The sequence below is a fragment of the Phyllopteryx taeniolatus genome, chromosome 20 (assembly GCF_024500385.1).
Source record: "Phyllopteryx taeniolatus isolate TA_2022b chromosome 20, UOR_Ptae_1.2, whole genome shotgun sequence".
Taxonomy (NCBI): domain Eukaryota; kingdom Metazoa; phylum Chordata; class Actinopteri; order Syngnathiformes; family Syngnathidae; genus Phyllopteryx; species Phyllopteryx taeniolatus.
The window spans coordinates 4659414-4802548 of NC_084521.1; the positions used below are offsets into that span (position 1 = coordinate 4659414).

The 143135-nt window shown below is 43.1% G+C and overlaps 6 protein-coding genes and 1 long non-coding RNA gene across 35 annotated transcripts in view; 4 read left to right on the forward strand and 3 right to left on the reverse strand.

The window, feature by feature from the left end:
- Nucleotides 1–11698: 11698 nt before the first annotated feature.
- Nucleotides 11699–14807, reverse strand: xkr9 (XK, Kell blood group complex subunit-related family, member 9). The gene is made up of 3 exons (XM_061758499.1): nt 13960–14807; nt 13186–13400; nt 11699–12516 (listed from the first exon to the last, which is right to left on the reverse strand). Exons 1-3 carry the CDS (start codon nt 14328–14330, stop codon nt 11885–11887), a joined length of 1218 nt encoding a protein of 405 aa, XP_061614483.1. The 5' UTR covers nt 14331–14807; the 3' UTR covers nt 11699–11884.
- Nucleotides 14808–16031: 1224 nt separating this feature from the next.
- Nucleotides 16032–23559, forward strand: tram1 (translocation associated membrane protein 1). The gene is made up of 11 exons (XM_061758500.1): nt 16032–16333; nt 17401–17464; nt 18838–18956; nt 19041–19157; nt 19655–19713; nt 19788–19872; nt 20950–21020; nt 21382–21486; nt 21904–22047; nt 22133–22284; nt 22853–23559. The coding sequence occupies exons 1-11, from the start codon at nt 16211–16213 to the stop codon at nt 22921–22923; spliced, it is 1110 nt and encodes a 369-aa protein (XP_061614484.1). The 5' UTR covers nt 16032–16210; the 3' UTR covers nt 22924–23559.
- Nucleotides 23560–24964: 1405 nt separating this feature from the next.
- On the forward strand, nt 24965–78093 carry ncoa2 (nuclear receptor coactivator 2). 20 transcript variants are annotated; one of them, XR_009785871.1, is made up of 24 exons: nt 24965–25155; nt 40960–41045; nt 45185–45293; nt 45848–46020; nt 48152–48258; nt 51668–51845; nt 55172–55363; nt 56544–56645; nt 58815–58955; nt 59035–59182; nt 59464–60691; nt 66763–66964; nt 67631–67831; nt 67917–68093; nt 68589–68718; nt 69033–69219; nt 69945–70277; nt 70526–70603; nt 70680–71145; nt 72139–72322; nt 72407–72554; nt 73241–73316; nt 74332–74405; nt 74577–77186. XR_009785871.1 is itself a non-coding variant. In XM_061758084.1 (23 exons), the coding sequence occupies exons 4-23, from the start codon at nt 45205–45207 to the stop codon at nt 73250–73252; spliced, it is 4476 nt and encodes a 1491-aa protein (XP_061614068.1). In that variant the 5' UTR covers nt 24965–25155; nt 40960–41045; nt 41839–41865; nt 45185–45204; the 3' UTR covers nt 73253–77186. The 20 variants fall into 20 exon arrangements, 15 of the variants coding, with proteins under 15 accessions (XP_061614068.1, XP_061614067.1, XP_061614070.1 ...); XR_009785872.1 differs by lacking the exons at nt 74332–74405; nt 74577–77186 and adding an exon at nt 77962–78093; XR_009785869.1 differs by having other exon boundaries at nt 73241–74405.
- prdm14 (PR domain containing 14) lies at nt 78058–85238 on the forward strand. Of its 3 annotated transcripts, none has more exons than XM_061758099.1 (9): nt 78058–78197; nt 79141–79753; nt 80566–80613; nt 80679–80878; nt 81186–81453; nt 81528–81730; nt 82645–82746; nt 84250–84469; nt 84742–85238. In XM_061758099.1, exons 2-9 carry the CDS (start codon nt 79159–79161, stop codon nt 84900–84902), a joined length of 1797 nt encoding a protein of 598 aa, XP_061614083.1. In that variant the 5' UTR covers nt 78058–78197; nt 79141–79158; the 3' UTR covers nt 84903–85238. The 3 variants fall into 3 exon arrangements, with proteins under 3 accessions (XP_061614083.1, XP_061614087.1, XP_061614086.1); XM_061758103.1 differs by having other exon boundaries at nt 84746–85238; XM_061758102.1 differs by having other exon boundaries at nt 80679–80842.
- A 17431-nt stretch (nt 85239–102669) lies between these two features.
- On the forward strand, nt 102670–126097 carry LOC133469870 (solute carrier organic anion transporter family member 5A1). 3 transcript variants are annotated; one of them, XM_061757420.1, is made up of 10 exons: nt 102670–102778; nt 103685–104932; nt 116914–117046; nt 117118–117335; nt 119747–119911; nt 121009–121207; nt 122490–122649; nt 122940–123184; nt 123550–123614; nt 124469–126097. In XM_061757420.1, the coding sequence occupies exons 2-10, from the start codon at nt 104035–104037 to the stop codon at nt 124903–124905; spliced, it is 2520 nt and encodes an 839-aa protein (XP_061613404.1). In that variant the 5' UTR covers nt 102670–102778; nt 103685–104034; the 3' UTR covers nt 124906–126097. The 3 variants fall into 3 exon arrangements, with proteins under 3 accessions (XP_061613404.1, XP_061613405.1, XP_061613406.1); XM_061757421.1 differs by having other exon boundaries at nt 102674–102778; nt 103852–104932; XM_061757422.1 differs by lacking the exons at nt 102670–102778; nt 103685–104932 and adding an exon at nt 113040–113218.
- LOC133469874 (uncharacterized) lies at nt 121443–123225 on the reverse strand. Its single transcript, XR_009785806.1, has 2 exons — nt 123048–123225; nt 121443–121980 (listed from the first exon to the last, which is right to left on the reverse strand). It is a non-coding gene; the product is annotated as an uncharacterized LOC133469874 (long non-coding RNA).
- Nucleotides 126098–130333: 4236 nt separating the features above from the next.
- The window catches only part of sulf1 (sulfatase 1), a 68586-nt gene continuing 55784 nt past the window's right edge, over nt 130334–143135 (reverse strand). For 4 of the 6 annotated variants that reach the window (XM_061757414.1, XM_061757416.1, XM_061757415.1 and 1 more), the window contains 9 exons: nt 141717–141843; nt 140519–140726; nt 139372–139718; nt 139188–139282; nt 139044–139115; nt 137516–137688; nt 136305–136447; nt 135780–135903; nt 130334–132430 (listed from right to left, as the gene is read on the reverse strand). In XM_061757414.1, the coding sequence (XP_061613398.1) occupies nt 131118–132430; nt 135780–135903; nt 136305–136447; nt 137516–137688; nt 139044–139115; nt 139188–139282; nt 139372–139718; nt 140519–140726; nt 141717–141843 (2602 nt within the window). In that variant the 3' untranslated portion in view covers nt 130334–131117. Of the gene's footprint in view, nt 132431–132815; nt 132867–134224; nt 134259–135779; nt 135904–136304; nt 136448–137515; nt 137689–139043; nt 139116–139187; nt 139283–139371; nt 139719–140518; nt 140727–141716; nt 141844–143135 lie in introns of all 6 variants that reach the window. The other 2 variants (XM_061757418.1, XM_061757419.1) reach the window with 2 other exon arrangements.

Here is a 143135-nt window from a genome sequence, read left to right on the forward strand (position 1 = left end):
ATTCAGATATACAGTTGGGACGTAATAAAATGAAAATTTAAAAATGTGATACATTAAAAAAAAAAAAAAAGGGTGTCCAAGGGGTTTATGACTATCTGAACAACTTCATAAATAAACATTGAATTAATGACAGATTAAAAGAAAATCAGGAAAATTCAGAAAATAAATAGAAATATGAAATCCCCCCCAAAATCTAAAAAAAAGTTAATAATGAGAAATTCTGAACATTTGTAAAAAATGTGATGTGCGGCGACAGCAGCAAACGAGCGAGTTGAAAGTGCTTTTTAAACTGACCAACTGGAAGACAAGATGCCAAAATCACGTGATTAGCCATTAGTCAACTTCAAGCATTAAACATCAACGCAGAGTCGTCAAGTCGACCCGTCGACTAGTCAACTAATTAGTTTAACCACTAGCCTGTCCGTATCTTTTGCTGCAATGTTTGTGTTCAAATATCCATCGACACTGCCACATTGATGCTAGTTTCCTTAGCCTGTCTATGACGATCCTTATTATGTGTTAGCATTTAGCTAGCGGGGGCATTCCCAAGGCAAAGATATGAAGAGATAACGCGTTGACGGCTCTGACCGATCGGCCGCCACGAGGCGACTCCCGCCTCACGATTCTGCGCCCCGACTCCTCGACCCCTCGCGGTGATTTATGTGGCCCCAGGAAGCCGGGGGTCTATTTGAGGGCCCTGCGAGGAATGAAAGTGTTACCAGTGGGTGTCGGAGGCGAGGGGAGACGCTCCGGGGAAAGTTATGAGTTTTTTCAGCTGAGTGCCCAGCTTTGGTGCGGAGGGGAGGTGGAGGCAGACTGCTGTGTGTGTTGGCGGGGGGGGAATATAACGGCGGGGGTACGGGGGGGAGTGGGTCCTTGGAGCCCGCAGGCTTGAACTCCACAGCTGAACTAGTGACCCCGACCATCCATCAGTGCTGGGGTGTGACAAGGCAGCGGGTATGTGACAGAAGGGGGCAGACGTGGAGAAGCTAAGCGACGGGTACAAGGGACCGTGCGGCTAAAACGGGCAGAGAGGCACAAGGGGGCGGGCGGCGGTCATAGGGATTTCTGCTCGGTGTTTGTTGCGTCGCCTTCTGCTAAATCTGACTTACGAAGCTCGGATTTAATAGATTTTTCTTTCACAAAAAGTGCTTGACACTACTGTAATCCAGTCATTCCAAACCAGGCTTAGATCAACAGGGGTCCCGGGGTAAATTCATCAATTCAAATCAAATCATCCAATGTTATTTATTGGAAAATTATCTGAGATATTCAAGAAAATTCCCCCGAATTCCTGTAATTAAGTAGTGTTTTCTTCTATTGCTGGATCCAAATCATTGGCACGAAATTTGCATTCATTGATGTAGAACCATTAGGGTATCACAAATGGGGAAAATAAACGTTTACTCTGAGTAATAATTTCTGGGATGCAATTTTTTATTTTCCTCAGACAGATGGACGAAAATGAGACTCTTTCTACTGGACAAGTCCAACATTTTTTGCTTCTAGTGTTTCCACTCATGCGCGATTTTAAGCGCGAGTCCGAGCCAGATTGAAATCCCCCACCCACGCAGCCCCCAAACCCAAACCCACTCCCACTTCCACTGCCCGCGTCTTTCAGCTGTTGCCCAAGACTCACTGTCACTTGGCTCGGCATGGCCAATGGGTAGACTTGATCCCAGCGTCAGTCCTCAAAGCGGCATTGGCTCCCAGCCAATGATCGGTTCAAGTGTGTGTGTGCGTGTGTGTGTGTTTGGCTGGGAGGAGGGGGGGGGGGGGGGGGGGGGCAGACCCGAGAAACACTAATGGTTAACTGTGATAGTGGAACTCCAAGATGCCGGCGGTATTATGAGTTAGGAGGTTGTGAGACTTGGTCTGTAAATGAGCGTTTGATTTGTTTGTTGTTGTTTTGCACTAGTGTTACTTGTACCATGCTTTGAGAATCACTGAGATAGAGGAAACGTCACAACTCCTCAGGAGCAATATCAGTCGTTCTTTGCAGATGATAAAGAATTTATGCATGTGACAATTGTGATATCATGCCTTTGCTCAATGTGTTGTGAGTTGAGTCACTACCGCCATATGTTTTTTTACTTTTTTTTTTTTTTTATTGAAAGCCCTTTCCCCTTTTCGATGCCTGGTGCCCTCTCGTAAGCTGCTACACGACGAAATTGTCCTGTCTATATCTTTGTGTCACTGTAGGCTATTAAATATTACGACCATTAATCATCGCTATCATCAACGCTGTGTTTGTCAGTCCGCTATGTCCTGACTGGCGCCTTGCACGCTCTAAATTTAATTCCTCGTCCTCCTTTTCCACCATCTTTAATCACCTCTTCCAAATGTGTGCGCGCGTGTATCTGTGTGTGTGTGTGTGTGTGTGTGTGTGTGTGTCTGTGATTTTAATACCTGCTTGTGATATGCTGATATGTAAGACGCAGCCTACTCGTGCTGATGACTTTCCAGTTGTGAAAATCTAGCTTATCCAAACACATGCGAGGCCGAGACTTTCTGGACTAGCTGCAGTGTGTGTGCGTGTGTGTCTGTGTGCGTGTGTGTGTGTGTGTGTGTGCGTGTTATGCATTGCCTGTTCTGTGGAAATGATTAAATAAAAAATAGGCTGTCACTTCCTGTGGGGAAAGCAGTCAGTCTGTCAAGTAGTCAGTCGGTATGTTAGTTATTAACTCAGTCAGTCAGTCGGTCGGTTGATTGGTAGGTTTATGGATGGGTCAGTCGGTGAGTTAGTCAGTGAGTTAGTTGGTTCATTAGTTACTCTGTTAGTCAGCCGGTCACTCAGTAAGTCTATAGTTCAGTCACTCAGTAAATTGGTTAGTTGGTAATTCAGATAGCGTGTCGGTCAGTCTGTTATTCTGCCTGTCTATTAGTTGGTTAGTCAGTGGTTCATTGGTCAATGAGTGAGTGTGTGAGGTGGGCCAGTCAATCAGTTTGTTCCTTAGTTAGTTAGTTAGTAAATTAATGAGTCATACATTTGGGTAGTCAGTTGACTAGTTAACTTAGTTCTTTGTTTAGTCAGTCGGTCAGTTGGTTAGCCTGATAGTCAGATGGTCCACAAATTGCTACAAAAATAATTTAAAAAATGGAACATTTCAAAAAACAATATAAAAAAAAAAAAAAGATTATTATTTTGAAATCATGAATCTCGTGTCACACTCGGCCTGTTGTGATGTTGAAAAGAAACACGAGGGAAGAAGAAGCACTTCATCACTTCATTGGCAGACAGGTGGAAACTTGTTGGACTGAAAGTGCGTTATCATAACATGTCTTTTTATGCATCCCATCATTTTTATCATCATTTCCTCGTCTTCGTTTACATTCAGACATGCATTTTCCACTTTTTATCAATAGCGAGCACTTCATTGTAGCTATGAAACCGGACCTCTCGGCCGTGTTGAAACCCAATCGTCCTTTTAGTGTCAAGAAATGGCCGCCTGCCTGCGCTCTCACGAAATCCTCTGTCATGTGACCCCGCCGACTGACTGACCGTCCCAAAACCAAAGTCTGACCTCATCGATCACTCGCTGTCCCGGGCGACACGTTTACTGTACTGCTGTGCTGTTTAAAATAATCCATTGTTAATGAATTATTCATGAAGCTCCTCATAATCTCTTTAATGTCAGAAGTAAAAGATAGGATCATAACACGCATACGTGAATAGTTTTCCAGATCAGTTTAAGAATGATTTTTTTTTTTTTACTTGACAAATAACCATCATGTTAAAGGACAATTATGGGATTTCAATTTGTCACATTTATTGTTGTTTTTTTGTTATGTATGTATGTGTGTATGTATGTATGTATTATTATTATTATTATTATTATTATTAGATTATGTATATTTTATTTTATCGTTTCTATTTATGTATTATAATTTTATGTTATTTTATTTGATCACACTAAAAGAGAAATAGTAATTTATAAAAAAAAAGTTTGAAGGATTTTTTGTAATCATGTAATTTCTAGCTTATAATATTTATTTGTAATAATTTATAAATGTATAATATTTATAATATTTTTGTATCTTTAATATATTTTCCAATTTATTCTACAATGGACAGGCCTTGCTACCTTTTTCACATTGATTATTTATCATGCTAAAGAAAAGATATATTCTAATTGTGTCACTGCACAAAATAAATAATACATAAAATAAAATGGTTTTAATAACATTACAAATAAGACTACAGTAATTAAATTGAGTAATTTAATTAAGATTGAATACATACAAATATGTTCTGCAACATTATCTTATACTTGAAGACTTATTTTTTTCTTAACATCACTCTGGTGAAAAAAAATAAAGACCAAATAAAACAAAAAACAAAAAACGGAACAGTGGCTGCTTTTTAGAGCAACAAAAGCTTTGGGGGCCTCTTGTCTAATGAGTGCAGAGTGCTGATGGGTAATGAGGTGCTATCAGGTGTCTCTGTGGCCTGTGTGGCCTCTGCTCACATTGCTGCGTCAACTCATGTGTGCTTTTACACTGCCATCTACTGACCCATACGAACACCGCATGTGCCAATTGCAGAGTAAAACAAATATCAATCATGCTGAGAATGTTTCGCGCAGATGGATATGTTGATAAATATCTTTAAAAATAAAAGCCACACAATAAGTGTTAAAGACATTTGAAAAAATAATAATAAACATTTTAAAAGCTGAACAATTTTTAAAAAGTTTCGACAAAAAATTCTGGAATCAAAAAAAAATATCTGAAAATTTCACACAAAATCTCACAAATTACCCCCCAAAAAAGTCGGAAAAGTTACCCTCCTAAAATCTGAAAAAAAACTGAAAAGAATCTGAGAAAAGGACCTCTGAAAAATGAAATACTATCTTCTTCTTTTCCTTTTGAGTTGTCCCGTTCAGGGTCACCACAACGTGTTGTAAGCCTATCTCCTGCATCCTCCTCTCCAACTCCAACCGCCCTCATCTCATGTCTTCCCTCACTCCAGCCATCGTCAACCTTCTCTTTGGTCTTCCTCAAGCTCTCTTGCCTGGCAGCTCCATCCTCATCATCCTTCTACCAATATACTCACAATCTCTCCTCTGGACGTGTCCAAACCATCCAAGTCTGCTCTCTCTAATTTTGCCTCCAAAAAAACTAACCTCTGATGAGCTCCTTTCTAATCCATCCAACCTGCTCACTCCTAGAGAGAACCTCAACATCTTCATTTGTTCTGCTTCCTGTTGTCTCTTCAGTGCCCCTGTCTCTAATCCGTACATCATGGCTGGCCTCACCACTGTCTTATAAATTTTGCCCTTCATCCTAGCAGAGACTCTTCTGTCACATAACACACCTGACACCTTCCTCCACCCGTTCCAACCTGCCTGGACCCGTTTCTTCACTTCTTTACCACAATCACTATTGCTCTGGACTGTTGACCCCAAGTATTTCAAGTCCTCCACCCTCGCTATCTCTCCTCCCTGTAGCCTCACTCGCCCCCCTCCACCTCTCTCATTCATCCACATACAGAATATTCTGTCATACTTCAGTTAATCTTCATTCCTCTCCTTTCCAGTGCATGCCTCCACCTTTCTAACTGTTCTTCCACCTGCTCCCTGCTCTCACTGCAGATCACAATGTCATCTGCGAACATCATGGTCCACGGGGATTCCAGTCTAGCCTCATCTGTCAGCCTGTCCATCACCACTGCAAACAGGAAGGGGCTCAAGGCTGATCCCTGATGCACTCCCACCTCCTCCTTAAATTCCTCTATCACACCTCCTATCACACATCTGCTGCACATATTACAAAAATGGCAAAATAAATACCATTTAAAAAAAATCAAAATTACATGTTTTTAAAAAACATTTTAAATACAAAACATCTGAAAAAATACAAAAACAAACCTTACAAATTCCACAAAGATTCTGTTGGCCAGACCCCCATATGTGCATTAAGAGCGCCATCAAATGGCCAGGTCCCTAAATTAAATTTGGGTTAAACTCCAAATTGTACCACTTTCGGGGCATACATAAACAGTATTTATACATCCCACCAAAACATCCAAAAGCCGCAAATGGCCCTACAATCAGCTTATTATATACATGGCATATACCTCATGGTTGTTTGTTGCTGGCAAAGTCCCACGGGTAGCGAAATGACCTCGGAGTAGCCCTCATAGGGTATGCGGGGACCATAAACTATATGTTGACATCATAAAATGATCAATAATTGTCATAAGTCAAACAGAGTGTTAATACAGGGCAGCGATCCGCGCTGACATCATCTGAACAAGGAAGCTCATTCATGTTTTTTCCACGCCAGTCTGTTAGTTGTCACGCATAAAACAACATGTCCGCTCTCCCCTCTGCCTCACCTCCCACACGGCGAACCCTTCATCAACTTCCCACAGCATTTGTCCTCCAGCGGCGGACGTCTTTGTCCAAATTACAGTCCGCTCTGTCCGTCTCCCGTAACAAAATAAACCACGTCTGATTTTGATGCGTTTGACCGTCTTGGCCTTGTTTGGCTTGGCCGCCATCTCCGCCGCTGCGGTTTCATTGTGAAGGCTTGAGGCCTGCAGCGCCACTGGGAGATAACGTGATTATTCACCAAAATGGCTTCCATAGCGCACATGCTAATAAGTGCTAAACAGCCGTATGGTGTTTTCTTGAAATGGGGGAGACGACGGATGATGTCATCGGCGTGCTTTAGCCGGAGAGAGCGGGTGTCGTTTCGCCTGCTGAACGACCGAGGGGCCCGCGTCTGAGTCCCGCCGTCCTTTTGCCAGGGGAGCCTTTTTAAGGAGATTACTCAGTCACACACCTTTGTTGCGTTACGTGCTGAGCGCAAGACACACAGACGGCGCAGACGTCAGGTGACGGCGGCCTTTCGCGTTGACTTTGCAACCCTTCGGTAAACGTTTCATCACTTCTAATGTGGCATTGCGGGAACGCTTGACACTCAAATAACACTGCATGCATTTTGTACATCTACTGGGTACTAATTATATGTACCAAGGGAGGACGTACACTCACAAAGTCATTTTAAGGGAGCCAGGGGGAGGTTTAAATTTAAGGCAAATATTAAAGTGTGGGTGGATTGTTAATGCTATACGCAAAAGTGATGTTTTTCTATACCGTCTTGAAGGTCTCATATTGATTCTACATATAAATCCGACAGGCTGACATTTAAAGGCCGTCATATACAGATCGTCAACATCTGCTGGACTGTTCTCTATGAAACGAGACTGGCCACTTTGATACTTGGAACTAGAGCTGTCACTATCGCTTCTTTTTCAAATCGATTGTCCTATTGATTATTGATCGAATAATTGAATAATAATCAGCCCCTGCCCACAATTTTTTTTTTTTTTTTTTTTTTTTTTTACTACTAACATGCATTTTATTCTCATTTATGAGGCATGGACTAAAATCCTTAAACTCGATATGTTGTTACTGAATCTGTGGTATAAATTTCGTGTACAGAATTTGGGACGGCAAAATTCTAAACAGTTAGCAATCGCGATTAGCATTAACACGCTAGCCATTTTTGGTTAAAAAAAACAAACTAACTACCATTCAGCTCGCTCATACTTATCATGTTATATGTACATTACACATCTACCGGTGTTTTAAAAATAACTTACAGATGCTCCTTTCTCATTTCTGGCAAAGTTTATCATTGGCCCAATCCTGCATCTGTCTACAATAAATGTCCGTGTGAAACACAGCCCAAACATTGTTCCGGGCGGAACTTTTATTTTTTTGTCCCGGAGAAGCTTCGAGACAAAAAATGTTGTGTCGACCACTTTTTGAAGTCAACTTAGCTGATTTATTCGATTTTTTTTCAACTGACTGACTGACCTACTGAACTACCGATGCGACTAACTGTATACCAATCAGCTGAATTACTTATTGGCGAAATGACCAACCAACAAAATCCCTAACGAAACAACTGACTGGCTGACTGACCAATTGATTAACTCCCCAAATGGATGACTCACAACCAACTGACAGCCAAACTAACCAACCGACTGACGAACTGACTGACCAACCAACTGGGCAACTGACTGACCATCTGGCCAACTAACTGACTGACCGGCCCGGCCAACTTGCTGACTAACAGACTACCTGTATGACCAGCCATCCAAACTAGCACAAAAACAGTGATCAACCCAAGAGGTGATAAAAACCTAACCCTGTGTCTTTTGCTTTGGAATAAAAGCTTTGTTGGTACATGCATGTAAGCAACATGTGGCCTGTAGCCAAAGTGACACGGGGTGAACGTCTGGGTCACTTTATTGCCCCGATAAAACGTCCTGAGGGGCTAAACGCGGCTGGCCCCTTACACCCGCTCAATACACCCTCCCAAAAAAAACTCATTCCTCACACTGGGGTTTGCCACTCTTCCTCAAAAATGCGTTTTATGGCCATTTCGCCCCCTTTTCTGTGCAGATGGGTTAAATATGACATCAAAGCTTCTTTTAAATCCCTCACAGTACCTCTCATGTTTCTCCGCCAGTATCGAGTTCAAACCCTGCATTTTTACAGTAGATTTAATGGATCAATGTCTGTAATCACATTAGCACCGGCTTAATGTAGAACAAATTTCAGCGTGGCGACCTTCAAAGACGGCGGGCCCGAGCTTTAATCGGCCGTGGCATCTCGGGCTGCACTCGGGCCCGCTGTGATAAGCTGCAAGAGGAGGCCGCCCCCAAATCCCCCACCCCGCCCCACGCACACCCCTTTTATAACATTTTCATTTCTGAGATTGCTAATCCAGGAGCTCTGATTGGAAAAAATGCCACCTGGGAATTTAGTGAAAAAAAGTACATTTGGGGAAAAAAAATACAGTACTGTGCAAAGGTATTGGGACACTATACAAAACTAGACAGAAAACAGAAGCCATGTTTATGTTGCGCACACTCCGGCACCACACAGGATGATGGATGATATCCACTGTAGCTGTTTGTTTGCGCTGCGGCTGAATATGCATCGACCTCCCTGTCGACTGGATGTAACTTAAAAAAAAAGATTGCGTATGACCGATGGCTTCACACATCCGAAAAAAGTAGTGGTGGGCCACAATCAAACACACACATGGGGTGGCGACTGGGAAAGCTTGTCTTGATTAACCGGGCCGGGAGAACCCTGGCGTGTTTTGGCTGTGGCGTCATGTCCCGCTTGCCCGAGCAGCTTGGTGGTGGAAGCCATCCATTCTGCTTTGTCTGCAGTTTGTCTCCTTGCATTTTCCCGCTCATTCGTATGGCTCGCCCGACGGCCTCACAGGAAGTTGCGAGTGACAACGAAACGGTGCTTTTTCTTCAGATGTGTGTCCGACTCTTGAGTTATATATATATATATATATATATATATATATATATATATATATATATATATATATATATATATATACTCGGGCTGTCAATCGATTATATTATTATTAATATTAATTCTTATATATTTTGACTTACATCATAGATTTGATTTATTGCAATAGTTTAAATTGTTCTTGTATTTTTAAATAGACTTGCCAAAATAAGTTTTACCGGTATTTGCTCATTTATTTTATTACTTCATCATTTGTGTCTTTATCGAACAGCAGGAGAGCAGTTGTCCTGCTTCCACTCATATGAGCTCATCATATAGTCCAATGCATGGAACTGTTTTTGTGTTTTCTGTTTTGTGTAGTTGTTTGCCCACATTATTCCCCTGCATGATGGATCCTGGAGCAGAATTCCGACATTGTTACAATGCTCTTGGAATAATTTATTTTATTTACAGAACCCTGTGAACCGTATACCAGGCTCTGATCACACACACACACACACACGCACACACACACACACACACACCGGCCCACTGCTTGTAATTACCCTCAGCCCACGCTCCAATCTGTCACTGCCCCGACTCATTTGTCAGTGCGCAATGCAGCGTGATTAAAGAAACCTTAACGGTGCCGTTGCAAAGAAACAAAACAGGAAAAAAAGAAAAATCCTGGGAACTCTCGGAGCTGAGTGCAGGTCGCTAATGCATCTAAGATGCCGGTGCAGCGTTAGTGCATTATGGTAATTAAAGACATGCAACATTACAGGGCTTCATTAATCATGCCTTCAATGGACTTTGAAACCTTAATGAAAAACGGCCCGCCACGCCGCGTTTATTGTGCCTTTTACAAATTGCGGGGGGGCACCGCACACGCCGGCAGACCCCCTGAAATTGGGATGTAAAAAATAAGATGCTGCGGCCTCATAAAAACAAAGAGAGAGAAAACGTTGTCTGGTGTTGGGGTTGAAGATGCAGCAGCTTGAGAAAAAGACTTAATAAATATGTTCATGGAGCTTTTGCATGCAACGAAACAAGAGGCGCTAGCCGCCGGCTACCTTGCGAGGTAACCGTTAACCGAGCTAAACTGTTGAGTGTAGTCTCCCTCATTTCCTCCACCGCGAAGTTCAGCTCCTTCTGGGCGTGCATTAGGGCGAGATGAGAACGGGAGATAAGCGGCTATTACCGTGCCAGAAATGACGCATTCCCACTTTTCCTGACTCGCCTTTTCAGGGGTCATGCTTCACTCCACTGGTTCGATGTCACTGGCGCTAACTATTCAGGTGAGTCACTCAGGCAAATTTGTTCCAAAAAAGACTCCCCACGCCCCCCGATAAAAGCAATTTTGGCAGGTTTACGTGGACACATTTATTCTCGACAAAAGGAGTAAGAGGGAGAAGGGGAGGATCTGTCATTTGAAAGGTTGATGTCATCTTTTTTCTCCCTATATGGGAGGGATGTCTCTTTCCAGTTATCACTATCTTGGAATGGCTCACACCAGTTTCACCCAAAAACACAAAATTAGGTGGACATGTCTATCATGTGAGAACACACAAAAATGTCTCTCGGACCAATGGCCGAAATTGAGCACCAAGTTGGCCATTTTGGTTTAAAGCAGCCTATTTTGGACAAATTGCATGAGAAATGGCCCTCCGAAAATCAGCCTTCACGTCAACACTTTCACCAATCATCACGAAATTGGGTGAACATATTTATCATGACAAGACTCACGAAAAACTAAAGAAGCATGCCTCAAATTGAACAGAAAGTCGGCTAATTTGTTTGGAGTATCCTATTTTAGGCGAAAGAGCCCCAGTTGGATGCAGTATTGCTCACTCTGAAAAGGTCATTTACGTATACGTTTATATGAATTGCAGAGAATCACAATAATAAACATTTTGTAGAATGAATACCTCTGAAAAGTCCAACTATTGACGATACAGTATAGCCTGGAAATTGTTAGTTCGTTTGCAGTCAAAAAGCCTCGAAGAAAATAACAATGACAATACCGCCCCCTGGTGTTCAATAGTTGCATTACAGCTCTTCCTGCTCCAGCAGTAGTATGCAAAAACTCATATTATAATACTTGGAAACCGTATGTGCATGACATCAAAGCATGAGGTAACCCTTATCATTCATGATCATGTCATATTTTATTGCACTTGACTCCATTTTATAATCATTAGCTTTGCTATCAGTCTCGGTGTAGTAACAGCTTTCAGCGAGCTCAGGAGATAAAAAAATAATAATAATTGCCTTGCAGATAAATTACATGTATAAAGCTACGCTGCAATAAATACGGTATTTACATATATTATTGAAATGTATGTATATATATATATATATATATATATATATATATATATATATGCTTCATTTTCATCTTGCATGTCCCATTGTCTGCCATATTTGTGGAGTGTCATCTTTATTAAAAGATACTTGTATGTCACTTTTTCTTAAATGACAACAAGCTGATGATTTTCCTGAAAGCATGTCTGCCATTTTGATGGAGTGTTGTGTTCCTCAGAGTCTCATCCATGTTTCGGGACTGCCGTCCTCGTCGTAGCATGTCCGCCATCTTGACTAAATGTCCGTCAAGGCCGCAGAAAGTTGCTCATCCTCCCTTTTAGCTCCGTGCGGTTAACAGTCCCGTCCACCTCGTCGGCTTGGCGCCTTTTCTCCCTCGGGTGCAGGTGGAGGTAGTACAACACGAGGCAGACCAGCCCCAACACAGTACCGCAGAAAATGAACCCGCTGATCACGAGGAAGAACGTTGCCTTCTGCACGTCCGGCTTAAACAAAGCCAAAAGTAATGGCGACGTCATGTTAATGAGCGAGTAGAGGATATAATACACAACCATGGCTATTCTGGTGTCCTGTCCTTTGACATTAAAAAAGGTGAACGTGAGGATGAACCCAACCACAGCGCGGTAGACCATCTCATGGCTTCTGGTGGAGCAGAAGTTGGTGCAAAGTAGGTGTGACCACATGGTACCCAGGAGCCACAAAATAGCCACCAAGGGTATCACGCAGTAAGGGGTGAGTACCAGAAGGAGGCTGTAGCTGAGGATGTGGCTGCTAATGGTGCAGAGTTTGTAGAGGAAGTAAATGACGGTGGGTATGCCGGACGGCATCTCCTGGATGCGGGGCAGCGACCGGCGGAGACAGCGGCGGTAGTCCACCAAGGCCCAGGCGATGTTAAAAGAGGAGAAGACCATAGACAAATCTGGAAGACAGCAGACAGGACAGACACAGTTTGTTGATGATTGCATTGAGATTTAGGGTTGTAAATTGGAGATTCGATTAGAATGGCGCTCGTAATATTCTCGTCAAGACTACAGTACATAAAGAGAGACCAAGATTTTGAGGACAACACCAAGTCAGGGGGAATGTGAAACAAAGAAAAGAATGAAAGGTTGAGGATCTGAGACCAAGTCAATCGCAAGGCCAAGACAATGTGAGACCAAATTGAGAACAAATATTTGATAAATTGCAAACAAATTGAGCCCAAAACTTGGAAGAGTGGAGACCAAGTCAAGTCCAAGACATTTGAGCTCAGAACAAGTTGAGACCAAGCCTTTGAGTTGAGAACAAGTCAAGACCAAGACGCAGGCAATACTCTGAAGAGTTGAGACCAAGACAAGACAGACTCTGATGAGCTAAGACTTAGACGAGACCAAGTCAAGACTAAGACTATCTTTCTGTCTTGATTAGTCTTGATCATAAATCCAGAGCCCCCTAAGGAGGAATCAGAGACAGGATAAAGATAAAACGCAAAAACAAATGAACTCTCAATCTTCAGACTGTTTTTTACTACTACAACATTAGGCACTCCTCCAGTCATGTCAAGCTTTGGGCTCAACCCAGAAAACATGTGAGCATCTCCGAAACCTACACTGCACGACCGAGGCCCCGCCCTTGTCCAGGACTATGTAGATCTGCAGGAGGAGTTGGGGGGCGCTCTCCAAAAACGCCTCGAAGAGTTTGAGCATGCTCAGGTCGGTGGCTTGGCAAAAGAGGCCGTGGTGCACTTCCTTCCTCGCATCCTCGTCAAGGGAGCCAGCTGAGATCCAGACCACTCTGAAGCCACTTTTCAATAAGTGGTAGTACCTAAAAAACAGGATACATACAATAGGAGAGATACGAGGTAAAAGACAGCCAATACACGATTAAAAGTACAATTATCTTTCAGTATAGCCGGCCTGTTGTTGCACAGCTTTTGACTTAAGAAAAGACAAAGTACATATTTTGCACTGTTTTGATGAACATCTGCATACTTTTGAGAGTACCCTTGATTAATTTTACATATTTTTGCTACGACAACAGAATGCTATCTTTGTTAAAAACAACAGCAAACCTTTGAGACAGAATATCTGAACTGGTAGAACCCTGGAAAAAAAGATAAACCCCAATAAAGTCTAGTCTGAAAAGTCTTCGCTTTGGGTCCGGAAAGTTGTTATTGCTGCGGTGGTGCTGATGTTCAACAACAGGTTTACTTTATGAATAGAACTGTAAGTATGTAATCATTCTGAGGGACTGAACAAAATACAACCTCAAAGTGGTTCTACCAGTTCACATAATATGCAGGACACCGGACAACATACCGACGATACATGTGAACTGCTGCGCTTCCTGTTACTGGGAATGTCATCACTGGTGTCACCCTTACCTGGTAAAAATACCCGCGCCGCACAGGTGGATGATCACGAGTCTGCACTTGGACATTCCCGATACAGGGTTCATCAAAGTATCATCCAGGTCGTCCTCGTACCAGGCGTGACTGAAAATCTGAGTCACCAGCAGCCCGGCCAGGACGAAGGAGAAAGTCATTGCCGAGCGTATGTAATGTTCGTCCAGGAGGTACTTCAGGGACAGTCCCACGTCTGTCCAGATGTCCACGACGTACAGGAGAAGCCCGACGGCTGTCAGAAACCATCGGAGTTTGGTGTACCGAATGTCTGTTTGGAGCATGCCGGAGTCAGTCCGCGAAAGGCTTTGGATCTGACAATTTTGCGCATAGCAGTTGAGATGTGTTGCCATCCATTCCTCGTCAGTAGAGGAAATCCCAGACAGAAAGTCTCTCTTTCACTTCCTTGGAACTCGTGAAAAGCTCCACCTTACGCTGAAGCCGAGCAATGTTGTTATATAACAGCGTCCTGTGTACATGCACCCCTGTGACTGATTGACTCAATGTCATCATCAGCGGTGGGAAGAAACAAAGTTCAAATACTTGTGTACATAAGTAGGATTTTTCAGGTATCTTTACTTGAGTATGTATTTTCCTGACGACCTTTTACTTTTAAACCCTACATTTGAAAACCGATATCTTTACTTTCTATTCTGTACTACTTTGTCAAGAGAGACTCGATTTTTTTTTCTTTTCAAACTCTACGGATGATGACAAGACATAAAAAAACATAAGTAAATAGAGAGACAACCGTGGTTGGTACCTTGATTTCTTGATCGAGATCTTGAGAGCTTATAAGGCGGGGGCTGGGGGGGGGGACAGGAGCAGGAATGTGAAGCCCAGGAGACATGTTTGATGTGTCAGATAAAGAGAATTAAATGAGTTGAGAGTCGTGGGTTTTTGATTGGCAGGTACCAAAAGGGCGGGTCAGGGTTTACCTGTTTCCAAGGTGCTGACTACATTGTTTATGGGAGTGGCTTTAGCTGAAATCACCTGATTATTGACAAAGGAAAACCCCTTTTAACAATAATAAATCAATAAATAAAATATTATTATTATTGATTTATTGTTTACTGTATGTATTTTGTTTAAAGCTCTGCACCTAAAATACATGCATACATTCATACTTATGCGATGACTAATCTGAAACTGAGCACAATAACAGCGTTTACTCAGAGTTTATGAATATTACTGGACTTCTTTCTCAAAAGAGGATTCGGATTGTTTGAGTCTTGAGTCTTCTGTTTGATGGCCAGATCTTCATCTTCCGTTCCGCTTATCCTCACTCGGGTCACGGGCATGCTGGAGCTTATCCCAGCTATTAGACAAAATGGTGTAATGAAAGGCGAGTGGAGCATAAAATATCTCTAATTGACGATGACTTAGTAAGACTCATGATTGATCACTCTCTAATCAATACTGTTGGGTGGGTCATGGACAGATCAGCATCAGGATCAGCATCAGGATGAACTTTGTCCCAGAGAGAAATTTGCTTTGAACACTACAACTTTTGCTGCATTTGTATACAATTGTTCATATAATAGATCATGATAATAATTTCCTCAAAAGACAAATTGATGCTTCACTTTCCTAATAAGAAAATACATTTTTTGTACATGCAGTTTCTTAAAAGTTGCTCTGAAAGGCACTTTAACCATGTAAGCGGGAGTAGTTCTGTTCAACACTATTTAACTCTGGCAGATATCAAAGGCTATTTTTGATAATACATGTGCATTATTCCTAATTTAGACTAATTCAAACATGTCAGTAAAATTGATTTTCAATAGGAAATTCACTGGGCCATATTTTTACCGTTACTGATCAAAATACCGTGTATGAAAAGGACGCCTCTAATTAAAAAGTACCACAAACGTATTTTGGGTTAACGGATTGATTCCATTTCCATACATTTCATTGGAGGACGTTGATTTGAGATCCGAGTGCTTTGAGTTAAAGATGACGAACTCGCAGTTCCTCTCCAATGCTGCAGGTGGCGACCGAGCAAAGCAGCAGTTTCCTGTTTAAGAAGCTCCACTCAGGAGCGGCGCCCTAAACTCTGCGCGGCGTGGACCCTCCCACTCCAGGACAAGAGTGACACGCCATTTAATCGCCGTCTGGCCCGACGCTGCTCGGAAACAGGAGGGGAACCGCCTAGCGCCTCCACGTCGAAAGCAGCTCACATTTGATATTGAGAGTAGCCGCCGTCGAAGAAGCAACGCCGAATCGCGTAGATATGGGTATCCGAAAAAAGAGCACCAAGAGCCCGCCGGTGATGAGCCACGAGTTCGTTATCCAGAACCATGCCGATATTGTGTCCTGCGTTGCTATGGTGTTCCTCCTCGGGCTCATGTTTGAGGTAAAAGGCGATACGCATGTTTGATAGACCGTGCTAATAAGTGGACGGAGGCTCCCGGTGGAGCTGCGGGAGCCAGCCGGGGCAGGCTCGACTCTCTCCTGCCCGCCAGCTAGCTTCCCTGGCACGGCTCTCTTGCTCGCCTTTCTTCGCCGCGTTACTTCCTCTTGTGAGGCAAACTTTGCCCATTTAAAAACTGGCCTCCCCCTTTTTAGCCATTTAAAAATCACAAAAAGTACACATTTAGTTTAGTTTATCAATATTTAACTTTTTTTTTTTTTTTTTTTTTTTTTTTAAATTATGTTTTTAAATCGTCACTTTTCGTCTGTGTGAACATTTCGAGTCAATAGGCGCACTTTCGCCACGAATCATATAAGTTCCCTGAACGCAACATTTTAATTTAAGAATACGTACGTTACAGTTTATTGGTAGCTATCGATCCCCTGTGATTAGCGATTTGGTAAAGCACGGATTGTGGTTAGTTTGCACGTATCGTTGGATGTGTTACGTGGCATTCTGAGGGAGAGCTGCCGTAATTCAGTCTAAAGACGAACCCCAACTTTTTGCCTCCTCTTTTTAGACTATTGCTAACTACAATCGTGAAGTAGATCAAAAGCTTGACTTGGCCTCCTATACGTTTCGCTCAGAAATCTATTAATACGTGTCTTTAAAAAAAAAAAAAAAAAAAAAAAAGTTTTGAATTGGCCGACGGGGGTTTATGCCCATGAATGCAGCGCTGTCGTTAAAAAAAAAAACAGCAATGAATGCACTAAAACGAAACTTTATTGCTTTTAAATTCACTTTAATGACTACATAACCCTTAATAATATAAAATAACTATAATTCATAGTTAATTAAAATGTTTCGGATACACCTATTCTCGTTTCTTTGTAATTGATGCTGCAGAATCCCATAGGACCTGAACGCAACACATTCGATTAACATCAGGGTTCCCTCAAATGGCATAGTAAACAAAACAAAAAAAATGAAGAGAATGCGAAACGGATGTTTATTGATCTTATATATAAGCATTTTTATTTTCAATTATTCTGTTATATCCAAATTCACAGGTCACGTCCAAGTTTGCAGTGTTGTTCATCACTGTGCAGTACAACGTCACCATCTCAACAAACGGTAATTAATTAAAAGTGAATGAAATTAACAATCCTTCCAATTTTAATCTGCCCATATTTATCAAGGTCGCTTGTAGTGAGTCCAGTTTGTTTCAAGGCTAACAAATGTCTTTGCCAACTTTTCTTTTTTAAGATAACATCCAGGCAGTGTCAGGGTTCCATTCGCTGCTTATCTGGCAGGACTGTAACTTATTTACAGATGCCACTTAAATGAGACTCATTTAAATACACAGGAAGAGAGTGGGATTGTTCTCCAAAGGATTTACAAATTTATGCAGGCTTGTGAGTGTAAGATTACAATGTTATTCTAGTCAAATAACAACTGTATTTTTGTAAGTGTTTTTTTTTTTGGGGGGGGGGGGGTATTGACTTTTTTAGTTGAATTACTTCACTTTTTTAATTATTTTTTTCTTAGATTATAACTTTTTTGCTTGACCTGTTTCTTGTAACATGTTTTTTTGTGGTTAAGTTTACTTTTTTTAGGATCACACGGTTTCCCCCTAATGTTTTTTTTCTGTAACATTAGGATGTCTATGACTTTTTCTCTGTGACATTTTGACTTTCCATAGAATATTACGACTTCGTTCTAATAATTTTATGACTTTATCCTTGTAAAATTGCCCATTTTTTTCTCAAAAGATTACCATTTTTTCCCCTCAAAATATTACAAGTTTCCTTGTAAATTGACTTTTATTATAGAAACATTTCAACTATTTGTTCTCATGTTTTTTTTTTTTTTCTTTAAATGGAATATTACAACTTTGTTCTCATCACATGGCAACTTTATTTGTAAGATAATGCTGGTTTCCTTAAAGCGACGGTGACGGCGTTTTCCATCACCATATGACGTTTAAATGATTTTTTCTCAAAATATCTTTTACTTTTTAAATAATAAAAAAAAATACGACTGTTCTTTTAACATTAGGGCTATTCTCACAAGATTACAATTTTTTTCCTTTCATAAATAAATTCCCACAAGATTACAGTTTTAAAGGCATTTTCCTAAATACTATTACTGTTTTATTAGGACTCTTCTAAGAATTTTTAAAATATTTTCCCCCCCTCCTTCCCCCTACCAAAATTACAACTTTTCTTATTGCAAACTATCCTGAAAGTATTAAGATTCATCACATTACTTTTTTTTTTTGTTTAAACTTGATTTGCTGATAGCGTGCAGATGAGGATGATGAGGAGGAGGATGATTATGAGGATAGAATGTATCTGAGGTGCGTGCAGTCAGTGACGACAGGATCTTCTCAGGCAAACAGTTTGTGATGCATCACTGTAGGCACATTTTCCTCACGGCCAGTGTCGCTTCCTGCGACGATTTGATGAGTAATCGACGTGTGTGTGTGTGTGGTCGGGGAAAAAAAGGCCCAGAGGAGACGGCCGTCAACCACTTCCACAACGGCATCAAAGACCTGGCCACCATCTTTTTCTACATGCTGGTGGCCATCATCATGCACGCCATCATCCAGGAGTACGTTCTGGACGTAAGTGCGACTCTTTGCATAAAAGAGGCCCGAACGCATACCGCCGAGCCGCATTGTTGTCTAATTGCTCTCCTTGGTGCACAGAAAATCAATCGGAAGAAGCACTTCTCCAAAACCAAACACAGCAAGTTCAACGAGTCGGGCCAGCTCAGCGCTTTCTACCTGTTCTCCTTCGGTTGGGGCGCAAGCATGCTCTTCTCTGTGAGTACTCGTTTTCAGTCAATCCCTGAGTATTCAGAGAATTCGTTTTTAACTTTATTCGCTGTTTTCGTGCTCAGACCAAAGCAAAAAAAGTACTGCTTAGTTTTCGTCATACTGCTATTGAGATGCCCTGATTTGTTGGCGGTCTTGAATGCACCTGGTGCACATTCTAAAGTGAAATTAAAAGTAAGTATGCTGTATTCTCATAATTGAGTTGATTTTTTTTTCTCATATTGTGACTTTATTCTTGTAACATGACTTTTATTGTGACACTACACATTTTTTTTCTTTTTCCCTCGTAGCATTGGCATTTTTGTCATAGACTTTTTACGGTAATTTTCTCATATTGTGACTAGTATATTACAACTTTGTAACATATGTTTTTGTCATATTTCAACTTTATATCCAAGAAAATCAAACATAAGTATTGTTGTTACACTATTGTGTTTTTGGGACCACTATCTTATATTTGACTCCCCCACTCTGCTGTGTCACAGGAGAACTTCCTCTCCAATCCTGCTTCGCTTTGGGAAGGTTACCCCCACATGCTGATGCCGTAAGTAGCTTGCTTGCTAAAAACAAATTGGGGGGTGACCATGCTATTGAAATTATTATTTATTGTCCCGCCAGACTGCAGATGAAGTTCTATTACATCTGCCAGATTGGCTACTGGCTTCATACGCTCCCTGAACTCTACTTCCAGAAGACAAAAAAGGTAATGGCAAACGGTAATAAATAACAATAAGGTAAGCAAACTCTTAGGATTGTTATGATCCTCCATAATAAACTTAGGGTACTGTTGAGTGAGTACCTTTCTGACAGTGTCAATCAAAAGTCAGGGTAGACTCTAATATTGGATCTCATTTTTTGGCAAGTGTACCTAATAAAGTGTCTAGCCAGTATCTTATTCAATGACTGTCGAATGTCTCCAAACGTCTTGCTTCTTATTTGGATTTTTGTCAAAATTGTACAACTTCATCATAAAACTTGTTTCTCGTAATGTCATTCTGGTAAAATGACTTTTTTCTTGGACCATAGACTTTTTTTAAATCCTATCGTTCCAAGTTTGTTCACATAATCTTACGACTTTATTCTTGTAGCATTGACTTTTTTTGACGGCATGATTTTTATTGTATCATCATGGCTTTTTATCCCAAAAATGTTTGCTTTGCATGAATTTTTCATTGTAACATGATTTTTTTTTTCCATTTGTATTGTTACCTTTTTGGGGATTTTTTTTAGAGAGGATTTTTTTGCATATGATTTTTCACATAGGACATTTTTTATCCTAACTTTTTTTTATCATAGCATAACATTTGTATCGAAAAAGTCTGAACTTTTTGTCACATTCTGACTTTATTCTCATAAAATGATGACCTTTTTTTATCCTATTATTGTGGCTTTTTATCATAGCATTACAACTTAATACTCATAACTGACTTTTTATTGAAACCATAGGACGTTTTTGCCAAAATATCACAACTATTTTAAAAAAATAATAATTTCCCCTTGTAATATTGTCACTCTTTTCGTAACATGACTTGTTTTATCGTGTAACTAAAAATGTAATTGAACTACTTTTGAGTTTTACGCATACATTGAAACGTCGTACAAGGTTAGCTCCTAAGTTTATGATGTCATTGTGGTCCCGCGTTTGGATCCCCCGATGTTACTTCCCGTCGCGCTTCCTGTTTAGGCCGCATTGTTTCCACAGCATCGCAGCTTTTGTGAATTGTGCCGCCCCGTCGTAAATATTTTCCCGTTCCTTTTGTTGCGTGTTTACCGCTTCCAGGAGGACATTCCGCGCCAGCTGGTGTACATCTTCCTGTACCTGGTCCACATCGCCGGTGCCTATGTCCTCAAGTAAGACAACTAGAGAGACTGATTATTTTTTTTTTTTTTTTTGCATCTACAGTGGACATTAAGTCTCCTGTTCAAATGCCATGGCTTTGTGGTATTAAAAAAAAAAAGTGAGACAAAGAAATAATTTCTAAACTTTTTCCCTCCATTAATGTGACCTATAACCATTTAAACTCAATTGGGAAAAAAATTATTTTCGAGAAAGGAGTTAAAAATGACTAACATAATCTGTTCACACCTCTGGGAATGTGGCTGTGTTCAGAATTAATCACACTCAAACTCATTAACCCCAAATAAAGTTCATATGTTCTAGTAGGCTTTTCGTCATCCTAATTCCACATTTCTTTTTTTCTTCGTTTTCCAGTCTGAACCGTCTGGGTCTGGTCCTGATGGTGCTGCACTATTTTGTGGAGCTTCTCTTCCACGTTTCCCGCCTCATCTATTTCAGCAACGAGAACAGACAATTGGGGTAAGAGGAGAAACTTTTACTTTTTTGTTTTGTTTACAGAAAATGCTTAACATTGCTCAGTGTCACCAAAATGCCACCAATAGTCACCAAAATCTATAAATACATCTAATTATGCTCCCTTCCCCATTTGGAAAATATCACAACAAGATCCCCAAAATTTGGGATTTTATGGATTTCATATCAATATGGGCCCGTGAGGACGTAATGATTTTCGGGTGAGCGGTGAAAATGTAAAAAATATTACGACGCTCTTCAGATTAGGAATTTTTTTATTTTTTATTATTATTATTTTTTTCTCTCTCTCTCTCTCTCTCTCCCCCCTCCCCTTCCCCCTTAAAATATATATATTTTTGAATTCACTATGGGAGTTCCCTACCCGTGTGTGAAATTGCAAATGTCCTCCTGTGTGCCTTTCAGCTTCAGAGTGTGGGCCGTCCTGTTCGTCCTCGGGCGTCTCCTCACGCTGTCCCTCTCCGTCCTCACGCTGGGCTTCGGCCTGGCCAACGCAGACAACCAAGGCTTCGATTTGGCCACGGGAAACTTTAACATTCTTTTCGTGAGGTGAGCGTAATGTCGACCAGCATCAAGCAGCCTTTTTGCGTGTGCATGTGTGTTAATCATCTTTTTTTCGCCTCTACCTCACCAGGATCAGCATGCTGGCTGGCGTGTGTCTGACACAGGCCTTCATGATGTGGAAATTTATCAATTTCCAGCTGCGCCGCTGGAGAGAGCACACCTCAGTGCAGACCCTCAAGAAGAAACAAGGCCCCTCCAAGAGCAAAGCAAAGAAAGATAAAGGTGAAGTAAATTTCTGCCCCTCCACCCCCCCCCCCCAAAAAAATATTATTATAAAATCACGTATTATGGCCTAAAAATTCTTTACTGTCCATATTGTGAATTGTAAAAAGTTTCTGTTATTATTGTGAGTACTATAAATCCATATACAGTGGTGCCTTGATATGAGTTTACAAAAATTGTGGTGAGGTGTATTTTAATGAAGGGGGGGGGGAAACAGCACTCCATTATATTGTACTTTACAAAAAAATAATCAGTAATTACATAATTAAACAAGAATTAAAAATGATTAAACCGTTTTTGTCACTATCAATTGAATGGCTACTGTGTTGCTCATTCTGGTGTGCACGCCTTGACCACCTGGGGGCAGTATAAGCCAGACAGATATATATTCTGTTCAGACCTCCCGTCTCCTCCCAGCTCATCAGTGTTTCGCTGGCTGGTTTTTGTTTTTTGGGTGGGGGGGTGACATTATCTTATGTTGGAATTTGTACAAAATTGATTTGAAAAGGTGGTACAAATATATTTAAGTAGTAATAATCTAATGAAGCCTCTTTTTGTGTGTGTTTAGCCAACGGCATCAACGGAGTCAACTCTCACGCCGCAGACTCGCCGAGATCCCGGAAGGAGAAGTCCTCTTAAGAGACGCTCCCTCCAACCCCTTCCCGCTCGCCTGGGCCCCTTCCCTTGCTCTTCGAGACGTCTACGAAGTGGAAGTCTGATGGATTTATGCGTCGTCGGAAAGGCCGCTCCGCTGTGCCATTTTTCTGGGGGGGCGGGGAAGAACCAACTAATTATGGAATAAACTATTACAAAAAAAATATTTAAAAAGTGCCTATCGATACAGATCGTTTTGTACAGGGTGTGTCATTTTTAAAATTGTGTCTTTTGATGCCCCCAAGTCTCTCATTTCATCACTGCCCACCAAAAAAACAAAAAAAAAATGTATTTTTATGAATTGTGTCTTTCCATTCAGTGTCTTATTCTAACCACTCTATAGCTTTGGATCTCCTTTTTGTAGCAAAGCAAATGACGTCACAGGCTGACGAAGGTGAAACATGCAAGTAGATGTTTTTTTGTTTTGTTTTTATAACCAGAACACCCAATGGGTGCTCGATGAGGACTCCCAATTAAGTAAGGAAGGCATTAATAATAATGCTGGCGGAGAGAGGAAGCTGTGTTTTACTGCATTTCTATTATTGCTTATAAGAAAAAGAGGGCTTTGTTGTAAAAGTGTAGACTGTTTTTGATTGTGACAAATAAACCAGATTGACTGTTGATGTGATTACTTTTTTCTTTTTTTTAATGCCATTTAAAGATTAAATAACTAGCTTCATCAGCAGATTGGTCACTTTGGCAACAGGCAATTTGTTTTATTTTAGAAAATATGTTTTTTACTCAGATGACTAAATGTTATGTTTTTTAAAGTATTTTAAAATAACAAATTTAGTAATTCATTAAATTTATATACACAGCAGTGCCTTGAGGTGTGAATTTAATTTTTTCTGTGGCCATGCGCAGACCTCAAAACACTTATCTCAAATTATCTTTTCCCATTGAAACAAATGGAAATGCCGTGCCGGCATGAAATTGAACAAGTCAGCTACATCAGTGATTGCAATTGCTGTTGTATCAGTAAAAAAAAAAAAATTACATTCAAAACATTTTCAATGTATTGTTTTTAGAAAAGTAAAAGTAAAATCGAACCTTTTGTTTTACCACTTACAATAAGTAGATTAGTAAATGATAAAAGGTTATTTCTAGTCATGTTCCTATTGTGGTCACTTCGTGGCGGTGTTAGACAATTTTACCCAAAATGTACATTTGTTTTTGTTCTTAATTTTTGACGAATGATAGACAGTAAATGAATTTAATAAGTAGGCTCCTACTCCAGTCATTAATATGGCTCTTATTTTGTAGTAAAAAGCTTTAGAACATAATTTAATCAATTAAATTCGGCAAAAATATATTTTCTTTTTTAGTTTTAATGGGAAAGTCCAACATGATTTTCACTACTAAAGAAGTCACGATAAAAGGTCAATTTAAAGCATGTTCCTGATGTGGTCACTTGGGGGCGGTGTTGCTGCATTTGACCAAAAATGTATCTTTTCTTTTTGTTTTCTTCTATGAATGATTGACAGCAAACTAAGCAAATAAGTAGGTTTATTACTTCAACCAGTAAAACTTTTTTATTATTATTATTATAAAGAAAACCTAAAATTAATTAAATTCAGATATTAAATATGTTTGGCTGCAATATGACAATATTACTTTATCGAGTGCTTACGAATATTATTCACTAGTGTGACATAATGTAATTACGTACGTGTCCAATGTGTTGTTATGTGTGCTCGTTTTAGTTTTAAAACGCACTTTCGACACACATTTTTAACTACGCTAACAGATGGACGACTCCCAAAGTAGCCATTATGGCTCAAAAACAACAAGCACCAAAAAGACAAAATGCTAATAAAATGAAGTACGTTTGAAGGGAAGCGGGGGTCGTAGCTTGCCGGAGGAGCCCCGTGATGCGCTTTGGTGTGGGGGAGGATGAGGAGAGAGAGGGAGGGAGAGGGAGAGAGAGAGAGAGAGAGAGAGAGAGAGAGAGAGAGAGAGAGAGAGAGAGAGAGAGAGAGAGAGAGAGAGAGAGAGAGAGAGAGAGAGAGAGGGAGAGAGGGAGAGAGGGAGAGAGGGGGGAAGCTAGCCTAGCTGCCAGCCAGATAAACACTGAGCGGTGGCTTGCGGACTAACAGCAGGAACATGGCGGCACAGTTAGCCAGCGCTAATGTAGTTCCACCGCCGCCTTCGCGAAGGTCAGCTCAGCCCGTGACGTGTGGACTCTAACTCCGAGGAGGACAACTTGAGTATTAACACGTAAGCGGGCATTTTTGTGTTTTTCCGTCGACGAGTCCCGGTACCAGAGCCCCCCACCCACAACCACCACCTCCTCCTCCTTCTCCACTACCGCCACTCGCTCGTCAATCTCGGTCGTCGGTGCACTACCCACTCGGGCTCCTTTTTAGCTTAGCTCGTTAGCTTCTCGGTCAGCCGTGGTGTCAGTGGTGGGTTTCTGTTCTGCCCCGCGAACTCAATTAAAACGCATTCAAGAGAGAGCTTGCAGGCGTTTTATGGCCATGTACGTCAACGGCGTGTGTATAACAGCAACTGGTCGCTAATACACTCTGTTATACAAGCGATACATGTACTTATTATTGTTTTTTTTGTTTGTTTGTTTTTTTTGCTGAGTGAGCGAGTGAGTACGAGATGAAGTTGGGTCACTGTGAACGTAGTTAGCACGCTAACGGGCTACATGGATTGCCTGTTAGAAATGGGTTTTTCCCTTCCTAAATGTTTTACTACTGTTCACAATGCACAATTTAACGAAATCACAGCCGAACGGTGCCAGGGTAGGCGAACTGCCAAGTAGCATTGCTTTATCGAGTTTGGCAGCAGTTAGAGGAAGCGACTTTGAGGGTTTGTGTCAAAGTGGTGGTAATTGCATGCCAGTCTTTCTGTGAAAGCCTAACTCACGTTTTAGCTTTGTTGCGAGTGCTCGAATGGACGTGCACAGTGGTTAGACGTGCACAGTAATCCCCTGCTATTCACGGGGAATAGGGAAAAACAGCGAGTAATTGACGCCCCCTCATAAGATTAATAATATATATATATATATATATATATATATATATATATATAGCGGCTCAGAAAATGGATGGATGGATATATATATATATATATATATATATATATATATGTATAATTGCCTGTATTATTAGCTTATACTATAAATATTCCACAAACTCTGACCCCAAAACATTTTTTATATCATTTCAAACTCATTTTACAGAATAAAGCCTGAAAACTAAATGGTTTACACATTATTTGTTTTTGAGAAAAATACACCGAAAGTGCATATGCACATGTGGCGAAGACTCAGCAACGTCCACTAACAACACTGGCTAAACTTAGCTCCTCCCCAACATGACACGTTTTGCCTTAATCTCAGTCGAGATCTTCAATATACAGTATTTCCTTGGCACCAATTGGTGTACTACTTTACTGTCTCGACAGGGCTTTGGCGGCGTCTTGTGGCATTTTAGGGTTTTTCAGAAAGTGCACAAAAAATGTGAATTTGTTCATTTGAAATTCAATTTCAATGAAATTGTTAATTTGTTTGTACCTGTACCTGTGAGGGCCTCCTTCTTGACTGATTCTAGGCTACACACACAAACACACGCAGTTGTCTTTTGCAGTGAGTTGTCAATGCCGATAATGCAGGCGGAATGCATCCCGCCGAACCAGTTATGCGGTATCCCTGTGCCCACCTGATGACACACTGCGCCTCCTGTCACATCGCTGGCACGGGTCCTTGACATGACACGCTGCACAGCTGCCGGCATGTAAAGGAGTCTTGGCTTTCTGTCAGTACTGGAAGTTAAAGGAGACGGACATAGACACGACATATAAATCGGGGGAAAGTGGAGATGTAAGCACTGCTGAAGTACTTACAGTAAGTAGGGTCAAGGAATTTGAACGCTGGAGTGGTTTGTTTCGAAATGGTGATTGAAGTCGACCCCTGAATTTGTCAGTTTCGGGGTTAGTATCAAGTTGGCTTTACACGATCAGGAGTTTTGGGACCGATCACCGATCTGATCACAAGTGTCTATTTAAATGACTTGTTCATTTACTGTATATAAGGTGTACTTAATTGCTCCAAAAATTATATTTATAATAAATAATGTATCTCTGTTCATCTATTTATGCCAGTGAGGCATAGTGAGAGACAACAAATTAATGGTCTTCTATTAGATGGCAGGAAGTACATACAGGAATTAATGCATCCACTTTCTGTGACATTTCTGTTTGTTGGTGTGCCGGAGATTTTCCAATTCTAAAATATGTTCCTTGGCCTCATAAAGTTTGGAAATTACTCCTCTAGTCAGGTCATGTATTCTAATCAATCAGGTCAAACCAACATTACAACATGACAGAAATCATGGGTGTTAACTTTCTGTAATTAAATTACTTCACCCACACCGAAACTTTAGCGCATGATTCGACAGAACGCCTACATGTTTACGCACAATCGATAGTGCTAGCACTAGCTTGCTAGGCTACATAATGTTTTGTTGCCTGCTTGCGAGCCGTATCGTATTAAAAGTACGTGAACATACCTTAAGCAAGCCTTAAACGAACGTCCTCTCCTGTCCTGAGCACCGGTGACAACCAACACACGTTTTCAACCATTTTGTCCGTAGAATACAGTCGGCATGATCCATTCTTGTCGTTGCTACGGTAACAAGTGTATCCGGTCGCATTTGAGTTGACAAGATAAAGCCTAATGATAGGGAAAAAAAACGGGATGCGGTGGTGTCGGAACACAAGATTTTATTGCAGTAGTCTGACATAGTGCAATCGTGAAAGAGAAAATTTGTCTTGTAGTCTGATCCGGCATTATGTGTTGTCTGTCTCAGACGTGTTGTCTGTTCCACACCGCCAACATGTTTTTTTTTTTTTTTTGTAAATAACTTTATTGGCCGTCAGGTATTTACAGTACTACGTCAAAACACACGTGACAAGGCTAAAAATAAACTAGCTTTTGGATTCAAATATACTGTGCAAGATGGTGACGTGGAGTAAATGTCTTTTGTGGAGATTGGATCGGTGAATTATTACATTAAAGCCGATCAGCATAAAATGCTAAATATCGGCCGATACAGATAAGGCCGATCAGATCGGTGTAAAGTCTAGTATCAAGGTATCGATATGGAATTGAAATTGGTCCCACAAGTTTGCTAGCTTCAGAGGTTATATGAAAGTACCAATTCAGAACGGGAAGATTGAAGTCGACCCTCAAATTTGTTGGTTCTGGAGGTAAGGTACTCATGCAGAATGGGGGATTCAAGTCGACCCGCAATTTTGTCTGCTTCGGAGGTAACCAAGGTACTGATTGGTGGTCCTTTTGAGGTACCGAGATTAAATGGGTGGGATGACAGGTGTATGTTAGGGAATTACACAATGCCGGGACGGAGATGCAAAGTTTAACACTCTCCTGCCCTGTTGTGTTGAAAGCAATTGTTGCTCTCCGTCGAATATTTTGTACTTCAAACCAGATGCCGCAGGCGACATTTGCAGCAAAATCTTTACCTCTCACTACCAAACTCCTTGTAGAGGTAATCGGGACAACTGTGGATAAATATTTAGCATTTCAATCACTGCCCGGGTAATTGGAGACAGAAGTGCAATTTTGACCTGTATTGTAAGTCTGTGTCCTTTGCCCTGTGATTAGAAGGCTTTGTTGCATCACCTGACTGATATTGTAATCATGTGACCCTTGTTCTCCAGTGCAAGCTGACATTTTTGTCTTTTCTGGATCCCACTCCAAAACTTGGACAGCGGTCTCGTCATGTATTAAACTCGACTCTTCAGCCTTAGGACAGGTTTTTTTTCCACCCAGGTCTTGACGTTCTGCAATTTGCTTTCACACAGTCTTCCGTCCCCCCCGTTAGACCTCTGATACTAGCGTTCACTTCGACCCTGGCGAATAGATGAGGATAGGGCCCCTGATGTTTATTCATTTTTTTTGGGGCACTCTGACTTGTGAATGTAAACTTGAGATACAAGTGCTGTATGGTGAGTATAAAAAATAATTAGTATTTATTCTTCAAAAAAGAGGCTTCAAGCTGTTTGTCATGTTTGTTTCCGGTCGAACTAAGCATAAAACAAAAGGAATTACACGCCGTATATTAAAACAACCAGATAAAATTTCCTTTTTTCCGGTAGATTAAGGCTAATGCTAACATGGGTGATGATAAACATCTATGTGGCTGTGTTGTAACCCTTTAAGCAACGGATATTTTAACACATACAGTGCAGCAACACGTGTAGAGGGACAATGTAATAGTACTCATGGACATATTCTGTATTCTTTATCCTCTGCAAAGAACACAATATGAATCCCACTTGGATTCTAGGCAGCGCGCACGCCACTGCAATATGATTGGCTACTGCATCCAGGCAGGAATGTTCAGTGTGACGTCGGTATGACTTGGCCTTTATACTGCCCCCAGGTGGCCAAGACACGCACACCAAAATGAGCAGCACAATGTGCATTAAATTGAATGTGTGACAAAAACTGTCATTATTTTTAATTCTATTTATGTCATTACTGTAAGTTTTTATCATTTATTATGTATTTAGCATGGTCAAGGAACGACTTAAACTCATATCGCAAGGCATCACTGTAGGTTAATTTACTGTACTTATAACACTACACAACCATTTTTAAATTTGCTTGGCTGTTAATATTAATGGCAAATAAAAACTCTCAAGTTGCGTTCGTTATTGTAGACTCCAGTCCTGTAGGCGGCGGTGGCGCGCAACACAAAATGGCTGGCAATTGCAACACATCCAAAATTATAAACTAGAAGGCAGCCCAAGTAATATGGAGCAATGGCTATTTAGCTGTAAACAAACAGCAGTCACCATGTGGCTTATTGTGTTAGCTTATCCGTCCGTCAGTCCTTGTGTAAGGTCTGCAGTGTTTTCTCTACAGGATGCCTCACTCCTCCTTCCCTCCCTCCCCCTGATACCAGCTCGGGCACCTCACCCTGCTGTCTCTGCGTTGGTGTTGCCATGGAAACAGCCGTGTGACAGGTCCTGGGTGGGTGTGAGGGATGAGCTGCGGGGGTAATGGCCAGGCTTACAGTAACGACAGGATGGAAGCGTGAGTTGGGGGGGGGGGGTTGGTGGGACGCCATCACGGAAGAGGAGGAGCAAGACTATTTACCCCCGCTGTGCTCTGAGGTGTTCCGTCATTGTGTTGTTTTAACTGACCTGGAATCAGCCGTGCCGTCCATCCGTCTATTTATCTGCTGGGAATGGGAGTGGGTGTCGTTTTGTTACTAAGGAGGGCGAGATGAAGTCGATATGCATCATCAGAACACATCACGCGTGGAATCTGGCACATCCTAAGGTCCGAATCAGGCATCAATCATACGTGGATAATGGGGGCCGAATTACACCACCAGGCAAGGCGGAGAAAGGGGCAGAGGAGACAGAGTAGCCGTGCTAATTGTTAAAGCTAATGTAAACGTTAAACAGCCAATCAGCAGACATTGAGTGCTTAATTGGTGCACTTTAACAGCCGGATACCACAATATGTTGAATTTACAAAGAATATTTAAGCAATTTATTTACCGTTGAATATACTGCAATTATTTTATCTTATCCATTTCATTTATTGGGGAATTCACTCATGGCACAATTTAAATGCGAATAGAATCTGTTACCTGTTACACAAAAGAAATGCACTTTTATGGTTAGCCTTTTTTGGGTCCCTCTTCTGACACCAATTTGCCAAATGGCTAAAAAAAAATTCACACTAAAAACTGTTAATGTAATAATGTAGTAAAAAAATTGGGGTAACCAAAATGCACTTTAATATAATCACAAAAATAAATTTAATTCATAAAAAGCATAGTAAAACAGTCAGCCTGGCAAGTGGGGGGATCCCACTTTTGACACCAAAGTTTCAAATAGCTGGCCATTTTCACACTGAGGCAGGTACGATTTCGTCATCAACAAGCGTTTATAGTGATTGGTTGGTACTGTCCAAATCTATACTGTAGGCCAAATTTATACTTTCTACCACATTTACAGCACGTCCACGTTTGGGCTTTTATGCATCACACTATGCTTTTTGGGGTGTTTTGTTGTTGTTGTTTTTTAAATCACCGCTAGCTACCATTGTGACTACTGTCATAGTTTACATATCCATATAAGACAAACTTAGAGGGATGTAAATTGTCAATTGAGCTAATGGGATGTTGAATCTCTCTGTTCTAAACTCCTGTTTGAATAATGTGTTTTTTGTGAAACTTTCCATCTCTGATGTCGAACCAGCTTTATAAAATGCCCTGTGGTGAAAGATTATAATTGAAGCTCAATGAAGGCTCGCTTTAGTGTCTTTGAAAGAGCGGCGATACCTGTAATTCCCTTTTATTTGCTTGTCGAATGCTGGGATATGATAGTCACTTTTGTGTTTGAATTGTTCATTAAGGGCAAGAGCGGTAACGCGACACCTTGCCACCGACCGACTCTGGCATCTTGGCGATTCGGAGCGCTCCGATGTAGGTCAGCCTCCGCGGAGTGCGTATTGATCCTAAGCTCTAAATGATATTGCTGTATGTGCTAGCCCGTGGCTAAGAAAGCGGACGCTTTGATTTGAACAGCGGGCTCATGATGCTAACGAGGCAGTTGTGTGGAAGATCTCAAAGCTATTTGGTATGCCCGATTCCTCCGAAGGTAAATGAATTCTAGCCTCTTTCACCTGTGAATGGGTAGTGTAGAAGGGGCTTGATACGACCCTCAAACCCGGCAAATCTGCGGATGGACTTCAACGTTAGGCGGCACGGTGGTCGACTGGTTAGAGCGTCAGCCTCACAATTCTGAGGACTGGGGTTCAATCCCTGGCCCCGCCTGTGTGGAGTTTGCATGTTCTCACCGTTCTTGCGTGGGTTTTCTACGGGCACTCCGGTTTCCTCCCACATCCCAAAAACATGCATTAATTAGAGACTCTAAATTGCCCGTAGGTGTGACTATGAGTGTGAATGGTTGTTTGTTTGTATGTTCCCTGCGATTGGCTGGGAACCAGTTCAGGGTGTACCCCGCCTCCTGCCTGATGATAGCTGGTATAGGCTCCAGCACGCCCATGACACTAGTGAGGAGAAGTGGTTCAGAAAATGGATGGATGGACTTCAACGTTTCCGTACATTCTCTTTTGGTACCTTTCACACAGGACGCTGACCTGGCTTTGATTGACATTGTGAAAGGGGTTTGATGCAAATTTGTTGGTTGACTCAAATCCTCCATTATGTATTGGTACCTTTCATACAGGACGGCGACCTGAAGAAGAAGCTGGCTTGGTATTTATTTATTTTATTATTATTTGTTAAGGGACTTGATACTACCTCAACAACCGGCAAATTCTCTGGGTAACTTCTACCTGCTGCCCTTTCTATCGGTAGCTGTCATAAAGGAAGTGACCTTAAAAGCTGGCTTTGACCGGGAGTGTGAAAGGGGGCTTTATGACTACAAAGCCAGCAAATTCACAGGCCTGCCCATTCTGAATCTGTACTTTTCACTCAGGACAGGACACATTTTCAGATTGACTTGAACCCTGCGTTCTGTATCGGTACCTTTCACACAGGACAGGAAACCTGGATAAAGGTCTGTTGGGTAGTGTAAAAGGGGCTTGCTACGAGGGCTGCAGCATGGGCTGCCAAGATTATTCGACTAGTCATGATTTGGTCGACGAACAAAATCGTCGTTTATTTTTTTGAAGCTTTGTTTTTCTCTCAAAAGTACCTGAATCCTCCCGCTATTTGCCTGTTCTCTGCATTCTGCCTGTGGCGCACATGCGCAGTAGTGGTCATCGGCGTTAGCACGTAACTTACCCGGCGTTGGAAACGGAGCCCGAAAGTTTGAGCATCTCACCAAAAAATACTAAAGAGGAATGGGATGTCAAACCTGTGAGACAGAACCTGCCTTTCATAGCAGCACAACAATGATTCACGAGCATCTGAAAAGGAAGTAGGGACGTTCTGGCTGAATAAATTTCTCACTGAGCAACAGTTATCTCTAAACAATTTGGCTAGTTAGCTGCTAATATTAGCGTCACCGGCATTGAGGTACTTGCCTAAAGCTGTAAATGTTACCATTAGCTCAAGCTTAACAAAGATGATTTCATTAGCCTTAGCAACAGGTTATGTGTTTGACGTAATGTTATAACCAAAGATGTGAATAGAAGAAATGCTTTTGCAGGCCATCTTGGTGTTGTGACCACGTGGTGGCCGCGTTAGCGGGGGCAACGTTCCTATCAAATGCAATGCATGTATTGAAAAGGAATTAGAACTTGCTCGTTTCTCAACTGTCTTGAGATTTACTCTTTTGTCTGCAAAAAAGCATGTGAAAGAACAGAACAGAACTGAAAGAAAATAATCTTACCTGTGAAAGTTGATTCCCAGTTCACTTGGTGTGATTGTCCATAGTTTTTGGTTCCATCTTAAATTGCACTAAACATTTACAGTTAAAAATGTTACAGGCCAGAGTATCACCTTCATTTTAATTTGCATCATATATAAACATGTCAGGAATGCTGGCACAATCTGCAGTTTATTAAAAGTTGAATCTACTTTTATCTTAATTCTTTTGCACATACCTTAAACAAGAGCATCTGTTTGCTGGTGCAATAAGCTGCGATTTACATATAATCCAATTGGTCAACTAATCGCAAAAATAATCGGTGACTAGTCGACTATCAAAATAATTGTTAACCCTAAAAAAAATTTTTTTGCGAATATTGTACAGATTATCTCATAACTGAGTTGCATTTTTAAACACTAACATGCATGTGAGGTGTAGTTACTATTTTTGTCAACTTGGGGTCGCCATCCTCCCATTCTTATGTAGTATTTCTGTAACTTTGAATGTGTATGGGTTTTAAAAGACTGGCCTGGTGAGTGATATGGGTGTCAGTCAATGAGAGTGCAGCGTTTGCTGGCTTGTTGACCAGTCTGCATGTTGAGTCACTCGGCGCGTGTTGTGGCCATCAGCAGCTTGTGTATGAATGAATATGTTTTGCTTTTCACATCTGGGGGAAAAAGGCAGGAAATTATCAACTTCCACAAGCTGTGTGAAAGGGGTACTGATAAAGTATTTAGCATCAAAGCCAGACAAAGCAGCAGTTACTGTGTAATAGGATGTGGATGTAGTGTTGAAGTTGTTGTTGTCAGGCTGAATTGCTTCCGAAGTTCCGCCTCAGTGCGTTTGTGATACTGGGTGCTAGCATGTGCTTGGCACTGGGAGGAATCCTTGGCACCAGGCGGAGGGGGACAGAGTGGAGGGGGAGGAAAATTCCCATTGGGGCAGCTCATTTGCCGGACTTGGCCCAGCGCGACTCGTCCCCGCACCGTCCAAAATAACAACCTGGCGGAATGAACAGCAAGTGGTGGCAGGCAGAGCCGAGGTAGCTGCAGTATGCGCGGCAAGGCCTTTTTCTCACACTCTCGTTATGAAGCCGTCGGAATGCGAGTCGTCAGTTTCGGGTGCGTTTAGTTAGTGTGCACCTTTTTTTTTTTTTTTTTTTTTTTTAAATGGGCGCTGGGATTCAACTGACCGGCGCTCTGCTGACTCAGCTGTGTTACTTCACTGATCCGCGTCGTTGCCGTCTTCATTTTTTTTCTTTTCTTCGTTGCCACGAAGGGGTCTCCTGATAAACTGAACTGTATTCTCTCTGTCCTCTCTCCATACTGCACTAATGAGCTATAGCTCCATGTGAATATTATCCATAAATCAACACGCCGTCTTCTCATGTCCTATTCCGGACTTGATGAAAAATGTACTTGGTGCTAGGCATAATATAGTGGCCCTTATTACTTGCACTTCCTAGCTGATGTACTACATTTGAATGGTATTTAAAGTGTGTATTTTGCCAGAAGTCTTCTGTCTTATAAAATTTCCATTGATGCGCAGTTTTCTTACCAAATGTGGTGGGGGGTGGGGGGGGGGGGGGGGCACTGTACGGTTAGTCTGTTCCTAACGATTTTCCACTGGCAAAAGCAGTTACTACGAGGTACTATTTCTAGTAACCGGTCAGTCAGGATTTTTCATTGGAATGTTCGCGGGTACACTGCTATTAATGACAAAAATAAACGCTGTTAGCTCACCCGGTTGGTACTGCAGTAGCCTAGTATACTCCACAGCCTCCACTTTTCTCACCGCCCGCAGTCTCCCCCTGGATAAAATGACTACAGATGTGTTTAATGTGGTGTGGTTTTCACAGTTTCGTGACATAAAACTTTGAAACATAAAAACCAACTGCCTCAAACCGAGCAAAGGAAGATTTTGATTGTTCGCTGTGTCGTCTCATTACACGACAATATTCCTGCAGCCTAGTGGTTTATCAAAACGTCCTAGACCACCTAAAAAAATACTTAGTTCAAGTACCAACATCTTAACCGACATTAAAATGCGCAAGTGTAGTTGGCCCAAGTGTTCATCAAACAGGACACTGTTTTATTCCCAGTATGTATATTTAATATTGTTGTAAGGTACTGGGCCATTATGCACTGTATCAACAGTAACACGGTATTTAAATATATGAAAATTTAAAAAATGTACTTAATGTGTCAATCAAAATTGCACATATAAGATACATAAAAGAATTGTGCCTAAATAAAAAATTTAAAACAGTTGTTAAAGATTAAATGCAAACGTATTGAGTTAAATACAACTGAACTGTACGTAGGCAGTGATTCTTTTGCGTAGAAGGAGCACGCGTACCACACTTTAAGAGTCACTGCTGTAGCCGGATATTTGAGTCAGGCGCGCCTGTTGAGAATCTGTTATTTCCCATAAAGAAAAGGGGGAAAAAAAACATTTTGACTGTAATCGCTTTGCCCCATAAAAGGTTAAATAGTCTTAGTCATCAGGTCTACCTGACCTGCTTGTCACTCTGTTTCAGTGTGGGACTTACTAGAGTTAAATGGGGGAGAGAGAGAAAGAGCTGCTGTGCTTAGCTTTTTTTTTTCTCCCCCCCCTCTCCTTCCTCCCCCCCCCCCCCTTTCCACTGTCTGGTCCAATTACATGTTCCTCTGTCAGGTCCTAATCAGCTAATGCCAGGGGTTTTAAAGTCATGCCCGAAAATGTTGTCCTCGCCACATTAAAGCGTGAAAACACCATCTACCTCAAGCTAAATCTTTTACAATTGTGTCCCACTCTTGAGGATTGTCTCAGGCTTTATGGTTAATAAAGTCAGTGACATAGTTGTGTCAGCTGATGCCTCCCTCCCCCCTTCCTCCTTTTCCCTCCACTGTACAGCCTCGGGCTTTGACTGGGACTCATTGCATATAAACTGTGACAGGCATTAAATGGTGGCCGATGCGTAAACGGTGCACAAGAGCTCTGCAGTTGAGGTGCTGACTGGTCACAAGATGACCATCTAGTTCCTTTTTTTTTTTTCCATAGGACCGGTTATTGGCCATTGTGAACGAAAGATCTTCTGCAACCGGTCTGGTGCATTTGTGTCCGTCCGTTTGTGTTGTTTGACAAGAAGGAGCACTGATTGAAGATGTCGACTGCTATGTTAGCTTCTTGTGCTATCTCTAACTGATTACACCCAGCATTGACAATGGGGTGATTCATTTTATTCGAAACTGTTTGTGCTCTTGGACAAGTAGGAGTACTGAGTGAAGATGTTGAATGCTACGTTAGCACTCATGAAAAGGAATGCGTTAAAGTTGAATGCTACCACTATATTGACTCTTGATACAAGTGACGTTGACTGTCACTGAGGTCACCGCCGAAGCAGCTGCCATTCGAGCAACAGATGTGCCGGCACCTGGCACGAGTCAGTGTCTTCATCAGAGGCAGCCGTTGAAATCCGCTGGCATAGCGTCAACGCGTTTATAAATACCTTCCAGTGAGCACGTCGGAGCCCGGGGTGTTATCAAGAATGCGCCTCTGAGTTTGTTAGGCCCCGGGAGACAAAGACCTGTTTGTCAAGCTTTTGCACCTTTTTTGCCTCGCCATGTTTACACATGCAGATAACTGTGTGGTGAGCACAGCCGCGGACTGAACCTCCATAGTTGTTGTTTTATTTTTATTTTTGGATTACAGATGTAGAAGCTCCTGAAGTAACATGCATTTTATTGTCATTGTGTGTGGAAAAAAAGCAAAAAAATAATAATTTGTTGGAACAATTGTAAGCAAAAGATGGAATTTTAAACGGTACATTTTCTGGTTGCTTTTGTCATGTGCATTTAATGGATCTTACTTTCCTATGCCGTTGTGTTACTTGATTTTACTACTTCTCAAATAAGACGCATTAGACTTGGTTGCTGTCTGAAACAGTCGCTGTAGTGAGCAACATGGGAAGAGGTTTGCTACTGAAAATAGTAATGGTGTACTACTCAGCATAGGACTTGATGCCTAAACAGGTTACGGACATGGTCAAAAGCACACGTTATTTGCCACCCATGTTGCGATAGTGATCAAAATGTTGGTGTGAGTTAGACTCCACCAAGGCTGCCCTTTGTCACCGATTCTGTCTGTCTAACCATTATGGACAGAATTCCTAGGCACAGCCGATGTGTTGAGGGAGTCCGGTTGGTTGACCTCAGTATTACATCTCTGCTTTTTTTGCAGATGATGTAGTTCTGCTGGCTTCATCAATCCGCAATCTGCAACTCTTGCTGGAGCAGTTCGCAGCCGAGTGTGAAGCGGTTGGTATGAGACTGAACACCTCCACAAATCTGAGGCCATGGTCCTCAGTCGGAAAAGGGTGGAGTGCCGTCTCTGAGTCTAGGAGGAGATCTTGCCCTAGTGGAGGAGTTCAATTATCTTGGGTCTTGTTCACAAGTGAGCGTAGAAAGGCGGATCAGTGCAGTGTCGGCAGTAATGCGAACTCTTCGCACTACTCGTCACTTTAAACTGCATACACTCCTTGAAGTCTCTGCGCCCTTTGCACAATACAATGGTCATTACGCCGTACTATTGCGAGATTAGTCATTCGAACTGCTCTAAGTGCTAGAGGACTCTGCATCTTTTTGCACAACTGTCAAAAAAAAAAATAATAATAATAATTGTACCGGCATTACCAGATAACTAGCAACATTTTATTCCTCAGTGACTTGTTTTTCTCAATGTCTTTATGTCTCAAAAGTGTTCTCTGTCAATTGACTGTCTTTTGTCGTACTAGAGCAGCTCCAACTACCGGAGACAAATTCCTTGTGTGTTTTTTGGACATACTTGGCAAATATATATGATTCTTATTCTGATTATCGGTCTGTCGTGGTAAAGGAGGAGCTGAGCCCAGAGGCAAACCTCTCGATTTACCGGTCGATTTATGTGATTGAAAGAAAAAGATCACGGTTACAAGCGGCCGAAATGAGTTTCCTTCGCAGCGTATCCAAACTCTCCCTTAGAGAATGCACATTTCCACCCGAAAAACAACCCCCCACCCCCCACCAGGCCCCACCAGATGTCTTTGCAGTGTTCCCTGTGTAAATTCAATCTTCTCTGAATTGCCGTTCATTTGTGTATATTAAGCAAACCTTTAGCGTGACTCATCCAAAGCAATTAGATCAGGTGTTTTTATTCTTATTGAATTGAAGCCTATCAGTGGGTAATTTTGTAGGCACCCAGTCGGGGCTCCATTGGCGTTTAGCCCCGCCGTGACCTGCTCACTTTTTGCCGCATGATCCCTCCAGACTCTTTTGTCCCGCCTGAACCTGATTAGCTGGCTCATTAGCATTGTTATCCCAAGCTGGGTGTCAAAGCCTTTTCACTCTGAAGGAGCCTGTTGCCAGCCTATTATGAGCAGGGGGGGCCAGGAGATGGAACAAGGCCTCACAAGGATGGCTCTGAGGCACAGGATACCTCTTTTGCATGGAAAGAGTTTAGGTATCAGTAAGATAATTAAACGTAGCAGAGGATGGACAGCATCCACCTGGGCCTTTCATGCTCAACCTAGCGGAGGCGGGACATTGCTGCAGCGAACTAATAGAGACACTGTATCTAGGGCTGGGCGTTACAGTCTAAAATTCATTTCACTGTCAGAGAGTGGGATCCTTGTACCTCCAAAACAGTCACTTTTCAGGACACCAAAAAACGACACGTTTGTTGACCCATTAACATTACATCGTCAAAGACTGTAAGCCATTTTCAACACTTTAGTTAATAATTTGTATTTTAAAAAAATATTAAAAGGACACACCTGGGAAATTACCAATTCTATAGATTTGTCAAACAATATTAAATGAGTAAAAAACAAGGATATCATGTAATGTTGAGAACATTTATTGCACAGATCTCAAAAATTTTAACTCATCACTTTAAGGTGCAGAAAAATTGCAAACAAACACAAATAACATAGCTGATATAAATATTTAGCTTAACTGGCATGACTTAATCTTCTCCTGCTCACTGTTCTTGCTCGGTATGTCGCATAATTAGCTCCTCCTCGTCCTCTTTTAGTGGTAACGATACTTGTCAGAAGTGTAGCTTATTCGCAGGCATGGAGGTGAGGATTAGCGAGGGCAGCTCCGCACCGTGGAAGGACAGCGTTTTACTGCACTAGCTAGCCAGCCGCAGCTCGTTGTTGGTGCGGAGCAAGTTAGCTTAGCTGTGGAGGAAAGTTGCCATGTTGCTTTTTTTTTTTTAATTTTTTTTTATTTTTTTTGTTTGAATGTTTATTTTTATTTTTTTTTTCTTACAACCTCTCTTTATCCTGTCACTCGATCTGCCGGTCGGGCACGAGCATGTGACAGTCTTAGAGTTCAGAGCAAATTCCTCCGCTGGATGAGAACTTTAGCGCCTGGCAGGAAAGTGAAAAGAGGAAGCCTGAGAAATGCGGAATTGTACGAGGGGCGTTACTTGATTAGTTGGCACAGCGATTGTATCCAGAAGCCCTGCAGAGTTCTTATACCGGCTGCAAGTTGTGTTTTCTAATTATCTAAAGGGGAACATGACTTCTCCATGTGTCTAATTAATTGTGTGCCGTGATTAGAAAGGCACACACGACGTAATTTTCAAGCCCCCACCCCCGACCCCCACGGGAGCTGAAAAGACCCTGCAGACACTTTGATGCCAACATGCTACAAAAACATACTGAGAGAGCTGTGAAAATGTAGAGCTGTGTTTCTAGCAGTAAATCTGCTAATATCATCCCTTTCAACTCCATAGTCTCCACGTCGCTGCCCTCAGTCTCCTCTTGGATAAAACGTGTTCCCTTTCCGAGAAGTAAATATATACATTAGCGACACTCTGGACCACCTCAGCTAGCGCTTAGTGGTTTTTAAAAAAAAAAAAAAAAAAAAAAAAAAAAAAAACATCACACGTCATAAGCCCTAGAGCATTGTTTGTCAGTTCTAAATTGATCTCTTATTGGCCATCGTATTAAAAATAAATAAATAAAAAAAATAAAAAAGCAGCTACCGACATGTCAAAATGCCAAATAATCAGCGCCGATAATTGGCCCTGACGAAAATCAGTCTATCACTAGTACACTAACTGCACAGCCACAACTGGTGCCCACAGGCACTCAACACACAGACTCTCTAACGGTTAGCCAGGTAACAGCCAAACGCTATCCTGAACCAACATCAGCCAAGTCCACACACTCACACGCTGATGCTTATGTCACTCAACAGGCTAGGCCCCGCCTTTTAAAGCCACACACATTCAAAGTCACAGTTCAGTTTACAGTGTAGAACGTGATGGTTGACCCCAAGGGAACAAAAATAATAAGTGGACCTCACATGCATATTTTTTTATTGCCATTATACAAAATAATTTTTTATGTGATTAGTCAATAGCCACAGGCCTAATAGGAAGTGTTTATGAGGGTATGGGAAAGATTAACGAGTGATGGGAGGGTCGATATTATATTGAATTTATGGTCGCTACGTCACAGTGGGGGTTCTGGAACATCGCCCCCACAATAAAAGAGGGCCGACTGTATAGTATATAATATTTGTCTTTGTCTGAGGGAATTTGAGCTTTTTATCTAACTAAATATTGCATTCCAAAACAAGCGTTCTTCTTAAAGCGTGACCCATCTGTATTGTATTTTTGATGGTCAATGTGCCGACTCATCATCTCTCTCGTATCTTTCAGCGTGCAGATGTGGACGATGCTTAGAGCTTTCCTGATGTTGCAGTCTTGCAGCGATGGCCCGAGGGACTCTGCGCACTGAAACCAAGGTGATTGGGTGGGTGGGGGTGGGGGGGGGGGGGGGGGGGGGGGGGGAGTCTCCTGTACACGATACCTAGTGGGGCAAAATGCCAGGAAGTTTACAGAAAAATACCAAGTACCCAATCAAGTATTTATATATGATTTGACTCATTGGTGTTTTTAAATCTATTAATGCATTATTTTGTTCTCAGAAAAGACCACATGGCTTCCCTGCCGAGCATTTCTTCTCCTTTCGCTTCTCGCTTGACATTTTCGCTGTTGTGCAAGAGTGAGTCCGCAATGTTGTGCGCAGAAACGTGTTTCCTAAAATCTCTGCCACCACTCTACAGGTTTTTAGTAACATTTCAAGGTTGAAATGAGGAAGATTTATTCTGGGAACGTATTTATACTTCCTACTTAAAATAGATATAATGTTTTTTCCATGAAGCCTAAACTTATCAAAATACACCATTAGAGTATTAAGGTATTGAATTGAGTGAATTTTGCCATTCAGCTCCTTGTTAGAGAACATCCAAAGGCACTTAAACATTGAACAGTTAGTTGGACGTGCATTCAAAAGTTTAGAGAAGGTCAAATTAAGTTTACCTGTAAAGGTTTATAGTCCATTTTAGGTCCATCCTGAAATTCCACCCAAAAACTGAATATCCCCAAGTTTTTGTGAGTAGTGCATGTCCCCACAATCGTCAATCCCTAACCCTTTGTATCGCGGGAAAAGGTGTGTTAAATGAAGACTAAAGGTACTAATCTTTGTTGCTCTTCTCCTGTCCTTCATCCTGATCCTCCTTTTTCCACTCGAACCAGGCCTCGTGTCGAACCATCTGCCTCAAGGTAACAGCAGCTGTCGGCAATGAAGAGTTTTACTGAAGTGGGTTTTAATACCCCCCCCCCTCCCCCTCCCTCCACTCCCCTTCTTCCGACATGGTTTCTGTGTGTTTTGGCTCCTGGAACCTCTTTTTTTTTTTTTTTCTTTTCTTTTTTTTCCCGCCATATAAATATTTGGATGTAAAGCGAGAAGGCATGAGTCCACTGGGCCTACCCCAGCGTTTCCTCACAGAATTAGCCCAACAAAAGGTCCCATTTTTGTCCCCCCTTTAACCCTGCCAAGAAGCCACGTGACATATGGATTACATGCATTGTTTTCTGCCCACCCACCCCCCACGGCTCTTCCTGGTAGGGCCTCTCATTATGACACTGTAGCTTTTTGATGGCGTTTAATGTGGCAGAGCTCTCTCCAAGCATTAGACAGTGATGCCTATTGTCTTATTTTATTTTAGTTTATGTATTTGGGTGTTTTTAGAAGGACAGATTCGGCAGCAAATGGAGATTTCCGTTATGAAGGAGGCAATGTAAAACATGCTTTGATTGGCTGTTTACTCCTAGCGGCTGCTGACGTGCACCTCAAAAGTTAATAAAACGCATCACTGGAGCATTAGCGCTAGTTTCACTCCATATGGAAATAATTTACTCTTGTTGCTCCTAAAAACAAGACAAACTGTTGACATTGAACTTTCCTGAAAATAAAATATTGCAGCTGTATCTTCGATGAAAAGCAAATAGGGGAGATCTACAGTATTCTAAATTTAACTTTTGAGTAACAGCCAATCGTTACTCATTCATTACTTTGTGTAAAATGTTTTTGATTGGGTGTTTTGGCCAATGGATCCCTACCATGGTGATCAGTGGATATTTTTCATGCTTCTTCTAATAGTCAGAGCTTTTTCCGAATGTCCGTCAACATCCTCGTGCGATACAGGATAATCAAAATGTCTCGGCTGAAATCCAAGCTCCTTGTCATCTCCCTATCGCCAGACAGGACGGCTCCAGCTATGTCCTGGAGCATCAGCTCTGGTGATACCTAAGATACAGTATTAGCAATGACACGCACCTGCCATCACATCCTGCTTTCATTGTGCTTTCAAAGTCAAGAGATGTTCTTGGTGGTCTGTCTAGGACCTTGGTACACTGAGTACCGTACTGAAAAGTACAAATAGATGTACCGTTACATCCCTGGTAACTAAATCAGTTATTTACCACCTTTTCATACGTACTGAAGCAGAGGGACCTGGGTTTACAATGGTCCCGGCATATGAGGTTTAGAATGGCATGCAATTAGTTCGTCCAGCGCTGTAAGAATATGTGGTCACGTTGCACAAGAAGGCATGCTCGGTTACTGCCATACTTAGTGATTTTCATTTGATTGTTACATATTATTTACTGGAACCAGAGAACGTAATTTCTGTAGACGTTGCGTGTGAGTACTGAAAAGCTGTAGAATTAATTGAAATGTTGAGCTATACAATGTGATACTGAGAATAAAAATTTTTTGACATATAATGAGAGTTGTTTGAATTGGTTCAGAAATGTGGGAGGAGGAGGTCAGTGTGTAAAATGTCTGCAATGATTTGGGAATGGTGTCATGAAAAATGTGGAATACTGAAGAATTTTTTATTCTTAACATTCTATATAATAATTTGATTACTCTGTTTACATGACGTACAAGATTATGCTCGTGCTATTTTTCCTGATTAAAAAAACACAAAAATTTAGATTTATTGGTTGGAGAGGCTGAAACGGATTAATTGCATTTCCAATCATTTCAATAGGGAAAGATGATTTGAGTGTTTTGAGATGAGATTTTAGTGATTTGAATGTAACTCGTATCTTAACGCACCACTGTATTTATTGGATGTTATGAGTCAGTCTGGTACAACTCTGACCACTAAAGCTGGAGTCCAGTTTCTCGTAGTCGCTCACCAGCGGACTCGGGCCTGTGCAGACTGTCTGGCTGCCTTGTCATTGAGACGTGCCTCGTTTGTACTTGGGAGTCCCTCTCGTGGTCTCAAAACATACAGTGACCCGCTGTTACTGCCATGTCAAGGAGAGACGACGAGGCACCCAATCACATCCACCCTCGGTGGGATGGGGTGCAGCCAATCGGCGCCTGAATTCCCATGGTAACTTGGACAACCAATAGCAATAACTTGTGCCACTTAGGCTATTAAGAGAGTTTAACAACCTTATATCTGCTGTCATTGATGAAAGAAAAAGCTTTAACCCTCTGCTGGTGGCGGGGAGAGGTTGTTAAAAACAATTCCAATACAAACAAGCTAAACATGGCATTGGAAGTCATTTGTCATCGAAACGGTGCCCCTCTTGAGTGTCTAATGACCTTTCCCTGCTCCAAAGTACGTCTCTCCAGGCCAGAAGCTGTTTTTCCCTCCCTTGTAAGCTACACTACATCTGCTCTACAGTATATTGTGCTGCTGCTATTCTGCCTGTCCTGCCTTATGTAATAAAGGAGGAGTCGGCAGGCAGGCATGTGCGCTTGTCATGTTTCCATGGCTGGAGTGGATCTCAACACAGCATGTGTGCTGGGGAAAGCCTTCTTTTCTCCCATGTGGGAGGGTCGGGAGGTTGTTCTCCTGACATTAAACTATGGATTTGAGTCTTAAAAAAAAAAAAAAAACACGACGGTTCTGATGTACTAGGCTTTGAGGTTACCAGAGGAACACAGTGTAGTAGTTTGCTCCAAATGTTACGTAGTTACTGCTAGGCATGGTGCGGTTACCGGTTTCACGTTATACCATACCATTGTTTTGTTTTAAAAAGAAGTCACCAAAGCCCCTGTCAGTAAATAGGAATTGGTGTCAAGGACATATGTTGAAGTGATACAACGTGACTGACTACTTTTGTATGTCTGGGAGAAGGGGTCAAGTTAAGTTTAGCCTGGGTTGTTAGTGGAAGTCACGGCGCGTCTTGGGGACATGTACATGTACAAGGTACCTTTTTGTTTTATAAATCAAAATGTATTTTTAAGGGCAATGTTGCAGGATGTGTTAGAATTGATTTAAACGTGTTTTAGGATCATAGTTTGTGGTAGATTTAGGCAACTCTAAATAAACACTGTTAAGTGGTGTCAGTTACTCACATTTTTTCACTGTTCATGTCAGGCCATGGTCAATTTGTGGGGCTTACTGTATGCTGATGAGCTAACTTGGCTAGACCGTAGACTAGCGTTCACTTCCTGGGTAAACTCATGCTAGTTACTTTAGCCTCTTATGCAGAAATCCCGCAATGTTGTGATCTCTTATTTCCATAGAAGAGGCCCTCATTTTAACTTTTTAAAACTTTTTTTTTTTTTATACAGAGGCTGACTATGCATTGAGGATGAGCGGCGTCGGTGAAAACTCGTCCGACCCTGCCAGGGCAGAGTCGTGGAAACGTAAAGAATGTTCTGCTGAACTTCTTGGACCCAGGTAAGCTTTTTATCCTACAGCAGCTCAGCCTGTTGGTAATATGCTATTGGTGCATCTCAGTAAATCAGTTAATCATAAACTCAATTTAAGTTGTTAAATGCAACAAAGGGAAACTCATATTGTATAGATTCACTGCACAAATACTTTTTTTGGGGGGTGGGGGGGTAATTTTGATGATTATAGCTTACAGCAAAAAAAACAGTCACTATCTCAAAAAAAAAAAATCATTATTTTTATAAAATTGATGTAGAAATTAAACTTCTGAAGTATTTTGCTGTGTTTAAGGAATCTGTATAATGAGTTTCAGTTTATGAATTGAGCTTCTGAAATTAATGAACTTTTCGAGCATATATTGATTTGAAACACACCTGTGTATTACCTTTTTATTTTATTGAATATATTTTTGAAGAGTCTTTCATTTAAGAATTCACTCCTAGCTTTTTTTCATTTTTTTTTTTCATTTGAGTTGTCATTAAATGTAATCCTGTTTACACACACACACAAAAGCGCTTTTACGGTCACTGAAGAATACGTTATTTTCTCTTGGTCGGCAGTCCCAAGCGGAGCAACGAGAAACGCAACCGCGAGCACGAGAACAAGTACATCGAGGAGCTCGCCGAGTTGATCTTCGCCAACTTCAACGACATCGACAACTTCAATGTCAAGCCCGACAAATGTGCCATACTGAAGGAGACTGTGAAGCAGATCAGGCAAATAAAGGAGCAAGGTACGCACACAACTGACGAACACTTGCAAATGGTACCTATTATTATCCATCCATCCATTTTTCTATAGCACTTGTCCTCATTACGCTAAAGGGAGCTGGAGCCTAATGCTTGAAGCAGCCATTTGGGGGGTGAATTCCATGAAAAGGAAGCCTGGAAAGTTAGCCGCTGACACCAATTTCACTGAATGACACAAAATTGGGTGGACATGTCTATGATAACAGGATGTGTGAAAATGTCTCAAGGACAAACGCGTGAAGATCTGTGGCATTTTGGTTCAAAGACGCCGATTTGGGAGCAAATTCAATTAAAAAGGAGCCTGCAAAGTTCGTTAACAAAATGTTGTAAAAAATGAACACCCAGTCACCAGTTTCACCAATTAACATGAAATTTGGTGTCAACGTCTATCACAACAGGCCAAAATAACCACAATAATCACATCCAAGTGCGCCTTAAGTTTTGGAAGCTGCCCCGCTCAATTTAATATTGTCCTAAACAGCATTTTGATTGATTAATGTCCCGTCCTCCCATTACTTCATCATGTAACGTACATAATCCTGAGCACTCTGTTGGCATTCCCTCCACCGACCCAGGCCAGAACATCAGGCACATCAATCAGCACTGCTGAATCATTTGCCCAGATGCTCATTTGAGCTCGTTTTTAAGTAATTTGAGGCCCTTTTTCGGGAGCTCTGTTATCCTTACGTTTACATTTCATCAGCCGTAAAACCGCCTATTGAATAATCAAAACTAATTGAAAGTCTTTTAGTTCCAAATATAGTTTGAATTTCTAATGTTGCTGTGAAGGCGGGTATAGATGAGTTGAGTAAGTTTAGACCAGCTCGACGGCGTGTAGTCTAATTATATACGTGGACAGCGATGTCATCTTGTTTTATGTGACAGGGACATTTATGTAACATGAGCAATGTAATATAATGGGGGGGAAAAGATCACCCTCAAACACAGTGCTATTGGCTGCTTAACTTTAGTTACATTGATCTGCAAGTCAACAGTATTTGGACAGCAAACTCAACACTGTTACATTTTTGTTAAGTCACCAGATTGCCGCAGGTGTATGGTCTGCATTTTACAGAAAACTGTCTCCAAACTGTCAATTGGCATGATGTCAACAAATCCTCAAGGAAAAGAGAAATGATAAAATTGTATTTATAAAAAAAAAAAAAAAGTAATTTTACTATAGTAAAATTTTAAAAAGTTTGAAAATACAGTAGAAACTGTTGTATCACAATAGGAAAATGCTGTGATATTCAACATTACCTTAATGCTTGTAAATCGGTGACTTAATCGTTTATTTAACCTTTTTACATTCATTTCTGAGTGCCCTTTCGCCTACCTTTGGGGCTGGACAAGGCAAATCGGAGGGACAATTAAGTCACAAATGCTGGTGAAAAATAACACCACACTAACGTGCCTTAAACTTGTGCGCAAGCAAAGTGATGTTTCCACACCGAGCGTGCGCAACGCCACACAGACCCGTGCATTCATCTTTTTGGGCATTAATGATGTTTGCATCAGCGGGACCTCTCCAGGCCCAGTGGGGGGCCGTGCAGCGGCACAGCTGCACCCCCACCGGCCAGGCTATCCGGAGCCATCACTCAATGTCACTGCGGCCCGTGTAATCCGTAAACAAGCGAGTGAGTGTATACCAGCGTGGCTGTATCTTAGCTAATGAAGGCGGCGAGTGTTGGAACCCACAAGCAACGACAGTGTAAGGAAAGGTGTAAATAGCTGCACTCCTATAGGAGTTTTTTCTTTTAATATAACAACTTTATTCCTGTAATATTACGACTTTATTCACACAAAATTACCCTTTTTTTCTTGTAATATTCCGACTTTATTCCTGTAAAATTGCAACTTCTCACAATTTTGTAATTTCTTTTGTCATTATAACTGTATTCTCATAATATTACGTTATCTACACAAAATAGTCGTTTTTTTCTCGTATTACAACATTATTACTCACACAAAATGACAATTTCTTCTCAATATTAGATTTATTCAGACATTATGTAACTTTTTTCTTAATATTCTGACTTCATTCCCGTAATATTACAACTTTATCAATGCAAAATTATGTATTTTTTTTTTTAACTATGTTCACCTGTCTGTCAGCAGAGAAACCGGCCACCGCCAACGAGGAGGAGGTGCAGAAGGCCGACGTGTCGTCGACAGGCCAGAGTGTGATTGACAAAGATGCCTTGGGACCCATGATGCTGGAAGTGAGTATCTATACAGTGTGTATGTTTAAATATATACAGTGGTGCCTCGCAATAGGAGTGACCCGACTTCCGAGTTTTTCGAAATACGAGCCGTATTGGAAATCTGTAATGCACTCGCATGTGGGAAAGGAGAGCCACAGTCACCGACGCACTGGGAGAACAGTAAAACAAAAATGAAGGGTGGGAACAGGACAGTCACACACGAATACAAAATGAGAATACTAGGAAGGAGCTGCTGTCAGCCCTAACTCACTCCCAGATGCTTACATAGCTTAATGCTATCATATAATGAAAAACGCCATGACATGCTAACTTTAAACATAAAACCGCTTTTTCTTCATTGTCTTTTATTACGTTTTTAGAAAATACAATGCTGTTTTTCTCTGTATTAAAAACGTATCCCAAAAAATGTTTCTCCGGGAGACTTTGTTGTTGCTGCAAGGTCTGTCACGCTGATGTTTTTTGTGTTTTTTTTGGGGCCACATTATTCTGACAGTTGGTGACTTGAACCGGGGTCCCCACAGTGGCAGGCGATGAGCCTCTTGGCCATCGCTGCCCCGTGTGGGGGAGGGGTAAAATGATGTTAAAAAAATATTTATATGATCTCTCTCGGATTTTCACCCATCACCCTACACACTCATACTGTATATAGAGTCCATAATTGAATCCATGATCGCTATACATTTAAAAGGTGTCGGTGGAAATGCCGTAAATAGGCTCTAAATCAGCCGGTGGTGCTGCAATGGCCCCATTGTCTCACGGAAGTGCTTACGTACAAATAGGAAAGAAAGCAACAGCCCGCTCCAGTGAATCACTCATTCCGCCAACCTCTCTCTCTCACTCTCTCTTCATTTCACTTTTCTCTCATGTCGGCCTTTAGATATGTCCCGTTGCAGGCTATTTATAGCTCTCCTGGTCCAGCGTCACCGAATCGACACACTGACTCGTGGGGGCTAAATATAGCTTGTGTTCATTTAGAGGATGCGCTGAGAGGGAAGGCTATAAGGGGAGAAAAGCACCCGCAGCTCTCCTGAGGTCCCTGACATACCTACTGTACTGTGAAACAACTTTGTAGGATTACCACAACAAAATCATAATATAATGAGAAAGTATTCGTATTAATAGATATATCTAAATCCATCCTTCCATCCATTTTCTGAGCCGCTTCTCCTCACTAGGGTCGCGGGCGTGCTGGAGCCTATCCCAGCTGTCATCGGGCAGGAGGCGGAGTACACCCTGAACTGGTTGCCAGCCAATCGCAGGGCACATAGAAACAAACAACCATTCGCACTCACAGTCATGCCTACGGGCAATTTAGAGTCTCCAATTAATGCATGTTTTTGGGATGTGGTGAGGAAACCGGAGTGCCCGGAGAAAACCCACGCAGGCACGGGGAGAGCATGCAAACTCCACACAGGCGTGGCCGGGGATTGAACCCGGGTCCTCACAACTGTGAGGCTGACGCTCTAACCAGTCGGCCACCGTCTATCGAAATCCTATCTAAATAATAATAATCGGAATCATACAACTTATTTTCCCCTAATACAACTTTTTTCCCTGTGATACTTTTTTCCCCTCATATTGTAACAATCCAACTTCTCTCTCATTATAATGCAAATTTTGTCTTGTAATAATACATGTTTTCTCATAATGCAATGCAACCTTTTTTTCGTAACTAAACTTCCCCCCCCCCCCCCCCCCCCCCCCCCCCCCCCCTCCCTCATGATGAATTTTCCATGTAACGATAGACTTTTTCTTAGAATGACTTGTTCTTGTCTCAATATGACTTTTTTCTCGTCTTTTTTCCATACGATACAACCTTTTCTGGTATTAATGACTTTTTTCCTCATGCACCTTTTTTTCCCTCATAACAAAATGTTTTTCCCGTAATACAACTTTTTTCTGGTAATGATAAAAATGTATTCTGGGTCTATTACGACTTTCTTAACGCAATGTCTCAACTGGAATCTCATAGGGTTACATCCATTTTCTGAGCCGCTTCTCCTCACTAGGGTCGCGGGCGTGCTGGAGCCTATCCAAGCTATGTTCGGGCAGGAGGCGGGGTACACCCTGAACTGGTTGCCACCCAATCGCAGGGCACATACAAACAAACAACCATTGGCACTCACATTCACACCTATGGGCAATTTAGAGTTGTCAATTAATCTACCATGCATGTTTTTGGGATGTGGGAGGAAACCGGAGTGCCTGGAGAAAACCCACGCAGACACAGGGAGAACATGCAAACTCCACACAGGCGGGGCCGGGGATTGAACCCCGGTCCTCAGAACTATGAGGCAGACGCTCTAACCAGTCGCCCACAGTGCGACTTAAACTATTATACATTTTTCTTGTAATGTTTTGACTCTTGTAACCCCCCCCCCCCCCCCCCCCCCCCCCCCCATCCCATCCTTTTCAGAACATCCCAAGTAACCCTTGAAGTGCGACAGTGGTTTTGTTAAACCAGAGCACTGTACATTAGCATATTGGCCCTGCGGCATTACGCAAGCGCTGTCTGGAAGGAGGCTTGCTCCGTTTCCATGTGCCCTACTTGTCCGACGCGTGGCCTTTCTTCACACGGAATGCACTTAAAACGCTGCGATAGATGATCTCAGTCTGCGCTCTATTTTCGGCAGGGCTAGGCTTTAGGAAATGTCCGTAGACATTTTGAGGCATTAAAAATGTATGGGCACCCGTACAAAACAATTACTCTAATAGTGATTATCCTCATTGCAGAGGTGGAAGAGGAAACCTCAGATTAATAACCACCAGAATGGTTTGTTTTTTTTTTTTTAAGGCTGCAGGTGATTTGATGGCCTAATTGCCACCATCTTGTGCGTAATGGCTGACCTGGGGCTGTAGTCTTTCAATTAAGCGCTCCTCCTCTTCGTTTTGGTCTCTCATGCTTTTAGACTGGAAGAGTGATGGATGGGCGGATGGACGTGGCAGTATTGCGCAATTCTGTGTCAGTTTTGGTACAGCTTGTGCTTTGTCAAAACGGTGGCTAATTGCCAAACAAGCACAAATAAGCAGAATTGCCTGGAAAATTTGCGGGGGGATGAAAGAACAATCAAATCTGCCATATTCAGCATATTATGAGTGCAAACAGTTGTAACTAGTCATAACAACACAATAAATAATTGTAATTTTATGCATTCATATTATGAGAAGAGCGAAATATGAGCGGAAAAATGTATAATTTCACGTAGCTCGAAAATGTCCATGTATGAAAAGTTACCTCGATCATTACATACTTTTTTTTTTTTTCCTGATTGGAAAAGAGTGGCATTTATTTTAGGGAGGCACTTACTTTGGTGTACTACATCTATTAGAATATTTTTGGAAATAGGGTACTCGTAGGAAGAAAAAAAAAAAGAAACTTTTGACATCAGGCCCTTATCCCGTGCAGGCCCTGGACGGCTTCTTTTTCGTGGTGAACATGGAGGGCAACATCGTGTTCGTGTCTGAGAACGTGACGCAGTACCTGCACTACAACCAGGAGGAGCTGATGAACACCAGCGTCTACAGCGTGCTGCACGTCGGTGACCATGCCGAGTTCATCAAGAACCTGCTGCCCAAATCCCTCGGTGAGCCTAACATAACTAGTCGTACAGTCGACCCTCCAAAGTGGAACACAATCTGATCCGTGACACTGCTTGACTTCCAAGTTCTAATTCCGAATAGCATTTTTGCCATAGAAAATTATGTAAAGTGAGTAAATTTGCCCCAGTCCATCTCTGTTAAGTGAAAATAAATGTCTTGTAAATTTTACACCACAGAGCAGTGTTGTTAACTATCCTGTCAAATTTGAATGTTTCAAAAAAAGTCTATGACATAAGGCTTCAAAACTGTGAAAAATCAAGCCCTTGTGTAGTCTCAAACTCAGTGAGTGCACCCCGCTGAAAAATGAATGCTACTTTGTCTAGCATCTTTTATTATGCCTCCACATCGCTGCATGAATTGAAGGAAACTGAAATGGTGCAAAACATTTTGACACTTTCTCTCCAATTCAGTACTACATATTTCTCACTCTTTGCACGTTTTGAGCAATGATCTTCAAACATGTCTAATGCAGAAATACATTTCACTTATTTTTTCTTTAACTGTGCAAGCAGCATTTTAAGGACTTTTCTCAAAACATTTATATACATACACACGGTCCTTGATAATTTAACATGTTAACTGTTCAACAATTGGAGATGAAATTAGCCATAAAACTACATGGCTAGTCCATACTGTATGTCTGTTCGCGAAAGAGTACGCAAGTAAGTACATTTTATTCATACAGCACTTTCCAAAGAAAAGATAGTGTGCTTCACATTTAATACAGTCGTACATATCATCAGTCTGGCTGAATCCTCGCACATTCAAAACCATAACTTTTCAGGAAATCAAAAAATGCCATTTTCTTTCTTAGTTATTACACATTGTATCTTTCAAAGTTGGTATTATAGCATATAATTGGTATCATATACTGTATACCAACATTAAAATTTCCCAAAATCATGTTTAAATGCTAATTTAGTTTGCTAAAACATTATATAATGTAATATAATTACGTTGTCATTAAGAAAAATGGTAGGGACACACTGCTCACCCGACAGCGTTCATTTATAAATACAGACTCACAACATTTTACAGAATGAAAAATAAACTTGAATTAATCCATAAAATGGATTAATCAGCCCTACCCTGACCACGTGATGATGATGGTTTGACTTCTGGGCCGAATTACACGCTTTAGGTACGTTCCACTTTGTCTTTTGGGTCATTGTGTGCAATCTATACGTTCATTTTCTCCTCTGCTGGATGCTGCGAGTGCTCCCAGCGCTCTTCCGTCTACCCCCCTTCTCGGCTAATTAACTTCCTTTTTCAGGTTCTCTTACCCGTCAGCCACGGCTCCCTTCCTATACTCTCATCTCGTGCCTCCTTCGTCATGTCAAGGGTGTATCTTTCCCATTTTCGCCGTCATGTTCCCATTTTCTAGTTCTCCTGAAAAATTCGACATCAAATATCGCATCTGAAATCGTACTTTTAGGCGAGAAAGAAGTTGTAATATGAAAGCTTAAAGTCGTATTTTTACAAGCACAAGAAAGTCATAGTTTTATAAGAATGATGATATAATAATATCTATAGGAAAGTTAACATTTTTCTGAGAATAGTCATATTACAAAATATAAGAATAAAGTCACGATATTACACGAGAAGACTTAGCATTACAAAAATATTATGAGAATAGTCATTATATTGTGAGAAAAATGTCGTAATACAGTATGAGAAATTACGAGAATTTTACGACTAGCCAATACGTTAAAATAGTTATTGGACGAGAATAGTCATATTACTTGAAAAAAGGCATCCTTGCAATTTAAGAGAATAAAGATATGTCATATTTACGCTATTACATAAAGTAGTAATAATTTTATGAGAATAAAGTATATTACCAGAAACCTGTCAAAATGTTACGAGAACAGTCATAATTTTGTGTATTTTTTAAATAGTTACATTACGAAGAAAAGGGTGTAATTTTAAGTCATATTAAGAAAGACGTTTTTAGAACAAAGTCACAATATGACGAGATAATAGAATTTTACAATACTAACGTCATATTACAAGAAAATAGTTGTAATTTTCCGAAAGTCAATTCATATTACAAGAAAATAATTGGAATTTTGTCAGAATAAAATGTTTTAATTTTACAACAGTAAAGTCACAATATTGCGAGACCAAAGCCATACTATTAAGTGAGTGAAGTGATGATATTGTGAGAGAACAAAGTCATACTATTACAAGAAAACTGTCGTAATGTTGCATGAGTATGACAAGACCAATTTTTACCCTTTAACATTTGACATCCACTTCTTTTCGCCACTAATCAACTACTGGAGGTGATTTGCAATGTATGTCAGTCCCTCCCCCCACGATGCTTGGGATTGAGGTCTGATGAGTGCCCGGCCATCTGGGCGGGAGAGCGAGTGGCGAGGAGGAGAAGAAGCAGCACACAGGAAGAAAAAAAAGCATCAAGCGTGGGGCTGTCCCAGATAACTGGGAGATTATCATCAATGCAGCGAATGAGATCAGCAGATGGAGTGGGGCGCGACTTTGATTGCGTGAAAGGAGTTGTGTGCGTTTTCCAGGAGATGCATATGTTTGGCTACATTGCGCACTTTTTAGGGTGCCTGTGAGCATGGTTATTATTTGTCAACGTGTTGTAGCACTATTTGTTTTCAGATATCCATTGCTAAAAGGATAACACCACCACAACATGGATGCTAATTGTTAGCCCATGTGCCAATGATGTTTCCCACTGTACGTTAGTATTAAGCTAGCGGAGCCTGTGTAGTTGTTTTAAATATAGTGTAATTCTCTTTGTCTTATGTTTATCTTGATGACAGTAACCTTCACCTTCAACTGACAGTGGCAATAAACCGCTTGAAGCCTCTTTTTTTGAAGAATATTCACAAATGTTATCTGTCAAACTGCTGCTTGTTGTGAAGGGACTTATGTCACCTACCACCATACGTCGCTCATATCTTAGGTTTACCCGTAAGCTGGTTAACTTGTATCGCAAGTCACCACTGTACAGTATATCACTGCCCCAATGTACTGAGAAAACTTTGTGTCAAACATCAGTTTTTCTTTAGCGTTGAAGTAGTTTACAATTGCGGCAGGACGGTATAGGTTGTTAGCTGCATGGATGGAAGAGTAACATCCCCCTCCTTGCAGCTCTCTCGAGCGCTTTTCTCATGTTCTCGCACATACCTCGGGTCAAAAGTTTCCAACATATGGATGAATCGAGGCTTTTGCAACATATAAATGCGGACCGTGTCTTCGATAATGTTCTACCCAACGCACTTTAAGCACTCATTGAACTGAATATTCTCTTGAGTCCAATGCATTTGTGTTTACACAGTGAACGGCGTGCCGTGGTCCAGCGAGGGTCCGAGGCGCAACAGCCACACCTTCAACTGCCGAATGCTGGTAAACCCACATAGCGAGAGCCTGGAGCAGGCGCACGAGCACGAGCCGCAGCAGCAGCAGAAATACGAGACCATGCAGTGCTTCGCCGTGTCGGAGCCCAAGTCCATCAAGGAGGAAGGAGATGGTACGCAAATACAGAGTCTGACTACATTTAATGGCTCAAAAACAGATAGAAAAATATGGGAATATGATGACTAGGCTTGAATATTTTTTTAGCTAGCCTGCTCAATATCTGGAGGGGCAACATAATTACTCATTGGAAATGTTATAAATATATGAGCAATATTTTTGCAATTTTGATTGAAAAATGATTTGAGATATGTGTTTTAAGATACAAATGTGGTCATGGAATGAATCAAATTCATAACTCGAGGTCCCACTGTAATTATAATTCAAAATTTTATATTTTTATCTATGAATTATCCAAATTGAAAAAATTTTCTGTTAATCTCCTTGGCTTTGATCAAGAGTCAACAGAGTGAAACATTTTGTATTGTTTTAGTTAATTTTTTATGTTAATATATTAAATATGTTTTAAATAAATTCTGTGTGACAGATCATTTTAATTTTAAAATCATTTTTATAATTTATTTTAATATATCCAAAGTGGGGTGAAAAATTCCAACTCATTTTGGTAGTGACTCGATCTAAAGACGAAGTTTTTGTTTTATATATAAATATGTAGAATTTTGTCTGATATACACTTTAATTGCAATTTCAAGATTTGTCCAAATGTAACAATTAAAAAGTTCACCTTGGCTATCATCTCTATAGAGAGTCAACAGACTGGAAAATGTATCCTTTTGTTTCATATTTTATACTAGTATATTTCTAAATATTTTATAGTGAATTTAGCACAGTATTATTGTAATGTTATCATAATTGTAATGATTTAGTTTATTCAATTAAAAAATTTGCTTTACAGCTTTTTTTTTTTAAAAACATTTTTTTTTTTTTAAATCACCTTGGCAATGATGATCTTTATTGAGAGGCAACAAAACAAAAAAAATAGTTGGGGGGTGGGGGACAGGCCAGTTGAAAAGCTGCATTAATTCACAAATACACACTCAAAGGTCATCACTTCCCTTGCCAGCCATAGCTGCTGCTCCTCATGAAAGACGAGGGGTAGCGGGGAGTGCGCCCTGCTCCCCATCCTCATTAATAACCCTATTAATGATGCTGCCTGGGAATAACATGCATTTCATTTTCTTGCCCCCCTCTCTCCATCATCCTCCCCCTTCCTTCATGCTTTCAATGTCCTTTTATATACGACCTCATCTCTCTCTTCTCTCTCCCGCCCTCAGACTTCCAGTCGTGCCTGATCTGTGTGGCTCGCAGGGTCCCCATGAAGGAGAGGCCGATGATGCCCACGCACGAGAGCTTCACCACACGCCAAGACCTCCAAGGTACCAAGAAAGCACAATTGGGTCCATCCATCCATCCATTCACTTTCTGTTGTGCGAGTAGTTCACTTTAGGATTGTGGGTGAGCCGGAGCCTATCTCAGCTGACTTTAGACGGGTTGCCAGTCAATTGTTGGATATACAGTGATCCCTCTTTTTCCGCGGTTAATGGGGACCAGAACCCTCCGCGAATGGTGAAAAACCGCGAAGTAGTATTTGCCCCCATCCCGCCCTAGGAATTTTCATGTATGTGTATGTGGGTACAAGAATGTTTAAAATATGTAAACAGTATTTATACTTTACATATTTGAGACAAAGATTACAACTACACGTATTTACTTACATCTTTAATTATAAAACCTTATACAGTAATTAACATTCATCAACATTTCCTTCTGAGAGAGGCGAAGAGGCTTGCGTTGGTGGCAGAGGAGAAGCTCTCACTTGACTCGAAGAGGCTTTAGGTTCACTCGGAGACTCTTCTGCTAGAAGCGCTGATGGTGTAGCTGGGGTTTTACCTCGGAGAAAAACATGGTGATGGGTAGTTGTTGTCTTTGTTTTTTCTTTTGCTTCAAAATTCCCCTGTACAAGGACATAACCCCGTCTCTTTATTACGCAGAGTTGCCACACGTTTCGCTTCCTTATTGAAGCCGTTTTGCGGATGTTTGCTCCCTCTTTCTCGATGTACCGCACTGTAGATTCATTCACGCCATAATGGCGTGCCACAGATGCATAACGTCTGCCCTCTTTGATCATATCTAAAAGTTTCACTTTTTCGCTGATGGTCATCTTCTTCCTCTTGGGCGCCCCGGAGGAAGCTTTCGCAGGGGCACAGCGCTTAGGTGGCATTGTAAGGGCTTAACTAATCAAAAAAAGTTATCGTTTAAGCAAAAAAAGTTATCACAAACACAAGACTAAGATACAATATGCGAGACAGTCAACAGCGTGGACGAGACTGGCGAGACACAACAAGGGAAGATGCTGGGTGAGGCTGCGATGATGCGCAGCCAATCAGATCACGGGATATATCAACTCGTGCTCTCATTGGTCGATGTCGCGCCGGGAACCAATCACGCGCCTTGTAGAAGTGCCCGTGGCATGTACAGTACAGTACAGGCATGTACAAAGCCTCTGAGTCAACTCATCTCTTTGTTTGGCATGCAGGGAAACCTTTTCTCTCGTGCATCAACATGAAACAATGCGTCTTTCCGCAATATGGCTGCTGATATGGCTGTATTTTATATATATATATATATATATATATATATATACATATATATATATTTATTTATTTTTTTATTTATTTTTTTATTTTTTTTTGCTGAATATTTTGGAAAAACCCGCGAAGCACTGAAGCCGCAAAACGTGAAGCGCGAAGTGGCGAGGGAACACTCTATTTAGACAATCAAGCATTCACATTCACACTACGAACAAATTAGTCTTCAATGAACCTAACTTGCATGCTTTTGGAATGTGGGAACAAGCCAGAGTACCTGGAGAAAACCCACCTAAGAACAATCCACTGAGATGAAACACATTCAAACATCAGAACCGCGAGGCTGACCTACCAACCACTAGAACACCATTCTGCCCTCGACGGTAACGGGCTAGTCCAATTACAGCGACATTGGGTATACCTGCACCGTCTTAACGAGAGCCATTATTCTGACAGATGGCATGGCCTGGTGTCTCGGTTGAATCGCATTAGAGTTTACCAGGTGTATCTAATCTTGTGGCTTGTGAGTCTTTCTGACATTTGAGGAAATAATAACACGGTCTGTCCCCAGCCAGTAAAGATTTAATTATGTAAAAATTCGATGTATGGAAAAATTAGATTACAAGTTTTTATCCTGACAAAACACATCTTATCTCTTGTAAAGATGACTATTTTTTTCTTGAACAAATGACTTTTTCACATTACAGCAAAAATTATGAATTTGATATTGACACATTACTTTTTCTTGAAAATAGGCAATTTTTTAATTCGTATGGCATCTAGGAGTACACGTGGTAGTTATGTTTAATTGGCATTAGGATTATGAAGGGGTCTTTTGGGGTGGCTCCCCTGTAAGCGGTCCCTGGATCCAACAAGTTTGAGAACCCCTGCTTTAGCTTGACTGGGTTCACATAGAAGCCCTCTAATCTTACTTTGAAAATATTTGCTGTGTTCAAGGCAAGATAACCTCCCTGGATACCAGCCTGCTGCGGGCCTCCATGAAGCCGGGCTGGGAGGATCTGGTGCGTCGTTGCATCCAACGTTTTCACCTGCAAAACGATGGCGAGATGTCCTTCGCCAAACGGCATCAGCAAGAAGGTAACGCTCGCTGGGGGCTGCGTTTTTTGTGGGCGGTCCGACTCGTGTTCCGGAATGTATACTCCGTTTCTTTTTTTAGTGCTTCGCCATGGCCAGGCGTTCAGCCCCATCTATCGCTTCTCCCTCTCGGATGGAACCATTGTGTCGGCCCACACCAAGAGCAAACTGGTGCGCTCCCACGCCACCAATGAACCCCAGCTTTACATGTCCCTGCATGTTCTCCAGAGGTATACCAGAAAGCAGCAACTTTTCCATGCATATTTCTACCTGTCGGAGCCCTAATGTCCCTAGTTCACATTTGCTGTGAGTGAGGTCGTAGGGATTTTGGAGACAAAAAAAATAAAATACATGTTTAATAATGTATAATAGTTTAACTATTTTCTTTTTAGTAGCTATATTTCTTTTTTAGTAAAGTTAGTAAAGTGCTACAATAGTTTATTCTTTTTGTGAAATAAATGATGCATTACAAAAAACATTTCACGTTACTGTGTTGTTTTTTGTCCTCCAGGGAGCAGACTGTGTGCGGCATGGGCCAGGACATGGGTCCTGGCGCCCAGGCCACAGGCATGGCTCCCAAGCCCATGAACTCCTCCACCCCCTGCATGACTCCTCCAACCCCGGGCAGCTTGCCAGGCGCAGGACCTCAGGGCCAAGACATCAGCAACAGCACGCCTTTCTCCCCTCCGGGCCCAGCTGGCCCCAGAGAGCCGGCAGCCATGGGGGGCCACATGCAGGGCTACCGCTACGGCTGCCCCCCGCCGCACAGTCACGTGGGGGGGATGCAGCCGCCACAGCAGGGCCAGAACTGGAGAATGAACAGTCCCTCCCGTGCCAGCCCCAGTCCGGTTGGCGGCCCCCATCCGCCTCAGCAGAACTGCATGATCTCCCCCAGGCATCGCGGCAGCCCTGGGGGGGCGGCCAGCCCACGTGTCGGCATCCACTCTCCCTCCCCGGTGGGGATAGGTGGTGGCGCGGCTAGCAGCCATGGCAACAGCTACACGAGCAGTTCTCTGTCAGCCCTACAGGCCCTAAGCGAGTGTCACGGAGTCGGTCACGGACACACGCTGGGGTCTCCAGATCGGAGAATCGGCTCCCCGGCAAGCGTCCCGCCGGGATCGGGGGCTAATCTCATGTCGAGACCGGGTGCCGCGGACTCTTTTGAAGCGGGGCAGGGTGGACACACGCCGGGTCCGACGGAAAGCAACCTGGCCGACCCAAAAGACGAGCGTGAGGATGACACACACACTCGTCTTCACGACAGCAAGGGCCACACCAAACTGCTGCAACTGCTCACCACCAAACCTGAGCCTCTGGAGACACCCCTGTCCCCCAACGCAGGGACAGAAGGAAAAGACGGGACCGGGGTCCGTGGTGGCCTCTCCGGAGTGACTACACATGCCACATCCCTCAAGGAGAAACACAAGATCCTCCACCAGCTGCTCCAGAACAGCACGTCTCCCGGGGACCTGGCCAAGCTCACCGCGGAGGCCACCGGTAAGGAGCTGGGCCAGGAGCAAGGCCAGGGTGCTTCTGGGGGAGATGGTACCCCCAAGCAGGAGCCCATGAGTCCTAAGAAGAAGGACAACGCTCTGCTCCGCTACCTACTGGACAAGGACGATGGCGGGCTGAAGGACAAGACACCCAAGCTAGAGCCCGGGGAGGTGAAAGTGGAAGGGGGAAAACACCCACTTGTCAAAACGGAGAAACCAGACGTTGGGTACGATCAAGCTGAACAGGTTAGTTTCTTTTTGTTGTTGTTTCCTTCTGCTCCGGCAACACACATACTGATTTTTAACGTCTTAACTTAGTCATTTATTTAATTCACCATGGGTGTTCTGACTTCTCTTAAAGCGTGTGATGTCTTCGAGTTGACCAGTAGCACACCACGCACATAACCACGTCTGTCGTAGTACTAAAATTGACCCGTGAGGCAGCACAGTGCTTCAGGGCATCTAGACAGCTAAAAATACAAAGAGCAAGAAAGACTATTAGTAGAAGAAGAAATTGAATTACAACCTCAGTGGCAAATCCTTGTATGTGTTCAAATACAAGGATTTGCCATTGGAAATATTGGAACAGGTTTAACATTTACTATTATTGGCCCTGACCATTTTCTTGGGGGGACAAAATCACTTCAACGCATCCCTCACCAAAAGATAATCAAACAAGGTAATCTTTCAGAAACGTCTAGAAATCAGGCCTTTGCTGACCTTAATAGCAAAGCAGGGAAAGTGGTCAGATTGGGCTCAACTGTCAGTATGTGTGTACCCCAGTTAAGTGTAGGTTTACATATGAGAAGTTGGCTGCTCCAAGTCCACACAGGATGCCTCGACTCAACCCAAGGTCACACGATAAGACATTCCAATACGTTGGTAACTAGGACTAGCAGCCGTAGCTAATTAGTTGTGGTGTCAAAGTGCCAAATTCCAAAACTGCCTTCTCCACAGCCCTCTGATTCCCTTTTACATTGTGTGTGTTTATATGTGTATGTCTGTGTGTGCATGCAGGCGCACTGCATGCGATCAGATCACAGACTGCCTGTAGTACGATGGAAGTGCTCCAGTTATTGCATGGCTACTCCACAGAAAACTATTTTTTGTGGAATTCTGGCAGTTCCGGTCATTTTTCTCAACCAAAAAGCAAGATATCTTTAAAGACGTGGGTTGGTGGCGTGAGCAAAGGGAAACTGCGTCCCAACCGCTTCAAACGACTGTGACATTTGGAAGGAGCCCCCGCGGCTCTGCAGCCATTTGATCCCTGCTCGCGTTTGGCCCGGGAATCTGCGGGTTTGGCAGCCAGCTCGGGTCATGGTTGGCACTGAAAGAAAGAAAGAAGGGGAGGAGGGAGGAGGGGAATCTGGAATGAACAGGGAGTGTTGCCGGTGAAATTTCAATTTTCAATGTCCTGCATGTGGGGAAAGTGTGGCCTGCAGGCCACATACAGTGGGGGGCAGGGGGGGGGGGAGTATTTGGACAGCGATCGATTGTGCAAGTTGTCCTATTTAAAAAGATGAGAGAGGTCTGCAGTTTTTATCATGGGTACACTTCAACTATGAGAGACAGAATGTGAAAAAATACTCGAGGAAATCACATTGTATGATTTTTTTTTTTTTTTGGGGGGGGGGGGGGGTTTTGGTTTTTTTTTTTTTTTTTTACAATTTATTTACTTAGGACCTTGAAATTATTCTTTAGGAGCCACTCCTTAGTTGCCTGGGCTGTGTGTTCGTGGTCATTGTCGTGCTGGAAGACCAAGCCACATTCCATCTTCAATGCTCTTTCTGAGGGAAGGAGGTTTTTGCCCCAAATCACCTGATACATGGCTCCTTTCATCATTCTCCTTAATACCAATCAGTCATCCCGTCCCCCTTGGAGAAAAGCAGCCCCAAAGTATGATGCTTTCACTCTCATGCTTCACAGTGGGTAAGGTGTTCTTGGGATGCCACTCATCATTCTTCTTCTTCCAAACACAGCAAGTTTATACCAAAAAGTTCTATTTCGTTTACATCTGACCACATGACATTTTCCCAATCCTCCTCTGGATCATCCAAATGGTAACTAGCAAACTTTAGACTGGCCTGGGCATGTGCTGGCTTAAGCAAGGGGACCTTTCGGGCACTGCAGGATTTGAGTCCATGACGACATAGTGTGTTACTGATGGTAGACGTTGTGACTGGGGTCCCAGTTCTCTTCAGGTCATTGACCAGGTTCCCCCATTATAGTTTTGGGCTGATTCCTCACCGTTCTCAAGATCATTAATACGCCACGAGGTGAGATCTTTCATGGAACCCCGGGTCGAGGGAGATTGTCAGTCATTTTGTATTTCCTCCATCGTTTAATAATTGCGCCAACAGATGAAACTGACCAAATTTGGACATGAGGTTTCAGCCGATGCCAATAATATACATCCAACATTTATTGTGAAAATATATTTTATTAAATAATTGATTAAGTATAATAAAATAAATATACATAATACAAGTAATTTTTTCATTTTAAAATGTGAATACAGAAATTAATATATATATATATATATATATATATATATATATATATATACATATATATATATATATATATATATATATATACATACATATATATATATATACATACATATATATATATACATATATATACATGTATATATATATATACACACTACATTTTTAAAACTGTAATAAAAAAAAAGACCTGTCTAAAAATTTGGAAGGCAGTGTATGTGATTTCAAGTATATATGTAAAATAATGGGGGCTCATTCCACTTTCTCGCAGCGTGTGTGTGTGTGTGTGTGTCATCTTTTATCGCAGACGCTATGACGACTGCATTCATTAGCTGGCGAGTGGGCTGCTGGTGAATGGCTGCTCGGCCATGTGTGAACGATGACGTCTCGATGTGGGGGGGGGAATCCAGCCTCACCCAAATCCCCCCCCCCCCCCCCCCCCCCTCCTCCTCCACACACACATGCACACACTCCCCTCCCTACTGTAATGCTCATGATTGTTCGAGGGCTGAATTATTGATGCAGGACTAGATGTGAAATCAGAGCAGAGTTGACTTGTGGCGAAAGGCAGTGGGAATATTGTGTGTGTGTTCATCTTCCACTATAGTCAACTTTGACCGACATGAGAGAAATCACTTCCTTTTTCCCTCCCCCTGTCCCATGACATGATCTCGCTGCACAAAATTCCCGCTTTGACATGGTAACTTCCTTACGCCAGCTTTGCGAGCCAGCCTCCGTTACACTGCGAGCGCTGCATGGTGGCAGTGAACTCAACTCTACGCACTTTACAGTAAGCAGTTTGGCAAATAGTGAACAAGTCATCAAAAAAAGAGGCTTCAAGCTATTTATCGCCATGCCCAGTTGAAGTTTACATAAAAATACAAAGGGAATTAAACCGTGTGTATTTAAAATAACCACATAGCTTAACCTTCAGTCTGCTAGTTTAACGCTAAAAGGAGTCTATGCTGCGGTGCTTTAACAATTTAAGCCACGGATTGAAAACAAACCAGGCAGCAACAACATGTACATTGACAACATAACAGCACTCACATTTATATAGCCTTTATCCTATGGCACGTAACAACTATTAGTGCCGTCCTGCTCATCTAAGAGAGGTGTTAAGAGGCAGGACACGTGTCCTACCTAAAATGGGCACACTAGAAAGAGCAGCATTCAAGTGATGCTGTGTCAAAACTGTTCAATTATGTCTTATCTATTTAATTTTTTCATTACTGTATGTTTTTATAAAGTGCAATGGAGAGTAGAATTGTTGGTTTTTTGGGTAGGCTGAAACAGATTACTAACATTTCCATTCATCTCAAGGCACAACTGTATATTATTTTTCATAATTGTTTTCCCTTGTTGATTTTTTTTCTTGGAGCCCTGTTTTTGCAGTGTTCTATCTCGTTGTTTTTTTCACAGGATGATGCAGATCGCGTTACACGGCTACCTTGAAAACGGAGCGAGATTGATAGAAACAGGAACCATTAAGGGTAAAAAGCAAAGCGGTGTGGCCGCGAGAATAGAAAGAGAGGGAGGGGTGTGGGAAGGGAAGAGGGAGGAGGAAGGGAGGCAAGTGAGAGTGTACAGGAGCATTACATCATTTCTGACCTCATTAGGGCTTTTCTCTTTCACACCCCCCTCCACACTGACTTTAGCACTCCCTTATATGCTGTACGCTTGCCACCATATGAAACTATGAAAATGTTATATCACGTATATCTTGGCCAAAATGATCACGATATTGCTAAAACAAAAGTAAACTCGCAGGTACACATTCCATCCTGTATGCTTGCCGTAAGATGAAACCGTATTTCTTGTCATGAATGTGGCTATAATCACGATATTGCTCCGGCCGTCCTGTGTGTATAAATATTATAATAAAATAATAAATTACAGACACCTGTAAAATGGAATTGAGTACAATATTAAAGTACAACTGTGACTCTGTCACCACTAGTGGCGTGGGGGCGCCCTCTAGTGGTATGTAACAGAATCACTGAATAAAAATTTCAAACCATGCGTAATGTTTCTGTGGGTTAAACGTTTTTGCAGTGCAGTCAGTACATTACATTTTTTAATTGCTTTTCCATCATAGTTAACTTTAGCAATATAAAATTGCAATTATTCTTTCAGAACTGTTTTTCAAACATTTATTTAGGTAATTTTTCTAACTTTTATGGGCAGTACATTATAATGTAATCATAAAGTTAAGTTTTTTATTTTCCTATTCCTAAAACGGTGCATTATGTTACAGTTGCTTGCAATAATGCAAAATGGGTGCCTCAGTTCAATCAACATTGAGAAACTGCAGTAGCATCCCTGCAGGTGCAAGTCATCCGCAATGTCAACCATTCGCCTTCCGTTACAGATTTCGTGGGCATGCGGCCGGGCCCGCTGGGCAGAGGCGGGCCGGCCAGGAGTGTGTCGCTGGAGATGAGCGCGTCACCGCAGTACCGCCGTACGCTTGCCACCATATGAAACCGTATGAAAATGTTATATCACATATATCTTGGCCAAAATGATCACGATATTGCTAAAAGAAAATTAAACTCGCAGGTACACGTTCCATCCTGTACGCTTGCCGTAAGATGAAACCGTATTTCTTGTCATGATTATCATGACCAAAATGATCATGAATGTGGCTATAATCACGATATTGCGCCAGCCGTGCTGTGTGGAGGTTTACATGTTCTCCCAGCTTTCACATCCCTACAAACTAAACTGTATATAGGTGTCAATGCTTGCCTGTAGTTTCCCTGCAATTGGCTGTTGTGACCAGTCCAGGATGTTCTCATGTCTGGCTCCACACAGGCTAGCTAATTGAAGACACTAAATTGTCCATAGGTATGATTGCGAATATTGGTTTGTAGGGCTGAAACAATTAATCGCATAGCTTTAATAATTCAATGACGCTCTCTCTCTCTTTCTCGCTCTCTCTCTCTCTCTCTCTCTCTCTCTCTCTCTCTCTCTCTCTCTCTCTCCCCTTAAAGGGGCAGCGCTTAGCCAAGCAAATAACACTCAAGTCTGATGTTTACGATAATTAAAAAAATTATACAGTTTGAAGTTGTCACCGGGTGTTGGTAAACTGTTTCATCCCTATTTATGGTCAAGTGGGCTTAAAATGTTTTGTTTTATTCCTTTATTTCTGCATCCTTTTGGTTCAATTTGACTTACCTAATTGGCAGTGTTGGAAATAACGACATTGTTTCCAATTACGGGTAATCCATTTAATTATGTTTGGAAATGCAACAAGTTATGGGAAGTATTTTGTTAAAAATACTTAAGTACATTGTGTACCAATTGTCTGAAAGCTGTGCGACAAGTTGTTTTTGTTTTTTTACACTGCATTGCGGAACGGAAGATTGAATGAATGAGTTCAAAGCACTCACTGTTGACACTTTTAGTAGTGAAGAAAAGACTTGGGCTGACAGTACAGCTACCAGGTGTGGTTTGAGGTCCAATATTAAGTTGAATGAAGCAATCTATGCTAGTCAACTTTAGCAATAATTACTTTCCCTGATAACTAATTACATTTATGGAGTAATTCAGTTACTAATGTAATTACTTTTGGGGGAAAGCTATTGGTAACTATAACAAATTACCTTTTTTAAAGTAATTTGCACAATGCTGCTTATTGGCAATCATCTTAACAAAAGGTGTCCTGTTTAAACAGCTGTTTGCTTGTAGTGCGCCACAAAGTGAGTCTTGGTTTGCTGCACTCTGGTGGCCACTTCTACCACTTGCAACTTATTTACCTTAGGTTTCTTCAAATTACTCAATTGTCATCTCCTCCTCTCTGTGCAGTCGTCTGAGCTGGACGACATCTTGAACGACCTGCAGAATGCCCAGCCACAGCTGTTTAGCGAGCCGCGGCCCGTCTCCCTGCCCAGCCCTATGGACAAGCAAAACATCATCAACGACATCCTGCAGATGTCAGAGAACAGCCCGGCCGCAGTAGCGCAGCATCCACAACACAAGAACGTTACCAGTGGCATGGGTCCGAACAGTGAGTACCAAAGCACAATGATTCCCAACCACTGTGCCAGCAAAGGTGGCAAAAGTACTCAAACACTGTCCTTAAGTAGAAGTACAGATATTAAAACAAGTAGTCAGAAATAAATATCCAAGTCTGTAAAATTGAATTGAGTACAATATTAAAGTATTGGTCTGAAAATTATTTGTTCGTCTACCTATTGCCAGCGACGTATAGTGACAAGCAGAACAATTAAATGCGCTTCCACTACAACTGTGACTCTGTCACCACTAGTGGCGTGGGGGCGCCCCCTAGTGGTATGCAACAGAATCACTGAATAAAAATTTCAAACCATGCGTAATGTTTCTGTGTGTTAAACGTTTTTGCAATGCAGTACATTATTTTTTAATTGCTTTTCCATTATAGTTAACTTTAGCAATATAAAATTGCAATTATTCTTTCAGAACTGTTTTTCAAACATTTATTTAGGTAATTGTTCTAACTTTTATGGGCAGTACATTATAATTTAATCATAAAGTTAAGTTTTTTATTTTCCTATTCCTAAAATGGTGCATTATGTTGCAGTTGCTTGCAATAATGTAAAATGGGTGCCTCAGTTCAATCAACGTTGAGAAACTGCAGTAGCATCCCTGCAGGTGCAAGTCGTCTGCAATGTCAACCATTCGCCTTCCGTTACAGATTTCGGGGGCATGCGGCCGGGCCCGCTGGGCAGGGGCGTGCCGGCGAGGAGTGTGTCGCTGGAGATGAGCGCGTCACCGCAGTACCCCATGAGGACCGCCAGCCCGTACACACTAGTTCAACAACAGCAACAACAACAGCAGCAAGGCATGGTGGGAGGGCACGGCATGATGGCGAGCCAGGCCAACATGGTCGTCCCAGGTGTGTTGTCGGAACTGAAACTGTTTTGATGGAAATTGGTGTAAAAGGGCTCGCTCAACTCACTGTCACTCTCCTCTCCATCCAGGACTCGTGGGTCCAGGCGCGCCTCGGCCGGGTATGCAGCAGCAGCAGGAAGGCTGGGCGTGCTCAGCCTCGGCTCCCCAGCTGGCACAGGGTAGGATGGGCCACAGCGGCGCTCCCATGAGGCCAGGCGGGCAGCCAGGGCCTCGGCAAATGCTCCAAACCTCCATGATGCCCAACGGTGAGGAATACGTCTCGTGTGGCCCCTCACAATGAACTCCAATCTGTGTAGTTTTTTTTATGTTATTTACTGAATTTGGTTAATTGAAATGTATTTACAGTAAGCCTTTATCAGAAATCACTAGCAGTTATGTGTTGTCTGCGGGGTTGTAGACTGAGCAAAACTGTAAATATGGCACAAACTATGATGCAATTAAATAGCATTTCAAATTCCTCTTACTATACCCATAAAACTAAATGGCTTACAGATATTATAATATATTTATAATATATATATATATGTTATAATATATATATTATAACATATATATATATTATATATATATCATATATATATATATATATATGTTATAATATATATATAATAACATATATATATTATAAACAGTAAGTACAGCAGCAATTGAGCGTGACGACATTTTCTGCGCAAACTACTTCTTAACCTCAACTATGGCTTCTTTTCGTTTGTCTACTTTTTTTTTTTGTCTCCTTTTAGCCCAACCTGACATGGACATCAGTATGGTCGGCCACTTCTCACAGCAGCAGCAGGCGCCGCCCAATCAGACAGCGCCATGGCCGGACAGCATGATGCCCATTGAGCAGACGGCTTTCGTCAACCAGAACAGGTATCCAAAAAATCTGTTCAGGTTCACTGCAAATTCACAGAGGCTGTAGCTCGGCCCAACTGTGATGTTGACTACACACGTGAGGATTTACTATCGTAGATATTGAACAGGATTTTAAAAAATAAATAAAAACTCACTCTTAACACACCCCACACCACAGGGTAATGGCTCAGGATAGTCTTTTAGAACGACCCGACAAATGGACTTTTGCTGATTGGAAAGGGTTCAGTTTTGGCCAGAATATCGATGCGTGTGTAGTTGTGTACCCCAATTAATCTGCCTTGTTTTGCCATCATGACGTCTCCTCTGGCCAGGTCGCTGCACCAGACTCCTCACGAGGACTTGTTGTGTAGCATGGGCCTCGGTGGGGGCGAAGCGGGGCCGGTGGACGAGGGGGCCCTCATGTCTCAGCTGTATACGGCACTGAAGGATTTCGACGGCCTGGAGGAGCTGGACCGGGCGCTCGGCATCCCTGCTCTGATAGAACGGGTAAACTCTGAGGTACCCGTCTTCATTGTACAGCGGTCGCCCGCTATATTGCGGTTCATGGGTCGCAACCCCTGCTGTTTCGTCGTAGTACACAGTAGACTCGTTATGTATTATCTTCTTTTTTTAAAGTGTGAAATGATTCCAAACGTTGGCCGTTCTCTGTATTTTTCGCACTCTTTCCTCCTGACTCGTGCTTATTGCTACGTGAGTTTGCAGTAACAGTCTGTGTGGAAAAATAATCACTGCAATGTTGTGAAAAATCTCCCGTATAAAATTAGAACAATTTAAAAATCTGTGATTCAGAGAGAGCGCAAAAAGTGAACCACTATATGGTTATTTTATCTATGGCCTTTCACATTTATAAGATTTCATTACACAAAATGATATGGTTTGGGTGAGCATTTTGGTCTTTAAAAATAGTATTTAATTCTCTTTTGTTTGATGTATCTGTTTTACTGGAAACTTCAACTGGGAGTGACAAACATCTTAAAGCCAGCACGCTTTACTGGTTGTTATACAATCTCCTAATTCTTGACAGCAGAAGAATTAGAACAGGCGCTAAGAAATATTTAAAGTTTAAATATGTTTTAATAAGTGTCCTTACAGCGTGTGGGAGTGGTAAAACCTTTTTTGTTTTAATACGGCCTCACTATATTGCAGATTTTCACCTATCGCGGGTTGGTCTAGAACTTAATCCCCTGCGATAAACGCAGGTTCACTGAATCTCCTTGTTTTAGGTTTCCATACCTTTTCCACGACCCTTTCAGAACCAGACGCTAGACCAGGACCAGTTCCCGCAGGACCCATCCTCTATGATGCTGGAGCAGAAGCCCCCCATGTACGCCCAGCAGCAGTTTGGCCCGCCTCAGTCCCACATGGCGCAGAGGGGCTACCCTGGCGCGCCCATGCAAGAGCCGGGCTTCCACCCCATGGCAGGCCAAATGGCTCCGCGTCCCGGTTACCCGATGATAAGGATGCCGGCCCGGGCGGGACTAAGGCCCAGCGGAGTGGTCCCCAACCAGCCCAACACGCTTCGGCTACAGCTGCAGCACCGGCTACAGTCGCAGCAGGTTAGTAATAGTATTGATTGAGGTATGTATGTTATTATTAAAGGTGTAAAAGGAAGACCTTAATCATGCTTAAAAATGAGTTAAGTTTAAGTTCTCCCGTGATGAACAAAGGTTCACTGTAGTGGTAGATTTCTTCAAATATTGTAATGTTGAGCTTGATATTAAAAAGTGTCCAATATGGCTTCCTCAGGTCTGCAGACACCTTGTAATTGTATGTTTTTGCTTTCTATTACCTTCCTTCCGATCAGAACCGACAGCCAATGATGACTCCGATGAGTAGCGTGTCAAATGTGAACCTACCTCTAAGATCCAATGCTCCCAATCAGGTAAGCCAACAATCCAGAATGTCCCAAACAGCCCTCGCTCGAGACCATGGGCTCACCTATGTGGTCTCCCTTGCAGGGGACCATCAACGCCCAGATGCTGGCGCAGCGTCAGCGCGAGCTGTTGAGCAACCACCTGCGACAACGGCAGCAACAGCAGCAGCAGGTCCAGCAGCAGCAGCAGAGGAGCATGGCCATGCGGGCGCAGGGCCTCAACCTGCCGCCCAACATGAGTAACCCGCGGATCCCCCAGGCCAACCCCCAGCAGTTCCCCTACCCGCCCAGCTACGGTACCGGTACAGGCCTGGCCTCGCCACCTCCCCCTAGCAGCCCCTTCTCCTCCTCCTCGCCTCTCTCCTCCCCCAGCCTGCCGTCTCTCCCCGCCAACCCCCAGCTACACTTGCATGGCACCTCCTCCTCTTCCTCTTCCACCTCCTCCTCCTCCCAGCAGATGATGATGGGAAACACAAACATGATGGGCGGACAGTACGGGGCGGTACTCAGCCCCCAAATGCAGCACAGTGCCTTTCAGTTTCCCAACTCAGGTACTGCTCCCGCAACCCCAGTCCCCCCACGCACACACAATTCACCTCAATACTCCTTTGTGTACATGGATGTCCGCACCATCATCGCTTTATTTTTTATTTTTTTTAATCCCCTATGTCAGTGAAAATGAATGCAATGGCCACTTTAAATCAAAATAGCCGCCTTCCTGTTCAATGTGTCAGGTGGTGAAACTGATGTCAGTGGCCAATTTTATCTAACTTTCCTGGGGATCGTACTGACGCAGTATTGGGCCGTCGTGTTCGGAACCCCAAAAATATATACGCTTTGAAGAATCTGTGAATTTTTAGGCATGCTAAGACCCACAAAAACGCCATTGGTCATTTCCAAGAGGAGCAGCCACCAATAATTTAGATGTTATATACTTTCTGGCCACCCGAGGGCGCGCTAAGCAGAGAAATCAAGCTCCATCCATCCATCCATTTTCAACACCGCTGATCCTGGTTAGGGTCGTGGGGCGCTGGAGCCTATCCCAGGTGACTTCGGGCAAAAGGCGGACTACACCCTGAACTGGTCCCCAGTCAGACACAGGGCACATATAGACACGAACAACCATTCGCACTCACATTCGCACCGTCACAGAGTGGGAAGTGAACCCACGCTGACCGCACCAAAGTCAGGCGAGTGTACCGCTACACCATCAGTGACCTAATCAAGCTCCAGTTAGTCATTTTGAGCACGATGGCCTGTTTCCCTCTGTTACCCAGTTAACTGTTTTTCCACAATAGAATTTCACAACAGCCCGAGTTACACAGTATGTCCTGTCTTTAATCTTAAATCATAAATATTCATATTTACCCATTGGAATCCCATTCATTTTCCTTTCTAACCTCATCGCTTCCCTCCCACCTTTCAACAAACATCCCGAATGCCCACTTGAATGCGTTTGACACTCTTTATTAGTAATTTATTATTTATTCATATTATTGTTGTGGTGTCTCCTTGACCCATTTTTTCCTCCCATGCTGTCGCAGCAGGTATGAGCCAGCAAGCAGAGGGTGGCTTCGGGGGTCCTGGTGCGCCGCCCAGCCCCCTCCTATCCCCGCGGGTGGCGCATGCCCAGCAATCTCCCATGATGCAGCAGGGCCCGGGCGGCACCCCTTTCCAGGGCTCGCCCGACATAAACGGGTGGACGCAGGGCAACGTGGCAGGGAGCAGGTAGGGAGGGGAAAGAAAAAAAAAAATGTGAAAAATGAAGGGGGGGTAAAAAACTAATAAAATTTTTGGTCGCCGCCTTTGTAGTATGTTCTCACAGCAGCAGGCCTCACCTCAGTTCACCCAGCAGCAGCAGCAGAATAACGGCAGCATGTACAACGGCGTCACCGGACTGGGCCAGATGGGCGTCACGTCCATCTCCTCGCCCGGCTTACCCTCCATGGGACAAGAGCAGGTAAAGTCGGGTCCATGTCAACTCCCCTATGGCACAGAACAGACACAGGAAGGAAGCGGGTTTTCATGGCTATCCTGCTATTTGTGGGGGGTTGGGAGACTGCGAGTAATCGCTACCCCTACATTCACGTTTAAATATTAAATATACTACAAACTATGATTCCAAGAAACTTTCATATCATTTCAAACTCATTTTACAACCATACATACCCTTAATAAAAACATCGTACAATTTGGCTCGAGAGCATTTTTTTTTTCCCCCCAATCTGGTACTACTTCCATTGCAGTAAAATTGCAGTTCAACATCTTATCTTCTGTTCCCTTTCGGTACCCTTCACATAGAACAGCGCCTTGAGGAAAAGCGAACTTTGACGTACGGTGTGAGGGGCCCTTCTTACTCGCCCTCAGACGCTTTTCAACCCGTTCCGTCGACTCTCGCTGATGTCCCGCCAGGTGTCGTTCACTGCGGCTTCTCCGCAGTGCTTTCAGGGCCAATAAAAGCTCATGAATATTTCAGCAGGTGGTTATAACTACGCCAGCGTCTGGATTTAACTCTCCTGACAGGACAATAGAAACATATTGGCACTTAGATTATGTCAATTATTTACCGTTTGCCCATTAGTGTGTGCATGTTTATGCTGTAAACTGCTTCTGTGTTATTTCACGTTGTCTTTTTTTTCTTTGCAGAAATACTGTTGACTCGTACTGAGTTGGACCTCAGCTGGATCAATTTAAGGAAAGAAAAAAAAAAGTGTACAAACATGTAAGCAACCCACAGCCCTCCAAGATTAAAAAATACAGCCAAGCTTCTGTCTGCATTCACCGTCGTGTGACTTACTGAAGGCCCCCGGGTACTAGGCGGGACCCCCCTCCACAATCCCCTTTTTTCCCTGATGAATGTATTCCTCTCAGCGGACTGCGGCTATTTACAATCTCATCTCAAATATTTAAGAAAGAAGAAAAAAAACAGACTGTCTTGGCGGTTTCTACCAGAAAAACTTTAGCCGCGTTTGCCTTTTTTAAGCTGTTCCTTATTGTATGACGCCGATTATTAATATTATCCGGGGGGGGAGGGGTGGGGGGGGGCGTCAAGAAGATGAAGTAGTGGGAAACACTGCAGAAGAAGAATGATTTGAGGTTTATATAGTGTATTAAATTAAGTTTTATTTTTCTGTATAGATTCCTTTTTAATAAGAATAATTCCTGTAGATGGCTTTATCCTCGTAGCATCCGAGACTTAAGACTATTCTTTGAAGAAGAAAAAATGTCCAAATTGAATGACTTGTACATACCGATGAGTAATACCGTTAATTTTCTATTTATTAGATTTTTTTTTTTGTTTTTGTTTTTTTTTTGTTGTTTTTTTTTGGGCCCCACCCTGCTTGCTCACCGTTTTTCTTCATGTTCACCGCAACCGGTACGAAGCAGAGCAGGGTGAGGCCGCGGTGTATACAGTGTACAGATGATATCGCTTATTGCTTCTCTTGCCTTTAGCGTAGACCACCACCACACAAGACAAGTGGAGTCAACACAGCCATACAATAACTTTGAATTTTTAAAGAAAATGTGCTTTCTATGTTGTCTGGAGTTGGGGGGGAAAAAAAAAAAAACCGCTTCATGCAGGCTGCTAGGTGCATTTTGGTGTCATGTAACTTGAGCAATAACTTTTTTTTGGGTAATTTTTGTACAGTTTCCTAATTGAAAGAAAAGGACACCTTTTTTTTGGGCTGCGTGTTTGGATACAGTATTAAAACTCACACACGTTTTCAATTATGCAGCACTGGCCGAGGCTCTTGACAGACAGACAGACAGCCATATTGAAATGTCCTCAGGCAGGGATTCACCGAAAATGGTGCGTGACTCTTTTTTGCGCCTCACTTTTTTATATCGGTTATATTTCAGGGGTGGGGAACCTGCGATTCTTAAAACCTTTTAACATTAACATTATTGTATATTAACATTTTAACCACCCCAAAATGCTCATAGTGCATAATTAACATTTGGTCCATTATCTATTTTTTAGTCTTATAATTTGCCCCCTTCAAGCGAAATGTATTCGCCTGTGCCTTTCACACGGAACCCTGCCACATCCCGCAATCAGAAGTGAAATGACGTCAGTGTCCGGTGTGACAACTGCTATCAACGCAGCAGACCGGGAGAAGTGAGTGCAGGTCCGTTTTTTTCCTCCACTTTTCCTCCTCACGGAGCCGCTATCCCAATTTCCCATTATGTCTCGGTACCTTTTGCACAGATACAAATCACAGGGAAAAGCTGGCTTTGATAGGAAGTGTGAAAATGGGCTTAATTATGCTACTGATACTACCTCCAAGCCGGGAAATTCACAAGTCGACTTTGACCTGCCGCCGTTCCATGTTGGTACCTTTCACACACGCACACAAAAATCGGTTTTGGTGGAAGTTTGAAATGAGTGTACATTGATCCCTTGTTCATCACGGGAGTTATTTGTCAGATGAGCGAAATTTTGCGGTATAGCAAGTATAAGTAGTGAAAAATCCATATTAAAAGCCTTAAAATACCCCACCTACACACTTAAAACATTCAAACTTTACACCTTATAAATGCTAGCATAAAATGTATAGAAAATACTGTATGTACAGTCAATATAAAAAGTCTACACACCCTTGTTCAAATGCCAGGTGTTTGTGTTGTACAACAAATGACAAAGATTGAATCAATTTTAACACATTTTCTACCATCCTTTTGAGAGGGGAAATAAAAACTGAAAATGTGGTTGCACAAGTGTGCACGCCCTCTAAAACTGGGGATGTGGCTGTGTTCATTAGCCAATCACATTCAAACCCATGTTAAGCTGGAGTCAGCACAGAGCTGCCACCATTTAAAGTGCCTCTGATGAACCCCAAATAAGGTCAGATTTGTTCTAATAGGCTTTTCCTGAAATTTCAGAAGGATCTCATTGTTCAAAGGTATCAGCCAAGAGAAGGATATAAAATAATTTCAAAGGCTTTAAGTCATAAAGTGTAGAAAATATACCCTGAAATTGATTAAAAGATAAAGATAAAATTTGTCAGCTCAGGGGTAGATGCAGAGAGGGCGGCCACAGTATAAGGAGCAGTTGCAGGAATTTCCGGCAAGTACTGGCTGTTTAGTACATGTGACAACAATCTGCCATCTTAATATCACAGATGGAGACCTACCAAAAAGAAAAAGCCAAAGTTGGTGCCAAGGGGTGTGCATATTTTTGCAAACACACAATTGTATGTATTTTTATTTTCCCCCTTGAAAGGTTTCTGTTTGGTTTAGAATTGAGTTGCACGGATCGTAGGTCACATTAAAGGTGGAAAAAGTTTTTAAATGATTTATCTTTTTTTACATCACAAAACCCTGCCATTTGAACAGGGCTGGGTAGACTTTTATCCCGTGTCATGATAAAAATACAAACGTTTGTTCATATTTAAGCCTTAATATACCCCTACGCCACACAGCAGTCACACAGAAATATTAATTTCAATGGGGAAGGGATGATTTGAGTTTCAAGTGTGTTCAGGGAATGAATTAAACTTGTAAGTCAAAGCATCCTTGTACGTAGTCCATTCTGTGTGGGAACATTTCACACAAAACGAATAGATTTATTTTTATTTTATTTTCTACAATTTTAAACTCTTGGAGAACCTTTTTCAAATTAAATCTGGTTCCCCACCCTTTTGATCTATTGCGACGCTGCATGGAGAAAAGCCAAAAATAATAATAATAATCCTCACCCACCTCAATTGGAATTCCCAATTCTGCTTTTTAAAATGATTTGATTTTGATTTTGATTTTTACACCCTTTTAATAATAACGATGATGTCAGGTCAACAGGGTCCAATCAGAGACGGTGTTTGTTGAATGTATCTTGTAGTGCATTCGTTCCGTGTTTTTGTGTGCTTTGACTGAAGGGCCTACGACTTAATTACTAAGTAATTACCATCAGACTTTTATCGACAAACGCTGTTTTTGATTGAATCAGATGATCCTTCTTGAGCTGTTTTTCAGCGCTTTTCTCCCAGCCCGTTGCAAAATTGTTTTCCAAAGAACGTGTGGAGAAGCCATGTGCACGTGCAACTATCACTTTCTTACCCCCAACCCACCCACAAAAAGAAACAACTTTTCCTCCTTGTAATGCCCTTTTGTATTGTCTGCCGATTTCCTAGAGCTACAAATAAAATGTCTAAAAGAAAAAAAAAAGAAAAAAACTAAAATAGCATAATGCCTTAGATCTCGTCCGCTATGACATGGCCGTGTGTATACATTTGTATAGTGACTTGTACAATAAGAATCGGGTGCGACTTTTTGATCCACAAGGAAAACGCTATAATATGTTAAATGTATTATAATAACGGACTTTTTCCCTCTGGAACGCTTGTTTTGTTTTTCCACAGCTGGTGTGTGTGTTGCGTTTTCGCCTGCATTGTTCACAAAAATCACACTGTACCCCCATTGTACCCCGTGTGTGTGTGTGCGCGCGTGCGTGTGTGTGTGTGCGAGCGTTTTATGCAAAATGACATCAAAACACAGGAGAAGTTAAAAACCACAGTTATGCAAGTTGTGAACTAATATGGCTTTGCTGATGCTATTTGCCTTGTAAATAAAGAATTCTGTTATTGAGATTTTCCACAGCGGTGCGTTTTGTTTGTTTCATCCAGCAAATGACTTTTATCATACTAAGTGATGTAATATTTTTGAAAAAAATATTAACTTTCCTCACGAAAGATTGAAAGCCACTTAATCTCATTTTGCATTGTAGGAAATAATTTCAGTCTCAAAAAGTATTTGTTTTTAATTTTAAAAAAAAAATAAAAAAAATATTTAATATTTCAAAACAACAAAAAATTGTTGAATTTAAGAGTTCAAATGCAAAAGCACACATTTCCATTTTTTCATGAATTGAGTCAAATCCAGCCATCTTCCGTTTCACCCCCTCGCAAAAAAAAACATTCAAATTTGATTTGTGTGCTCATAAAACTTTCTTGTGCTCACGAGAAAACTTCCAGTGCACTCATAAAACTTTCTCTAGCTCAAGAGGGGGGGGGGAACTATCTGGTCCGCACGAGAAATGTTTTATTTGTATTCTTTTCCCATCTCCCTTTAGGGGCTCTCTAGTAATCCCCCCAAAATGACAGAGAATAAAAATGTTCAGTGTATTTTAAGGAGGATAAAAACACCCTACAAATACTTGCAGTTGAATTTCATTCACTAGTTCTTAAAATTAAAATAATACTTACCATTGACATGTATGACACGATGTTACTTTTAATTTCTACACTCGCAGGTCACAACATTAGGTACACTTATTGGGCAAAACTGAAGCTTGAGATAACATCAATTGTTGTGGGGGTCATCATCATATGTAAATGTCTACAAGTTAACAGGGTGGGTTGTCCCTGCAGAGAGGAGGAGTGAGTGTTATGAGGCGTTATTGAGATGCATGAGCCAGTAGTCTGCAGGAGCCAATAGAAAGCAGGAAGCAACTTCGTCAGCGGATCAACATGGATGCCCTCAGATGACCGCAGACTCCCAGCACACAAAACACACACTGGTCCACTTGGAGAAGATTCTACGTGTGCGTGCGTGGGAGGATATGACACCAAGCTTCACTGTGGAACGACTCTAAATTGGTCACGAGGTAAGCTTTATTTATTAAAAGAAATGTATTTTATTTTTTTAAACTTTTATTTTGCTGAATTTTTACATTCCTATGTGTATTTTAGTGGATTTTTATCACTTGCAGACTTTTCTTGAAAATTAAATCTTGCATAACAGAAATTAGTGTGAAGGTCTGTAAAGAGAGCAAGTTTACCTCTGCTCTGGTGGGCCTCAATAAGTGTCATGACCCTGATTTGTATCTCTTTGTACTGGACGAATGTTTCCTAAAATACTCCCACACACAGCAGTGATGGATGAGTGTGCGTGCGTGCGTGCGTGCGTGCGTGCGTGCGTGTAGATAAAAAGATAACAAGGAGCTTTAAGATGTCGGTCAAAAGGGCAGTGAAAGTGACAGGATAAGAAAGAAACATTGCATTTTAGTGTGCCTGATGTCCTTTTATTTAAGCAAAATTATTTTCTTCCAGCTAAATTCACTTATTTTTTCATTTTTAGTTCCATTAAAACTTTAAAAAATTGCAAAAACAAAACAAATGAGCAAGTATGTAAACTTAATTTCTTTTGCACTCTTCACAGATGAAAATGACAATGCTTTAAAATTCAAAACGGCAGTGAAAGTGACAGATTCTGGTCAAGAAATTATGGATTTTAACTTTTTCACCCCCCCCCCCACAAAAAAAAATTGACATTTTAGTATGCATGATGTCCATATATTTAAGTAGGATGGAGTTAAACATTTTCTTACAGATAAAAGTATAATTTGTCTCTTTTCTTTCTTTCATTAAAAGTTGAAAAAAAGCAAAAAAAATAAAAATAAAGTGCTTCAAAATGCAAAACGGCAGTGAAAGTGACTTGGTTGTATTAAAAAAATTAATCTAGGGTGAGGTTGAGTTTATCTTAGCAACAACGTGAGCAAAATTAAGTGTTATAGTGCTCATTGATTGTTCCAACATGTCTCCTTCAAGGACACGGCTCCATCCCTCATGCTGCTCACCCTGTCCAGCCTCCCGCCAGCGCCCAAGGACGGGAGCCTCCAGGCGGACATGTTCAAGACGAGTCCCGCCCGGAGCTTCTTCCCCGGCCCTCATCACCACCACCACCCGTACATGGACCTCCTCCCCCGGACTCACGGCCTCCTTCACCCTCTCAAATCCACCTCCGCGCTGATGCTCAACCCTTATCTGCAGCAGCAGCAGCAGCACATGTCAGCCGGCCCGGCGCTGCCTTACCTCGGCCACCTCGCGCCAGGACACCCGCTGTGCTCGTCCAAGACGGAGGACCTGGCCGCAGTGGCGACGGAGCACGCCGCCGGTCCGTTCTCGCTTTCGGACTTGAGTCTGTGCAGTCCGGCCGGCGGGAACGACTGCGGGAGGTCGTCCTGCGCCTCCGCCTCGCCGGCTAAGCTGTCGCTCCGGAACCGGGCTCCGTCCCCGGAGAAGAGAGGTCGCTTCAACTTCAGCGAGGACGACTTGTTCGCCGTCTTGTACGGATACTCGGCGGGCCCCGGACGAGGCGGAGGCGGTGGAGGTGGAGGTGGAGGCCACGCTATATCCGGGGTGAAGCTGCCTGACAAACCAGGTCGAGCAAAAAAAAAAATCATAATTGAAGGGAAAAAAAGGCGTTCAATGATAGTTTAAAATATGTAAAAATACAGATTTTAATTGTCTTCGCTTTTAACCTCATTACCTTATTTTTGCCTGGTGCGCAAATTCTGTATAAAAAGGAACTAATCGGTAATATGTAAAACATACAATTAGTTCATATGAGAGCAGAAAATAAGTTTAAAAACGAGATTTTTAAAGGAACAAATTTGGTATAAAAAATAGTGAAATTAGGGGTAAACGTCAGATAAAAACACTAAACAAATCAGGTTTAAAAAAAAACCAAAAAACACTTCAGTCAAAGAAAATCAACAAATGAGGTTAGAACACAAATCAGAGTTTTTTTAATTTTTAAAAGATAAATTAAGTGTTTAAAAAAATGAACAAATCAAGTTTAAAAATGTATAAATCGAGTAAAGTTAGAATAACTAAATATCAATCATTAAAATATAGGAATAAAATAGCCACATATATTAAATGTTATGTTGTCTCGTGATATTTTTTTTTTTATCTTCGAGCTGTGTTTTAAATTTTTTATACTGAACGTTTATTGTGGCACTGTGTGCCCTTTTAATCCTCTACGTTTCGCACATATTGTCGAACTGACAATAAAAAGCTACCTTGTAACTTGAATATAGACCAATGTATGCAATTTATATTTGTATATGTTTTTTTCTTCTCTTTCTACATACGGTGTATATTTTGAAAATGTGATCCATTTTCTCGTATTTCAACTCTTAATGAATTGATGCCAAATTTGTAATCTGACTAAACCTGATTTCCTTCCAGATTGCAACGTCCTCCCGCTGGACGTGGACGCTCTGGACCTTCCTGAGGGTGAGCCCCCGCCCAAGTCCACTTTTCTGTTGCGTGTCGGAACGTGAGCGACGTTTTCCTTGCAGGTCTGAGCATCGTGCAGGCGTGCTGGGGCAGCGTGTCTCACTGCGGCGTGTTCACCGACGCCAAGAGCAGCGTTCCCAAAGGCACGCGCTTCGGACCCTTCCTGGGCAAGCTGGTCAACACCAGCGAGATGAAAACCTACGACGACAACACCCTCATGTGGGAGGTACGACTCGTCTTGTGGAGTCTTTGGGGCAAAATGGTACAATACTCGCAGGCATATATACTTTATCCTCTACATAAAACGACTAATATTACTGCTACTACTACTACAGGTGGTTGCAACGGTCTCCTTCATTTTACACCATCAAATCTAAGTGTATTGTGACTTTTGACAGTGTATGTGTGACTTACACTGCCCCCTGGTGGCCAAGACACATACAAGACACAATGCCCATTGAATTAAAGCATGAAATCATGATGCACAAACTGTTGAATTCTTTACATTCTGTTTAACGATGTTTTTACAGTTCGCTTTATCTAATTTCGACATCCTCGCTTTTTCGCAGGTGTTCGAGAACGGCCGCCTGAGCCACTTTGTGGACGGGCGGGGCGGCTCGGGCAACTGGATGTCGCTGGTCAAGTGCGCCCGCTTCGCCAACGAGCAGAACCTGGCGGCGGTGCAGGTCAAGGGTCAGATCTTCTACGAGGCCTGCAAGGAGATCAGAGGCGAGCAGGAGCTCTTGGTGTGGTACGGGGACGGCTACGTGCAGTTTTTGGGCATCCCGCTTGCCCTCAGGGGTCACGAGATTAATGACACCCTACCTTCCGCTGAAGGTGAGACCAGGAACCAGAGATGGGGACTTGACTTAAGATGGGGACCGATATAAACTCGTGAATTTTTTCTTCAGATGCCGGCGAGGGCTTCAAGTGTGACCGGTGCGGCAAGGTGTTCGCCTACAAGTACTACCGGGACAAGCACCTGAAGTACACGCGCTGCGTGGACCGGGGCGACCGCAAGTTCCCCTGCCACCTGTGCAGCCGCTCCTTCGAGAAGAGGGATCGCCTGCGCATACACATCCTGCACGTGCACGAGAAGCACCGGCCACACAAGGTTTTCATATATATATAAAAACATACTTTATTGTTAATAGTATTTTTCTTACTTCAGTACAAACTTTCATTGTATTCTAAAGAGGGTCGTCCAGGCTGCTAAGGGGGCAATGGCCCTCCTGCCCTCCCTAGAACCGCCACTGTTTATTAATATAGTTTAATAAAAATGATGATAATAACAATATGGTGCTGAAAGAACAGCTCAAAAATAATTACGTACAATGTTCAAGTTTTGGGGGGAAAAAAGTAATCCAAATTATTCACTGGTGTGATATAGAATTAATCACAACTCCAAATACAACATCATTATGATCATTGCATTAATAATAATAAAATTTAAACAAATAATAAAAAAATAATTCAAATAAAAACGTAAATTTACATGACAGTAAAAGTAAACAATGATAACCTTGTATCATACTACAAATAAATAAAACATTTCAAATTCAAATTATCATACCTGGAATTTTGTTAGGATTCATTGTTCACTGGAAAATTCAGGTTTTCTAAAATAAGAATTATCTGAAAATTGTTACGTCTGAAGTGTTTTAAACAATTATCCACATTATTAATAATCATTAATAGAGGGATTTTTATTGTGAGTTTATATTTGTTTTCCGATATGAAACGTGAATCCTCATGACAGAATTGTATTTGTAAGAAAATCTATTATTCCTTGTGAAAACAAAATTATTATTTTTTTTATTCAGAGAGTGCAATACAACAAATATATGAAATATTATTGTTATAATGTTAAGTAAAAAAAAAAAAAACTATTGTAAGTTTTTATAGAGGCCAGCTTCATCCTGCATTAAGCCTCAATATAAGTAAAAAAATAATAATTAAAAAAAGCTTATTGCGAAATGAAGACAAATGTGAACAAAACTGTGGTTGGGATTTGTTTGTGTGTTGCAGTGCACAGTTTGTGGAAAGAGTTTTTCTCAGTCGTCCAGCCTCAACAAACACATGCGAGTCCACTCGGGAGAACGTCCCTACAAGTGTGTCTACTGCAACAAGGTGAGGAGAAGGATGGACCAAATAAGGAAATGTTTTTTTTTTTTTTTTTAAACGTGACTTTTATTTAATTGTTATTTTGATGTGATTGATTTGTTTGTGCGGTATCGTCACGTATCCACTTCCTGGTTTTACGGCGCATTAATTTTGCCTCGAGGGCCGTGGCTATTGTGTCCCTCCGCGGGCACACTTGCGCGACACACTTCCATGCTAATTATCGCCAGATGTACACGCACCCTTTTGTCTCGCCACATTTTCGTTTAATTTACGACCGTGGAATGAGCAGAAGGCCTTCTTGTCCTTTTGTTCTTCTTTCACTGCACGGTATCTTCACTTCTTTCCCCCTTTTTTTTTTTTTTTTTTACACACTACGGGAATGTTTTGTTGCGTGACTCTTATCACCACTTGACCTGCCCGCGTACGTTATCTCGCTAACTAGGCAATTGTTTTTTCGTAACTTCAAAATGAAATAACGGATATTAATTAAATTGAACTTAAACAAGATGTTTGTCCGTTCAATTTACAATTTCATTTTGTTTTTAAAATGTCATAAATGAACGTTTTGAAGTGGAACTACGTTATCGTCTGATTAAAAATATGAAGAATCGTCGTCAACACTAAAATGAAATGAACCCATTAAATACAAAAAAGTGTATATTTTATTTAAATGTTTTGTTTTCAAAACATCCACAAAAGAAATTAATGAAGGTTCTAAGTGAAACTACTTTATTCCCTGATTAAAAATTAGAAGCCCCAAACCGATAGTTTCTGGTAGCATGAAAATGGAATTAAGCATATTAATGTATTTCCACAATAAATTAACAAATGATTGTATGTTCTATTTAAACGGCGTTTTATTTAGCATGTGTATGATGTTTTAGGCAGCCAGAAAAAAAGACAAATGAAGTAACAATTCAGTGGAGCGCCTTTATTGCCTGATTAGAAATATTAATGACAAGACTTGAAATGATGAGTTTCGATAGCAATAACATGAAATTAAGCATATTAGTCCAACTGAAAAATAAACAATTGCATAAGTTTTACTTTTTAAGACAATCACAAAAGACATCAATGAAAGTTCTAAGTGGAACTACTTTATCACCTGATTAAAAATATTAATAACGAGACTTTTTTTTAACACTAAAATGGAATGAAGCATATTAATTAAATTTAACATCCACAAGAAATTGACATTTGGTTGTATATTTAATTTAATTTCGCAGCTTTTCTTTTTAGACAGCCACATAAAATAGTAATCTCTCGTTTATTGCGAGAGTTAGTTTTCCGGACCGCGAAGTAGCGACCACATATTTTTGGTGATTATTTATACATATTTTCAAGATGTATGAATCTCCCCAGACTCTCATTCTACCACCCAAAACAATTACAGCATCCACTCAAAATCCAGTGATCTGGCAAAATGTGGGCAATATGAAAAAAAATCTTCATAAAACAAAAACAAGTAACTATTTCTAATGTCATTTTTGTCCTCGACCTCCCCTTCAGGCCTTCACTGCTTCCAGCATTCTGCGCACGCACATCCGCCAGCACTCTGGAGAGCGGCCGTTCAAGTGCAAGCACTGCGGCAAGGCCTTCGCCTCCCACGCGGCGCACGACAGCCACGTCCGGCGGACCCACGCCCGCGACAAGCCGTTCCCCTGCGACCTGTGTGGAGCTTCCTTCCAGGAGGAGCACGAACTCAAGTACCACGCCAAAAGTCATAAAAGTAAGCAATTTAAAGGATTTTTGAAACCAAACTTTTTAGTTTAGCTTGGTTTTAAAAGCATTTAAGTGGGATTAATATATTGCTAAACATGAACATAAACATTTTCATTGTGCAGTCATAATGAATGCCTGTCATAAAATGGAAATATGTACAACAGGGTAAAAAGTATTATTATAGAAACTTTTTTTTGTTCTGTTTCTGAGCGTTTGAAAGAAATACGAATAAGAACTGCTTTTTACGTTAAAATGTTATTTTTTTCTGTTTCTTTTAAGACAGGCAAATCTTGGACAGCGCAATTCTCACTCCAGGAAATGGACCCGTGGAAGAATCCATTTTGGAAGACAATCCAAAAAGCCAAAGAAACGTCGACATCAACTTCCAACCTTACACTGGAATAACCCTTCTAAATCCCGAATATCGTCCCTGGAACTAAAAGCCAAACAACTTTATTGTCCCATTTATACGCTTTAAGAAGTGAAATGTTTCTTTTTAGGTAGTTTTAAATGGTAACTGTTGAAGAAAATTGTGCTGTACAGGCTTATTTAATGAGGCACACGATAATTCAAATGATCATGAAAACGTGTCAAATTTATATCAATGTGATTTGTGCTGTGGATTGTGGTTATTATTATTTTATTATTTGGGCTTTGTGTAAAGGAACAATTGTTCTTATTTCATTTTGCCAATTTATAATGTCTGATCCACTGAAAATGTGGGCTCCTTTATTTATAATTTTGACAAATAATGAATAAAAAAAATAATAATCCAAGCATGAGTTGTGTCTTCTGGCTCATAGAAAAAGTAAGTGCATACTCACAGGACACAGCATAAAAGCAAGGAAATCAATAAAACATGCATTTAGAATTTTTTTTTAAAATAAATAATGCCCAGTTTTCCATGCTGAAAACTAACACTGACATTCACCTTTATGTACATTTACAATAAAATGTCTGACGCTGCTGTAAGAAGGATGGTGTAAAATGAAACAAGTCCCCTTGGAGCAAATGAATGACAATAGTGTGTTGTGCTGGGAGCTGCTCTATTGCCACCAGCACAATGAGAAGCAGCCTGACGGACATCTGCCCTCACACTCTGTCGCCACATGTCTCCCTGGTGGACTGATAGCCAATAGCCAGATATCCACACTTTCACATAGACACCGATAGATGCAGTGATACATAGATATCATTACAACGATTCAAAGATACATTGGCACATAGATATTGATGTATTGATCTCGCTTCAGTTCATACTGCGAACCATTGAGGCGTATTGAGAGTGATACGTAGATAAATAGCAATCGATGTATGAATGCACAGACATCACAAATGTCAGGAAAAGCTGACTAGAACAGCTGAACATTCTTTGGGGTTAATCACAGGCACTTAAAACAGTGTGCCGACTGCCATCCAACATGAGTTTGAATGTGATTGGTTAACGCAGCCACATACCCAGTTATAAGAGGGTGTGCACACATGTGCAAACACTAAGATCCATTTTGTGTTAGGTCTTCATGGAAAATGCATATTAAGCCATAGGACACCTAACTGTAAAGACATTTTGGTATTTAAAAAATAAAAAAATGTATTTGAAAAACACTTTTTTTCCCCCCCTTAACTACAATAATGATCTTTTGATGGATAGCAACTGCCAATAATTCAAATAGTCATATCAGTAAAATGAATTGATTTTCAAAAGGAAAGGCAGTGGGCCGTGTTTTCACCATCACCGTTATTGATGAAATTATATAAAAACGACCCAGCTAGATGTACTGTACCGTATTGTATGTATGCAGTAAGCGGACAGCGCCATTGACGGCTGGCCGGGCGGACGGCCGGCTTGTCGGGGTCAGGGGTCACCTTCAAATAGGACAACTACGGAGGCTTAAACAAGTACATGATTGGAGTGGACCCTCCCTCCCTGCCATATATACGACCCCCCGGGGGGGCCTTCGCCGGGACAACAGGACCCCACCCCCACGAGCTCCTCCACTTTGTGGCGGGATGTGACGAGAGACAAAGGAAAAGAAAGGCGAACCAGAAAGGAGGAGAAAGAGAATGACAATCAAATAGGAAGATTGTTAGCCCCACATTAGCCCCGCCCTTAGTGGTTCATGATTGGTCCATTTACACATCACATCAGTGCTATGTCTATATTCATTTGATATTGATATTAGCACAACAGCCAATACAAAGCGATCACAATGTTTTATTTGTTATGTCTACTTTGTGCTAAGCACAAGTTATTTTCTGTACACTATATTGTACAGTGGTGCCTTGAGATACAAGTGACCCAACTTACTTAATTACTACTTCATTTTCCCAGATACTAGCTGTCATTTGGAGGGTTTTTTTCCCCTTTGATTTGCGAGCTCCTCTCTCGGCTTCTCAGTACAGCAGTAATATCAGTTATTCTTCACAGAGGATAAAGAATATATGACCGTGAGTACTCTTATATTGTCTGTCGACAGTAGTCAGATATCCGTTGCTTAAAGGGTAACAACACTATCACATCGATGCTAATTGTTAGCCTGTTGGTGTCTATGGGGCTTCCCATTGCATGTTAGCCTTAAGCTAGCAGAGGCTATGTGGTTTCTTTAAATACACAACATGTAATTCTCAGTTTTATGTTTAGTTGGACAGTAAACTTCAACTAGGACAGGCAATAAACCGCTTGAAGCCACTTTCTTTGAAGAATATTTAACAATTACACCTGCCAAACTGTCACGTTGTGATGCGAGTTGAGTCACCTGCCGACATACAGCACTCGCAAGTCAAAGCAAACATTTGACAGATCGTCGGCTATTTTCGGTATCGCCGCCATCCCAACTGATTTCTATCGTGTAATGTATTCATTTTGAATCACACACCAATGAAAAGAAGGTAAACATGACTTCTTTCTGGCGCTGGAACGAATTAATTGCATTTCAATGGGAAACATTACCTCCGTTTGCAAACGGACTCACGGAACCGATTAAAATAGAGTATATCTGTACTGTTTGGGGGTAATTGTTGTCTTTCAGGTAAGTCACAAGAGGGGGTCTCACACACACACACACACACACTGCTGAAGCCCGAATAAAAGGCAGATCAAACACTGTCTGTAAAGCCCCTCCATATTGTTGTGTGTGTGTGTGTGTGTGTTCTAGGTAGGGTTGACTCCCAAGTAGAGGGCAGATGGCCTCACCCTGCTCCACGGGGGCTGCCGTGAGGATCCCCTGCGCTCCCACGGGGCCACATATTCCGGCCCCCTCCATCCCTCATAATAAGACAAGTGAGTGTGCTAAAAAGATGATGGCAATAAGGGGGGTGGGAGGTCCATTGACATGCAGGAGGGGTCCAACGTGCTTGTAAGGCCGACACGGGCCTTTGTCATTCGCCTTGTTCCGCACGCTTCCACGCATGCTTCCTCTCTGCAGACGCCCCACAAAAACCTTTCACACTGCCACTGTTACGCACTTCATGAGGCACACGAGACAAAAAAAAAAAAAGTAAATTTTTGATGGACGTTATCAGAGAATTGATTATTGCATGCAATAGGTGAAATCTATGAAGTAGCAACCACATATTTTTGGGATTATTTATAGACTCCCCAGAACTCTTATTAATTTTACCCACACTCTGAAACTCACACGCTTAGAAACAACCTTTTAAACTCTTCAACATACAGTAATGCACATTTTGTTCCTAAAAATATGTTTTAATGAATTATTTATTTCTTTATTTATTTTTACAGCACAGTATTTCTTTAGTAGTATCCATGTTGATCCAGTGCAGTTGAGGGGCATGTGTTGGTCCCCCGAGGGAAAGCTTTGCAGCATCTGGACACAGTCTTCGCGGCACACGCACGTCCTGCATGTCTCTGCCTCTCTGAGTGCGGCTAATCCCGCCTAAACTAAATCCATTTACACACACGCGCTCACGGATGCCCCCCCCTCCCGCCCGCCGCGCACACGCATACACCCCCACCACAGCCTCAGTCGAGCCGCAATGTAAACTACAGTACTGAGATTTCTTTTATTACCAATAAGAAAATGGGGTCATTATAGTAATGTAGGGGTTGATATATTATTATTATTTTTTTAAATGATTGTTTTTACTTTTTAGGTAATATTTTATTGTAGTTTGGACTTCTTAGCATAATTAACAAACATTTGTGTTTGTTTTAAATAAAATGTGAAAAAAAATAGTACTGTACACAGACAAGCTCTGGCTCATTTTTGATTCAATGTAATAATATTTATGATTAATATTTGATTTAAATGTTTAGAAAGTTACTCACTGAATGAATTTGTACTGTACACATCTTACTTTGTTTTAATTGTAATTATATTTTTTAATAATTTTATTTAATTTAATTTTAAACAAAACTTCTATAGTACTTTCTACAGAATAATTTCTATAATAATAATTATAGTTATATATTTAAAAAACAAATCTGATTAAACATTTTAAAATGAAATAAAACATAAATTATTACTGCAAGAGAATAAATTGTAATATATTATAATTCACACTTTATATATACTTTTGTTTTGATATTTTCTAAAATGCATTACAAAGTCAATTAATCCTGTACACAGAATAATTCATATTCATTTTATTTCTATCCATAATTTATCTTCGAAATTGAAAAAAAAAATGGTAATGTACACAGACAAGCCACAGAATATTTTTTTTCATTGTAATGATATTAATGATGATAAGATTTATTGAAATGTGTTTTTAAAATTTAATTCAAAACAATTGTGTGCAATACAGATAACTTACAGAATATTTGTCATCCTTTATAATAATATTTTTAATAATCATCCTATATGCTTTTTTAAAAAAAAATATTCTGAATTTTCTTCTTTTTGATTGGCTGTGTGGAATCACATGGTTCCACTGAGCGGCATTTAGTGTCATTTTGAAGGCATTAAACACAACATTTATTTAATATAAATCCATCTCACTGTAAATAAATCAACTGATGATGCAATTGAGTGTTTCTATATTTTGTCCTGAACTGTTATGAAATAAAACATACCTTTGTTAACGTAGCAGTAAATCATCGTCATTCTTCATACTTCCCACAACACCAAGATTGTTTTTTTTTTTTTTTTTGCCTCAGAAATTGTTTTCCAGGCTGCTCCACAGCTTGGAAATAATTCTCTTCTAGCAAATGTTATGCAACGTGACATAATGAACATAAAAATCAAACATTGGAGTTTTAATGCAAAAAATATAGAAACTGTACAATGTCAGAGTAGCCTCAGGGGGCTCCCCTTTTCTAAGCACCTTCATCGGAGTGCGGATGTGAAAACATCCACTTGACCTCGTGTGATACACCTCTGTTGCCGGGCAGATCATTGACCGTGACCACCCGGCTCTAGGGAGAGCAGGGGTTAAAGGTGTGAGAGTATCCTGAAGGGCACATGGTGTGTTTAAGGTTGCGACCATACCCCCAACCCTCCCCTTTTGAAACGTTTGTGACGCCTTCAAAGACCCACTAATGTATCCTAACGGCTACTTTACGGTCTCCCTCTCATAGCCTAGCGTCACCTATCTGCTAGTTAGCCAGCTAGCTTCTGCTTCCGGGCGTCTAACCTCTTTAACGCCAAAGACCGTCTGATTTTTTTAATAAATTTTTTTTTTTTTTTTTATTTCCAAGTTTTGCTTGTCATGGACATACGACGTCATGGCCGCTCTCCTCCGCGTGCGGTCGGAAATCCGAGCCTGTTGTTGGGGGCGCATTGATTTGTTAGGATTGCTAGCTTCCATTAAGGTTTAAGCTTTGACAGCTGATAGCAACATCCTCGTGACCCAGTAGTCAAGGGTGTGTTTGCCTATTTTCTTCAATGAACCTTTGACATTTTGTTAAATGAAGATGTTTTTTTGTTTTTTTTTGTTTTGTTTTTTTTAAATGTAATGTAAGTAATGGTCCGTTCGATGAAATTTGGACATTTGTTCCTATCTTAATTCTCTGATGTAACTGCGCTTCTTGCCAATAAAAGAAATGCCGATAGAGCGCCTGTTAATGACCATTTTTAAATGATCCATCATTTGTAAAGGAACACGCATTTTTGGGACGAGCAGCACAATAACATGTCAAATGTGTCAAATCGTCTATGGACTCTTGTTTTGGCCTTGAAGCGCTGACTATCAGGTGGTGACATGATGTGTGTTTGGGAGAATATCTCCCTTTGGTAGCAATGGTTCTTGCCAGTCTGAGTAATGCCGATAGAAAGTCTGTTTCTGACCTTTTTAAATAATGCCCTTTTTGTAAGGAACATGCATTTGTGGGATGAGCAGCGCAACAACATGTTTAAAGTGTACCAAATCTTCAATGGAATTTTGTTTGGAGCTTCCAGGGTCCAGTGGATTTGTTTGTAAGTGCCAAACAAGAGTCCATAGAAGATTTGTCACATTTTTACACACGTCCTTGCTCTGCTCAGCCCACCAATGGGTGTTCTTTCCAAAGTTTATCCATTTCAAAGGGTCATACAGAAGCTTTCCAACGGCTTAGTGTGTGGCATCATCATGTGTGTGCTAATGCGCGTGTGTGCGTCCAGCGCAGTGTATTTGACTATCCTCCGGGCCTCCCCACTGTGTCTACCCGTCCGATGGTAAAGATGCCATATGCTAAATGAGCTTGTGTTACAGCTCTGGTTGCAAAGGTGGCCACACACACACACACACACACACACATGCCACGATTGAAATTATGTCAGCAATATGCAAGCCTTGAAAGCTCCATTGATCTGTTTATGCTTTTTTAAAAATTTAACAATCTGATTCATGCCGGGCCATACAGACAGTCGGCATTGATTCATCTGCCGGACATAGCGCCAATTCATTAGTGCTGTTGTGACATCTGCCCCCCCCCCCCTCCCCGAAAAAAAAAAAAAAAACTCCATCAGCACTTTTAATTAAAACAAAGCACACAACAAAAGGAGTTAATAGAAACAATACATCCAAGGACAAGCGCGCTATTGAGCGACAAGCTAATAGAAGCCACAGATGACGGCTTGGCCAGGAGTGCGTACGGTAAAAGCGGCTCCATATTTCTCATAATGTGCAAAAAAAAGGAAAAAACTGCAGAGGTCAGCATTAATCTTCTGCACTTGAGACAAGTTTGTCTTGCGGGGATTTAATGTAGCCACTAAGTGTGCACACACGGCTTGAAAACATCGCTCTAAGTTGCCTTTTTAATGGCTTTTATGACATAAATCCTTTAAAATGTCCGAGCTGAAAGCTGAGTGGAGATGTTACTTTCAGGTGACTTGGACAACATGTTGATAAAATACTTCATTACAGGACAAAATGGCCATAAATCATTTGTTCTTTCATTTGTTAGAATATTAAATATTCACAATTTTTTCTCCAGTGTCTCACTGTGGAGATTGTGCATACCTTTTTTGTATAATTTATGACTAAAATATGTGATTTTATTATTAGTATTATTATTTTTTAAACATTGAGATGTACATTTTTCCCATCAAAGCAATTTTCTACATGGTAGCTTGATATTAACGCCTTAAGTTGATTATTTTATTGAAAAAAAGTAGCATTCCTAAATAATTTTATAAACAATAGAAGTGATATTACTATTGCATTTCTTTGAAATTGTTATTGGCTTATTTATCTATTTTATAATATTTGATTGAGTATTTTCATATTTTGATTTAGTTTCATTGGGGATCATTTTTGTATGTTACCTTTAGAACAATTTTATTTTAACGTCATTACCCCCCCCCCCCTCCCCCCAGAATTTGCTTTCAGATAAATTATTTTTGTTCTTTTTTTTATTCTTATTTTAACCTTTGCATTTAAATATTTCTGTATAGTTTATTCATTCATTCAATTAATATTTTCTTGAGAATTTCCAATGGGATCAGTTCTTTCTTTTTTAACTTCATTTTTGCGAACTTCCTTTTGCATCCATTTTTCATTTTTACAGTATTTGTGTCAATTTACTTTTGGATTGAATCATTTGAGTTTTTCAAAGTATGTTTATTTATTTTTTTCTTTGGGCTCAATTAAGTATCCATTTATCTCTAGTGTTAAAATATTCAACCCATTGACCGAATAGTACCAAATTCCAGATTTGACCAAATTTTGAACATTTCTTGGTTGACTTGTGCTTGTGGTCTTCTAGCAGTTAGATGGGGTTGGAAGCGTTGCATTCTGAGATCAATGCCTGGGAAATGGAGCCCAGTCACATTAATGGTGCGCATCATCTTAAAGGGCTCTTTCCCTGCAGGAGGCTTTCACTTAGGTCAAACACAGAATGGAGGAGAAACAGAGGTCAGTATATGCGTGTCTGTATACTGTATATATGTCCCTATAGTGTACTATATATTCCCTCTTTATATCAAAATTAAAAATCTGTTTATGTAGGGTAGAGGTAGGGTCACTTCAGCCATTTACAGGTGTTCTTGAAATAAAAATTCAGCCCCCAAATACAATTTGTATTTGCAACATGAAATTTGGTAGAGACGTTTATCACTAGTAGACCCACCAAAAAGTCTCAAGAGCCCATGCCTGAAAAGAAACAATATGTCCACCACCTTTGGTTTGAATTGGCCAATTTTAGTTATTTCAACCATTTCTAGGGGTCCATCAAAAGAAATTCAGCCCCCAAAGCAGGGTTCACTTAGCAGCATGAAATTTGGTAGAGACGTTTATCAGTAGTAGACCCACAAAAAAGTCTCAACAACCCATGGCTGAAAAGACACAATATGTCCACAACCTTTGGTTTGAATTGACCAATTTTAGTTATTTCAACCATTTGTAGGGGTCCATCAAAGAAAATTCAGCCCCCAAAGCAGGGTTCACTTAGCAGCATGAAATTTGGTAGAGACGTTTATCACTAGTAGATCCACAAAAAAAGTCTCAAGAACCCATGACTCAGGGGTCAGACTCAGGAAATCTGCTACTTTGGTTCGAAGCAGCCATTTTAGCGTTGTTTCAAGCTTTTTCCAAGTGTCCTTTAAATTCCACCGTAATCCCAAATTTAAACCACATCGACGAGAAAAAATGGTTGATGCTAAATTGCGAAGAATTTGAGTTTTTTAGCGAGATGGCAAAGTTTGATGACTCGCAATTAAAAAAAGGAGCTGCAACAATTCCCATCTCCATTGGAAGAAATGTATACAGTAGATGCAGTAACTCCATTCCTGTCACTGCGATTTCTGTCAAGCAAGCCGCCCGCCATCTTAACATAACATCCAGTCGTGATCGATATGACCATGCAGGGGAGGTAGAATAGCCTTTTGTGTGTTTGCTCCTTGGGTTCCCTGTACTCATAATCTCGGCATTGTCGGCACGTCACCTTCAAACGTGTGAAGCCTTCTCGGCACGCTCAAACGCTTCCATTGGCGGCAAAATGATCTTCAATGATGAGCTCTGATTGCTGAAAAGCCCCAGTGGAGCGGACAGGCCGTTCTGTGGGGAATAAGGTTTTGTGTCTTGGTGACCTTTCCTCATCTGCCGTGTCTCCTGGTGGTCTCCCAAGTAAAAGGAAACCGCTGGGTTTGACGAAAAACATTTGCGTCCCACAAGAATGGAAAGTTTCGATTGTGTTGCAACTTAGCCATTGTGAACTGTGAAAGAATATATTTACGTATGTTCACGAGGTCAAACCCGTTTACTAAAAACATATATTGACTTTAGGGCGGCGCCCTAGCGCCCTCTATTGACCAGCCGCCACCGTTCAAAAGTATTTTAATTTCAATTATGATTACAAAGTTCCTCCATTTTCTATAGATCCTTACCAGTGAAACTGTGGTATAAATTGTTAGGGTCACAGTGTCGGGTACCATTACGAAGAAGAGTGTCGGGAAAAAGGAAGCTTTTAAGCCTCTGCAACTGAGCCTAATCCATCCGAATCAATACACCTGTACTCCGCTTTCCATAGTGGCTAATCATGTGTCTCTCCATCATGGGGGCCCTTCGGACACACACACACCTTCTCCATCCTTGCGTTTCAAGGTCCGGCGCAGTATTGATCGGTGGTGGTGGGGGGGCGAGTAAGTTAATAAGCTTGGGAGTCATCCATCAGCGGGGTAGAGACTGGAACTGCGCGCGACAGCCTTAATCAAGTCATCAGCCGCCGTCGAGCATGATGACAGTAATTAAAAGCAAAAAAAAAAAAAGCGAGGGAGCGAGGAAAAGGGAAAGCGATAGGGAACGTCCATTTAAAAAAAAAGCCGTTTATTTCGCTTTAGTTAATCAGCAGCTCGCGCTGGGGAATTACAATCAGCCGGACGATCCAATCAGTGAGCTCACGACGGGCCATCCGTCCAGGCCTAAAGACAAACAACCACACACACACTTTTACCGTCCTTCTTCTCTTAACAGCGCACACTCGGGCCAATAATCACCGGCAGTCGTATTTCAAAGGGTGAAGCCAAAAAGGATGAGCTCATTTGGGGTAAAAATGGGGGGAGGGGACCCGTTAGAGTGATGATGAGAGTGCGGACGTTTGCTAACAAGCTCCCATCAGAATGAGAGAAATAGGACTCTATAATATTAGACTTGATAAAAACATACTGACATGACAATTGAATACAATTTAAAAGAATTAAACAGTTTCTTTTTCAGGTTTCGTTCTCCTTCAGTTGTGTTATACGCCTTGACCACTCGGGGGCAGTAGAAGATAAGACCATGCTGTCGACTTCTCAGTGCGGCGGTAATATTAGTTGTTCTTTTCACAGGATAAAGAACATATGCCTCTGAGTATTGTTGTATGGTCTGTCTACATGTGTTAGAGCACCATTTGTGTTTAGATATCCGTTGCTAATTGTTAGCGCGTGTGCCCATGTAGTTTCCCATTGTATGTTAGCATACAGGTAGCGGTGGCTATGCGGTCGCTATCTTTGTTTCATATGAGTTTAACCGTAACATTCAGAATTGTGCACAAATTCTATCTGCCAAACTGCGAAATGAGACATGATAGCGAGATACAAAGCAATTAACCCAAATGGGTGAATTTGCTCGTAAGGCATGCTAACCCCCGACCCCACCCTCCTTTCTAATCAGGCAGCACAAAGGGCAGCCTGAACACTGATCCTCCTCTGGGATTCAAACCAACAACCGCAAACACACTTTTTTTTCTACAGCTCATAATTAGCACTCCGAGCACAACAGAAAATACACAAAAAAGAGCAACAAGGGTGCGGCTAATGGCGGCTGCTAATCCCGCACGCGCGTCTTTGTGTGTGTCTGCATGCGTGTGTGTGTGTGTGTGTGTGTGAAGTCCCAAAGAGCAAGTCAATTACGGCGCGAGGCCTCCGCGGCTCCGTTAGACGGTTGCGATCGGCGGATCAGCGGGTCGATGGCGAACAACCACAGAGGGTTTGTTTAAGCCTCACAATCATTCATGTGTGTCCTGCACTGCAAACACGCGCACGTACACACGCACGCACGCACACCGTGGTCTAGCTTAGTGGCGTCAACAAAGCAAAGTTGCGCGACTGCGAGATGAGTCGGTAAAGCCGCCGACTAAAAATATATAATTTTTCTGTGTTTCACCAACTAAAATCAAGTTTTACTACGTTTTACTTTGTCGTCTTTGCGGAATGCATGCTGCCTTCTGTGAAACTGGGAAATTACAATACAATTTTGTTTTACTTTTGCTTTTTTTAACTCGGTAGTTTTTGTGAGAAACAGATGCAAACATTTTTTAAACTGGGAAATTGCAGTGTTTTCATCTATTTTGCAGTTTTTTTTTCAGAATGTCATTGATATGTGGAATGCAAAAAAAAAACAGGATCATTTTTACATGAAATGTTTCAACACATGAAATTCTTTTTTTACATTTCTGTTTTTTACCCAGTCCTTTTTCGTAAAACTCATGTTGCGTTCATGTAACCTGGTAAAATACTGTTTTATGACTCTTTTTTTGCAAAAATAAAGTCAAATTTTTACGTGAAACGTTTCAACATCGCAAAAACTTTTTTTTTTTACTTTCAGGTTCTTAACCAGTTGTTTTTGTAACTCATGCTGCATTCAAGTAACCTGGGAAATTTCATATTTTAAGTTGTGTTTACAAAGAAAAATAAATAAATAATAATAATTCTAATGCGAAATGTTGCTACAGCACAAAAACTGGGAAATCTCAGACATCCGTGCTGCAGAAAAGGTCAGCCCTCCGAGTCAGATGTCACCGACTTCCTAGCGGACTTGAACGCAGCATTGCCTCCAGGGCCACGGTGCTGAGTCGTGCAGGTGCGGTGGGCGCACTGACGCTCACGTAATGATTGCCAGAAAGCTGTCGGAATGGGATTGAATCAAAGCTACTGATGTTCTCCTTCAATTAACAGTTGACTAATAAATGACAGGCTTCTTGTTTGGGTGGGGTTGGGGGCACAAAAGGCCCCCAACCCCACCCAAAGCGATGAGGCGCGAGGAGGCACACTTCGGTGTTTGCCTCAAAGTGCCTTATAAAAGTTTGGCCCATTGTGCCACTCGGCTAATTGCACCTCTTTTTGTGGGGCAGCACACTTTTCATGTGTGTGTGGGAGGTGTGGCTCGGGGGCGGGGGTGGGCTTTGGGCTTTTGGGGATGGCTTTGGTGGAGTATTGGTCATAATCAAGGAGCAGGCACGTATGGCCAACAATGGATTCCCCGGATTACTGTTCACACAAAGCCAGTGTTGCAGTAATTACATTGCAAATACTCATGTATTGTGTTGTGTGTGTGTGTGAGAGTGGTGCTGTACGGGCAGAAGGCATTGCTCTGGTAGCAGCTGTAGCTCAACAAACGCAAGTGGCTTGTGTGTGTGTGTATTTTGGGAGGTTTTCATGACTCACATTGTAAAAGTAAAGTACAGTATACAAATAAATGTTTATTTTATTACACTATAGCAATACGCTGTATGTAAAACAACGTAAGTGCCAATTGAAAAAAGTAATGAAATCAATTCAAAAAGTGTCATTACCGTGCTAAAATATTGAAATTGGATTTATTCTGGCAGGTCTTTTTAATATTTTATTGACCTCTTCAGCTAAATGATATATTTTAAAATATTCAGATGTATTTTATAATACTTTGTAAAATTGTTAATTTCTTATTTTTCATTGGTGTTCACGTACATTGCTGTGCATATAAAATAACGTAAGCTACAATAATATATTCTAAAATCATAATATCAACAGATAATACAACTAAATAATATTTTTAAGCATTTATAGTCATACATTTTATTAATGACATTTATTTTCAATTCATTATTGGTTGTTAGTTTTTGGTTTTTTTCACACTAAAGGAAACCTTTACATTTACACGCCACGTCATTAGGTACCCCTCCACCATCCCGTATCGATCCAATACACGAAGATATTACAAGAACAGTTTTTTTTTTTTTTTTTTGTGTGTATTGTAGTTTTAGAGTATATTTCTACTACTTTTTTTAATTTCTTTTTTTTTTTTTTTTTTTACAGTTTTATGCTACAACCACAATAGTGAATTTTTTTTAATTTTTTTTTTAAATCAGGACATTTGTGATGACCTGTCCACATGAGTGGGACACTCAGGAAGGTCGCAGGCATTTCCATATTTGTGTTCAAAGAGCGTACAAATGCACAGTATGCGAGTACATTCCGGTCACGTTTCATTGCTCAGTTACTCTCTGTAGTGTGTTTTGGTGATTTTATGTCTCAAAAGTATTTTTTTGTCAAAATGGCTGTCTATTGTCGTACTAAAGCGGCTCCAACTACCGGAGACAAATTCCTTGTGTGTTTTCGACATACTTAACAAATAACAATGATTCTGATAAGTCTTAAAATAGCTCTCCAGTTATTGGACATTGTGATTTCCTAGGAATGGATACAATATATCCCGAAAAATGTAATTTGCATCTTCCTAAAACATGCTACAAATCATGAAATTTCATTTGGGACACATAATGGCGAAGACATTTTGCCATTAATAGTGTGAAAAATATTCCTCATACTAATACTCATAACAGTGAAATTGATTTTCAAAAGGAAATTCAGTGTCTTTACCATTACTGATCAAATGATATGAAAATGCCCAAAATGGGTTTTGTTTTTTGTTTGTTTGGTTTTTTGTTCCTTCACATCTTTTTTTCAAGAAGATCGCCTACACAAGTACGAAATATAATGTATTTATGCACCAATTTTACATTTATATTACTGCCAATACACTGTTTAAACATAATATTACATCGCTGTGCATGATAATATAGCATTCCCTTTGGAAAATGGCCTCATGCTGTAAGCCGCAAGCAGAGCGCCTGTTAAATGTTGTTGCATCTCTCAGCGTGGGAGCGCACTCGTGTGTGTGCGTGTGTGTGTGTGTGTGTGTGTTATCAGTGTTAAACATCAGTGCAGAGAAAAGGCAGCTGCATTATTCTTAATGTCCTCGTCATTTATTAGGAAGCCATCTTTTGTCATGGAGAGAGCTGCGTGAGTCCTCTCGCCAGTTCGCTCACCTTTAGCATAAGCATCGGTGGGAGTTAGCGGGGGACCGATCTGCTAGAATTGCTCCTCACAGCGGGGGTGGGGCTTTTAGGCTCATGCCGGGGGTCTTTATTTTTGCCAGGGGGGGCGAGAGGCCCTCCTTGCACTTTTGAACGCAACTACACCGGCACCCTTCAATCCTGATGCACTCGTCTTATTCGTATGCATCAGCTGCTCGCTGGGCTTTCGTTGGCTGAAAGCCTGATTTAGGGAAAAGGGCGACTGTAGGCTGTCCTTAACATGCAACACAAAAGACTCATTCAAAGCCAGGCCTTTATCTATGAGATACGTTATCATATCGACATGGAAACACTTGGGTTATCAAAAGAAAGTAACGGAGATCGGCGTCCGAAGAAATTAGCAGACCACGTCAGCTAGCGGTGCAATTGAATGAGAAAACCTCTACGGTTCCATCGCGACAGCAACGTAAAAGAAAAATGGAAAATGTGTCCAAACACTTGGTTTCTTAAAACAAAGTAATGGCGATGTTGTGATGCTGTGTTAAAAAAATAATGAATGGCGTCCCATGTAGCTAAGTGGCCAAATGTCACAACCTTAGCATAATAAATCATGGTTTCCTTGGTCATCAAGAACAGAGAATAAGTTTTTCCAGTTTATTACAACAAAGTAACAACGATTGCTCGGCGGCAATACTAAATGGGCAGAGCCTCACGTAGTGAAGCAGCTAAATCTTTAAACATTTTTGATACATAAGGATATCAACGTTACTGAAAAAGGGGAAAACATGTCGAAACGACAAAATAACGACCAACGGCATCGAAACAACTGAACAGAGCATCAAGTAGTGGCACGGGCAAATGTTAAAATACGGCGAAATAAACAGTCTTTTAGTTGATTCAAAGAAAGTAATGGTGATCAACTGGATGAAAAATCTGCAATGCCCTGATTCCGCAAGAAAAAAACCGTGATATCGCAAGGGATTACACCAATTCACACAGAAAACTGTTCTGTCAGCCATGCATGTCATTTACTTCCTGCCCTTCCTTACTGAACAGGATTTGCTGTTTCATGAAAAAGTAAGAATAAATCGGCGTTCAATCGGCAAAACTCCGGCCGATTATCATTATTTTCGGCCGATATAATCGGCTGGGCCCCTGGTTTTTAACATTTCTCCGTTCGATGAAGCGCAATGCGGTCAAGAACCATCTGCAGTGCCTTACTTTGTTTGAATGAACCAAAATAAGTTTGTTGTTGTTGTTGTTGTTGGTTCAATATTAGTATTTTTTTTTTCAAACAACCAATCCTCTGAGGCATTTTGTTTGTTGTTAAGAATAGCCTGGTGTGCCGTGTATGGCCCCGGGGTCCTCATGTTGCCCTCCCCTGCCGTATATATCTGAGTACTGCGGTTGTAAAGCCATTAGCTGATGAAGCTGCGCTACCAGCAAATTATTTTCTATCATTACTGTCGTTCTCTTTCATTTGCTCGGCTTCCGGTTACACGAGGCCGCGCCCGATTTTCCCGTATGTGTCACAGCAGCTAGCCAAGGCTAAATAGCGTTTGCGCGCGTGCGTGTAAGTGTGTGTTGTGTTAATGAACACGAGTCAGGGCAGGCGAAACAGACGGACGTTGATTAGCGATTCCTGTCTGTGTCAATAAAGTCGGGATGCTTGACAGGAAGAGCGTGGACCGGCTCCCCCCTCCTCCAACTCTCGCCGTAACTTCCTCCGAGGCCAGCAGGGACACACCGTAGGCTGCCGATGACCTCGTGAGGACCACTCAAGTCATTGATTACATTTATATCATTTCGAGTTGGATCTGACAATGTAATTATATTGATATTTTCCCAATTTAATGCATTTATTTATACATTTTTTTTGTTTTATTTAGGAAAAAAAAATCACTCATACTTTAAATTATAAATGTTTTTATTGAAAAATATTTACAGAAATAGAAATGTGCACGGTTAAATCATTTGTTTTAATTTAAAAAAATTATAATCTAATAATAGTGGTTCATTATTTATTATGTTTTAAACCAAAATCAAATTTTGTATTTGTTTTCATGTAGTTCATGTCGTGAGTGTTTCAGTTGCGTAATTTCACCAGCAGGAGGCGACAAAACTCCACAAAACATAGCGCGCGCTAAAAGCACGTGCACAGTTTATGTCCTCACTAGTAGGACAACTACATGTTACGAGTGAGGCAGCACTGTGCACTAGTTGACATCTGCACGCTACTAGTTCTTCTAGTGCAGCACTAGATGATAACTGTTGAATTTGCTACTGTCACTAGTGGCACAAGGTTGTCAACGCCTGCATGTTGGTGGCGGGCCAAAACTATAAAAGTAATACTTTGCCGCCATCCTGTGGAAACGCGATGCCACCTAGCTATTTTGAAGTGAGTTGAAGAGTTTCATCTTGACAAACGTGGTGCTTTGCTCCCATCTTGTGGAATTTGTTGGCGATTTTAAAACTTTTTAGGGCTCGTCAATTACTCGCGAATTTAGTGGGAGGCAGTCGTGGGGAGGAAAAACAAAACAAACACGTTACTAGTACGACATACGTCGTTCTACTCGTGTGCCCTAGTTGTTCTGCTAATGCGCTTGCACTTACACATCACTGGAATAATTTGTAAGAATGCTTTGTTCGCCCATGCGGTTCTCTCTCTCTCTCTCTCTCTCTCTGTTTTCTTCAAAAGGTCAGAACCAGCTCTCTCTATCCTCTCAGATTCCCACAAAATAATAATAAGAATGCTGAGCGCAGAGCCGAATTCCTTAAAGTATTTCCCATGCAACTTTGATAACCTGTGTGGGTTTCATTTGCTGACAGTTAATGCAAAATGTAAGGATTCTTTGCAAGAAATAACACATTTTCACCTTTTGGAAATCAAATGTGTATTTCTTTACAGCTTTTCTCAGTTGCAAAAACACATTTCTTGAAACCTTCACCCCATTTTCTCAGTACCTTAAACACAAACACCTTTTTTTTTTTTAATGTATATAGAATCATAATGCAAATGACTTGTTCGTGTGTCTGAATCTTCTGAAGATGGTGGACACAGTGAATCTGCTTACGTTGAATTGGCGCTTCCCACATTATCAAACACTAAAGCAATCTAAAACAAGTAAGTAACTAGATGTTTGTACCATGACGATTAAAAGTAAATTAAAATATCAACTTGTGCGAAGTTGTTTTATTAATTATGATTTGATGTCATTGAGGTGACTTATATCGTAGGATATTCCATATTTGGTGTGGCTCCAAGCCCGTTGGTGTGTGTGACCCCGCGATCAGTCAATCAAAGCACAGGGTCAGCATGGCTCCCAGCTGTCAAGATGACGTAGACCGAAATGCATGCCGGTACACGAAGTCTATGGCGGTTTCTAGTCTCGCGTCTCAGATCTTAAAATGTCATTTTAATACCCATTTTTTTAAGACGTAAAATTCTGAATTTATTTTGTTGGAGGTTAATCTGAACGTTTTCCCTAACAATTGGTTATTAAAGGATAGCTTTTTAAATTCATTGAAAACTGGGAACTACAAGTCCCAAGATGGCTAACGTTGTAAACAATTCAAGGTTTTGTGGCGCGGTGCGTTCAGTGTACCTCTACTTTTCGGCTACACTTGTCTTTGTAAACTTGTAAACCATTGTAAACGTTTGCTCAAATCCTACGAATGAATATTAAAAATATATTTTATAAATTTACTGTGTGAACATTCCATTTCGTGGTCGTTCTTTTGGTGGAGAAGCTAGCAAAGTTGTGTAATTTCCCACGGTCGGTGGAGGAGGCACCAGCCCCAGCAGCCCTGCGCATCAGACAGATTTCATTCAGCGAGCAACTGCTCCGAGGACAACAACACACTACCTCCATTCTGTCCCGTGTGAGTACAACAAACCTTTAAAGTCTTTCTCTGCAAGCGACACAGAACATTCCTCGCCTCTTTGGGACAAATGTGTTCAATAACGTCAATATTGTCGCGGCGTGTTTGTCGTCGGAGTGACTGTGTGAGACGTTCACTGACAGCGTGCTCTTTTGTTCTCCCAATGTGTTTGTGTCGTGACAAAAGGAGAGATGCTGCTGTTTTTGTGGTCATTTTATTCCTTTGGGGCATTTTGACAACACCGCCAATCGGTGGCGCTCTTTGTTTGTGTTGTTTATGGTCGGATTTTGGTGTAATTTCAGAAGTTTAGCGATAAAAAGTGGGTTTTCGTGCCCATTGTGAACGCACGCAAACTGCACACTGAAACGATGTTATCAGAAATTGTGGCCGTAAACAAAATATATATATATTTTTAAAAATAAAAGTGTGTGTATGTAATTCTTTCAATTATTTGATTTCAAACTCCAGGTTTATAAAAGATTCTAGCTGTACAGTGAGTGCACAATAGCTATTCAAGAGCAACAACTTACGGCAGTATTGTTAATAGAATGAGGAGAAAGATAACCTGACATCGAAATCACATTCAGCAGACCTCCTGAATGTAAAATTTCACCAAAGGATCAAATATAAAATTCAGTACAAACTTCCCGCTGGCACGACAACAGCTTTGCAGGTGAAAAGGTTTTCCAAAACAATTCTTGTACGCAACTGTCATTTTCTCTCATATGTAGCTTGTTTCAAATATGACCAAAATAGATCATACAGTTGTGTGCAAAAGGTTTTGGCTCAGCGAACTTGAAGGGATTCCGAGCAGCATCTAAATTTCGTCCGGCATGAAGTGCTCGCATCCCTCTCGCAGTCTTTGTTCTGGACGCCATCACCACTTGTTGTCTGTTGTGTGTCTAGGCTGCTGCTCTGCTGTGGAACAAAGAAAACCAGCATTTAACAAAGAGCCATAACAAGCAACGCCACAATGGGAGTCTAAACCGGACGGGATTCACGTTTTGTTTTTGTAGATTTGGACTGTACTCGCAGGTTTTGCTTATTGACTTGTGATGATATTTTGGCCGTAGGTGCGCCGCGTGAACAGCGGATGGACAACATGTCCGTAACCAGAGGCGTCCAGTCCGCGCCGGTGATGCCGGCAGGGCGGTCTTTAGTTTCGTCCATGCCGTCCCCCAACCGAGTCCCCACGTGGCACTAGAAGCCGAGGCCCCCTCTTCCTCCGCCTCCCCTTCCTCTCACCCGGCTGTGCCATGACGTCGTCGGACAGCGACGAGACCGGCAGCGATCTCTCGGAATCGCCGGAGATCCTCCGGCTCCAGGACCGGTACGTGGACTCGGAAGGCTGCTTCAAGTCCAAGAGCCTACCCATCTTGAACGGGCCCCGCCGGACGGACCGCAAGGCCGCCGTTGACGTGGACGAGGGCCGCCAGCTCCGGCCTCAACCCCCCGAGTCGCCCTCCTCCAGGACGGACTTCTCGCCGTCTGTGTCCAGCATGGTGGGGCTCAGCAGCGGCCTACCCGTGGACCCCCGCGGGGCGGCCGGGGGCAAGAAAGTCGGCTTGACCCTGTCCCGCCTTATCCGCGTCCCGGCCAGGAAGTATGTGCGCGTTATCCTCAGAGATTCGCGCTGCTTCCTGTTCTGCATGTGCTACCTGACGTTTATCCAGTCCCTGATGGTTTCGGGCTACCTGAGCAGCGTCATCACCACCATCGAGAAGCGCTACAGCCTCCGCAGCTCCGAGTCGGGCCTGCTGGTCAGCTGCTTCGACATCGGCAGCTTGCTGGTGGTGGTCTTCATCTCGTATTTCGGCGGCCGGGGCCAGAGGCCGCGCTGGCTGGCCGTCGGCGGCGTGGTCATCGCCGTGGGGGCGGCGCTCTTCTCCCTGCCCCACTTCATCTCGCCGCCCTACCAGATCCAAGAGATGAACGCGTCGGCGGCCCACGAAGGGCTCTGTCTCGGCGGCGGCCGGGAGGCGACCGACGCGGCCTCGTGCCCTCGCGACCCCGAAGGCAACGGACACGACCTCTACGTGGCTCTGTTCATCTGCGCCCAGATACTGGTGGGCATGGGCTCCACGCCCATCTACACCCTGGGGCCCACCTACCTGGATGACAACGTCAAGAAGGAGAACGCGTCTCTCTACCTGGGTAAGTTCACCCGCAGTGCAGAATGCGCCTCTTCTGGACGTACGGCTGCAGCAGTCGTGTTGCGCTCAGGGTCCGAATCCAGATCTTGTGTCCGCACCTCGGTCTGGGTCAGCGGTTCACAAACTGGGGGGTCCGGGAGTGGTAGATTGAGGGTCCGCAAAATCATTTGCAATAAATTACTATCTGTTTAAAACATGTGGAGGCAGTTACAATTCAAAGCTGATATGGTGCGATTGTGATGTGTCGTCACATAAATATGACATCCCTTCATGAATAAAGTTTTTTTTAGGGGGGCGGGGGCAAAAGGCATATGATCACAGGAATAAAGTCAAAACAACAACAACCATTTTTAAAAAATAGAGCAAAAAGGTGTCTTTTCCAGAATAGAAGGTGTACTATTAAGACAATGTAGTTGTATTTTGGCAATTCACGTTCAAATATTTCTTTGCTTTCTTTCTCATGAATCAAACCTTGGCTCACGGCACTTTTCCAGCAAGGGCTAACGTTGAGCTTCGTTTCCGCCAGTGGGACGCTGTGCAACGGTTAACACCCTGGCGGCACATTGGAACTGGAAATTGGACCTTACTTGTTTTTTGTCTGTGGCGTGTTTAGCTGGATTCGGTTCCAATTTGACTGTTACGCTAACAGAGCAAGTGGCAAGAAAAAGCGGTACACCATTGATTTAGTTGTTTCGGTAGGCTCCTTGTGGAATCATGGCGAGGTCGGTTAGCTTGGGACTTCCACGTGCACTTTGTAGTCTGTAACACACTTAATTGCCGTGATGGACGATTGTCTGCCTTTCGATAAGCCCGGCAGGCCGCGGCCAGCGCGGAACCGCAGAGGCCGCAAAGTCGACCTGCAGCAGCACTGCGAGAGGGAACGCGGGCTCGATGGCAGAACTGGGTTGCGTATGATTAATGGAGCGCTACAGTGTGCGCGCGAGAGGACACACTGTCAAACTCCGAATTGTGCCGGCCAGAAGGAGAGGAGATGCATTCAGGCGTCTCTACACGGGTGTCGTGTGTACCTGGTATGCGGCGGCGTAATTGTTTCGCCTGCTGCGATATGCACGCATAGCTCCAAAAGTAATCCCCCCCCCCCCATGTGACCGCCTTGGTGGGCGACCCCTCAATCTGCTGAAGGCTTTCACGCAGATGCCCGCTGTCCCACTGACCTCTTATTGTGTCCTCCAGTCATGTGATTAAACAAGCTAAACTTGAACAGTGGATTGCGGTGGCGTTAGCTCTAAGCCCCTTTCACACTGACGGCTTTTTTCTATGGAATGGGTTGGTTGAACTCGACCTGCGAAGCTCCCAGTTTTGGAGGTAGTATCAGAAGCCCGTTTTTATACTGCCTTTTAAAACGAGCTTTCGTCACCGTTCGGTGTGTTTCCGAGGTAGTATCAGAGGCGTAACAGCGACTGTGTGAAAGGGAATAAGCGCAAAGCTGGAACTGGGATGTAACGTTTTAAGAAGCAACACTCAGTTCTTGCGCCCAGTTGCGTTAAAAGCTGTGTGAAACACGATAGAGATGAATGAATTCATCTTCTGTTGTCTCGAACCCCTTTCACACTGCCCATCAAAATTGACTTTTTTCACACGTTGGTGTTCTGTGTGAAGGATACAGAATGCATGGTTTCCCGCCCTTTTGGGTTAAAAGCATTTGTTTGTCACACCGGCCTTTAAAACGGACTTTTTCCCGGGTCGCTGTCCTGTGCGAAAGTTACCGAATTTCGTCAGTGTGAAAGGGGCTAGTGACAGATACCTTAGTAACAGTAGAGAAAGAGTTTAATGCAAGTAGTCAATCGAACATTATTTATAGGTTGCCCACCCCTGCCTTTCGACGCAAAGCAGTCCACGTTGAACTCGTCCTCATGTCGCCTCCCCCGCTACCCTCAAGACTCCCCTATTGATCACATGCTCGCGTCATCGCCGCGAATTGAAGCAGCGGGGGGGCAAAAAACAAACAACAAGATAGAAGGAAAGCGCAGACATGTTGTGACATGTCCGCCGGGCAAAAACAGCCTTGGTTTGCATCCCAGTTGCTGGGAAATAACCATGGCAACGTCAAGCCGTCACATTTCCATTTTCACAAGACATAGGGTAACCAGTCGCCCCCAACGTACCTTGAGGTGGTCTTCGCCTCAACAAAGCCATTTGCGTAAACCCCCAACCCAATTTGCAGCGACTCAGCGAGGTACTTGTGGTGAGAGCGAGCGGGCGCCTCCTTTTTGTGTTTCGTCTGACCTGTGATGCGGCTTTGGCCTGGCGTTGCTGCGGCAACGCAGTGTCATCCAACCACTGGAGCTGAGAAACCCCCGCTGCCCTCAAAAATGTCCGTTTTTGGATGCCCACTTCTGCTTTGACATCCAGACAAGACTTGGGGCACCCCTTATCCTTTGTGTACGTATTTACAACCTAATAGCACCACTGCTCTTCACGGCTAACGACGTTGCCCATTTCATTTTGGTCAAAGCAATGCATACCTGCCGATCAATAATCGGCTTTTCTCATTCACTTCTTCTCTTCTTTTACACTCGTGCCATCTGTGATTTAAAAGGCAATGATGCTGAAAAGGTGCTATTGATGGGGGGGGGGGGGGGGGAGGGTTAAGGGCTGATTAGATTGCATACTTGCACGCCCTCGTGACCTTTTAAGGCGACACATGTCCCAAGTGCATTCCTGCCCGTTACAGCCTCGCTCTGCGCAGACAAGAAGTGGGAATGTGCTTCCATTCTTCTGGAAAGACGGTGTGGGAAAAAGTATTGGGACACCCGGCCACTCCACGTACGCAAACTCTTACGCCGCGCCACCGGACAAAAGTGTCACAAAAAGTGTGACTACCGCTAGTGAACTTATGAGGATCTCATCTTCGGTTTCTCCCAAATTTAATTGAAATTGACTTTATCTGTGTGAAAATTAATCGAGCACAAAGCTGATATGCTCGCAGGAAGCCGGGACTTATTTTGTTGTATGAACGGCAACGGGTGGATACACGTTTATTTTTTTGTTCTGCCTATCACTATACGTCACTGGCGTAGACCGATGAACAAAGATATATTGGGCATTGATAAATGATCATTTTTCAGACGAACGAGGTGAAAATGTCACAGGTGAACTAATTGCGATTCATGGTCTGTTCCCAAGCCCTGATTGATTCACAAATTGGTCGAGGGGCCGGTCTCGTTCCTTTTTAACAGTCTCCTCTTCAACATTCATGATGAGGTGAATGGATTCTCTCTGCTTGATATTAATAGTCAAGTAGCAGCACACATGACTGCAGGAAATTTTGTTTTGGAATCTGTAGCATGGCAATTATTATTCTGATTATTTTTTTTAACACTGTTCATTTACGAATAAGTAGTATAGGTGAAGGATCTTGCGTTAAGTGCAAGGGGTGTGCTCCCTACAACTCAAGCAAATTGGGAATTGTTTGAATGGATGTCAGTGTTTCTCCAGGAGTGTGTTACACGGATTTGTTGTGTGTGGTTTATGGATTTGCTCTGTTTCGTAATAATCGGGCGTGCTGACCCGCAGTCGGCTGTGTCCATCTTGCACCTTCGGGGGCTGGCGGATCACGTTACTGCGTTTGCCCGCTCCGGTTTCATCATCCTGGCTTTCTCACACTTTCTTTGCTCTCTTTGCGTATACTGAACTTTGTACGACTCGAAAGTTTGAGCAAAATCTGGGTGAAATTTAGGACTTAAAGCACCTCTTTCGTGCTCATTTCAGCGCACTTCAACAATTGTGCCAAATTTGAGCATTTTTCAGTCCCGTGTGATCAAAGACAGCAAAGACCTGATTCTCTGATGTCGCAAAAAACATGTGTTTGGAGTTATTTCTCCTGCTCGGATTATGTGTACGGTGTTCTGTGTTGGTCATCGCGTACTCCACAATCTACGCTACAAGAGCAGTTAAGCGCACGTTGATTTTTAAAAATGTTTTTTTCTCATCGTGTGTGGGTTCCTTCTGTTAAAACCAGCGTCATGGACCTAGCTGCTCATGGTTGATCTGTGCGACATTTTAGCTCAAGACGTACCTGCGTTGACTGCTACTCCCTTATAAACCATGTGACTTTCCTGTTGGCGAGCCCGCGTCACTGATGACGCTCAAGGCCTCGATTTTTTTTAAATTTGTTTATTTTTTTACCGTGTTCTTCCCCCTTGAAGCAAGTGTGGGAGTCTTGTTTTGTTTCCACGGGCAGAGGTCTTACTCACTTTTCACGTAGCTGTGTGTGTGTGTGTGCGTAGTCTTCGCTAGACATCATTTGCCGGATGCCCACCGGCCATTATCAGCGCACTGGCCGGATTGTTTTGACAGTGTGGGAAGGTTCCTGGGGAAATGCCACAAGCGAGGCTGTGATTGCAGGAACACTGAGAAACCTTTTGTCTTCAGCTATGCTGCCAGGGGGGGGAGAAAAAAAAAATTGGCCATATTTATTTCCCTTTGTTCCCGCTCACTCTTTGGTTCATGTTGTTTCACCTAATCCTCCCTTCATCCCCGCCTCTGGTTGAACAAAAATCAAAAGAATGCCTCAAGAATAGTGTTTTATTGTCCACAAACATCGATGTGAGCCTGCTAATACATTTAAAGATAAGACCCAGTTATGTTTTTGCTAAATAATACAGAATGAGTAGTGGGGAAAAAAAAAACCACTCCCTGTTTCCTATAGCTAAACCCCCCTAAAAAGATCAACCAAGGCCATGAACCAATTAAAAGAGCAGAAAACCCCCTTAAGGCACCCCCTGCTGCCCACACGTCCCATGACTATTATAGATTTCAATTAGCAGCCACAGAGGAATTAGCGATTATGCTAATCTCCCATGACCCATGGTCTGGCCAAAGATATTCCAGAGTATGCGTCTGCATTTATCAAAATGATGTAGAGTTAAAGAACGGGCCTTCAACCGCCTGCTTTTCATGGCCAATCCTTGATGCCATGGTGTACCCACATGAACTAGCGCGTAGGTTAAAAAGAAAATTGGCGATTTTTCATCTTTTTAGGCTACCTGCTTCCAATTAGGGCTCATTTGGGCAAAGTGCGTCACCGTACGAACCCTGGAAGTTGCCACAAAGGACTGCTTGAAATGAAGATGTCGTGATTGTTTTGCATTCAAACAAAGGGAGAAAACAGCAGTGTATTTTTTCCGATATTAATGATTCTATAATTTCACTGGTCTGGCCTAGTTGACATCAAATTTGGCTATGCTGTATGTGACCCGTGAACTACAACGAGTTTATTCATTGACATTTTCCGTCTGTTAATGCAACCTTTGTTTCTTCACTTTGGCGAAGGCCTTCCTGACCTGAAGCCGTTGTTCCCTTCTTGACGGTTCGTCTGCTCCAAACATTCGCAGTTTTGAGGGAGACGGATGGCTGCCGACGTCGTCCGACCTCATCCCCATCTTATGACATTTGAAAACCGCTTGTTTTTCCTCTTGGCAACCTCCGCGGATGACTTAAAAAAAAATAAAAAATAAAAAATTTGTGCTGTGCCACCTCGTCAAAAACGGATCCTGTACATAATTGACAGTGAAAATGTAATTTGACTTAAGTACATTTCAGTCTGTACTTTTTCACTTTTACTCAAGTAAAGGTGTTGAATCTGTCCGTATACTTACCGAGTGTGAGTACTTTTGCCACAATTGTGACGCTGCCATCCCACGCCGATCCTACCTCAAAAGCCGGAAGAGTTTATGTTGGTGTTGCTGGTTTTGTGTTTGGGGTCTGAGTTATCCACACAAGTTAAATCAAGGGCAACTTGACTTCTTTTTTGATTTTTGAAAATGTTTTCACATTAAACCTTCATCCTGTTTGTGAAGTCCAACTTGCCTTGAATTAGACTTCAGTGGTTTTTTTTTGCCACGACCCGGATGCCGCGATCAGGACTGTGAGTTTGCAAGCGCTTTGGGAGAATTCGGCAATCGTTTTCCAGCGAGCACGCAGCAGTGTTTGCACATTTCAGGCCGTGTGAAAAGACAAATACGTGTGAAAGAAGACAAGTCAATACCGGACCTGTACACCTTGTGTCGGCGTTTTTTTGTGCTGGGGGAAAATGTCTGTCCGTCCCTTTGCTTACCTCCCAATGACTCAAGTCGGCATCTCAATCATTTAACCAAGCTGTACCGTGAGCTACGACTCCGACGCTAAACCTTTTGTTAGATTGTTAACGCTTAAGCAGCTGTCATATTGGATCTGCGTTGTAGTTTTATTAATTTATTTTTTTTGCGCTGGCCACTGTCGCACAGGCAGTTGAGATTACACGGCTGCCAGTGAAGAGAAGAGCGGTAAATACGATTACCCCGAGCCCAGATATCCTAGTTTATCTCATCAGATAGGTTGTTATGGTTACAAGGCAAGATTTGACCCATCACGGGGGCTGTAGCGTACAGTGGAGCAGATTATTGCGGTGGTAATGGCTGCCAACGGCCTGAAAAGCTGCAGGTGCAAGATCATTGCCGTGTCTCCAAATTCGGAGGGTACCCAGATGCTTCGTTCATCATCTCCGTGGTCACTTAACCGGTGAGTGGTTTTGAGGAGCAAGCTACATTGTGAAGCGCAGATGTTGCAAGGAGTTAATGCTGACGGAATGTCCACCGGATCACCCAAAAAAGCCGAGGAGGATCCCGCTGCCGGGATCTTGTTGAGAGGCCTCCTTTTGGGTTGCGTGTCAGTGCTCCAGGGCTTGTAAAAGCAAAGCACTTTGGTAGTCATTTAGATCATTGGGAGGCAACACAGATGTGGGATTGGGGCCGTTCTTTCTGGGGATATTCCATCTTTTGCGCTACAGTCACAAGAAATCACTTCCAGTTGATTGATTATTTTTTTTTGGAGCGCACACATCCCCCTTTTTTTCTTCAGAAGCAGTTTTCATGTGCGCCGATCCAAATCTAGCCATATTTTCGAATCAAATCACTGTCACAGTGTCTTGTTTTTTTGAAGCGGTCATTGAGTTTCGAGCTGATTTCAGACATGTCCGTAGTCACTGTCCAGTATGTCTGCACACTACGCACAGCTTACGTCCTTCTGAAGTCAGATTGCTGCTGTCATGATATATATATTAAAAAAAGGTTTTCTAAAGTATACGCCGTTATCTGGAATGATGTGATATGTAGCACAAAGTGTTAGAGAACTGAGATCTCGCTGCCTTGCTCGTGGGAAAACGAGGAGCAGACTTTTATCTCCTTAATTTTCTGATGCAGCGAGCGAGGGGACATTTGTCTGAGGCGAGATGGAGCTACCAAAGTGGGGTTTGTCTTCAAGAATGAGTAACCGGGACTCCACATAGCTCACTTTTGCGTGACAAAAAAAAAAAGTCCCAACTGAAGGACGAGTGCCTCAGGAGGCAGGTCGAACTGGGAACGTGGCCTTGGTAGTTTCTGAGCACCCCTTGTGACTGCTCATGTCTTGGCTTATAGGAGTAAAGCATGTGAGGCGGCACCACGACCTACCGGGTGGCCTCCGTCTCGATGGTACAAGTCCGAAGGGCTTTGGGATCGTCTGATCATTTTCACTTCTTTCAAGTCTAAGCTCTCTCCGTCTGTACCGGTCGGTACCGACGGGCCGCCGCGATCCAAACGTCTTTACCTCGCTTGATCCGTGAAAACATTCCACGCGGCTCGCTTGCTGCGTCCCGCGGGCTCCCACATGTGAAGAGGTGGAGTTTTACGCCCAGGTGGGGATAAATCTTTGACGTCGCTTTCGGTCTGCAGCTGATAACGATTTCGCCCTCCTCACGTTGATGAATTATTCTGTTTAATTCTTTGTCCACAAACGCAATATTGATCAGAGAACCGTGTTTTGACTACTGCTGCCACATACATTACATATATATATATATATATATATATATATATATTTTTTTTTTAATTGTGGAGATTAGTTACTCTTTAAGTGAATCAGTCCCCTGAATTGTCTTACTAGTGAGGATGAACAGCGCACTAGTACATGGACCTGAGACTGGATAGCAAATAAATGCTCAAATGGTGTTCCTTTGTTTACTTGAAAAGTAGTCTTGGAATAAATTACCTATGTGCATTATTTCACTCTTAATGTCTCTGTGTGTGTGTGTGTGTCTGTCCTGTGTAAGGTCGGAACATGTAAGAAGACACCGTCAGCAAGTCGCCGCGGTGATGCAATTTCATTGGCGCACGTGCGTTATTCCGGTTGAAACAGGAACGCGTGACGCGTGAGAAGGCTTTGTAAAGTATATCGCCGAGTAAAAGAGAGAGCGATGTCGCCTTTTGTCGAGATTAGACGAAGGTCGCGTTTGGAGCACGAATCCGAGGTTCTTGTTTCTTATTGATTGTTTTGTTTGTTTGTTATTGCCGTTATCCCGCTAACTTCGTATCACAAAGATGAACGCAGGTGGACACTTTCGAAGTGAACAATCGGACGATTCGTGCGTTTGGTCTCTTGCATTCCTCCTGACCTGTGATTAAAACACACGATTAGCCCGAGGTAATGACTTGTGGCAACGGGGGCTGGGGGAGGGTCGCTTCATGAGTCGGCGTGCTTTCTCACCAGGTGTTTGTGCGCTCTGTTGTCAAGGGCACGGGGGAGGACGGGGGAGGGGGCGAAGACGAGGTCAGGGGAGGCGAACGGGGCTTATTCACTGCGGACGGCGTCTCGTCATCATGTCTGGAAGTTCTATTTACAGTCCGAGCTGCGCTGGTCATAGCTGGCGGCTTGACCGGCCGGGGGTCTGCGAATTTCCTGCAATTAAAACATCTTTGTGCGTGTTTGGTGTTAGGAATCAAGTCGCAGAGGTTAAAGGCATGTACGTTTGCGCAGTCAAGTTCGGAATTTGGTTACCAAAATATCAGAAGCTCCTCCCCATTGTGATGCAATGCAATTCCACATGGGAGAGGGCACAAATAGCTCTTTGAGTCTTTAAGGTTGCCGGCCCCTGGTCTAGGGGCTAAGGTGTGGCGTTTGGTAGGGAAAAGAGTTGGGGTTCAGTAAATTGGATCTGATCGGAAAGCCCTCCAAGTGTTTGTTTGGTGCGGACCTGGAATGGGTTGCGTGTGGAGGAGGAAGACGAGGCAGCGTGGAGACAACAGAGCAGCGTTTGGTCCCTGAAGGTTCGCGGATGTTGCCGAGAAAGCGTTTTCGCCGAGTTGCACGGCAGCGTCAGTCGCGCGCTCGCGTCTCTTCTTTACTCTGCGCTTTGCGTTCAGATGCCCCCCAACCTCACTCCGATCCGTCACTTCCCAAATCATCCGTTTTGCTTTGTCTCCGCTTCCTCCCACATGGGACTCTTCCATTTTGCCGCTCTCTGTCTGGATATCTTTAACAAATGTCACAAAGATTCACCTGTCGTCAACGATGCCTCATAAATCGCTTTAAGCTTTCCTTGTCACGTATCCGTCCCGTTCCGTACGATTCCGAGAAGGACAGGGCTCGATACTTCTTTCTGCTGCGTCCTCAATCTACGCCTCGTCATGTATGTCTAATGCGGAGAAACGGCGCCGCGTATTGAAAGTCAGACCCCAGCGGCCACGCCGATGCTGACTGGGTACAAAAACGCAAGCGGGGAAAGCCAATCGCACCCGACGGATATTATGAAGCCCGTAAGGTTTCGTCCTTCACGTGCCGCCGCTGAAGGTCTGTTGCGTAATTGAGTCAAGCAAGCTTGCGGTGAGGCGGGCTTCCTTCATTGGCACGACCCCCCCCCACCCCACTGCAGCGTGTGTGTGATCGAGTGTCGCGCCCCTGCCGCTGTTGCTGCTGTGCCAGCACATCTGTCAATCTGAAGACTCTGCCCCGGTCGCCCTTCTGTCGTTTCCTAAACCGCATCGGTCCGAAACGGAACAAACAGTCGGGAGGAACAGCTTTAAGGGGGGGGGGGGGGATTGGGTCACATGTTAAGATGGAGTTTCCGCCCAAAATATCAGTGTCCTCACCTGCTTGGACTGCCAGTGACTACTTTCAGCCCTCATTCAGTCCCACTGGTGGAAGCCAAAGCTCACTCCAGGGTTTGATGATATGTTCGGTACCGTGCTCAACTGGCGTGTGGACCATTGTTTCACAAGCCAAGAAACATATTTTACATTAGAAAAAAATGGAGCCGGACCGATTAATGGACTGGTCCATTTAATCAGCAGATATTAGCCTTTTTAATTCATTCAAAAATGTTTTTTTTGTTGATTTAACACTGACAAAGATAATGACATTCAAACAAACAACAATGCTAAGGTTTCGGTAACGTTTGGCGTTTATATATATATATTTATATAATGTCTTTTTAAGTGGCTGATGCAATTATTTGCATTCTCCCATAAGCCCGGTCACTTTGACCACAGCGCACAGAATTTAAATGTACCACTTGGTGACTTATGCCTCGAAATGTGTGGGAACATAAACGACGAGGCGCTTAAAGCGAGGTCGGAATATGTTTCGTGTCGTCCAAATATTCCAACAGACAGTCTGATTCCAAATTTGCATTCACGTCGCATGTACTTTTTGCGAATTATATTGTATTGCAATCCAATTTTAGAAGAAGCAACCTGGCCTTCATCTGCAACTCTATCACCACGCGGTCCTTGTCCTGTTTTATTCAATTCCGGACCGTCCTCAGCCGTTTATGAGCCAACGAGCCGTTATTCATCTCGAGCGGGAGATAAAAAGATAAGACCCTTTGCCACGCTTGCCCGCTGTAATGAATAGCTCGTCCCCGCTAATATCCTGCCACATTGTGGTAACGCGCCTCGACTGCGGAAGACGAGAGAAGGCGGCGTTTAAAAAAAATGATATATATCCATGCGACGCGGGCCAACGGGGGAAGGACACCTGCTTCGGGTGCTTCGAGGAATGAGTCGCGTCTGGCGGCAAAGCGGTCACGCGCCTTTTAAATAAAAATCCCCAAAAATACAAATTTCAACGTCGAGAGAGTGTATGAACGTACGCAAGGAGGATGTATGTAATGTGGCGGCGGGTGGACGAGGTATTCCGTTGGCGTCAGAGGTCGAGATTAAGGGATATTTTTTTTTTATGTGAAACAAAGAGAGTATTTTGCATATTGTCGAGATGTGACAAAAAAGTTACTTGTCTGTGTGTGAGCGAGACCTTTCTTTGAACTCATTCACACCCAGCCAGCCTTCCCAGTTAACATGGATATTTGACTTCTAAAGCCGTCAATGGCAGTGAATTAATTGTCTCAAAAAGTACACACACACACACACACACACACACACCGTTCCAAAGTGCTAATCCGAACACCGTGCTAGTTTGAAGCAATGTTCCAGGTGTAATTATGGAAAGTTCGACCCCTGCCGATTGTAGCTGCTAAATGGCTTTGACTTGTCTCCGCTGCAGGGGCCTTATTATTTTCCCCACTCGTCCGACCTAGGTGTTCTAACTTTAATGAGTTTATTTTGCCTTCCCGTGGCGACACACACACACACACACACACTCTTGTGCGTTCTTGTGTGTCGGAAAGCTGCAGGCGAGCCCTCGGGTCATCGCAAGACCTCTGGTGCTTTCAGGTCAGCTGTTCACATGTTCCAGAAGCTGTGAAAAATTTGCCTCGGGGCTGCTTCGAAAGTTCCTTCGTTCGTTCGTTCGTTCATTGAGAAGGAAACGTCTCGTCCTGAAACGAAAACGCAACTGTTAACTAGTTGAATTTGTATTTCCAATCGGTTCGTCGCGTCCAATCGCCTCGTTTGCATCCGGCGGCTCAGGTCAGTGCGCATTTTTTGGGGCGTTTCCATGGCGAAGGGGTAATGAGACATGAACCGCTGCACTTTACAGCGCTGTTTGGTGCTGCGCTTCAGTACACTTGAGCCTGACGGATACGATGAATGAATGAAAAACGCGATGCATTGTGCAGACTTACGGGATGAGGCTTCGCCACTAGTTTTTCTTGATGAAACGAAACGCGCTATAAGGGGTCCTCCATTTACAGCGGAAACCGCAGAATCAAAACGGCACCGTTTGTCCATTCGTAAGATCTCCCTTTGTCTCCGTTTTGGTTTGGCTCAGCCGTCATGTACGTGATGGGAGCCCTGGGCCCGGCGGCCGGTTACCTGCTGGGAGGCGTCCTCATCGGCTTCTACGTGGACCCCAAAACCGTGGTCAACATCGACCAAAGCGACCCTCGCTTTGTCGGCAACTGGTAAATACGAGGCTGTTGTTTTCATCGTCGACCGTTTGGAAAATTCAATCCGGTGGCTTTTTGTCGTTCAGGTGGAGCGGCTTCTTGCTGTGCGCCGTCGCCATGCTCCTGGTCATCTTTCCCATGTTCGCCTTCCCCAAGAAGTTGCCGCCGCGCCACAAGAAGAGGAAGAAAAAGACGGGCTCGTCGCCCGGCGGGCTGTCCGGCGAAGACGGCGTCATGAAGGAGAAGTCTGGCAGCAAGGGCAAGAACGTCTCCTCCTCCATCGGCTTCGGGAAAGACATCAAGGGTGAGCAACTACTAGACTTGAACCTTTATCACGACTACATCCAATGTTTGAAGTCCCATTTGAACATCCGCAATCGGCCTACAAGCAAGACGACAACAATGAAACACAAGTCGTGTCGAGGTTGGAACTCAAAGGCGCTGCTGTTATCTCGCTTAGATTAGCCGGGAGCTAATGATGTACAAAGTGCCTGTAATCCAATCAATGGCCACGATTGGTCTTCTGGTCCAGCAGTGCGAAATCCACTCGCATCTCCAGGCAGGACGTCATTGATTTAAGGAGCAGGTAAGGCGCTGTAAAATGGCCTCGACGCTTTCATTTCTTCTCTGAGCCGAACGACCTGGGGGGACATTCCATTTTCCGTACGTTCTGCTGCGGGCTTTCCTCGCTCTCCGTTGCCTCATTTTTTTAAACGAGGTCCCAGGCCAACAACGGCCCCGATTCGTCGGAATCGAGCAAAAGCGACGGCGCTCGTCACGTGACAACCATCCGTCGCAAAAAGCGCAATTTGTTTGCGCTTAATGCTGGTCGAATGCGAGGTACGAACATGCGGACAATCGGGACGAATTTGCATATTTCCACTCCCAGTTAAAGACAATTGTAAATGTAAAAGCCATATGCGGCGTTCTCGCACATTTAAAAAAATAACCCAGACAGTTATTTATTGAAAAGATTTTTTGGAGCCATGGATGAAAACACGGCGTCAAGCCAGGGTGTCGGCCAAACATTCGCCGAGTGAAATGCAAACACTTCAAAGTTTGGAATTGTGCTGCCGCGTGCATCTGCGCGTGTGTCCTTCCGCTGAAGCTACGTCGCAGTCCAGCGACTTCCAACGAGCTCCATTTTATTTATGTTTTTGTCCTTCAGATGACTGCAGCCAAGGAGAAATTCTAACGGAATCTCTCCAATCGTGCACATTCTCGCTTTCCTTGTGAAATGTTGCAGACCTTTTTGAAGGAACGTTAGGTATGAATAACAAGCGCATATCAGTCATGTGTCTGCTAAGTTGTGTTTAAGATACAGATAATCTGTTATCTCTGTGGCACTTGGCAACATAACATTTGGGAGACTGCGAAAAGGTCAACGGAACCCGTTCCCGAACAATCTGCCGTTTTGGCAATTTTTGGGTCGTTTCAGCCATTCCCAGGGATGAAAAAGTGCTATTTTGTCTAACTGCTTCCAAATAATAGCCACATATACTAGCAAGGCAACCTTAAATGACAAAATATTTGAGGTTTTTTTTGTTTTCATCCTGTGCGAGTGGAGCATGGCGGCAAAGTCCGAACGACTCGCAATAAAACCAAAGAAATATGTATCAGCTCCGCAAGGTCGGTCAGTTTCGCAGCCACATGGAATTTGGTAGGCATGTCTATCACGAGGAGACCTGCAAAAAAGTCAAGTCGAACCCAGGCCCCACGTGACACGGGAAGTCGGCCATGTTGGTTCGAAGCGCCCATTTAAGGGCGTTTTGAATCACATATACTAGCCATCAAAGATGAAATCCTAATAACGCCGCAAGGTCAGAGAAATGGCTCTGATTGGCGCATTTCAAAACCATTCTTTCATTCATTTTGGGTTCCCTGTGACGGTTTTGGCCCAACATGGCCTGCCACTTGGAAGTGGCGCTCTTAGGTCGCTTTGACTGAGCGCGGGCTGTTATGATGCAAATGAAGCGCCACAAAAGGAGCAAGCGTCGCAAGCCAGTGGCGTGTCGCGGACAGCTGCGGGAGGCAGCGGCAGGAGCTCGCCATCTGTCCACGCCGCGCCGCTTCCTCCCCCGACGCGGACGCGAATCATTCGCCGCTAACGATAACGCCTGCGCGATCGGTGGATCGAGAGCTCAGTTGGCCTCGACGAGCCTCAGCTCCATTTGTGTATTTTTAAGCTAGTTTACATTGGGAAACGCCATCCAAAGGCTAACGATTAGCATCGACCGTTGCGGTTTTGGAACCCTTTAAGCCACAGATATTTGAACACAAACGGTGGAGCAACACATTTAAATATACAGTATATCAACATGTATAATATTTCAGCTTACTGAGAATAGTCACAATGCGAGTTTCAGGATGATATTACTCTATGATTTTATAAAGTCGAATATTATAGAGTGCTCTTAAATTGTCCAAGGAGTGGGTAAGGATTTGCGCTTGATACTCAGCCCAAAGAAGCTGCCCAAATGAGCTTTGCAAGCGAACCTAATTTGCCCAGCAACAGCAGTGTATTTTCTTTACGCTGACCGCATAATTGGCGAGCGACAGGATCAACGCGGGGGCACCAAATCATGTCGACAGCGGCCTCGGGCGCACCTAAAGGGGCGCGTCTGCCCTTGACGGGACGAAGCGGGAATAACTGCGTTCCGAGCGGACGAACCGTCCGGCGTCTGACGTCCGGCGCTCCGTCTTGTGCTTCCGCAGACCTCCCCGAGGCGGCGCTGAGGATCCTCAGCAACGTGACCTTCCTGTTCGTCAGCCTGTCCTACACGGCCGAGTGCGCCATCGTCACCGCCTTCATCACCTTCATCCCCAAGTTCATCGAGTCCCAGTTCGGCATCCCCGCCTCCAACGCCAGCATATACACGGGTGAGACGGGCGCGCTTTTCGTTTTGGCGCCGTAGTCGTTCCTGGTTCGTGTCGGTGATTATCGAAGCGGCTTTTGATTGGTTACGTGGCGAATGGTTCTTCTTATGAGTCATTATTGCCAAGTTCAACCCCCCAAAAATGTGATTTGCCATTAAACTTCATGTTGATTTTAAATAAATAAACAGGAAGCAGACAAAAGTTGAATTTGTGAGCCTGATGACATTTTTGGCTCACGTTAGCATTTAATGAGCACGTGTGTGGCGGACCTTCACTTGGCAACACCATTCAGTTAACAAGCTGAAGTTGGACAATTTTAAGTGAAACGGACTCTCTAAACCATTACTCGATTATCAAAAATAGTGGTCGATTGTTCGATTAATTGTCGGCCCTCGAAAATCGACCACTATGACAGTGTGGATGCGTTCAGCTTGACGACATCTGTGCAAGTGGAAAGATTTATTCTTCTACTACTGCTATTTATGACTATCACTACTTTTAGTTTATGTAAATAATGTCTTGATCCCAAAGTAAATTCAGGGACTTTATTTTAAATTGTGTTCTTTTCGACCAGCCAAGCTTTTTTTAAGCCTTCCAATGACATTGACAGGAAATCACTTTTGTCGTTCCGATAGCACTTAAAAGGTGACGCTGACTTTTTCTTGTGCGAGTCACGCTGTCCTGCTGACTTTCATTGAGTAATAAACGTGCTCGCGCCGTCCCTTGAGCGGAACGCGTTCATTACGCACGCGCACGCACGTTGATTTCCTTCCCTTTTAATTTGTCCGGCCACTCATGTTAATCCTTTAGCGGCGCTGATGATGCACAAACTGTCGGGATTATCGCGCCGTCGACGCGTCCGAGTATCTTGCCGGCGAACATATGCTCATTGCTAGACGCACGCGCGCAATAAATATCGTTACCTTGTCTCCGACCGCATGTTGCCAGGAGACAAAGGGTAAGGGGCGGTGCTGTTGCCATGGACACCCAACCCACGTCAAGATGGATGTCACGGACAAGAACTACAAGCAAGAAGGACATCGGAATCAGCACGAAAAACAGGAACTTTTAAAAGATCTCCACTTATCTCCTCCTCGCAGGTCTGATCATCGTGCCCAGCGCGGGCGTGGGCATCGTGCTGGGCGGCTACATCATCAAGAAGCTGAAGCTGGGCGCCCGCGAGTCGGCCAAGCTCGCCATGATCTGCAGCGGCGTGTCGCTGCTTTGCTTCTCCACGCTCTTCATCGTGGGCTGCGAGAGCATCAACCTGGGAGGCATCAACATACCCTACACCACCGGGTGAGCGCTCGCACTGAACGGCAGGAAACTCGGCAGGCGCGCCTATCAGGAGTAGACCCGCAAAAAAACAGCGGCAAAAAAACCCACGGGTACTTTGTTCTCCAAAGACAGACTCGTCTCGGAAAGTCCACTCCACGAGTTTTGGCCCATTTAAGGCCCCCCCCCCAAAAGGGCAAAACAGTGTTTTGCCCTTTCTAAAAAATACAGATATAGTAATGGAAAAAGAACCAAATGCTAGAAAAAAAATTGAATATTACAAATAGATCAAATATGACAACTATAGAAACATTAGATATAAATACGCAAATATGAGCAACAATACAAAAATATTAGAGAACACCAAAATATTATACAAAAACATTAGAAGAAAAATACCTCAATATTTAAAAAATAAATAGATATGACAAGATGGGTCAAAATACCAAATATTTGGTAAAAATACACAATTAGCAACAATACAAAAATGTTATCAAATTAAAATGTTAAATATTAAAATCATTTTAGATTAAAAAACAAATATTTGTCAACTATTTGTACTGTGTACTGTAATTTAAAATATAAAGAAAAAAAAAAAAATAACATTGATGAAATGAGATTTATCGCCCTTTTCCGGTTTCCTTGCCGACACGAGAGTCGCAAAATATTATTGGAATGAATGACTGCTAATAAAGTTGCTATTTGTCAAGCTGGCTGGGACGGTCAGCGTGGCTGCTCCGGCATCCTCGTCCTCCCGAGGAATGTGGAGACCCTCCTTTCCTGCTTAGATGCCAGCGCTGAGAAGTAAAAAAAAAGAAAAGAAGAAATGAACTTGCGCTCGCAATGTGGTGACGATGTCAACCTGACAAAAGAGGCACGCATGTTGCGTAATAGAGATGAAACACTATGGACTTGTCATGTGACAGTGAACAGTATGATCACAATGTTGCGAGATATGCCAAGGGATTTTGCCAATGGGAGCGGCGGGTCAAAACATTAGGTACACTTGCACTCATCAACAAGAGCCAAAGTGCGATTGCACTAATATGAAAAAAAGAAATCTCAAAATACTAAAATATTGGACACAAATATTTGAGAAAAAATGACAAGAAATGTGAAGAAAAATAACAGAACATTCAAGGTGTTATCAAAGCAATCGACAACTATTTTAATAATCAATTAGTTGTTAGCTTAAAATTGTCCCAAAGCTCAGATTTGGTGAAAAGGTTTTGGAATGTTTCAAGGCAAAATAGAAAAATATCTCCGGACGTGGCGTTGATTGTCATTTGCGTGTGCGTCGTCGCAGTCCGACGCTGACGCTGACGCAGAGGAATCTGACGGGAAGCTGCAACGTCAACTGCGGCTGCCGCATCCACGAGTACGCGCCCGTGTGCGGCTCCGACGGCATCACCTACTTCAACCCCTGCCTGGCCGGCTGCAGCGCCGTCGGCAACGACAGCAGCGGGGTGAGCGCGCGCACGCACACACAAATGCGTTTTAAATGAACAAAAATAATCCACAACAATATATGATAATGCATGTATGTATATATATTTTTTTTATTTAATTTGACATCTGGGGAAAAAAAGCCAAAATTAAGTGACTATAACGTCAGTTAATTCAATCAACTGATTATTTAGATGGTGTAATGGTAGCATTTGCATATTCACGTTTTGATTGCATTCATCGCCGTACTGGACTTGCGGGAAATGTATTTTGCGGCGCGTGTGACGCATTGTGGCCTTCCGCCGCTCAGATGAGGAACTACACGGAGTGCGGCTGCGTGCAGAGCCGGCAGGTCATCACGCCGCAGTCGGGCGGCGGCCCCGTCAATCGGCTGCAGCTGGTCATCGTCAAGACGTACCTGAACGAGAACGGCTTCGCCGCCTCGGGGAAGTGCGACCGCACGTGCAACACGCTCGTCCCCTTCCTCGTCTTCCTCTTCATCGTCACCCTCATCACCGCCTGCGCGCAGCCCTCCGCCATCATCGTCACGCTCAGGTGAGGAAACTGTGTAGTCACAAAACTACAAGAAGTCAAGTTATGAACGAGCACAACGCGTGCGTGCGCAAAGTTGTTGGCAAGTTTTGATTGATTGTAATGATAGAAGGAAAAAAGTCCCAAAAAGTTAAAATAATGCTTCCCGTTTCCCATGAGGAAAAAGTCATAGAGGCTAAAGCACTAATGTTACAAAGAAAACAATCATATTGCTGCCATTAATGAATTTGAATGTTTACCAAATATTTTTGTAATTTGAGAGCTTTAAGTCAAGATCAAACATCAAAGTGCTACAATAACTAAGTTGGAATGTTACTGAATATCCCAGAAAAGAAAAATGTTGTCACGTGTATTGATGTCTTGTTCAGGTCGGTGGATGAACCGGAGAGGCCTTTTGCTCTCGGCATGCAGTTCGTCCTTCTCAGAACTCTCGGTGAGTTTATTGAGCTTATTAGAAAGAAAAGGCTCAAGCCAAACGTCTTAAATGGCACAATGCTCCCACCCAGTGGTGAGAGAGGTGTATAGCAGCACCTTTTCTTTCCAAAATCCAAGCTCACATTTTGATGCATCACTTTCGTAATAATGCCTTTATTAGTTACTGAATATAAAATGACATGTCCCATTCAAACTGGGATTAAATGGCATCACTTTTAAAAAAAATTCAACTACATAGTTGTTCTTGTTGTTGCAACAACAACAAAAATTCATGCAGTATATTTTTTTCACCACATTCCCTATTATTCATTAATAGTATAACAATATAATGCAAATTCTGTTGTACTAGTATGAATCAACTTCAAGCTCTAACTGTCTTTGCGGAGTAATAAAGTTGACTAATTGGTTCAATGAAAAATAAATCAGCCGGCCCGAATTTCGACACAGATATTCGTCATTTGGACACATATCGACATCTGACTTTTTATTTTATCCAAATATACTGTATATATATTTCCTATGGCCAATAAGAGATCAGTTTAAAACTAGGCAAACTTCATGGAATGATACATTTATTTACATTTCCAGTTCACTTTAGAAGAGATGCTGCTCACCTTTTTTGTTAGAATTGTAAAACAACAATGTATATTGTCTAAGATTGGGGGGGCAACCTACCATTTTGAAAATCTGAAAAGCTGCTTAAAAAACATATTCTTAAAGGCATTTAAGCATCTGAGTTAGTACTATTTGAAATTTTGCTAATTTTTAATAATGTCTGCCCTGAAAAAAAGCCATATCGGTCTGTGTGTGTGTGTCCAACCTGGCGTGTTGACTCCTGTTTTGTTTTTTCAGCGTACATCCCGACGCCGATCTACTTCGGCGCGGTGATCGACACCACCTGCATGCTGTGGCAGCAGGACTGCGGCGTGCCCGGCTCGTGCTGGGAGTACGACGTCACCGCCTTCCGCTTCGTCTACTTCGGCCTGGCCGCCAGCCTCAAGTTTGTGGGCTTCGTCTTCATCTTCCTCACGTGGTACTCCATCAAGCACAAGGAGGAGCGCTTGGAACGCTGGCGGCCCCGCCTGCTGGGGTTGCCGCCGCCGCCGCCATTACTGCCGGGCGCCGTCGGCGAGCCGGTCGGCCGCCCCGGGGGCCGCAAGAGCCACGCGCGCACACGCTCCTGTCCCGTCTTCATCCCGCCGGCGCGGCCCGAGGCCCCCGCCGCCGCGCTGCTGCTGTGCCACGGCGGCCTCAAAGCAATAACGCCCGGAGGCTCGGCCCACGCCTGAGCCTTCGAGAAGCGCAACGCGGCTCTCCCGCGCCTCTTCGAGGCCTGACTGACACGCCGCCGTCATGGTGCTAACTCATGTCACACTCAAAGCACAACGTGTGTTCTATGCAAGATCCCACCGGAAATAATCCGCAGTTTGTGTCCTTATTATTGCGGCGATGATTCATGATTGTACCATGTACGGAACGCCGTTCGGAGGCTTGAACAAGCAGACCTTCGTTCGCCCAAGGCACCTACGCTTAATAACTAGTAACTTGTGACATTTTCCCAATGTTTCCTATGATATCACAATCCAGTGGTACCTGGAGATACGAGGATGTGTTCTCAACGGCCAAAGAAAGTTTGGAAAATTTGTGGTCACGGAACAAATTGTATCTCAAGGCACCACTGCAAAGCCCTAATTGGATATAATTGTTTTTTATGCCCGCTCGCGGTTAGCACGTCCGCCTCACACTTTCGAGGTTCTGGGTTCGAAGCTCGGCTACCAGGGTGGCATTTTCTACGTTAGCTAGCTAGCTAGCCAACAAACCTGCTCAAACCTTTTCAGCCCCTAAAAACCTGCAAAAATAGATCACAATAGTATTGACATATTGTACATAAGCATAATGATAAACACATTTACTAGTAATTGGAAAAAAAAAAGATGTTTTACTACAAATGGTTGATAAGTATTGTTGAAAATTTTCAATTGGTCTATTAAAAGTAGTTTAAATTTCACTCTGGTGTGACTTAAAATGTACATCAAACAACTGTGTGATGGTCTTGTAAATATTGATTATAATTAAGTGCAAATAGTGTAGAGCGTAGATGAAGCGTATTTATGAACTAACATTTCAAGACAAAACTACAACATTGAGTTGTCTCTCGCAGTGCCTGAACAGTATTATTGTCAAGTTCGGCCGACAGGAGTACTCTACCCATAATGCAGTTCTCTCCTCTCAGTGAACTACCCTTTTTTTTTTTTGTTACAGATTTGTAAAAGCAGCAGCAACCGGGGCAGAGAGCGATCATGATGACGATTATTATTGTTTTTGCAGTAGAGTATTCCGAAAAGCTCTTAAGAATTGCGTCGTCGCTGTTCCTCAGCAGAAAAGTGTCCTGTCCTTGTTCATTTTTTTGTCTTTGTGGATGTTTGCTTTCCAAATGACTTGAATACATCGGTGATATTTGTCAATAAAAAGTCAACAATATGTCTCACACGCATCCAGTCTTGCCTTGCGGTAATTTGCATTTTAATGAGGAATAGTCAGAATGTCCATCCATCCATTTTCTACCGCTTATCCGAGGTCGGGTCGCGGGGGCAGTAGCTTTAGCAGGGACGCCCAGACTTCCCCCTCCCCAGCCACTTCATCCACCTCTTCCGGGGGGATCCCGAGGCGTTCCCAGGCCAGTCGAAGGACGTAGTCTCTCCAGCGTGTCCTGGGGTCTCCTCCCGGTGGGACGTGCCCGGAACACCTCACCAGGGAGGCGTCTGGGAGGCATCCGAATCAGATGCCCCAGCCACCTCATCTGGCTCCTCTCAATGCGCAGGAGTAGCGGCTCTACGCTGATTTCCTCCCGGATGACCGAGCTTCTCACCCTATCTCTAAGGGAGAGCCCGGACACCCTGCGGAGGAAACTCATTTCGGCCGCTTGTATCCGGGATCTTGTTCTTTCAGTCACGACCCACAGCTCGTGACCATAGGTGAGGGTAGGAACAAAGATCGACCGGTAAATTGAGAGCTTCGCCTTTCGGCTTAGCTCCTTCTTTACCACAACGGACCGATACAAAGTCCGCATCACTGCAGACGCTGCACCGATCCGCCTGTCGATGTCTCGTTCCATTCTTCCCTCACTCGTGAACAAGACCCCAAGATACTTGAACTCCTCCATTTGGGACATGATCTCATCCCCGACCTGGAGAGAGCATGCCACCCTTTTCCGACTGAGGACCATGGTCTCAGATTTGGAGGTGCTTATTCTCATCCCAGCCGCTTTATACTCTGCTGCGAACCCCTCCGGTGAGAGTTGGAGATCACGGCTTGATGAAGCCAACAGAACCACATCATCTGCAAAAAGCAGAGATGCAATACTGAGGCCACCAAACCGGACCCCCTCTACTCCTCGGCTGCGCCTAGAAATTCTGTCCATAAAAGTTATGAACAGAATTGGTGACAAAGGGCAGCCTTGGCGGAGTCCAACCCTCACTGGAAACGAGTCCGACTTACTGACAGATATGCGGACCAAACTCTGACTCCGGTCGTACAGGGACCAAACAGCCCGTATCAGGGGGTTCGGTACCCCATACTCCCGAAGCACCCCCCACAGGACTCCCCGAGGGACACGGTTGAACGCCTTCTCCAAGTCCACAAAACACATGTAGACTGGTTGGGCAAACTCCCATGCACCCTCGAGGACCCTGCCGAGGGTGTAGAGCTGATCCACTGTTCCACGGTCAGGACAGAAACCACACTGCTCCTCCTGAATCTGAGATTCGACTTCCCGACGGACCCTCCTCTCCAGCACCCCTGAATAGACCTTACCAGGGAGACTGAGGAGTGTGATCCCCCTCTAGTTGGAACACACCCTCTGGTCCCCTTTCTTAAAAAGGGGGACCACCACACCAGTCTGCCAATCCAGAGGCACTGTCCCCGATGTCCACGCGATGTTGCAGAGGCATGTCAACCAGAACCGCCCAACAACATCCAGAGCCTTGAGGAACTCCGGGCGAATCTCATCCACCCCCCGGGCCTTTCCACCGAGGAGCTTTTTAACCACCTCGGTGACCTCAACCCCAGAGATAGGAGAGCCCGCCTCAGAGAACCCAGACTCTGCACCCTTATGGGAAGGTGTCGGTGGAATTGAGGAGGTCTTCGAAGTATTCTCCCCACCGGCTCACAATGTCCTGAGTCAAGGTCAGCAGCGCCCCATCCCCACTATACACAGTGTTGATGGTGCACTGCTTCCCCCTCCTGAGACGCCGGATAGTGGTCCAGAATTTCTTCGAAGCCCTCCGGAGCTCTTTCTCTATGGCCTCACCGAACTCCTCCCATACCCGAGTTTTTGCTTCAGCGACCAACAAAGCTGCATTCCGCTTGGCCAGCCGGTACCCATCAGCTGTCCACCAACGGGTTCGGGGATTGCCGCCACGACAGGCACCGACCACCTTACGGCCACAGCTCCGGTCGGCCGCCTCAGCAATGGAGGCGCGGAACATGGTCCACTCGGACTCAATGTCCCCCGCCTCCTCTGGAACATGAGCAAAGTTCTGTCGGAGGTGGGAGTTGAAACTCCTTCTGACAGGGGATTCTGCCAGACGTTCCCAGCAGACCCTCACAATACGTTTGGGCCTGCCGCGTCGGACCGGCATCTTCCCCCACCATCGGAGTCAACTCACCACCAGGTGGTGATCAGTTGACAGCTCCGCCCCTCTCTTCACCCGAGTGTCCAAGACATGCGGCCGCAAGTCCGATGACACGAACACAAAGTCGATCATCGAACTGCGACCTAGGGTGTCCTGGTGCCAAGTGCACGTGTGGACACCATTATGCTTGAACATGGTGTTCGTTATGGACAATCCGTGACGAGGACTGAAGTCCAATAACAGAACACCGCTCGGGTTCTGATCGGGGTGGGGTGGGGGGGGGATCCAGGTCTCACTGTCATTGCCCACGTGAGCATTGAAGTCCCCCAGCAGAACGATGGAGTCCCCAGCGGGAGCGCTCTCCAGCACCCCCTCCAAGGACTCCAAAAAGGGTGGGTACTCTGAACTGCTGTTTGGTGCATCGGCACAAACAACAGTCAGGACCCGTCCCCCCACCCGAAGGTGGAGGGAGGCTACCCTCTCGTCCACCGGGGTGAACCCCAACGGACAGGCGCCGAGCCGAGGGGCAATAAGTATACCCACACGTGCTCCAGAGTGGAAGAGAGTCCAACCCCTCTCAAGAGGACTGGTACCAGAGCCCAAGCTGTGCGTGGAGGCGAGTCCGACTATATCTAGTCGGAACTTCTCGACCTCACACACCAGCTCGGGCTCCTTCCCTGCCAGAGAGGTGACATTCCATGTCCCTAGAGCCAGCGTCTGTAGCCAGGTATCGGATCGCCAAGGTCCCCGCCTTCGGCCACCGCCCAGCTCGCACTGCACCCGACCCCTATGGCCCCTCCCACAGGTGGTGAACCCATGGGAAGGGGGACCCACGTTGCCCTTTCGGGCTGTGCCCGGCCGGGGCCACGTGCGTGCAGGCCCGGCCACCAGGCGCTCGCCTTCGAGCCCCACCACCAGGCCTGGCTCCAGAGGGGGGCCCCGGTGACCCGCGTCCGGGCAAGGGAAAACCAAGTCCATCGTTTGTCGTCATCATAAGGGGTCTTTGAGCCGTGCTTTGTCTGGTCCCTCACCTAGGACCTGTTTGCCATGGGTGACCCTGCCAGGGGCATAAAGCCCCAGACAACTTAGCTCCTAGGATCATTGGGACACACAAACCCCTCCACCACGATAAGGTGACGGCTCAAGGAGGGGGTTTCAAACTAGAAGTAAAAAAACTGGTAGGGTTTCAAAACAGGGTTAGGTTTCAAATTAGGGGTTTGAAACGGGGTTAGGCTTTCAAGGTAGGGATTCCAAACAAGGTTGGGTTTCAAAACAGATTTAGGGTCAAAGCAGGATTTCAAAACAGGGTTAGGGTTTCAAATGAGGGTTTAAAAACAGGGTTGGGGTCTCACAGTAGGTTTTAAAAACAGGGTTAGGGTTTAAAAACAGGATTAGTGTTTCAAATTAGGTTTTAAAAACAGGGTTAGGGTTTCAAATTGGGGTTTAAAAACTGAATTAAGGTTTTAAGATAGGGTTTCAAAACAGGTTCAGGGTTTAAAACAGAGTTATGGTTTCAAATAATTTTGATTATAGCTTACAGCAAACGAAATCAGAAATATTATATATTACGAAACAAACAATGGAAATGATTTTTAAAGTAGAAATTTTCCCTCTCAAAAGTATTTTCCCAAACGTTTAACGAATCTATATAATGTATAGTGTAGTCCTGAAATAAATGGACAATTTGATCATTTATTGAGATGTACCCTTACAAACTTCGACTTTGAAAAAAGTATTTAAAAAAAATAAATTCTCATTATTTTGGCATTTTGCAAATAAAAATAACTTTGGTCATCTCTAATTGACCTAAACAGGAAAAGTTTCGTCTGATTTCATGTCAGACAATGAGGAAAAAAAAAAAAAAAAAAAAAAAAAAAGTGTATTTTTTAGATAGCCTATGTAAACATCTGGTTTCAACTGTATAAATTGTCCACACCCGAAAGAAGTAACCCACGGTCACTCTGACAACAGAAATGACGTTTTTTTTTTTTTTCCTTCTTCTTCTCCGCTTTCACAAACTGGAGTAGCAAGTGGCTAACCGCTAATTTTCACACAAGGGGATGCTTGAAGAAACAAGGCAACATTGACTGGGATGGTTGAGAGGTTTTTATTGTCATGGCTTTCCAGCAACCAGCATCCACTCACACACACACACGCACACACGCACACACGGTCAACATTATAGGAGCACCATATGCCTTACAATTCACGACAAACTGATGTGCAAAAAAATTATTGATTGAATTTAGCTTATATTTCATCACTGGAACAAAGTAATAAGAACTGTGTTGTGACGACAACTTTATAATTGTCAATAAAGTTTAGCGGTCCGATAATCCAATCAAGGGTTGTGGCGACTGTATCGATTCTGTTATTTACAACTACCGCAACGGTCAACCTTCCAAACCTACAAACACACAAGCGCCCGTGCGCACACACACACACATTTTCAAGTGTTTAAATGGGTTTAAAAAGTAAAATAATTCAACATTTTGTGAGCTGAACCAGTGGGAAACAAAACCAACAACAACAACAACAAAAAAACAATCTCTCGTACCGAAGCATTCAACAAATATTTCAAAAGGGGGAAATAAAAAAAATAAAAAAAAGAGAAAAAAGCTCCAAAGTGCATTCGGTTAGTGTTGGTTTTTTTCTGCTAACCTCTGTGGAGCACAATCACACTCCTTAAAAAAAATGGAATTATTCCATACCAATCCCAACAGTTAGCTGCATTAAGGCTTTTATATATATATATATATTAAAAAAACCTTAACACTGTCAGCTACTAATATAATAATAACATTAATAATAATGTAAAAAAATAACTTTTAAAGTCTGAATGACTGAGGTGTCAGTCACGTGTCTTGTCAGAGTTGTGGATCGCTCGTTCGAGGCAGAGAGCCGCTGCCCTCGTAGACCAACGTGAGGGGCGGCGGGGCGGGCCGGCGGGTGGGGCGCCCGGTGGAGCCGGGCCTCACGTTGGGCCTCAGAGGGAGGAAGCCTTGGTCCTGGAAAATGTCCCCCTCGTCGGTATTATCACTGGGGCCGGGGCGAGGGGCGGCGCACTCTACGTGGCTCGGGTGGGGCTCCGGGGCATTGTGAGCGCGCAGGAGGGCGTCGTGTCGCGTGTCCAGCTCGGTCGGGCCTTCGCCGCTGAACGTGTCCCCGTCCAGCTCCTCCAGCTGACGCACCCGGGGCCCGGCGTTCCACCCCGGAACCTCTCTTTGCCTCTTGGGGAGGTCGTCGACAACGGAATGCGGGTTTTTCTTGAGGATAGGAGCGGACGAGGGGACGTAGCTGGGCAAGACGCCCATGGGGATGCCACCCTGGGGCCAGTCTGTCTGCCTCTCAGGATGGTCTTTGGCAACGGAATCTGGTCTCTTGCTCAGTGTGGGTCTGGATGAGGGTGTTGGCGTCAGGCCGGGCCTGGGCAAGACGCCCCAGGGAAAGACGCTTCGGGGCGGGACTGTCTGCCTCTCGGGAAGGTCGTCGACAACGGGATATGTTTTTTTCTGCAGTGAAGGTTCGGATGAGGGTGTCGGCGTTCGGCCGACGGCACTTGGAAGGACGGCCCCCGGAAAGACGCCCCGGAGTCGCCCCCGTGGCTCTTGGGGTCGATTCGTTTGCCTCGTCAAAAGCTCCTCGACGACGTAATCTGGTTTCTTCTGCAGCGAGGGCACGGATAAGGGTGTTGGCATTAGGCTGGAGCTGGGTAAGCTGCCCACGGGAAGGACGCCCCAGAGGAAGACGCCCTGGGCTCGGACCGTCTGCCTCTCGGGAAGGTCGTTGACAATGGGATCTGGTTTCTTCTGAAGCGAGGACGCCGATGTCGGTGTTGGCGTAGCGCCGGGTACGCCGCTGTGCACGAAGACCCGGGTGAGGACGCCCCCGGGCCAGACATTCCTAGCCGCATCGCCGCTGCCCGCTTCGAAGCCTCCACCCCCAGAGCCCAGCTCGTCCAACATCGGGGTCGGGCCGGATTGGTCGAAAAGGGGCGCCGGTGCAAAGAGGCGGTCCACGTCCTTGCGGAAGTTGGCCCAGTCGTCCGGTCCCGGGCTGTAGTCGGGCCTCCAGTCGTAAAGGCTTTCGTTGATGCTGTACAAATCCTCCAGTCGCTGCCAGTTGACGTCCTCGTCCGTCAGGTTGGGCAGTTTAACCCTGTCGTCCGTCCCAGAGTGCGCTGCGGGACAAACCAAGGCACAGTTAAGGAGCCATCGGATGGAACCGGGCTTTTTTTGTTGCGGTTTTGATTAAGCTCCAGCGTCATGCATTCGGTTAAGCAGTGCAAACGCATGCCGCCGCAGCAAAGTTCTGGCGACAATCCACCGCAAAAAAACAAACAAAAAAAGCTACATACGAAAAGTGAAAAGAGGCGCGGACCGCAACCTGGAATTAAAACCAAAGTAAAAAGAAGCAAAAGAAATACAAGTCAGCAAATGAAACAGCAGAAGGCAAAATAGAAAGCAAAAAAACAAAGTCAAATGAAAGATTCCTGAAAAAAATGTAAGTATTCAAAACAATGTCTTTTGTTTTGTGTCGTTGTGGGACTGGACTGGTCGACTCACAGAAAGGAAAGGATCGGTCTCCTCTTTGAGCGCTTTCGGTGCTGCTGTCGCCTGGTAAGCAGGTACCACAAACACACGTCAAATTGAGCTTCTTATCATGGATGATTTGATGTCATGATGATGATGATGATGATGATGATGACAAAGGAATAGTTTGACATTTTTTTTTCTTTCAGTTTTCCTGCATTCCGCGCTACGAAAGGAGAATTTCGAACACACGACAATGGCGGAAAACGAGGCTTTCAGTAAGGATTTTATCCCAGGGGAGACTGCAGGCGGCAAAAAAACGGAGAATTGCAGCCAAGTGGAGACTGTGGAGTACAATGCAGCATTACCCAGGATAAACTAACATTAGAAAGTTTATTGATTTCTCCAATTTCATTGCCGCGTATCCTCAAAGGTTGAAATGACCAGGAGAAAACGGAGCCAAGCGGAGACTGCGGAGTACATTACTTGCAGCAACCGGGGTAAGCTAACATTACAATGTATTTATTTTGATCATTTCTAGCCACAATGTCACTCGACCAATGAGCAACCAGCTGCAACCTGGAGAGTGCAAGCAGGAAGAACGCAGAACGGCAGCCAAGTGGAGACTGGGGAGTCTAGTGCTCCTTTGTTTATTTCTAGCTGTTTAACCTCAAATGCTTCAATGACACGCAAACAATCAAGCAACCAAGAGAAAATTGATTAGAATTCAAGTGCCTCTGATGAACGCACAAATAAATGAAGATGGTAGCGTGTGTACAATTCTCCCAAGGACTCAAATGAATGAAGCTCAAATATCTCAACGCAGAGAGGGTCGTTTTCTTTTGATGAATGAATAAAAAAAGAAGGGCTGTAGCACAAAGGGCAAAAGGTGCTTGAGCACCACTTGGGGTCAATGTGTGCACATGCCTGGGTACTATGAAAGAGTTGAAGTTTGGTAAGCTGGAATCCAAAAAAGTGATGTCACTGTCCTACACCTGACGTTCCATCAAACAGACTTCATTCAAATATGGGGTTTTACATATTTGTAGCCATCCGTATGTCAAACTATCCCCTGGAGGTGCGGAGATGACGATGTGATGTCATGCATGTCATGTCATGGACGTGCACTAAAATGGCTGACATCAACTCTGATCATGCGTTCCCTGAAAGAGGTCGGGAATGCCGTCGCTCTGAAAATAAAACGACGACAACAATCCAACGGAACAAACAAACCAAGCTGCGCCAGTGGGGAGTAAAGATTCCAGCGGAATCAAATCAAATGTTAGCACGTTCCCCATGCAGACTGGTAAACGTCATGGATGGATTAGTGCGAATGAGAAGCCCATGCAGTTGTTAACATAACGAGTGAAGAGGCAAGGAGAACCAAAAAAAATAATCAAAAATCAAAATAAGCCACAGAAGAGAGAAAAATGTTTGGATACCTGTGTGGCTCATAGCTGCCTCCATCTTTACCTCCTGATCAGGAACATAAAAGCAATCCATTGTTAATCGTTGGAGTCAAAGGAGACGCCGACGCATTCGCAATTGAAATGAAAAAAAAAAAAAAAAAAAAAAAAGATTCATTCACACAGAACCAGATGAAGAAGAAGAAGAGATGCTCATGCGGACGCAATCGCTCGGAGGGAAAAGGAAGGCAGGGAAAGCTCTGCCGTTGTTGCTGATGTGTGCGCCTTGGCCACCAGGGGGCAGTACAATACAGGCATACAGCAAAACATGGAGACGCTCTCAGCTCCTCAGTGAGCTACAGTAATATTAGTCGTTCTTTGCAGAGGATGAAGAATATGTGCATGTGAGTATTGTTACATGTCTACATGTTTTGCACCAGCGTTTGTCTTCACATAGCCGTTGCTTGAAGGGTTATTAGAACTATGACATCAATGCTAGTTTTGCTAGCCCGTCTATGGTGTTTTGCCTCATGAAAAAAATATTTTTAAAAATTTGAAATGATTAAAAATCTTTTTTTTTTCAACAACAACAAAAAAATGCAATATAGCAAGACCATATAAACAAAATAGTTAAATTATCCATCCATCCATTTCCTGAGCCGCTTCTCCTCACTAGGGTCGCGGGCGTGCTGGAGCCTATCCCAGCTATCATCGGGCAGGAGGCGGGGTACACCCTGAACTGGTCACCAGCCAATCGCAGGGCACATACAAACAAACAACCATCCACACTCACATTCACACCTACGAGCAATTTAGAGTCGTCAATTAACCTACCATGCATGTTTTTGGGATGTGGGAGGAAACCGGCGTGCCCGGAGAAAACCCACGCAGGCATGGGGAGAACATGCAAACTCCACACAGGCGGGGCCGGGGATTGAACCCCGGTCCTCAGACCTGTGAGGCAGACGCTCTAACCAGTCGACCACCGTGCCGCCTAGTTAAATTATATTTATATAAAAAAAATCCGCAACACAGTATAATTAAAAAATATATTTTTAATATAAAATCCACTATACAGCTGAACCACTGGTAAAATCCGTGGTTTATGGAGACCAAATAGAGTAAACAAACATTTTGAGACACAGTAGGTTAAACTCCAGGACGCAACAAGACCATATAAACAAACATTAAAAATATATAATATCTATTTTAAGTTTTATATATATATATATATATATATATATATATATACTGCAAGTACTGAAAAGTAAAAGTTCCTGGAACTTTGGGTGGAAATAAGACACAGAGGGGCATTAACGCACTTATGTATGACACCATTTCAGTGATTTAACAAGTAGAAAGAGTCAGGCACACACATTAGACGGAGGAGGAAGAACGTAGTGTGTGTGCGTGTTTGTGTGAAGTCAAACATCAGAACACACAAGCATCTATGTGACCTCCACCCAGAACGTTGGCATTGGTCATCATTCCCAATCCAATCATGCGGCATGCCGGTATGTGCATCGCCCTTATTTTTAAACCAATTCTCTTTATGTGGTCATAGCAACCGTGTGTGTGAATGCTCGCGTACCCGCGTCTGAGCCTTTGGGTCTGGGGTTGCACTGCTTGTAACCCTGGCAGCTCCTCATCTCCATCAGCTGGCCGTGAAGCGAGTTCAATACGTCGCGATCCACCTCGTACACGGCGTTGGTCAGCTGAAAAGAACGCACACATTATTTCATATTTCTCAAACTGGGGGCCTCAGCTCCCCGGGGGTCGACGAGCTGCAGCTTGAGAGTCCGCAATGAATGCAATCAATTATGTAGTATCATTTTTCATTGCAGGACCCACACGTGATTGGTGAAAAACCATAACATAGCGAGACCATAAAACACACTTTTTCAACACATTGGAAATGCATTGGAACAGAAATATCCACGATATTGAGAGATCCCCCCCCCCCATGTGCTTTAAACACATTTAAACTTATTAGAACACACTTTTTAAAAACCCTGGAAATGTATTTGTATGTATTTCCCTGAAAAGTTCAAGAACCCCTTTATTAGAGCATATGGAGAATTATGTTAAATACGTGATGGACTGATTGGTTGCCCACCTGGTAGGGATCGCTGTTGAGGTCAAAGTACTCCAGGAAGCCGGTGGAGAACTCGCAGAAGAGTGTGTTGTGCGTCTCGTTGATGGTCCTCAGGCACCAGTAGGTGTTGTTGTTGGAGCTGGTGCATGCGCAGAAGCCGCCCACTGCATAGGGACCCACACATTTTTACATGATTTCTATTAGGCAAACTTGCTGTTATTGCAAATCAACACACTTTCACATTATTTATATTGAGTAAGGTGGCCATTATTGCGAATAAACACATTTTGTACATGATTTCTATTGGGTAAGCGGGCCTGTTATTGTGAATCAACACACTTTCACGTAATGTCTATTGGGCAAGCTGGCCTGTTATTGCGAATCAAGAACTCATGATTTCTATTGGGTAAGGTCGCCATTATTGTGAACAAACATTTTTACATGATTTCTCTTGGGCATGCTGGCTGTTGTTGTGAATAACTGGTCAGAGACGTAATCGATGATATCTCTGAACATTGCGTTCAATCATGTGTGGCGTGGCTTTTTTTTCTTTTTAAAGTCGAGTCATTCTGTTCATTTCTTTATTTCACATAATTATGCAATTTCTATTGTGCAAAGCTGGTGGATGGGGGAGTAATTGCCTGCCTGGCCAGAGGAAATATCAATAACATGTACATTGCACTCTACATACTGGCTTTGTTTATTTCTATTGTGCAAGTTGGCAGTATCATGAATAACTGTCTTGAGGAGCCATCACATTAATTATATCACGTCGATTGCCTACTTGCATGTGCCCATGTGCAATGGACATTTTGTTGACTGGATTAGTTCTAGTCATTCTGTTGATTTCTATTGTGCACGGTGACGGTTATTGTGAAAAACCGGTTGGAGCTAACTCATTACAGCGACCGTATGTATGACACGTCTAGTTTTATTTATTTCTTTTGTGCACGGTGACAGTTATCATTAATTAATCTGAATTATTTTTAGCTGCTTTGTTTATTTTTAATGTGCAAGAAGGCCATTATTATGAGGTTAGAGGAGAGATGAATTTTTTGCATGACTTCATGCACCAGTGCACTGTGCCTTTTTTTTGGACAGGATCATTTGTAGTCGTCGTGTTCATTTCTATTCCGCACATTAACATTATAGTAACCGTGTGACACGTGTATGTTGCGGCTGCGTATCTGGAAATATTTAGGCGTAAATGTAAATACACGTGATACACTTACGTGTCCAGAAGGGGGCGGTCTGCCAGTGGTCGTTGTTGTGCGTGAAGCAGGTGAGGCCCGGCAGGCTGCAGTCATCGCCCTTCCTCATACGCTTCTTCTCCTTGCGCTCCTTTTTGCGACGGCGGATTTCGTTGTACATTTGTGCCTTGCTGTCCAGTTCGTGCGCCGCCTCCCTGAGTTACAAAAACGAAAATGAAATTTGTCACCTTCACCGTGATGGGAACACTTACGCCGTTGGCGTTGGAGGGAAGTAACGAAAAAAAAAAACAAGAAAAGAAACCAATGTTTTTAACTAATTCACTGCCAGCTTTCCCAGTTAACATGGATATTTGACTTCTAAAGCCGTCAATGGCAGTGAATGTGTTTTAATAAGGAATATAGCACTCTATAATATTTTTACTTAATAAAAACATATGGTACAGAAATAACATAATTCAATACAATGTAAATAATTAAAGAGTTTGTGCATCATGATTTAATGGTTCAATTCAAAACAGTGCCGCTCCTTCTGGTGTGCTTGCTTTGGCCACTGGGGGTAGTATAATTCAGTCATACAGACAAAAGAAAAGTCACCACTACTCACAGTGACTCAATAAGCTGCGATAAAATTAGGATAAAGAAGAGATGTTTGGGAGTATTGTGATATTGTCTATCTACATGTGTTGCTGCGCTGCTCTGGCCGTCATCCATTCTTCTCTGCTACACAACAGCTGCTTTGTGTTGCCGTAATCCTTTTCCAATGTCCATTGGAAGGTTTGACTGAACTGCTCATTTTGGTGAATCATCCCGTCTTTGCATGCAACCTGATCAGTTCCAGATGCAAAAACAAAAACCAAACCATAACCAAAACAGCCATTTAATCTGCTTTGTCATTTTGACTTCTTATAATACTAAAAAAACAAAACAACTGTCTGGATGACAGGTTTGTCTGTAAATGTATTGTCAACATGACACATTAATGTGAATTTTCCAGATTTTATTAAGTTTTCCTTCTTTCATGTATTGTTATTTCTTTTGTCTGTAGTTGACACAAATGCGTCTCAATAAATGTTTCTGGTCACAAAGTCATCTATTTTACAACTAATTAAAAAAAGTGGCTGAACCATTGTGGCTGCATTTGGTGACAGTAGGGTGTCCAGAATTACCCACTAAGAGTAATGGGCGACTTTTTAAGGAAATGTGAACCATGAGGAGTCGCAAATAAGGGCTCAATATAAAATCATTATATTTTTAAACATTTCAGATTTACTGAGGCCAAATTTAAGACTTGAAGGCCACTTTGATAAACCACAAGGAGTGGGCTATGCGGGCTCAATATCATATCACAAGTTTCACAAGAGATTTTGGACAATTTTGGATCTACTAGATAAAACAAACTTTTGCAGCAACTACAAATCAACATGATCCACACATTTCAAACCCCTTGGATGGCATATTTAAGTGTTAGGTGTAATTTTTAATGCCTTCATTTTGGAAATTCACATTTTTTAAGGCTGTGTGGAGACCCTGTCATGAACCAAAAACTCACTTAAACGGATGCAGTTGATCGTTCCTGTTCTTCAGCCTCGCGGCCTTGCTTCTGTCCCCTTTGCTGTAAAAACTGTTGGAAGAAACACACACTTGGGTATAGACAAATGTCGTCTTACTAGAGTGGTAGAATTTTTTTGGTTACCTTTTCTTTCCACAGTCACAATCGTCTGGCCGCGTCCTCTTCAGATGGCCTCGGACCTCCCGCAGATTTTTGATTTTGTCTTGAAGTGCTTCGATCTGCGACAAAACGGAAGTTTCTTTGTTCGTTTGTTTAACAGCCATTTTGTGAAATGTCTGTATGTATCGTTTGTGTGGTGTAAACGCACCTCTTGGTCCACGTAGCTCTTGTGGTCCTTCCAGGCCGTGGACGACTGATAGATTTCCCTCTCACAGTGGACCGAGTCGTTCATCAGGATGTAACACTTGTGGGTGACCTTCAGGGACTTGGGGTACCCCACCGCGTTGGTGTCGTCCGCCAGCATCTCCTCGGAGCCGTCGTCCGAGTCAGAATCAAAGTCCGCGTCTTCCGCGGGCGCGTGGTGGCGCTTGGCGATGGCGCGGCGGCGGACGGCGCTCTGGTCGTCGGCGTGCAGGTCTACGTCGTAAATCTGCCCCTCGAATTCCACCGAGAGAGACCTGGTGGGCCGCGTGTGCACGAAACGCGGACGATAACCTACGAAAACATCAACAGAGTTCTGTTGTTGTGCCTTATGCTTGTCTTATTTTGTCCTGCGCAACTTGTAAGGGATTTATGGTAGTTTTATTTTTTTACCTGAACACCTTTAAGGGGTATTTATGATACTGTAGTTTTGTTATTTATTTTTAACTGCGCATGTTTGAGGGATTTACTGTAGTCTTATTTTAAACTATGCAATTTTTTTGGGGGGGGGGGGTTATGGTAGTCTTAATTTAATCTGTGAAAGCTTTGTTTTTTTAATAGTAGTCTTATTTTAACTAGCAAAACCTTTAATGTGCACAATTTGGGGTGGGGGGGATTTCCGGTAGGCTTACTTTAATTCATATAATTTTGGGTGGGTTTACTGTAGATTTATTCAAACATGCACAATTTGGGTAGAGTTTAAGGTAGTCTTTTTTAATTCTGTGCACCATTTAGGATATTTACTGTAGTTTTGTTTTAATTGAGCAACATTTTTGGAATTATGGTAGTTGTATAATAATTTGAGCAAATTTGGGGAGGTTTTTTTAGTCGTCCTATTTTAACCTGTGAAATGATTAGCCGATTTACTATAGTCTTATTTGAATCTACAGGTGTACCATTTTTCAAGGAATTACTGTAGATTTATTCTAACCTGCGCGATTTTGCTGGTATTTATGGTCTTATTTTAATCTACGAAACCGTTGTTTTTTAACCGTCGTCTTATTTTAAGATGTGAAACTTTTGGGGGATTTCCGGAAGTCTTACTTTAACCTGTGCGACTTTTGTATCGTGGATAATTTCTTATTTGTACTCACGCAGGCCGGGTGAGGTCTGCCGGTGTGAGCGCCGCTCCATCCGGGAGGCCTTGTAGGGGGCGTCGGTGCAGTCGCAGCCCCTCTCCTGGGTGTCGTAGCTGCTGCGGGGCCTCAGGCTGCGGGCCCTCTTCCGGGGGCCCTCCTTGGAGCCGCCCTTGCACTTCTGTATCCTCCACTTGCCTGTGATCTCCTCCACGCAGTGCCACTTCTAGATAAATTTGTGAAGAGAAATGAGCTCATCTCTTGGCACGCGTAAAACATCCTGACCGCACAAAATGAATCGGATCCGTCAGGGGCGTCTGCGCTTATTTTGTTTTCGCATGCCGATCGCGCTCGCGGGTCGGGTCGGGTCCGCGCCAAAGTGCGTCAGCGTATAATTAGACACCGACGCCCTCTCTCGCACATTCTCTGTCTTTCTCTACAGCCGTGATGAAGTCAATTCAGTGGAGGAATTTTAAGGGGGAAAAAAAGGCTACAAGTGTGGGAATGACCGCGCAAAGGCAGAACCGTGAAGGCCGATCGGGTTTCTCTCGGAAGACCCGTGCTCGGGGGTCGAGCCGAGGATGAAAACAATCTGTTTTGCTTTATGCTTCCACCTCACCTTCATGCCGGAGGTTCATGAGAGCAGACGGACGGGGAGAGGAAGAGGAGGAGGGGAAGGGTGGGGAAGAAAACGACCGCATTGACCTCGCACAGTAACGTTGCGGTAAAGCCGCAACAAAGCCAGGATTCTTAAGACTGGCGCAATGTGCCACAACCACAACACTGTTTTCCCCCTTGTAGCTGATGCCGCAACCCGAGATTTACTGCCTAATCTTTATTTTCTGCACAAAAGCTGTGAAACTTGAATTTCACGGACAAGACGCTCTTCCACGTCAAGCCGTTGAATAACATACTTGACGAATATATGCGACGGTGGAATAAATGATCGGATTCCAGTTGACGAATAAAACCTTCCGCGGCAGTGAATGAGTTAATCAGAAAGACTTCTTAGAGTTGCAAATTCAATTGTAGAGTCCTTTAATTTATGTATCTGGTCTGGTGGGCCTTTCCCCCTGACAAAACATGGCCACTTTTCCCATGCAATGAGACCATCTTTAGGGGCCAGATGAAGAGTGCGTTGGCCTCGTTTCAGTTTTTGCGGAATACCGTGACCTGAGAATCAGACGTAACAGACGTAAAGAAAGAGGACAACTACCTGTCCCGGCTGCTCACAGGGCGTCTGGAACTCGGCTTGCTGGCACGTCTCCTTCACCTTCATGTACTTGGGCAGGCTGTTGGTGTGCTGGGTGCTCGCAGAGTCGTCCTTCTTCCTCAGGATCTTCCTGTAACCGGCGGAAACATCATCATCAGTGACCCGAACGCCATCGAGGTTGAGCCAATTCAACATCAAGAACTTTTTCTTTCTAAAATATATATATATATATATATTTCTCTGCTTCTCCACTCAGGCTTGACCTCAGCTTGGCATCAACCCCACCGCCACCGTCACCACAAGACCTGGCTGAGGCTGCGCTCGGGCCCATGCCAACCAAACAAACCCCCCCCCCCCCCCTCTTCTTACACCCGCTCACTCTACTCCCTTTGCCAGCCTGGGCCTCACACACAAGCCACAGACAGAGTGACGGCAACAAATGAGCAACTGAACAACTCGCCCCTTTAAGACCCGGGCAACGCTGTCCTTTGCGATGTCCGTCTGGCGCGCTTTGGGGCATGATGCCAAGGGTTGCCACCCCATGATAAAAGATCTGTCCATCCACTGATAACTAAATTATGAAGATGAGTCTATTCTCTGCGCATATCCCATGAATAGTAACGTACTAAGAGGCTGACTTTTTCCAAAGCCTCGTCTGAGTCTTTTAGATGTTCACCGGGCAAGTTTAAGGCAGGCCGGCAGATGTGCCTTGTCGAGTAGGAGGTGGCGGGACTTGTGAAAATGAAAATCGATTTCGAGAACAGGTGTGCTTTAAACGCATGATTCTGATTCTGGGTCGTGATCGGGAGCATTAGCAATCAGTTGATTACAATCTGTGGGCGGCTAATCTCGGTTTTATAAACAGCTCGGTTTGAAAAGGCATGCGCGCATTGGTACAAGGAACGGCGTGAGTTGCTGCCACACAAGCTTGTGTGTGTGCGTGCGCAGATGTTTTGCTGGTAAAATGAGTGGAAAAAAACAAAGCGAGAGCCAAGCCAGGCAATTTGGAAAAAGGACGGCTAAGATATCAGGAGAACGAAGATGCCTGCTAGTGCCGTCTTTTTCCATCAAATCTTGCGCTGTTTTTCGTTGTCTGTGAGCTTGCGTTGTCCAAAGTGGTTTGCGAGGAAAGTCCAAAATGTTTGGTGAGAATGAGGATAATGATGAACTGCATGATTTAGGTAGTGGTTTCTTATCAAGGGTGGTGGAAAGGCCCTCTCGGATTTGCTGTTTACTATTAGTCTTCCGACGGATGATTCCCCTTTGTGGGACCCTCGACAAGCCGCAAAACTAGCCATTCTGCCCCAAAATTATGTATTTTATTCACGCTGTTTCGAAAGTCACTATGAATCCCAATCAGAAGGCATTATCCTCGACAGATGGGCGATGGTAGACTGCAAAACATCGTTGCCCACTTTAACA

Excerpts from the sequence above, each read along its gene's own strand:
- xkr9 (XM_061758499.1), bottom strand. The coding sequence starts at position 14,330 with ATGGCAACACATCTCAACTGCTATGCGCAAAATTGTCAGATCCAAAGC. Across the intron at positions 13,401-13,959 it reads GGCGCGGGTATTTTTACCAG|GTACTACCACTTATTGAAAA; the intron begins GTAAGGGTGACA and ends CCTGTTTTTTAG. Across the intron at positions 12,517-13,185 it reads CGGGGCCTCGGTCGTGCAGT|ATTTGTCTATGGTCTTCTCC; the intron begins GTAGGTTTCGGA and ends GCTGTCTTCCAG.
- ncoa2 (XM_061758084.1), top strand. The coding sequence starts at position 45,205 with ATGAGCGGCGTCGGTGAAAACTCGTCCGACCCTGCCAGGGCAGAGTCG. Across the intron at positions 48,259-51,667 it reads TGGGACCCATGATGCTGGAA|GCCCTGGACGGCTTCTTTTT; the intron begins GTGAGTATCTAT and ends TATCCCGTGCAG. Across the intron at positions 72,323-72,406 it reads GGCAACGTGGCAGGGAGCAG|TATGTTCTCACAGCAGCAGG; the intron begins GTAGGGAGGGGA and ends CCGCCTTTGTAG.
- prdm14 (XM_061758099.1), top strand. The coding sequence starts at position 79,159 with ATGCTGCTCACCCTGTCCAGCCTCCCGCCAGCGCCCAAGGACGGGAGC. Across the intron at positions 79,754-80,565 it reads GAAGCTGCCTGACAAACCAG|ATTGCAACGTCCTCCCGCTG; the intron begins GTCGAGCAAAAA and ends ATTTCCTTCCAG. Across the intron at positions 80,879-81,185 it reads GGAGTCTTTGGGGCAAAATG|GTGTTCGAGAACGGCCGCCT; the intron begins GTACAATACTCG and ends GCTTTTTCGCAG.
- LOC133469870 (XM_061757420.1), top strand. The coding sequence starts at position 104,035 with ATGACGTCGTCGGACAGCGACGAGACCGGCAGCGATCTCTCGGAATCG. Across the intron at positions 104,933-116,913 it reads GAACGCGTCTCTCTACCTGG|CCGTCATGTACGTGATGGGA; the intron begins GTAAGTTCACCC and ends GGTTTGGCTCAG. Across the intron at positions 117,336-119,746 it reads CTTCGGGAAAGACATCAAGG|ACCTCCCCGAGGCGGCGCTG; the intron begins GTGAGCAACTAC and ends GTGCTTCCGCAG.
- tram1 (XM_061758500.1), top strand. The coding sequence starts at position 16,211 with ATGGGTATCCGAAAAAAGAGCACCAAGAGCCCGCCGGTGATGAGCCAC. Across the intron at positions 18,957-19,040 it reads TCCAGGAGTACGTTCTGGAC|AAAATCAATCGGAAGAAGCA; the intron begins GTAAGTGCGACT and ends CTTGGTGCACAG. Across the intron at positions 19,873-20,949 it reads ACTTCCAGAAGACAAAAAAG|GAGGACATTCCGCGCCAGCT; the intron begins GTAATGGCAAAC and ends TACCGCTTCCAG.